Source organism: Hyla sarda, chromosome 9 (genome assembly GCF_029499605.1).
Source record: "Hyla sarda isolate aHylSar1 chromosome 9, aHylSar1.hap1, whole genome shotgun sequence".
Classification (NCBI taxonomy): Eukaryota; Metazoa; Chordata; class Amphibia; order Anura; family Hylidae; genus Hyla; species Hyla sarda.
The window spans coordinates 137,033,827-137,178,005 of NC_079197.1; the positions used below are offsets into that span (position 1 = coordinate 137,033,827).

General features: G+C 45.0%; 1 protein-coding gene across 2 annotated transcripts; it reads right to left on the reverse strand.

Moving 5' to 3' along the window:
* Positions 1-17,448: 17,448 nt before the first annotated feature.
* Positions 17,449-91,636, reverse strand: TMEM91 (transmembrane protein 91). 2 transcript variants are annotated; one of them, XM_056539521.1, is made up of 5 exons: positions 91,523-91,602; positions 68,493-68,563; positions 41,390-42,067; positions 21,696-21,839; positions 17,449-19,122 (listed from the first exon to the last, which is right to left on the reverse strand). In XM_056539521.1, exons 3-5 carry the CDS (start codon positions 41,780-41,782, stop codon positions 18,964-18,966), a joined length of 696 nt encoding a protein of 231 aa, XP_056395496.1. In that variant the 5' UTR covers positions 41,783-42,067; positions 68,493-68,563; positions 91,523-91,602; the 3' UTR covers positions 17,449-18,963. The 2 variants fall into 2 exon arrangements, with proteins under 2 accessions (XP_056395496.1, XP_056395497.1); XM_056539522.1 differs by lacking the exon at positions 68,493-68,563 and having other exon boundaries at positions 91,523-91,636.
* Between the last annotated feature and the right edge of the window lie 52,543 nt (positions 91,637-144,179).

Sequence of the window (144,179 nt, forward strand, 5' to 3'; positions counted from 1 at the left end):
TGCCTTGGATCACCCAAAACTATGAACCCATCTTGACACTTTATTTTACTGCCAGTCAGCAAATGTCAAGAATAGAGTGAAACTTTACCTTTTTCTTATTTACCGTATTTATCGCCATATAAGACGCACCTAATTTTATAGGATAAAAATTTAGAAAATAAAGATTCTGAACCAAATACAATGTAAAGTATAGGACAGTGATCTTCAACCTGCGGACCTTCAGATGTTGCAAAACTACAACTCCCAGCATGCCCGGACAGCCGTTGGCTGTCCGGGCATGCTGGGAGTTGTAGTTTTGCAAAATCTGGAGGTCCGCAGGTTGAAGACCACTGGTATAGGAGGTAATACTCACCTGTTCCCGCCGCTCCGGACCCGTCGCCGCTCGTCACCGCTGCCCTGGATGTCGCCCTCCATCGCTGTCGCAGTGTCCCCGTCGCTCCGGAACATCTCTGCTGCCCGGTATCCTCGCTCTCCGTCGCTGCCATCACATCGCTACGCACTCCGCTCCTATTGGATGTCGGGACGGCGTGCGCGACGACGACGAAGGAGAGCGCCGGCCATGCAGGGGATCCCGGCACGGAGCAGACACGGAGGAGGCAGGTAAGGTCCCTCCCGGTGTCCTGTAAGCTGTTCGGGACGCCGCGATTTTACCGTGGCGGTCCCCAACAGCCCGACTGAGCAGCCGAGTTAGTGTTATTTTCGCTTCAGACGCGGCGGTCAGCTTTGATCGCCGCGTCTGAAGGATTAATACGCGATCGGTGATGTCCTGTATTAGCCGCGGGTCCCGGCCGTTGATGGCCGCAGGGACCGCTGCGATAGGACAGGTATTTGCCGTATAAGACGCACCAACTTTTCCCCACCAATTTTGGGGAAGAAAAAGTGCGTCTTATACGGTGAAAAATACGGTACTTTTTGCAAAATTCACTGCTAATAATTTTAAAAAATGTAAAAGGTAAAAAGAAAAAAAAAAGCGCAAATGTGCAAAGTTATATTAATAGCTCAACAAATGACGATGTTAGAGCTGTTAAACCAATATATATATATATATATATATATATATATATATATATATACGCAAAATCACAAAGAAGTGTCCGGTATTGCTAATTGAGGACTGAAACAGTCTGGTCTTTGGGGGTTAATATAAATCCTGTGATAATGGTAGGTGGATGATGGTAATAAAGACTGATAGCAGCCATGTCTTGTGAGTCTTCTATGGGAGGAGGGTAGGGGGGCACCCTGGCACCGCGCTCACTGCGCTAATCCTGGGTAAGCATTTTGTCATCCAGATAATCAGGGATAAACCACAGCTTGTTAATTATATCTACCCAAGGGCACAGGGAGAATGGAAAGTGTTAGGAAGATGTTTATGTACAAGTTCATTACCGTGGAAGTGTCACGCTAGGACACAGGCAGGAAGGACGCGTCGTGCTGGATGCTCCGATAGCAACGTAATCATGCGGATTTCCAAAAGGAATAAACAAGTCCATCGGTGTCATTAAATATTAATATCATTTTCACTAATAAGCAGAAAGCATTGGTTACATTAAATGAAATGGATCTATGAAAGATCAAAGAAAATCTACATATAAAAAATATAAAAGATTAAAAATATTAATAATATGACAATCCAGAGTGTTATCAGTATCAGTTTATAGGGTAATTCCCTGGTACAGTATAATTGTGTGGAGTGTAACCTATCCTCTATAACGGATAGCAGCAATCCTTCTGCTATCTCATCATTGCCTGTGTCCTGAACGCTGAGGCTGTTGCTAGGCAATGGTCTCTTAGCCTGATGTCAGAGTTAGGGTATGTTCACACAGGGTTAATTAATAAGTAAGATTTATTGAGGTTTTGAAGAAAATCCTCATCTAAATGCTTGTCAAGGAACTGCTGCATTTTTTTGCCGCCTATTTTGTGCAGCTGATTTTGCTACCCATTACCTTCAATTGGTAGCAAGTAGAGATGAGCGAATTTACAGTAAATTCGATTCGTCGCGAACTTCTCGGCTCGGCAGTTGATGACTTTTCCTGCGTAAATTAGTTCAGCTTTCAGGTGCTCCGGTGGGATGGAAAAGGTGGATACAGTCCTAGGAAAGAGTCTCCTAGGACTGTATCCACCTTTTGCAGCCAATGGGAGCACCAGAAAGCTGAACTAATTTATGCAGGAAAAGTCATCAACTGCCGAGCCGAGAAGTTCGCGACGAATCGAATTTACTGTAAGTTCGCTCATCTCTAGTAGCAAGTTCAGCAGCAAAAATATGCAGCAGATCCTGAACGTGTGAATGTACCCAAAGCAGAAGTTTAAAGTGCAATGGGATGACGCCTCGTGGAATGTTCCTCACAGGCCCAAGAATCTCTATTAGGGTATGTTCACACGCACGGATTTTCGCAGCGTATTTAGCTGCGGATCCACTGGTGAAGGCCCCGCTCTATGCTGGCTTTACATGTGCCTGCTGGTATCGGCAATACATGACGAGCAGACACACTGCACCGATGGGCGCGGCGTACTCGCATATCGCGGATGCTCTCCCTGCTCTGAGCTAGACTGAGAGCTCCCGCGATGTGCGAGTATACTGCGACTTGCACATCGCAGTGTGCCTGCTGTAGCGGAGTATTGCCACTACGAGCAGACACATATAAAGCCAGCATAGAGCGGGGCCTTCACCAGCGGATTTGCAGCGTAAAATACACTGTAAATCCGGGCGTGTGAACGTACCCTTAGGCTAGGTTCAGACTACGGAATCTCCGGGCAGAAAATTTCCGCCTGGAGATTCCAAGTGCGGCCAGCGCCGGCTGAATCAGTCGGCGCTAGGACCGCGCGGACACTGCAGTCTCCAATAGACTGCAATGTGTTCCGTGTGGATTTCCGCCTGAAGAAAGAGCAACCCCTTTTTTCAGGTGGAAATTTCCAAGCGGATTTTCCATTCACAAATTCCGCTTCACAAATTCCGAAGTGTGAATTTGTGAACGGAAACCCATTCACTACATTATACATTTTAGCAAGCGGAATTTCCGCCTGCAATTTCAAAGAGGAATTGCAGGCTTAAATTCCGTAGTCTGAACCTAGCCTTATAGTCACATTATCTGCCTTCATCTCAAAATCTCAAAACCTTTGATAAGAAGTAAGAGGCCAGGCTCACACTATGGAGGTTTAAATCTTACCACGTTTTAAATTTTCGCTCAGAAATTTCGGTGCGGCAGAGTCTCATTGCTGGCAATGTGATTCCGCTGCTCTTTGGAATTTTAGTGGCGGATATTCCGCCGCCAACAGAATGGTCCTGTCCATTCTTTAGGCAGAATCCGCTTCTGCAGACTTGGTTGTCTATGTGGGCCAGAAATGTCCGCGCAGTCCCAGTATTGACTGATTCGCCAAACTCGAAAGCTCCTGACAGAATTTTTCTGTCCAGAACTTCGTAAGTGTGAACCCGGCCTAACAATTGCCCCTAGGTGCTGTCACGATGCCGGCTGGCAGGTAGTGGACCCTCTGTGCCAGAGAGGGATTGGCGTGGACCGTGCTAGTGGACCGGTTCTAAGCCACTACTGGTTTTCACCAGAGCCCGCCGCAAAGCGGGATGGTCTTGCTGCGGCGGTAGTGACCAGGTCGTATCCACTAGCAACGGCTCACCTCTCTGGCTGCTGAAGATAGGCGCGGTACAAGGGAGTAGGCAGAAGCAAGGTCGGACGTAGCAGAAGGTCGGGGCAGGCAGCAAGGATCGTAGTCAGGGGCAACGGCAGAAGGTCTGGAAACACTGGCAAGGAACACACAAGGAACGCTTTCACTGGCACTAAGGCAACAAGATCCGGCAAGGGAGTGCAAGGGAAGTGAGGTAATATAGGGAAGTGCACAGGTGAAAACCCTAATTGGAACCACTGCGCCAATCAGCGGCGCAGTGGCCCTTTAAATCGCAGAGACCCGGCGCGCGCGCGCCCTAGGGAGCGGGGCCGCGCGCGCCGGGACAGAACAGACGGGGAGCGAGTCAGGTAGGGGAGCCGGGGTGCGCATCGCGAGCGGGCGCTACCCGCATCGCGAATCGCATCCCGGCTGGCAGCAGGATCGCAGCGCCCCGGGTCAGAGGACGTGACCGGAGCGCTGCAGCGGAGGGAGTGAAGCGAGCGCTCCGGGGAGGAGCGGGGACCCGGAGCGCTCGGCGTAACAGTACCCCCCCCCTTGGGTCTCCCCCTCTTCTTGGAGCCTGAGAACCTGAGGAGCAGACTTTTGTCAAGGATGTTGTCCTCAGGTTCCCAGGATCTCTCTTCAGGACCACAACCCTCCCAGTCTACTAAAAAAAAATTTTTCCCTCTGACCTTTTTGGCAGCCAAAATTTCCTTGACCGAGAAGACGTCCGAGGAGCCGGAAACAGGAGTGGGAGGAACAGATTTGGGAGAAAAACGGTTGAGGATGAGTGGTTTGAGAAGAGAGACGTGAAAGGCATTAGGGATACGAAGAGAAGGAGGAAGAAGAAGTTTATAAGAGACAGGATTAATTTGACACAGAATTTTGAAAGGACCAAGATAGCGTGGGCCCAACTTGTAGCTAGGGACACGGAAGCGGACATATTTAGCGGAGAGCCATACCTTGTCTCCAGGGGAAAAAACGGGGGGAGCTCTTCTTTTCTTATCCGCGAACCTCTTCATGCGTGAAGAAGCCTGTAAGAGAGAATTTTGGGTCTCTCTCCATATAATGGAAAGGTCACGAGAAATTTCATCCACAGCGGGCAGACCAGAGGGCAAGGGGGTAGGGAGGGGGGGAAGAGGGTGACGGCCGTACACCACGAAAAATGGGGATTTGGAGGAAGATTCAGAGACCCTGAAGTTATACGAGAATTCGGCCCATGGAAGGAGATCTGCCCAGTCATCCTGGCGGGAGGAAACAAAATGTCGCAAATAATCACCCAGGATCTGGTTAATTCTTTCTACTTGTCCATTGGACTGGGGATGATATGCAGAGGAAAAATTTAATTTAATCTTGAGTTGTTTACAGAGAGCTCTCCAGAATTTAGACACGAATTGGACCCCTCTATCCGAGACAATCTGCGTAGGCAACCCGTGAAGACGAAAAATGTGTACAAAAAATTGTTTAGCCAACTGAGGCGCAGAAGGAAGACCAGGAAGAGGGATGAAATGTGCCATTTTGGAGAATCGATCAACGACCACCCAAATAACGGTGTTGCCACGGGAAGGGGGTAAATCAGTAATAAAATCCATACCAATCAGAGACCAAGGCTGTTCGGGGACAGGCAGAGGATGAAGAAAACCAGCGGGCTTCTGGCGAGGAGTCTTATCCCGGGCACAGATAGTGCAGGCTCGCACAAAGTCCCCAACATCCGTCTCCAGAGTCGGCCACCAATAGAAGCGGGAGATGAGTTGCACAGATTTCTTGATGCCCGCATGACCTGCGAGATGGGAGGAGTGACCCCATTTGAGGATTCCGAGGCGTTGGCGTGGAGAAACAAAGGTCTTTCCTGGAGGAGTCTGCCTGATGGAGGCAGGAGAAGTGGAGATCAGGCAGTCAGGTGGAATGATGTGTTGCGGAGGGAGATCAACTTCTGAGGCATCCGAGGAACGAGAGAGAGCATCGGCCCTAATGTTCTTATCGGCAGGACGAAAGTGAATCTCAAAATTAAATCGGGCAAAGAACAGAGACCACCGGGCCTGGCGAGGATTCAGCCGTTGGGCCGACTGGAGGTAGGAGAGGTTCTTGTGGTCGGTGTAGATAATAACAGGAAATCTTGATCCCTCCAGCAGATGCCTCCATTCCTCAAGTGCTAATTTAATGGCTAGAAGCTCTCGATCCCCGATGGAGTAGTTCCTCTCCGCTGGAGAGAAGGTCCTAGAGAAAAAACCACAAGTGACAGCATGCCCGGAAGAATTTTTTTGTAGAAGAACAGCTCCAGCTCCTACTGAGGAGGCATCAACCTCCAATAGGAAGGGTTTGGAAGGGTCAGGTCTGGAGAGCACGGGAGCCGAAGAAAAGGCAGACTTGAGTCGTTTAAAGGAGTCTTCTGCTTGAGGAGGCCAAGACTTGGGATCAGCATTTTTTTTGGTTAAAGCCACGATAGGAGCCACAATGGTAGAAAAATGTGGAATAAATTGCCTGTAATAATTGGCGAACCCCAAAAAGCGTTGGATAGCACGGAGTCCGGAGGGGCGTGGCCAATTTAAGACGGCAGAGAGTTTGTCTGGATCCATCTGTAGTCCCTGGCCAGAGACCAAATATCCTAGAAAAGGAAGAGATTGGCATTCAAACAGACATTTCTCAATTTTGGCATAGAGTTGGTTGTCACGAAGTCTCTGAAGAACCATACGGACATGCTGGCGGTGTTCTTCTAGATTGGCAGAAAAAATTAGGATATCGTCCAGATATACCACAACACAGGAGTATAACAGATCACGAAAAATTTCATTGACAAAGTCTTGGAAGACGGCAGGGGCATTGCACAGTCCAAAGGGCATGACCAGATACTCAAAGTGTCCATCTCTGGTGTTAAATGCCGTTTTCCACTCGTCCCCCTCTCTGATGCGGATGAGGTTATAGGCGCCTCTTAAGTCCAATTTAGTGAAGATGTGGGCACCTTGGAGGCGATCAAAGAGTTCAGAGATGAGGGGTAAGGGGTAGCGGTTCTTAACCGTGATTTTATTAAGACCGCGGTAGTCAATGCAAGGACGTAGGGAGCCATCTTTTTTGGACACAAAGAAAAATCCGGCTCCGGCAGGAGAGGAGGATTTACGGATAAAGCCCTTTTTTAGATTCTCCTGGACGTATTCGGACATGGCAAGAGTCTCTGGGGCAGAGAGAGGATAAATTCTGCCCCGGGGTGGAGTAGTACCCGGGAGGAGGTCGATAGGGCAATCATAAGGCCTGTGAGGAGGTAGAGTCTCAGCTTGTTTTTTGCAGAAAACATCCGCGAAGTCCATATAGGCCTTAGGGAGACCGGTTACTGGAGGAACCACAGAGTTACGGCAAGGGTTACTGGGAACCGGTTTTAAACATTTCTTGGAACAAGAGGACCCCCAACTCTTGATCTCCCCAGTGGACCAATCCAGGGTTGGGGAATGAAGTTGAAGCCAGGGAAGTCCAAGGAGAATCTCCGAGGTGCAATTGGGAAGGACCAAAAGTTCAATCCTCTCATGATGAGATCCGATGCTCATAAGAAGGGGCTCCGTGCGGAAACGTATGGTACAGTCCAATCTTTCATTATTTACACAATTGATGTAGAGGGGTCTGGCGAGACTGGTCACTGGGATGTTGAACCTGTTGACGAGAGAGGCCAAAATAAAATTTCCTGCAGATCCAGAGTCCAAGAAGGCCACTGTAGAGAAGGAGAAGGCAGAGGCAGACATCCGCACAGGCACAGTAAGACGTGGAGAAGCAGAGTAGACATCAAGGACTGTCTCACCCTTGTGCGGAGTCAGCGTACGTCTTTCCAGGCGGGGAGGACGGATAGGACAATCCCTCAGGAAGTGTTCGGTACTAGCACAGTACAGGCAGAGGTTCTCCATACGGCGTCGTGTCCTCTCTTGAGGTGTCAGGCGAGACCGGTCGACCTGCATAGCCTCCACGGCGGGAGGCACAGGAACAGATTGCAGGGGACCAGAGGAGAGAGGAGCCGAGGAGACGAAACGCCTCGTGCGAACAGAGTCCATATCTTGGCGGAGTTCCTGACGCCTTTCAGAAAAACGCATGTCAATGCGAGTGGCTAGGTGAATAAGTTCATGTAGATTAGCAGGAATTTCTCGTGCGGCCAGAACATCTTTAATGTTGCTGGATAGGCCTTTTTTGAAGGTCGCGCAGAGGGCCTCATTATTCCAGGACAATTCTGAAGCAAGTGTACGGAATTGTACGGCATACTCGCCAACGGAAGAATTACCCTGGACCAGGTTCAACAGGGCAGTCTCAGCAGAAGAGGCTCGGGCAGGTTCCTCAAAGACACTTCGGATTTCCGAGAAGAAGGAGTGTACAGAGGCAGTGACGGGGTCATTGCGGTCCCAAAGCGGTGTGGCCCATGACAGGGCTTTTCCGGACAGAAGACTGACTACGAAAGCCACCTTAGACCTTTCAGTGGGAAACAGGTCCGACATCATCTCCAGATGCAGGGAACATTGGGAAAGAAAGCCACGGCAAAACTTAGAGTCCCCATCAAATTTATCCGGCAAGGATAAGCGTATCCCAGGAGCGGCCACTCGCTGCGGAGGAGGTGCAGGAGCTGGCGGAGGAGATGACTGCTGAAGCTGTGGTAGCAACTGTTGTAGCATAACGGTCAGTTGAGACAGCTGTTGGCCTTGTTGCGCTATCTGTTGTGACTGCTGGGCAACCACCGTGGTGAGGTCAGCGACAACTGGCAGAGGAACTTCAGCGGGATCCATGGCCGGATCTACTGTCACGATGCCGGCTGGCAGGTAGTGGACCCTCTGTGCCAGAGAGGGATTGGCGTGGACCGTGCTAGTGGACCGGTTCTAAGCCACTACTGGTTTTCACCAGAGCCCGCCGCAAAGCGGGATGGTCTTGCTGCGGCGGTAGTGACCAGGTCGTATCCACTAGCAACGGCTCACCTCTCTGGCTGCTGAAGATAGGCGCGGTACAAGGGAGTAGGCAGAAGCAAGGTCGGACGTAGCAGAAGGTCGGGGCAGGCAGCAAGGATCGTAGTCAGGGGCAACGGCAGAAGGTCTGGAAACACTGGCAAGGAACACACAAGGAACGCTTTCACTGGCACTAAGGCAACAAGATCCGGCAAGGGAGTGCAAGGGAAGTGAGGTAATATAGGGAAGTGCACAGGTGAAAACCCTAATTGGAACCACTGCGCCAATCAGCGGCGCAGTGGCCCTTTAAATCGCAGAGACCCGGCGCGCGCGCGCCCTAGGGAGCGGGGCCGCGCGCGCCGGGACAGAACAGACGGGGAGCGAGTCAGGTAGGGGAGCCGGGGTGCGCATCGCGAGCGGGCGCTACCCGCATCGCGAATCGCATCCCGGCTGGCAGCAGGATCGCAGCGCCCCGGGTCAGAGGACGTGACCGGAGCGCTGCAGCGGAGGGAGTGAAGCGAGCGCTCCGGGGAGGAGCGGGGACCCGGAGCGCTCGGCGTAACAGGTGCTCACCAAATGTATGCAATATGATGCACATACTGTAATAGGGAATACACGGGTCCATTTGCTTCTATTGAGCCCAGATATTTATGGCCTCTATGCATAACGTATGGTGGGCTGAAAATCCATCACCCCAGATCTGGTCCAGATGAGGGGATGATCTTCCTAAAGAGGTTTTACTATTGTACATGGTTTTATACAGTACTGTACAATGCTACAAAGTAAGAATGCTTTCAAAATAGAAGTGCTTTTTATCAATTAACAAAATGAAAAGTGAATGAACAGAAGTGAAATCTAAATCAAATCAATATTTGGGGTGAGCACCCCTTTTCCTTCATAACAGAATCAGGTCTTCTAGATACACTTGAAGAAAGTCAGGGATTTTTAGGATTATGATTTATAAACAGGCGATCATTTCTTTTTCATTTACACCGGTTGAAACACAAACAGAAACGGCAGTGAGGGAGGCTTAAAACTGAGTGAGGAACAGCCAAACTCTGATACAAAGGTGAGGATGTGGACAGTGCTGTCACGGATCATACACCATGGCGAGACTGTGCACATCAACAAGACACAAGGTGGTGACAATAAAAGACAAAAACAGGTGTCCTGCACTCACCGCTTCAGCTCTGGTTATACGGCTCTCATCTTGGGCTGCTCCTCCGGATCAGGGGGTAAAGGTGGCGTGGGGCACTCTGAGTGCCCCACGCCACCTTTACCCCCTGATCCGGAGGAGCAGCCCGAGATGGGAGCCGTATAACCAGAGCTGAAGCGGTGAGTGCAGGACACCGGTCTTTGTCTTTTATTGTCACTCCATTGAATGCTGCATATTTGTCCTAGCACCACTGCACCTGGCATATTTGGTCCCTGCCTGAGTCGTACCATTGTCCATCTCGCTGAGCTGCATGGAGAAGGTATCGGTGACACTTGTCTTTTTCTTATTTGAAGACACAAGGTAGATTTGCTGCATCAGCGAGGTCTTTCCCAGGCAAAGATATCAAAGCAGACTGGGGTTTTAGGATGTGCCATTCAAGCTCTACATTGAGGACTGTAGATTTAGTGGTTGGTCAAGGAAACTTAGTGCAGAAGAGGAAGGACACATCACATCGGGGGAGATTTATCAAAACCTGTGCAGAGGAAGAGTGGTGCAGTTGCCCATAGCAACCAATCAGATCGCTTCTTTCATTTTCCACAGGCCTCTTTAGAGGCCTGTGGAAAATGAAAGAAGCAATCTGATTGGTTGCTATGGGCAACTGCACCACTCTTCCTCTGCACAGGTTTTGATAAATCTCCCCCATCATGCTCATTTATTTTTAGAATCAGAAGATGTCCAGCAGTGCCATTAGCTCCGTACTGGGGGACACCAGTGGGACCCAGGTACACCCACCTACTCACACACCCACCAGGTACACCCACCTTATGTTCGGCTCACTATGTACGAAAACATAGGGACTGGAGTGCAGAAAAATGGCAGCACGTGCTTTGGACCGATAAATGTAAATTTTAAATATTTGGCTTTGACAGAAGTCTGTTTGCTTACCAAAGGGCTGGAGAATGGTAGGATAAGGAGTGAGTGAAGCATGATGGGGGTTCCTTGCACGTTTAGGGCTGCATTTCACAAATAGAGTTGGAGATTTGGTCTAGATTAATAGTGTCCTTAATGCTACGTAACACAAGCAGATACTTATTCGTCTTATGTGGTACCATCGCGGAGGTGTCTGGCTCCAAAATTATTCCGCAACAGGTCAGTGACCCCCAAACTAATGTCATTAAGAATTATCTTCACTGTACAGAAGAACAAGAAGTCCTGGAAGTTTTTTATATGGCCCCCATAGAGTCATGATCTCAATACCATTGAGTCTGTCGGGGATTACATGAAGAGACAGAAGGAGCTGAGCAAGCTACATCCCCAAATGTGTGTGGTATGTTCTCCAATATACAGGCGAAACTCGAAAAATGAGAATATCGTGCAAAGTTCATTTCTTTCAGTAATACTATTTAAAAGGTGAAACTGATATAGGAGAGACTGATTACATGCAAAACAAGATGATTATGGTTACAGCTCATGAAAACCCCAAATCCCCAATACAGTGACCCCCCCCCGACCTACGATGTACCCGACATACAATAATTTCAACATGCGATGGCCTCTCACAGGCCATCGCATGTTGAAGGCAGCATCAACATACGATGCTTTTGTATGTCGGGGCCATCGCACAAACGGCTATCCGGCAGCGCAGACTGCTTCAGCTGCCACCGGATAGGCGTTTACGGTGCCCCGTTACCTGTCCTCGGGGCTCCGGCACATCCTCTTCGGGATCCCCTCCATCGTCGTCGCTCTCCTTCGACGTCATCACGTCACTGCGCACGCCGTCCCGTCATCCAATAGGAGCAGCGTGCGTAGCGACGTGATGGCGGCGATGGAGAGCGAGGATGCCGGGGAAGCAGAGGCCTTGCCGGAGCGTCGGGGACACCTGGGGACGCGGCGACAGCGATGGACGGCAACATCGTTGGCTGTCTGGGCATGCTGGGTGTTGTAGTTTTGCAACATCTGGAGGTCCGCAGGTTGTAGACCACTGTCCTATACTTTACATTGCACGGATCCCTCAACATACGATGGTTTCAACAAACGATGGTCCATTTGGAACGGATTACCATCGTATGTTGAAGGACCACTGTATATTATATGATTTGGGGAGCCATGTCATCTGCTGGTGTTGGTCCACTGTGCTTCATTAAATGGGTTATCCAGGAAAAAAACTTTTTCTTTATATATAAACTGGCTCCAGAAAGTTAAACAGATTTGTAAATTACCAAAACAAGAAAATGTAGCATTCACTCACCGCATAAACGGCTACTAAGTTCACGGCTGGAAGGGGTCACGTGTCAGCGTCTTCAGGACTTCAGGAGCGCTCAGAGGCTACAACCGGTAGTTCACGCGCTGCTGCGTGCTTCATCCGGCCGGATGAGGCCAGACGAAGCGCGCAGCAGCACGTGAAACTAGCGGTTGTAGCCTCTGAGCGCTCCTGAAGTCTTCCAGCCGTGAACTTAGTAGCCGTTTATGCGGTGAGTGAATGCTACATTCTCTTGTTTTGGTATATTGATACTTCATCTGGTCGCATGCACCCCGCAGGTACTACGGAGTAACTGGACCCTGACAACTGCTGCAGTCCCCCAATTTTGGTATCACTTGTATACAGAAGTTGCTCTCCCTCGTTTCTCTTTTCTCCTAAACCAGTAGATTTGTAAATTACTTCTATTAAAAAATCTTAATCCTTTCAGTACTTATGAGCTGCAGAGTTGAGTTGTTCTTTTCTGTCTAAGTGCTCTCTGATGACACCTGTCTCAGGAACCGCCCAGTTTAGAAGCAAATCCCCATAGCAAACCTCTTCTATTCTGTGCAGTTCCTGAGACCAGCAGAGATGTCAGCAGAGAGCACTGTTGCAAGACAGAAAACGACAACTCAACTTCAGCAACTGATAATTATTGAAAGGGTTAAGATTTTTTAATAGAAATAATTTACAAATCTGTTTAACTTTCTGGAGCCAGTTGATATATATAGGAAAAGTTTTTTCCTGGAATACCCCTTTAAGTCCAGGGTCAACACATCCGTCTACCAGGAGATTTTGGAGCACTTCATGCTTCCTTTCCTCTTAAGTTGCATTAATGAAACACAATGGACTTTTGCACAATATTAAAATTTTTCGAGTTTCACCTGTATTTGGAACCATTTCCCTTCTGAGTTACTTCCAAAAAAGGTGTGTTGGGTATCTACGAGAATTAATGCTGTTTGGAAGGCAAAGGGCCGTCACACTAAATATTGATTTGATTTACATTTCTCTTCTGTTCATTTACTCAGCGTTTTGTTAAAGGGGTATTTTCATCTCAATAAATACTGTAGATCCCTAAATATTCCCCAGGCTGTATTCACTATTTTTGTAATTGATTTGAATAACCTTTAACAAAGCGCTAGGGGGATATAATTCCCTTGGTTACAACCAGGGCTGCAATCCAGCAACCCAGACCGTGACCAGGAGGTTGTCGCAACGCTTACTATGTCTTGTTGTGGCAATGCCCTGGAATCAAACAGCTGACATTGGTGCAGGGAGCGTCTGCGGGTCCCATTGCTGCTATGAGTCTTATAGCAGCATAGGGATCACGCGCGTTCAGGCCAGCGGCGTGTACGTCACCACATCCCTGCTGTCCTGAACAGTCAATCATGTGGAAATGTCCCGCCCCACAGGAAGCAGGAAGTGAGAGCCGATGTAGCGATGGATGGTCATTAATACCTGGGATTGGAATCCCTTTTAAAGGGACATTCCAGGAAAAAAACTTTTTTTTATGTATCAACTGGCTCCAGAAAGTTAAACAGATTTGTAAATGACTTCTATAAAAAAAATCTTAATCCTTTCAGTACTTATCAGCTACTGAAGTTGAGTTGTTCTTTTCTGTCTAAGTGCTCTCTGATGACACCTGTGTCGGGAACCGCCCAGTTTAGAAGCAAATCCCCATAGCAAACCTCTTCTACTCTGTGCAGTTCCCGAGACAAGCAGAGATGTCAGCAGAGAGCACTGTTCCCAGACAGAAAAGAACAACTCAACTTCAGCAGCTGATAATTATTGAAAGGATGAAGATTTTTCAATAGAAGTAACTTACAAATCTGTTTAACTTTCTGGAGCCAGTTGATATATATATATATATATATATATATAAAAGTTTTTTCCTGGAATACCCCTTACTGGGTGGACTGGAGCAGCGGCTTCTCTCTGTCCCCCACTGGTCTCCACTTCTCCAATGTTCTGTGTTGTTCTTACTTCACAGGATCTGCTCACTCAGCCAATCAGTGGCCACAGTGCTGTTACACTTCAGTCACTCATTGGCTCAATGGGCAGGTCCTGTTGAGTCTGGGTTGGGACAGCACAGAACCCAGAAGAAGCAGTGACCAGTGGGAGACTGGGAGCATTGGGGCAGCAATTGCAGGGGACCGAAGGAGGTGAGCGTAGCATGTTTATTCATTTTACGCCATGCACTGGAGCAAGTTTTTGTTCCGCCTCGACAGCCCCTTTAATTTTGAGCTCTCATCTACAGCCTTGCCAAACTCCACAAGGCTTTTTATAAGATTTTGCCTGTAGAAATGTGTGCCCATTCAACCAAAAGGTTATCTGTGAAGTCAGACATTGATGTTGGGTGAGAAGGTCTGGCTCTCGGTTGACATGCCAGTTAATCTCAAGGGTGTTCGATGGTGATAAGAACAGCTCATGTGCCTCCAAATTCATTACACCATGGATGTCAATTCATACTGGAACAAGAAATGGCTCAAACTCTTACCCCAAAGTTGGATCCATTGATTAACATGTCTTTGCATGCTGTAACCTTCACTGAAATAATAGTCCCAGCTAGAGATGAGCGAACTTACAGTAAATTCGATTCGTCACGAACTTCTCGGCTCGGCAGTTGATGACTTTTCCTGCATAAATTAGTTCAGCTTTCAGGTGCTCCGGTGGCTGGAGACTCTTTCCTAGGACTGTATCCACCTTTTCCAGCCCACCGGAGCACCTGAAAGCTGAACTAATTTATGCAGGAAAAGTCATCAACTGCCGAGCCGAGAAGTTCGTGACGAATCGAATTTACTGTAAGTTCACTCATCTCTAGTCCCAGCGTTAGAGCTGGGCGGTATGACCAAATATGTGTAGCACGGAATTTTTGTAACTTTTGGCGGTTCCACGGTATATAACGGTATTTCTTTCACCCCCCCAAATCATGTGACCCGCGAGCGCTGTTCCTTGGGACTGGAACGTCGGACAGCTGTCAGCCTATCACCGGCCGGCTTCTTACATGACAGTGGGCTCAGCCTATCACTGGCCGGGGCGGGACATCGCTCCGGCCGGTGATAGGCTGACGGCTCTCCGACGTTCCTGTCCCCAGCGTAAGGCCGATGTGCGTTAAAGTTTATTTTCTTTATCTTTTGCAGCCCGGGCATAGGGATACAGCGTACAGCAGTGGTCTCAAACCTGCAGACCTCCAGCTGGGAGTTGTAGTTTTGCAACAGCTGGAGGTCCGCAGGTTGGAGACCACTGGCGTACAGTATAGAGTTCCAGCGCCGGTGTCGACCCCCAACAAAGAGGAGGAGGGCAGTGCTTGCGGATGACATATGTGAGTAGTACCCCGCTGGGCTGATAATTGTGGGGGGAGCAGAACAGCGCTGGCGGGTAACATGATTTGGGGGGGGGAAGCAGAACAGCGCTGGCGGGTAACATGATTTGGGGGGGGGGGAAGCAGAACAGCGCTTACGGGTCACATATCATTAGTTCCCCGATGTGGGGACAGCGCTGCACTGGGCTGATAATTCATTCATTCCCGAGGGGGAGGGGCCAAACCGGTATTGCGGTATGGGGAAAAATTCATATCGTGCAGCCCTAAAATTTTGGTATTCAGTATGAACCTGTATACCACCCAGCCCTACCCAGCGTATACCTTAAAATATAGCCCGAACCATTGACCTTCTTTTACCACATTTTACAGTGGGTACTATGTACTCTTGTAGCATTATGTGAGCTATCCATCAGACTACCAGTATACACTGGTGGGGCATTTTATACCACTCCAGCAAAAGCTTGGCTGTGCATGGTGATATCAAGCTTGTCTGTAGCTGCTCAACCATTGGAAAGCCATTTCACGAAGCCCCCAATGCATAGTTCTTCTGCTGATGTCACTTCCAGAGACAGTTTGGAACGCCATAGTGATTGATGCATCAGAGGATAAGTGATGTTTACGCACCCCACCGTCTGCCCTGCACTTTTAGATCACCTGGTCTACTGCTTAATGGTTGAGCTGCTTCTCCTCTAATTCCCAATAATAGCACTTACAGATGATGGGGCCAGTTCTAACAGATAAGAAATGTTACAACCTGATTTGAGATAAAGGTGTCATTTGATGACAGACAGTACCATGTTTATAGATCCTCACAGCAACCAATACTGCTGCCAAGGTTTGTGGCGTTTGCGTAGATTTTTTAAGCATAGCTTTTAGGATTTGAGTATTGATGACACTCTTGAATTCAATAGTTAGAAGGATCATCTACCGAATATACTCGAGTATAAGCCGAGTTTTTCAGCTTGGCTTATACTCGAGTGAACTCTCCGCCTGCCAATCCCTTCTCAGTGGTCTTCAAACTGCGGACCTCCAACTGTTGCAAAACTACAACTCCCAGCATGCCCGGACAGCCATCGGCTGTCCGGGCATGCTGAGACTTGTAGTTTTGAAATATCTGGAGGTCCGCAGGTTGAAGACCACTGCGGCCTTCGTCATCATCCAGACCCCCCTTTAGTTTTCTACTTACCTCCCCTCGGTGGGAAGGAAGGGTGAGCTGGTCCGGGCCATCTATGCTGCAGGGACCGTCTGGTTGGGAGGGTTAGTCGTTCCGGGGTGTCCATCTTCACCGGGAGGCCCTTTACTCCGCTCCGGGCCGGCCCCGGACTAGTGACGTTGCCTTGACGATGACGCACAGGGACTTATATTCGGGTTGGCTTATACTTGAGTATAAACGGTACATGATTTTGTACGTGCAAGTAAAAAAAAAACAGGTCTTTCATAGGCGCTGCTGCTGTAGGCTTGTGTAACCAGAGGATGGGTAGACATAAAATCACACAGGGGTTCACACAGAAGTGCTCACATTCCACCCGGGAAGCATTATTTATGTACCTGAGGAAGGTGCAAGAGGTGTTGAAATGCGTTGTCAAAATTTTCCTTATAAAAATTTTGGGGAAAAGTTGCCCAGTTGTCCATAGCAACCAATCAGATCGCTTCTTTCATTTTGCAGAGGCCTTGTTAAAATAAAAGAAGCGATCTGATTGGTTGCACAGGTGTTGATAAATCTTCCCCTTTATGACTACCCATCCTCTGTGCTTATTACAATAGCCTTCAGCAGCAGCACCTATGAGAGACCATTTTTCTCTATATTTGTTGATCCACCATTCTGTGGTTGAATAGCAGGAAGCTGATACTACTACAGTGACCCCCCGACCTACGATGGCCCCGACATGCGATCATTTCAACATACGATGGCCTCTCAGAGGCCATCGCATGTTGAAGGCAGCATCAACATGCGATGCTTTTGTATGTCGGGGCCATCGCATAAACGGCTATCCGGCAGCGCAGACTGCTTCAGCTGCCACCGGATAGCCGTTTACGGTGCCCCGTGTGGTCCGGTGATGGTCACTCACCTGTTCTCGCGAGGTGCCAAATCTGATATAGATAACCTATCTGAGGGATAAGCCATCAATATATTGTGACCAGAAATCCCTTTACAGCTGACCCAGGTTTACTGTTATTACCCTGTAGTAATAACAAAAGGAAGGAATAAGCCATCTCGAAAAGATTAGCCAATATATTGTAAAATATTGTGTTGCATTTCAATGTCTCAGTCAATACAAGGAGATGATTGGGGAGATTTATCAAAACCTGTGCAAAGGAAAAGTTGACCAATTGCCCAAAGCAACCAATCAGATTGCTTCTTAAATTTTATAGAGGCCTTGTTAAAAATGAAAGAAGCGATCTGATTGGTTGTTATGGGCAACTGTGAAACTTTTCCTCTGGACAGGTTTTGATAAATCTCCCCCGATATCTCCATTCACTGGCCCAGATCTTGTTAGGACAAAGCATATACCCATTTCTAGACAAATTTACTGAATGTTGCTGCAACCGAGTTATACAGATGTGGACAAAATTGTTGGTACCTGGAGACAAGTGCAGAAGTCTCATTGCGAGTTACAGAAATTGCTGGATCGTAGAGACTGCCTCAGTCACGCCCCCTCCCATAGACATGCATTGAGGGGGGCGTGGTGTGACATCACAAGGGGCGTGGCTGTGACATCACAAGGGGCGTGGCTGTGACATCACAACCCCTGTGGCCTGCACCCAGTGTTCATAACTAAATGTTCTAGACGCTGGGGCAGTGGATTACCCCTTTCAGGTTAGGAACCATTATTTCTGTCCAGGACAGTTTATTATTTTGGTTTTAAAAATTTCCCTTGAACCACAAATCAAAAGCAATGTCTGATCTTCATCAGGTAATTTTCAGTCATTTTTATTCATCGTTACTTTTGTTAGTTTCACATTATTTCAGGGAGCATTGTGGGTATTTTGTCTTTAACTAAAGAGGACCAACAATTTTCTCCACGTCTGTATTTCTTTCTGAAGATAGAGGCTGTCCGGGATTAGAAGAAAAGAGTCTTTTTTTTCCCCATAAGAAAGAAAAAAAAAAAAAAAAAAAACAGTGTGACTCTTATCTTCTTGTCTGAGGGCTATGTCTCGTATTGCTGCACATACCTGTTCAAGTGAAAGGAACTGATCTGCAATACTAGATACTATATACTACGAGCAATGGCAGCCCTGGTTTTTTTTTATTTTTTTTTTATGAAATAAATTCCTTTTTTTGGTTGGTCGGGGTCCTAGTGCTGAGAACCCTATGATCAACGAGCCGGGGGAAGTGTACCGTAGCACTTGTTTTTCTCTAACTCACGGTGATCTCCATCCTGCTACACAAGACAACCCCAAAGACATAATCATTGCAAAAAAAAAGCCAACTAATTATTATGTAGAGTCCCATATATTGGTGGCCACTTTCCAGCTCATCAGCTCTTATGAATGAAACAAAACATTTGCACTTGATTCCATACAGGACAGAATAAGAAGAAAGTACAAGAGATAAATAATGCAAGGATGATCTGGCTGGGTCATGAATGATTAAAGTGCATCCAATGGAAGAATCTGTGTACAAGTCCCAGTGGGTATCCAGTTCTACCAGTATAGGATCTCTGGTTCGTTCCTAGAGAAGGTTAGGTACACTTTAGTCTTATGTAGGTCTGCGATGTTCTTCCACCTCTTAGGTTGGTGCTCTGTTAGACAAGTATGCAATAAGGGCCACCACCGCACCCACATAAGTGCAAATGCCAAGGAAGATGGACAGAACAGCCAGTAGAAAAGTTTGTCTGGAAGCCACACTTGCCCCGTGGTAGTCACCTTGAGCCGAGGCCTTGTTGGTCTGTAAAGAAAGGCAAGTCTTTATTACTAAAGTGAAAATATCTTAAAAGGGTTGTCCATGATTAGAAATCTCATACATCTTTATGAAAGACTCAAGAGAGATGGCTGACGGGTGAATGGTTGGTCAGCCAACAACTATCATATCTATGACCAACGTATGATGTAGCCTAAATTCAGCACAGGACAGATCAAGCAGATTACTGCAAACTTACTCAACAATGAATGTAGTGAATGTCTAGCTGAGTACTGAAGAATAAAGCTCAACAGGAACTTATGCTTTAAGGACCATTTCCACTCATTATATTTTTATATGTGGATGTAAATAGCCTCCCAGAATCCCCCAGGCTATAGAGCTGGCAACATTCATAATACATGTAGTGAACCGGGTACAGAAAGTGCAGGATGAATTGAGTTACTAGGTGGAAGGAACATTTTAAATGCAGCCTTCAGTCTTGACAGAAAAGCATCACAAACAGCCGGCTCTACTCATGCTTAAAGTTATAAGCAGGAAAACTTCATTTAAATCTTCTTGCATATAAAAATGCCCCAGTGAGCCTGTGAGATACGCCCATCTGGCTCAACATGGGTCAGGTATAGTACTTAATCTGGACCTGGGGCAATGAAGAAAGAAGCCGTATAAGTCCATTGAGAATGGGACCTCCATTCTGTTTACCTTTTATGCTGCCTGTGGAGAGGAGGGCACTAGATCATGTTGGAGCTTAAGGATATAAGAGCATGTGAGGGATCCTTCTCCCTGTAGACTACAAATTATTGGGGCTCCAACTCAAAGAAAATGAGGAATGGGGGGGTGGTATCTCAGGTTCATCCAGTATCGGTTATGAATGGTGGCACAGTGTGGTGACTTCCTTCCTCCAATGAAGGAGATTTATCAAAAGCTGTGTAGAGGAATAGTGGTGCAGTTGTCCATAGCAACTAAGCCATCATACTGAGGGCAACTGCTCCACTCTTCTCCAATGTTCCATACTAGTGATGTGTTAAATATGTGGGAGATTCCCCTTTCCCTGCATGTTAGCAAACACTGGAGATATAAAGATACTGGAGAACACTTGTAGGTTGGAAAAATATCAATGTGGTGACCCACGGGTGTATGGCGGGACCACGGTGTAGTGGTGTGAGTTGTGGGATCAGATGGTATTAACCCCGGGGGGGGGGGAGATGGTATTTACCCCTACAGTTCGTGACGCCAGTGTGGTTTTAGGGTTCTGGAACTCCACACGCGCGGCTTCTCCGCTATCCCAGTTGCTAGTAGTGAAATGAGAGTCCACAACCAGTTATGGTCAAACAGAACAGAGGCTTTACTGAGTAGAAGACAGATGGAATTGTCTTCACAGCTAAGGACAGATTTCCCAGAGAGGTGGGAAGGACCTCACAGCTTGCTGGACCAATATACTTGTAATTAACTTGACTTGAGATTGGACTTGACTATATGCAGGACTTGACTAGTTTCAGTGATAGCAGACATAGACTTTTGACTTACTGGAATGACTGTAGATTTTGGGGTCTTCCAGATGGTGATCACTTGCACTGAGATCTCTGGTATTTGCTGGGCTCAGTAGAAGATGGAATCTGTGAGAGATTGTAATGGCTGCCCCTTTATATAGTGGGGGGCTGGACTAAAGCCCATTGGTCAAGCAGCGGGTCATAGGTTAAGCTGGTGCTCTCTGGGAGAACATGTGACAGCAAATCATGTGACTGCATAACATAACATGTGACAGAATTACACAGATTCTTGAGACCTCCCACAGGTCCTTTGTACTACCTATACATTAGGAGACTGTCTAGGCATTAAAGTGATATACACAACATTCTGGAAATAACAGGGGGAGACCATGCAGGGGAGCCCCCAGGTCACTGAGGGTTTTAACCTGACAGGGCCTAAGAGTAGTACAGCACCATGTCCTGTACTGGGACATCACATCGATAATGTGTTGAACATGGGGGTCCCCTTTTCTATATAGAATGCAATGTTAGCAAACATTAGTAATGGTTAAAGGGAGAGAGTGGCACAGGATAAACCAATATACTTTATTATTGGTGATGTCAACATGTGAAAGCTTCATCCATCCATAGGTTCGGCAATGTTAACAAACATTTAGGGTTCAGCTAAATTGACAGGAAATAATAGCTCATGATGGGCCACTATCCCTTTACCAAAGGAATACAGCCCAAGGGTCATGAAATGAGGGGAGTACTAGCACCGCATCGGGCAATATTTCTAACCATATGGGGCTCCCCCCAGATAATGTAATGTTAGCAAAGATTGGTATCTATTCCAGGAGTCTTGTTTGTCTACCCTACAAAACATGAGAAGTAGAGATGAGAGAATCTGCAGCGGGCTTGTCTTGGGATTTGCAGGGGTGATGTCACTATATGAACCATTACTATGACCCCCTTTCCTGCGCATACATTCTTTGGGGTATACCACCATTCCAGTTCTGCACAAAGAAACCAGCAAACAATTGTTTTCTTCACCCTCAACCTTATTTCTGTCTACGTCTTATTCCATGTCCTCTGGAGCAGACAGCACTGGAAAGCAATGTCATTAGTTCTCACCTTCTGTGACAGGAAGAAAGCAGCGATGCCCAGGGGCCAGAAACAGCACAGCATGGAGAATACAGCCAGTCCTAGATAATCTTGGGGCAGGAGCAGAGAGAAGTGACTTTCACTGTCTGTGTCACTGTCACTGGAGGAATCATTCTGTGAAGAAAGACCGAGGTGACATTAAGCAATATTCACTAATGCAGATAGGTAATGAACACAATGGGGAAATAGAACTATTCAATGTGATAGAAAACAATGAGGTTGCCGCCAGGACACAGGTACCCATTCACACCACGCCCCAAAATTTATATTGTGGACCTGAGGAAGGCATGAGAGCACGCCGAAATGCGTTGTCCAGTTGTACTTTTTATGTACGAATGAAATAAAAAGCATCCTGCGTGCCTATTGGCCTACCGACTCTACTTAACAGTAGCGCTTGGGTACAGAACCCCCAAATTTTCTGTACTTCCTTTATATATAGCTTTTTCCTTTGCCCTGCCCTGGGCGTAATGGACAAGCTGTAATAACCCACCCCACACTACTCCAGAGCCGCGCCATATATGCCGCACTGCTCTTAGAGGTCAGTACCAGTGCACAGGTGTGGTGGTGGGGTCCTTTCTATCTCTCTTCTTCTATTCAAGAGGTACAAAACTTACTACGCCAGAGAGCGCCCCGCATCTTTTTTTCTTTTCCTCCCTTTCGAGGTTTGTATAAGGCAAACACAGGTGGGTACATAAAAAAGCCCAACGTTCTATAGGTGCTCAGTCAATCCAAAATGACAAGCAGAGAGATAATTGATAGACGGCACTCACCAGAAACGGGGCTTCATATCTTCTTTATTTAGCAGACATAAGGTGCGGTGTCAGACAAACATAGCGGACAGGAACGCCGAGGATCTCAACGAGATCCTCAGCGTTCCTGTTCGCTATGTTTGTCTGACACCGCACCTTATGTCTGCTAAATAAAGAAGATATGAAGCCCCGTTTCTGGTGAGTGCCGTCTATCAATTATCTCTCTGCTTGTCATTTTGAAATATAACTATTGTTGTTTTGCTGTGTGAAAAAGGTGAAAACTTACATTCAGAGTTAACCATATTTTGCTCTACAAAATATGATAGCACTAGTGTATAAATTACCTCCCCTAAGAAAAGCAGTGCCCAAAAAATTATACTTCTTAATATTATATTACTCATGGCATTCAAGTGTGAATCCTCTAATAGGCTAAGCTTCCTCCAGTCTACCAAAAGCACAGTACCGATCCATTTAGACAAGAACAATGCCCTACAAAATCCACATAATGCTTCCATTCATTACCCAAATAATACCGCTGCATAATACTGAGAAGATTTACGGTGAATTTTAGTTTAGGATATTAGAAAAAGTTCAATAGAGTTAGGCTAGGGAGGGTCAATAAGTTTAAAGAAAAATCCTTATTGGTCTAGGGTAGTAAAGGGGTTATTGGAGACGTCCCTGGTGGTATAAAGAAGTAAATGGATTAATGGTCTCTCTTTTGGAGAGAATGGAGAGGCCATTAGGCCCCTATCTCTGGTGGTCTAGGGTGTTAGAAGCAGTTTATTAGAGCAAGCACTGTTGGGGGGGGGGGGGGGTCAATAAGTTTTTAGAAAAGTGCTTAGTGGTCTAGGGTAGTAAAGGGGTAAATAGGATATATATCTCTGATGGTATAAAATAGTGAACAGATTAATGGTCTCCCTTTTGGGGATAATGACTACATCTCTGGCGGTCTAGGCTGGTTAAAAGTGTAATGTAAATAACCCTGAAAGTCTAGGCTTGTTAGGAGCTTAATGTAAATAACCCTGGTGGTGTAGGCTGGTTAGAAGCTTATTTGTAAATATCCCTGGTAGTCTAGGCTGGTTAGGAGCTTAATGTAAATATTCCTGGTGGTCTAGGCTGGTTAAAAGTGAAATGTAAATAACCCTATAAGTCTAGGCTGGTAAGGAGCATAATGTAAATAACCCTGGTGGTATAGGCTGGTTAGGAGATTATTTGTACATATCTCTGGTAGTCTAGGCTGGTTAGGAGCTTAATGTAAATAACCCTGGTAGTCTAGGCTGGTTAAAAGTGTAAAATAAATAACCCTGGAAGTATAGGCTGGTAAGGAGCTTAATGTAAATAACCCTGGTGGTATAGGCTTTTTGGGAGCTTATTTGTAAATATCCCTGGCAGTCTAGGCTGGTTAGGAGCTTAATGTAAATAACCCTGGCAGTCTAGGCTGGTTAAAAGTGTAATAAAAATAACCCTGGAAGTCTAGGCTGGTAAGGAGCTTAATGTAAATAACCCTGGTAGTCTAGACTGGTTAAAAGTGTAATAAAAATAACCCTGGAAGTCTAGGCTGGTTAGGAGCTCAATGTAAATATCCCTGATAGTCTAGACTGGTTAGGAGCTCAATGTAAATATCCCTGGTAGTCTAGGCTGGTTATAAGCTTAATGTAAATAACCAGGGGGGGTTAGGTTGGTTAAGGATTAGTGCTATCTTTGGTTCTCTGTGCCAAAACATGAAAGGTGGTCAGCACTCCAGGGCCAGTGTAAACACGTGATGCATGCCTCCTAACATTTGATATATTACACCCAAGTATGCCGAAGATGTACAGAAAGATGTAGAGAAGATACAGCATTGCTAAATCCTGGTGGTTTACAGCAGTGGAAGGGTTAATAGTTAAATCCAAGACAAGATTGTGCTCGTTCAAATCATCACAGCACTATATGGAGGTATGAGAACCTGCCAGATGTTACTTTCTCCCCCTTTCCCTAATATAAAGGAATGGAGATGTGATTCTTGAGCCTTGCCAAGTACTTCACATCATGTAAGGAACACAAGGCCTACCTGTATGTTATCTTTGGCTTTAACCGGCACTTTATAGGTCTCTGAGTCTAAAACAGCCAAGACGTCATCCTCCTATGGCGGCATCTATACGCTACAATACATGGCAGCTGTGCCAGATAACTGCAGGCCTCTCACCATAAATTGAATGATTGATTCATTTCATTAGTTTCATTCCTGAGTAAAGTGGTTGAATTAAAATACCATGTTATGGGTGTTATATCTGGCATCTGATGCCCGAGAAGGTATGAAATGTGCAGTTAGCCTGGCAGTGGTTCTACATCAGCTACTATAATTAATATATTATAACATTAATATAGTTCGATGATCAACAAGCTGCTTATCCTGTATAAGGTCTTGGATTTGTTTTTTTACTTATAATATGGCTTTTTCACCATTTATTTATTTATTTATATAGCGCCTACAGATTCCGCAGCGCTTACAATTATGGGGTACCCATAAGGGTAGGGTCACACGTGCCATATTTTGCTGGGTATTTGCTGCTTCATATTTTGCTTCCCATGGACTTCAATGTGTAGGAAACTATGCAGCAACACATATGCAGCAAAATATGGCATGTGTGACCCTATCCTAACACAGCCTAAAGCTTAGCATGCTGGGAGTTGTAGATTTGCAACAGCTGGAGGCACACAGTTTAGAAAACACTATGTAATCAACAGTCGCCATCTAGTGATTAATGACTGTCGACCAATAGGTCTTGGATTAGGACACTTTATGACGTGTCAAGGAACACTTTTAGGCCACGTTCACACCTGTTTTTTTTATTGCCAGTTCTTTGGATCATAAAACAACTTTAAAACTGCTCTTATTGAACTCAATAGTAAAACTCTTTTTTGTTTATCATCTGAATATAAAAATGGTCTACGAAACATCAAACTAATCAGCCGAGGGTGTGGAAAAAATTGTATTAAAAAAAATTATTTAAAAAAAAAATTAGTTAAAAATACTGTGTGTAAACATATTTTTGGGGGGATATTTGTGGCCGATGCCTGTTGTGCTGTGAGCAATTGGCTGTTATCTGTATTATAAGAATGGTAACCCCCCGACCTACGATGGCCCCGACATATGATCATTTCAGCATACGATGTCCTCTCAGAGGCCATAACATGTTGAAGGCAGCATCAACATACAAAAGCATCGTATGTCGGGGCCATCGCATAAACGGCTATCCGACAGCTCTGACTGCTTCAGCTGCCACCGGATAGCCGTTTACGGTGCCCCGTGTGGTCCGCTGATGATCACTTACCTGTCCTCGGGGCTCCGGCGCGTCCTCTTCGGGATCCCCTGCATCGTCGACGCTCTCCATCGTTGTCATCACATCGCTGCGCACGCCGTCCCGTCATCCAATAGGAGCGGTGTGCGTAGCGACGTGATGGCGGCGACGGAGAGCTCAGGTGCTTCCCCACCGGCATGAATACAAAACATGACTTGATGTATATCTATTAGATATATGTCTTAAGAGAGGGTGCCTTTTTCCTCATATTATAGCCATGATATGGGTACACCATCTTCTGATGTAGGTTATATGATGGACACAGTTCATATGTTGCTATTATAATTGGGTATAGATGTAACTTTTTCATACTATAATACTGTGTATGCTACATGGGACTAGATACGTATACCATTATCACTATTTCTACCAGACTGGGATTGGTACTGTGCCTTTGTGGGCGTATGACAGGTTTTTCATGTTCTGTCCAAGTAGAAAGAATTACTCCTTTTTTTTAGGATCTGTTCACTGTTGCGGTTTCTTTATAAATATATGTGTTTTCATGTTCTTTATGACTCAAAGGCACAGTATGGCCCGTAAACATATACGTGCGCACATTGCTATATGTACTATTATATTGGATACTTGTGGTATTTGCGCTTGACGCACATGATCCGCGTGCATATAAATATACGTCAACCATTATTATCCCTATAGATCTATGAGGACAGAGCATGGTTCCAAAAATATATTAATTCTGGACCAAACGGTGTGTACACACATTACGGAGTATTCACACTACGCGCCCTAGGGATGCGGTTTATCCTGAAGTCCCGCATAAGACCTTTTTACATTTTTACATATGTACAACCGGTCGGCAACCCAAACTAGGTTTGAGTAATCATGCCCGTATCCGGGCCACGCCATGCTGCCGGGGTTGGTACTCATGAATTTGATATGGCCTCCGCACACATAGTGTTTAATATTATACACTTACCCAGCACATGATTACCCATCCAGTCCAGGTCTTATACTTGTCCTTACCATTGACCTACGTCATCACCCTTCCGGAACCCGGGCTCCCGGGGTTTCCGTTTGGGATCATTTGGAGTTACACTATATAAGGGGGCACTTGCCCGATATACTATGTGCCACGACTAAGAGCCAGTACAGGCTCGAAACGCGTCGGTTTCCCTTCCTTCTTTTTATTTTCTATCATGGATATCCTTTGTTTTTAACATGCTACATTAAAGGTGAAGTTTTAATTTTCTAATTGGACTTTTTGGAGCAGCTGGGACACGGCCCGCATCCTGCCTGCCTTGCTCTCCTGCTACTACGGAGCTCCTGCATCCAATACCGCACAGTGGTGAGCTGAATCCCCCTTTTTTTCTTCTTTTTTGCACATCGCTTGTGTACATGAAAAATCTGACTAATGATAATATTTTGTATAATAGTGAATGAGCAGGGCGGCTGAAACCAGATATACACTAGTTTAGTACACCCTCTTGCACTCAAAGTACTAAGTAGAGACATGGAATAACAATAACATATCAGAGAACATTATTGACAGTTTCCATATAGCAATAAAACTTTTTTTTTTTTTTAGTAGAATGAAAAATATGTGAAAGGAGCAAAAGAAGAACTAGCAAAATATAAGCCTGCCCGAACAACAGCTTCTTGGTTATGCTAGGTCCTGACAGACCTCACTGATTTATAATGCGGTCCTTTGGGTTTCGGTGCCATTCAGGATCCTCATAAAGCACCTGCTCTCTATGTAGAAATTTGAAAATGATTTTTCTTTTTTTTTTATTCAGAGGGGTATAGGTATTATGGGGGCTTCCGACATGCGCAGTTATCCATAGAATTATGTTCTCGAGATACGGTATTTATAACTTAAATAGTAGCTCTGTTACCAATTAATCACTGTATGTTGTTCACAATCTCAGCTACATATATAAGGACAACACACTGGGGTAAAGACAACTGGGTAGATTTATATATCTATGTGGAGATGTACCCCCAGGATAAGTATATGGGCCATTATATTGTGAACTCCAAAACTAAATGCAAAACAAGGAAAAAACAATGGAGTCACTTATGCAAACAAGTACAGTGTCCAATGGACACAAATGTTATTGAAATGACAGCGACAATACAAGGGAAGTAAAAACCATTTTTAAAAAGAGGAATACAGCAAATAAAGGTGACATCACTGGTTCTGCCCACTAAAATGGGTACAAGCTCCTTAATTATGTAGATAACATATGGGTTGTATCTAGAGGCAACGGAAGACAATAGTCAGGTTGCAATATGTAAACATACACAATGTATAGTATATGTATTGCACCTATATATTCATAGCAGCAATGGCAACACACCTCACAATGAGGTAAAAAGGCGCCACAGAAGACAAAGGCCCAGATTTATCAAACTGTGTGAGAGAAAAAATTTAGTGATTTTCCCACAACAACCAATCACAGTTCAGCTTTCACTTTACCTCAGCTCTTTAGCTGAGCTGTGATTGGTCGCTGTGGGAAAATCACTCCATTTTTTCTCTCACACAGTTTGATAAATCTGGGCCTTTGTCTTCTGTGGCGCCTTTTTACCTCATTGTGAGGTGTGTTGCCATTGCTGCTATGAATATATAGGTGCAATACATATACTATACATTGGCCCTCATTTACTATTCTAAACCCGACCTCTTTTGTCTGGTTGTTTTGTCGCATCTTTGTCTGCGCCATGTCGCAGACATCCTGCGCCAGTCTGCGACACGATGCGACATTTTTTCCCGACGGACCCGATGTGGATTCTCCCAAACCCGAAAAAGGGGCGTAACCTGACATTTCTGAGCTTTCCCACGTATTTATTAAGGTTTCCAACCCGAATTTGTTGAATTGTTGTGGATTTTTTCCCGACAGCTCAGAGGAGTTGGAAACCAAAACCAACAAAACCCACGTGCGACAAACAGGATGCGACATAATAATAAATACCAGGGGAAAAAAGCAGTCGGGTAAGAAAGCAACATAGACTTACAACCCGATTTTCTTAGTAAATGAGGGCCATTGTGTATGTTTACATATTGCAACCTGACTATTGTCTTCCTTTGCCTCTAGATACAACCCATATGTTATCTACATAATTAAGGAGCTTGTACCCATTTTAGTGGGCAGAACCGGTGATATCACCTTTATTTGCTGTATTCCTCTTTTTAAAAATGGTTTTTACTTCACTTGTATTGTCGCTGTCATTTCAATAACATTTATGTCCATTGGACACTGTACTTGTTTGCATAAGTGACTCCATTGGTTTTTCCTTGTTTTACAATCGCAGCTACCTAAAAAAGAATGATCGATCCTTAGGCAAGCTGTGTACGGAACTCCTCAACACGTTTTTACGATATCCAATTTTCTCAAAGTTAAAAGCAGCCTTATTTGGAAGAGACATTTCAAATGGGTAAGACCCTACTGTAGTTGATAATACGATAGGCCGGCACAACATGTCAATAACACAGGGGCCTGTTTGATTTTTAGATTATAGTTCTCTTTTAGATTTGTTAAGAAAACCACATGTTCATTTCCCTGCAGCAATATACACTTGCACTCTATTTTGTTAGAGCTGCAGTCTGTACTCCAGAGCTGCTCTTCCTACTGTAAATGGAGACACAATGGCAATCATTGTTACACAATATGGAACTTATGGGCATTTGTCTGTAATTAACCAGTCACTAATGTCAGCTATACACATACCTCCCCCCACCCCCCCAGACCTTGCTCAGAATGGCCTAGCATTCATGTTTATTTAGTATAGGAAAGGAATCCCAAGCACAACGTTTTACCCTAAGATCAAAAGACAACCACAAGACGGGATGACTAGCTGAACCCTACAGCTGAGGTCAACTGCGTTCCTGACTGAATGGAGTAGCAGCATGCATGTGTGACCACTGCTCCAATCATTCTTAAAGGGGTTTCCGATAGGGATCGACCGATTATCGGTATGGCCGATATTATCGGCCGATAATCACGATTTTGGGCATTATCGGTATCGGCAATTACCTTGTCAATAAGCCGATAATGCCCCGCCCCCCCCCCAACCTGCCGCACTGCACCGTGACCGCCCCCAGACCCACCGCACCGCGCCGCACCCCCACCGTAGTGCTGGGCGGTATACCGGTATGAACTGGATACCGTTTTTTTTTTCTCCCACAGTATGGATTTTTGCCCATACCGCTATACCGGTCGGGCCCCTCCCCCACCCTCCGAGTCAATAAAAAAAATTAAACTTACCCGTAATGGGGGTGGTCCAGGCCATCCATCCTTCCTGTAGTGTCCAGCGGCATTCCGGGTGGAGGGTGAACCGGTCCGGGCTGTCCTTCTTCTCCGGGGGCGCTCTTCTCCGGGCAGGCTCTGGCCTAGTACGCTGCATAGACGCTGTGACATCAGGTGCGTCGCTGCACACGGTCTTTGCAGCGTTACTAGGTTGAAGCCTGCCCGGAGTGGAGAAGATGACCGCCGGAGAAGGACAGCCCGGACCGATACACCCTCCACCCAGAATGTCGCCGGACACTACAGGAAGGATGGATGGCAGCAACTGGAAGGTGAGTCAGGGTTCTGGGATGGACAGGGGTCTGTATAATATACTATACCTACATTAGGCCCTCCAGCTGTTGAGGCCCTCCAGCTGTTGCAAAACTACAACTCCCAGCATGCCCGGACAGCCAACGGCTGTCTGGGCATGCTGGGAGTAGTAGTTTTGCAACAGCTGGAGGCACCCCTAGGCGCGGTGCGGCGCGCCGGGGGAGCGGTGGCGGTGATGCGTCTCAGGACCCCCAGACAGGCAGGGGGAGAGAAGCGGGTGGCGGCGGTGGTCTATGGCACCGCAAAAGCCACTGCAGTGCATTGATTTAAAGCGCCCGCTTTAAATCAATGATCTGCAGCGGTGTCGCGGGGGGATAAATAGCCGATAATAAAGTTATCGGCCATCGGCCCTAACCTCCACCGATTATCGATATCGGTATCGGCCCTAAAAAAACGATATCGGTCGATCCCTAGTTTCCGATTATTGCCGAGCACTGAGCTGGGCAATGTTTGGAAGCCCCAATTTTTTTTCCACAGTTTCAGAAAATCCCTTGGAAATCGTGATAAAACAATAACAGCAGCGCAATACACCAAAGCCAAACATGCCTCCAGTTCAAATTAAACCCCACCAGATGGCATGTTTGGACCCCATTTAAAAATAAATAAGAATAGTTTAAAAATACTTACGACAGTGTTTTGCAATGTCAAGTTAAAAAAAATGCTAAATATAACATTGAAAAAAATCTCAAATAAAAAAATTAAGAAACCCACAATTTATTACATTTTCACACACAAAGGTAGTGTAAACTTTGCGCCAGAATTTTTATGTAAACACAAGCATAAACTTTTGAAAATGGCCTGTAATCTAAACTAAGGGGTTGTTCCCACGAGCGGATTTACTTGAGTGTTTCCTGCTGCGAGTTTTAAGGGGACAGGCTCTCCGCAATTTCAGCAGCAGATTTGCCGCTGCGGAATTTCTGCTGCGAAAAAATCCGTCGCAGACACCTTTTGACTTCAATGTGGTCTATGGCGGATTTTGCGCATCGGAAATTCCGCAGCAGAAAATCAGCTGTTCTTTTTGGCGTAAAATCCTTCAAAATTGTAATGTGAATGTTCTGCACCAACAATTTACTACAGAACTTGGTAAGAAGTGGAGCAAAAAGCTTTGAATATGTCCTCAAATGTGTGCACTAACAACCACTTTCCCGTAAACTGGGAACGGATTATTAGGTTAAAAATACTGCTGCTTTTAATACATATTGTCAGGATCCGGGTACTGAGAGGATACTGGTGGTGGATCCTCTGTGTCAGTGGGGTGATGACGTGGGCCGTACCAGGGGAACGGAGTCTAAGGGGTTACTGGTATTCACCAGAGCCCGCCGCAAAGCGGGATGGACTTGCTGCGGCAGGTAACCCCCAGGTCGTTCCACCCGATAGCGACTCAACCCCGACTGACTGCTGAGATAGGCGCGGTACAAGGGATTAGGCAAGAGCAAGGTCGGATGTAGCAGAAGGTCAGGGCAGGCAGCAAGGATCGTAGTCAGGGGCAACGGCAGGAGGTCTGGAACACTGGCTTGGGACATACAAGGAACACTTTCACTGGCACAATGGCAACAAGATCCGGCGATACTAGGAAGGGGAAGTGAGGTAATATAGACCAGTGCACAGGTGAAAACACTAATTTGGACCAGGCGCCAATCAGCGGCGCACTTGCCCTTTAAATCGCAGAGAGCCGGCGCGCGCGCGCGCCGGGACTGGACGGACGGAGGACAGGACTGGTAAGCAGGCTGGGATGCGAACCGCGAGCGGGCGCGTCCCGCATCATGGATCGCATCCCTGCTAGAGAGACTATCGCAGCGCTCCCGGTCAGCAGGTCTGACCGGGGCGCTGCGAGCGATCCGGGGAGGAGCGGGGACCCGGAGCGCTCGGCGTAACACATATTTTACTTCTTTTTTTTGTTTTCATATAACTCTGATGCACAATAACTGTTAGATTTTGTGATCTACTTGTAACGGACAGGAATGGTGGGTTATTTGTTGTTTAACCAAACAAGATAATACCCGCATTCATCCCAGGAGAATGGAAATACACTTCATCATAAGGTTTTCACTTATTTCAGTATAGGGTTAAAACTTATATGGATATAAACTAGTAGGTGAGGCAATTTTACATAAAAGAATATATAATACTGTAACACTGCATTGTAAGATCACTATCTTGATACATAGTGTAATAGGATTACGTATCATTTGCCCCAGTCATATACCATGGTGTCCCTTTAGAATTAATCTACACTACATATAATACCAGAGAGCTGTTCCTAGTCCTTTATTCCAGTTATGAAACATACAGTATACTTACACTTCCATATTATTCCAAAGATATGGATCAGTGGGCAGCAATTTATTATATGTGACTCTCACTTTTACTATCTACACTAGATACAACGCCACAAACCTGTTTCTAAATCTGCTGCAATAATCACTTTTTACTAGAACTTTTATTGTTTTTTCTAAGATCCCGATCCCCAGTTAATTTGTTTGGATTCAAATTGATAAAAAAAAATGCATTATTTTGCACCAAATATAGGACATAGAAAGAGAGCTAGCCCCTAAATATATATTTATTCCTCATTCCCTTTTTCCCCTCTCACTCTGGCAATGCTAATGTGTATTTGGCCCTGGCAAATAATAGATAAATAATAAAAAGAGAGACAAAGTAAATCAATATCCCCATCTTTCCAATACAGTGTACTGCAAATTTACCCTCAACACATTGCTAGCTTGTGCAGTCCGGTGCACTTTCCTCTAGAACTACGTGTACAACCTCTCCTCTTGTGAGTAGCTGCTGTCATGTCATTGGCCAGAAAAGTATGGGAAAGGAAGTCCATGTGCGAGCACTGCTGGCAAATGATCCATTTCTGATCCTGTCACAGGGCTCAATAACAGCAATAAGAGCATTAAATCTGAAGGGTTAATCTAACAAAACCGTGCATGTTTTTAAAATCTTATAGTACAGGTAAGCTTTGAAAGTTTAGTGTAGCAAAACCAGTCAGGTTCTTAAAAATGTTATTGACAGTACATGCATGCTTTAAAAGAGTTAGTCAATGTGAAAACTGTATGGAACCATATTGAAAACCGTATGCATTGACTCTCCACTGAAAGCCATATGCCAAACGATGCATCCGGTTGTCTACATTTTTGCATCTTGTACGGTTTTGTCGTACCCAAAGCAGTAGCCTAACACGGTTTTTGATTCGGGTGAAAAACCGCATTTTTTTTTTACATGGGATTTTGGAAAGCAAATTTAGCTGAAATGGTTTCTGGGGTGTGTGTAGCATTTAGGAAGCCCCACATGGCATACTATTTTGGAAACTACACCCCTCAAGGAACGTAACAAGGGGTACACTGAGTATTAACACCCCACAGGGGTTTGACGACTTTTCATTAAATTTGGATGTGTAAATAAATTTAAAAAAATCACAAAAGTGCAGTTTCCCCCCCCCCCCCCAAATTTTACAAGGGGTAAAAGGAGAAAATGCCCCCCAAAATGAGTAAACCCATTTCTTCTGAGTATGGAAAGACGTGTGGACGTCAAGTGCTCTGCAGGCGCACTACAATGCTCAGAAGAGAAGGAGCGCCGTTGAGCTTTTTGAAAGCAAATTTTGTTGAAATGGTTTTTGGGGGGCATGTCGCATTTAGGAAGCCCTATGGTGCCTAACAGCAAAAAAAACAAAAAAAAAACACCTCACAGTTGTTTGACAAATTTCCGCTAAAATTGGAAGTGAAAATGAAAAATGTGATTATTTTTCGCTAAAATGCTAGTGTTACCCCAAATTTTTCATTTTCACAAGGGGTAATAGGAGAAAATGCCTCCCAAAATTTGTAACACCATCTCTTCTGAGTAAGGAAATACCCCATATGTGGATGTAAAGTTCTCTGCGGGTGCACTACAATGCTCAGAAGAGAAGTAGCGCCATTGTGCTTTTGGAGAGAAAATAAAAGTCGGGGGCCATGTGCGTTTACAAAGCCCCTGTGGTGCCAGAACAGTGGACCCCGACATAATTGACCCCCTTTTGGAAACTACACCCCTACCAGAATTTAATAAGGGGCACAATGAGCATTTACACTCCACTGGCATTTGACAGATCTTGGGAACAGTGGGCTGTGCAAATGAAAAATAAAATTTTCCATTTTCACGGATCATTTTTCCAAAAATCTGTCAGACACCTGTGGGGTGTAAATGCTCACTGTACCCCTTATTACATAACGTGAGGGGTGTAGTTTCCAAAATGGGGTCACATGTGGGGGGGGGGGGGTCCTCTGTTCTGGCACCATTGGGACTTTGTAAACACACATGGCCTTGAATTTCGGACACATTCTCTCTCTCCAAAAGCCCAATGGAGCTCCTTCTCTTCTGAGCATTGTAGTGCACCCGCAGAGCACTTTACATCCACATATGGGGTATTTCCATACTCAGAAGAAATTGGCTTCAAATTTTGGGGGCTTTATTTTTTCCTATTTTACCTTGTAAAAATGAAAAATGTAGGGTAACACTAGCATTTTAGTGAAACATTTTTTTTTTCATTTTCACATCCAACTTTAACAAAAATTTGTCAAACACCTGTGGGGTGTTCAGGCTCACTATACCCCTTGTTACGTTCTGTGAGGGCTTGTAGTTTCCAAAATGGGGTCACATGTGGGTATTTATTTTTTTGCGTTTATGTCAGAACCGCTGTAAAATCAGCTACCCCTGTGCAAATCACCAATTTAGACCTCAAATGTACATATTACGCTCTCACTCCTGAGCCTTGTTGTGCGTCCGCAGAACATTTTATGTACACATATGGGGTATATCGGTACTCAGGAGAAATTGCGTTACAAATTTTGGTGTCTTATTTTCCTTTTACCGCTTATGAAAATTAAATTTATGGGGTAATACAAGCATGTTAGTGTAAAAAATAAAAATTTTTACACCAACATGCTGGTGTAGACCCCAACTTTACCTTTTTATAAGGGGTAAATGGAGAAAAAGCCCCCCAAAATTTGTAACACAATTTCTCATGAGTTCGGAAATACCCCATATCTGGCACTAAACTGCTGCCTTGAAATACGATAGGGCTCGTGAGAGCGCCATTTTTCATTTGAGGACTAAATTAGGGATTTGCATCCTCCACCAAAATACCTTGCGGCAGTGTTTCCCGAACAGGGTGTCACCAGCTGTCGCAATACTGGGAGTTTTGGAAACAGTGCCATACAAGAAGTTTTTTATTTTTATTGGGGGGGGGGGGAACTGTGTAAGGGTGTGTATATGTAGTGTTTTACTATTTATTTTGTGTAGTGTAGTGTTTTTAAGGTACATTCACATGGGCGTGGGTTTACAGTGAGTTTCTTGCTGGGAGTTTGAGTGGCAGTGGAAAATTTGCCACATCTCAAACTTGCAGCAGAAAATTCACTGTAAACCCCTGCCCATGTGAATGTACCCTGTACAGCTGTTGCAAAACTACAACTCCCAGCATGTACGGTCTCTCAGTGCATGCCGGGAGTTGTATTTTTGCAACGTCTGGAGGCACACTGATTGCGAAACACTGATTTAGGTCACAAACTCTCAGTGATACAAAACCAGTGTGCCTACAGCTGTTGCACAACTAAAACTCTCAGCATGCATTGACAGCCAAAGGGCATGCTGAGAGTTGTAGTTTTGCAACAGCTGGAGGCACACTGCTACAATTCCCAGCATACACTTTAGTAGTCCGTGCATGCTGGGAGTTGTAGTTATGCAACAGCTGGATGCACACTTTCTCATAGAAAAAATGTGCCTCCAGCTGTTGCATAACTACAACCCCCAGCATGCACAGATTACAAAAGGGCATGCTGGGAGTTGTAGTTTGAACTCCAGCTGTTGCAAAACTACAACTCCCAGCATGCCCTTTGGCTGTGCATACAGAGAGTTGTTGCTAAGCAACAGCAGGAGGCTTCCGTCGCTGTTCCTGCCATTGCCACAGCTCCTGTATGCCGCAGCCACTCCGGAGGGGACTCCCGCCGGGTCGGGCAGAGGTAGGAGACCCCTGCCAGCCCTGATCGCCACCCTGATCACCGCCCAGCAGGGTAGTGATTGGTCGATCTTTCCGACTGATCAATCACATGATCGTGAGGTTGCACCTGTGCCACCTCACTCCTGCTGGGTAAGGGTGAATGGGGCTGTCTCGGACATCCCCATTCTCCCTTTTTTACCGGGTCAACGGAGACCCAATTGACCCAGAATCGCCACAAGTCGCCGGTCTGAATTGACTGACTGATTTTCTGATTTGATACTCCTTGACAAAGCCGGTCACGGTGAAACGCGTTGGAGGTGATTGCAGGGACGTGGAACCTATCTTCTTTTTACATGTGGGGTCAAGTATTTACATTCTGACACCTTCACTTTTAGCACCTTATTTTTTGTTTTCTTGCACTGCTTTTTTGCTTTTTTACATCTATTGTATACACTTATATTTCTGTGTTGCACATTGCACTTTATGCATATTTATTTTTAAGGTTAAACACACTTTTTATGCTTTAAAGAGAGTGTCACATTGCACGTATTTTATAGCAACAGGTGCTTTTATGATCCATTGGTGATCAGTTGACCCCAACACTTACGCTTTTCTTTTTTACATCCTTTTTTACATCCTTTTCCCGTCCCTGCTATCCTTTGCATTTTTTAAGTTCATTTATTTACATATATATATATATATATATATATATACAAAATATTTTTTTAAATAATTATACACATTATCAAATTGCGCTAATGATTACTATTTTTATGTATGTTATATAGCTATATATTATTACCAATCTTTTTTGCTTGTGTATGATATATGTATTTTTTGTAAAATAAAATCATATTTATTAAACTTGATGGCTATTGATTTATCAGATTAATATATTTCTTATTCATTTTATTATATACATCTTTTATTTTTGGTGGGTTTACCCTATACGCTGTAGGGGCGTATTTATAGTTTTTTTTTGACTGACTGATTTGCGGCAATCGCGGACATGGGGGGAGTCTCAGGACCCCCAGGGGTTTGCACAGGGTGCCTGCTGAATGATTTCAGCAGGCATCCCGGTTTCGGAATTCCCACGGGCGTGCAGGTATGCCCCTGGTCGCCCTTGGTCCTTAAGTAGTTAAAAATGGATGCAACCGGACATCATTTTTTCAAACTGTATATGAGATAAAATTTGTAAACACGTTTTGATACAGTTTAGTCCGGTATTTAAGGAATCCGTTTTTCATCAAAAACCAGATACGGGAACTGTATTGCAAAAACGTGGTGTGAACCCAGCCTAAGTTGTGCCCTGAATAATGGTAGCCCAAATGCAAAGTCACAGTACCTTTAAATGTTCGTTACTTCAATTAACTTTGCATAAAGCAATAATACCAGCAAATATAGGCAACTTTGTAATACTGTATATTTTCTCAGAAAAATAAGCTTCTTTCTCCACTTATCGGCTCCTTTCCACACCTTTTCCCCTAAAATCATCAATGTTTTATGCTACCCATAAGTCAAAGGGAGAGTAGAAGAGATAGTGGCTGAAAGCTCTACTAAGTGTTACTGTCTCAACTTGGTGATTAAGTTACAGTTTACACTGCTCAACACTGCTCTATAATGTCCTCCATGCTGCTTTCTGACCTCTTTGTGTCTGCAGTGTATGAAAGTCATCATTGAGGCAAGGCATCACCCACTAGCTCAGGGACAGAAATGCCATTGTTAATGAGGAGCACTCTACTGAAACTCTGTTATTTATATGAGCACTCTACTGGTATTGTTTAGATTTTATTTTTTATGGGGCATTTTGTTGGCCTTGTGAACTGGGGCAATCTGCTATCATTGTTTATGAGATTAATTAGATTGTGTTGTTATTGAGCTTCCTGTGATGATACTCTTATTGGCAAATATAGGCAACTTTGTAATACTGTATATTTTCTCAGAAAAACAAGCTTCTTTCTCCACTTATCGGCTCCTTTCCACCCCTTTTTCCCTAAAATCATCAATGTTTTATGCTACCCATAAGTCAAAGAGAGAGTAGAAGAGATAGTGTCTGAAAGCTCTACTAAGTGTTACTGTCTCACCTTGGTGATTAACTTACAGTTTACACTGCTCAACATTGCTATATAATGTCCTCCATGCTGCTTTCTGACCTCTTTGTGTCTGAAGTGTATGAAAGTCATCATTGAGGCAAGGCGCCGCCCACTAGCTCAGGGACAACAATGCCATTGTTAATGAGGAGCACTCTATTGAAACTCTGTTATTTATTGGAGCACTTTACTGGTATTGTTTAGATTTTATTGTTTATGGGGCATTTTGTTGGCCTTGTGAACTGGGGCAATGAGATTAATTAGATTGTGTTGTTATTGAGCTTCCTGTGATGATACTCTTATTGGGGTCATTTTTGATGTTATTGGGGTGCTGTCTGTTTTGTATGCTGTGCTTGGTTCATGAATGTGTTATGTCTCCATTATGAAGTAGAAATGTTGCCTATTGGAAAAGGAGTGGGGGGTTCACATAGCACAAACTCCCCTTTGCAAAGAGAAGAACCCGGTTTATACCCCATACTGACTGGCTTAAAGGAAAACTGTCAGCTTTCTCCCCCCACACTAACCACTGGTACTGGCTGGTAGTGCAGGGGATGCTGATCAGTTTGATCCTTACTGTGCCCGGATCAGCTGCGCCGTTCGGCTGTAATCTTCTATTTTCGGTATCTGCAAATGAGTTGTTATCTTGCACCGGCCGGGCTAACTGGCACTCTGACGTCAGTGCCGTCTGCTGCAGCGCCGCTCAGCTCATCAATATTCCTCCCCTCTCTCTTCATCACAGAGCGGGGAGAAGAGGGAGAGGTGGAGGGAGGGGAGGAAAATTGATGAGCTGGGCGGCGCTGCGGCCAGCGGCACTTACGTCAGAGTGCCATTTAGCCCGGCCGGTGCAAGTTAGCACCTCATTTGCATATACCGAAAATAAAAGATTACGGCTGAACGGCACAGCGGATCCGGGCACAGTAAGGATCAAACTGTGTCCCCCGCACTGCCAGTACCGCTGGTTAGTGCGGGGGGAGAAAGCTGACAGTATTCCTTTAATTATTTTACAGCAGGCGTTATCGGAGAATGTGTACATTTGCATATAATTACATTTGTGCAACTCCAAGACATAAATCATACGGTAAATAATTAAACGTTACACTGCAGCCGCTATATATCATCAGTATCTCAGAGAAATCCTAAGCTGCTCTGACCTCCAGGTATTTTAGGTGAAAATGTCAACAATGATGGTCGAGATGAGGAAAATGCATCCCTGCCACCTCCCCCCTCCCCTTCGGTGCCTTCTCTGTCCCCCGCACGGACGCTTCGCTTCGAATCAGTCTGTAAATGACCTGACAATTCTAGGGCAGCCAAGCGTGCAAGTACTGTCTGTCAGATACAATGCCATAACACAATGCAAACAACAACGCCACGATGAGTGCAACATTATCACACAAACTGAGATAGCAACAAACAGAGGCAGTAATGAAAACCCCTGGACCCCAAAATAAAATCTGTAACTGGGGCCTCATCTATCTATTAATCCTATTAGCATCATGTTTTGTGTTAACAGTGACTTGAAAAAGTAGACAATGGTGTGGTGTCCCTGTACCGTATTGCATACCGTACCTAGTGTGGTGGTCCCCTAAGTCAGAGTTACTACGTTCAGGTAGGGTCCCCCAGGTGGGACAGCCCCTAGTCGCCTCTCTTCTATTCTAATGCTATAATGTTTATATATGTACATATTTAATAATAATGCGTATATGTAATATAATGTATAGAATGCTTACCTGGTTAACGTTACAGGACCTTCGGTCATGTGACCATGTTAAATCCTCTATGGTATGTTAGAGGACCTTTGGAGGTCCCTGGGTCACATGCTACCCATAATGCTATGTAAAGGTGATTGACACAAGTATCGGACCAATTAGCACTAGTCCAGCCCCTGCCCATATAAGGGAGCTGAAGCCAATTATCGCTCTCTTGGGTTGCTGCTCTTGTGGATAATGGACTAGCAGGATGGATCTGCGCAACTTTCGAAGACACGCTAGGCCAGAAAACCTACCAGCCTCAGTCTAAACTAAACCGTGAGTTCTAATCTAATTCCTGCTAAAGCTACCGTGACTACTGGACCAAAACTAAATCCCCTAAATCCAGTGGAACAGCGCATATCAGTCTAAGGATTCTATATTGCTTAAGGTCCCAACCTTTGTCAATCTCCAAGAGAATTTGCATTTGTAGAGACTGTTCCTGTTGTGAAGTTTGCATAAAATCTTCAGTAAAAGTTCCAACTGTTTTCAGCAAACTCTCCGGTCGTGGACATTCAATTATTCCATATCTCCCTATCGCTCTTGGGAAGGGTGGCGGTAGGACAAGCATTACAGAGGAGCCCGCACCCTGGCATCATGAATAGAAAGGGTTAACCAGACACCCTTTAGTCACCGCACAGCTACACCCCAAATACCCTACTCCCCAAGGCTATCACAATGGTCCAGCACATCAAAGAATGTAGCTTTAATTTGGAACTTGACACAACACAGGTAAAATTGGCTACAACATCAAATGCGTTTCGAGCGCATGCGCTCGAAACGCGTTTGATGTTGTAGCCAATTTTACCTGTGTTGTGTCAAGTTCCGATTTAAAGCTGCATTCTTTGATGTGCTGGACCATCTTCTACTTTTTCAAGTCATTGTGGTGCACTCAGCTGGGTGCTGGTCCGTGCACTACAACAGGGAAGGTGAGCTTGACTTTGTGTTTATTTGTGTTAACACTGCATCAAAAGCTATGGCGGATCTGCTCTCCAGTACATGGACCCATTGACGCTAAAGGGTCCAGTAAGGTTTCTGTTATCTATGATGGCAAGAACATTACTGTAAACTGTGCTGTTCTTCCCATTAAAAAGAAGGTGGTGGAAAACCTATTGGAGGCTTCAGATGCCATGGTGTTGTCACAGTGTTTGCCATCAGTATTGGCAGATTTTGGCAGAATTGTGTACATACCTCCATATCCAGCACATCATCATCCTGCACATCACAGGACACAGTATGAATGTCTTTTTCTGGGGTGAACAATAACTTCTTGCAGATATCTGGGCTCCCCTGAGTGTCTACAAATGTAGTCTCTGAATAGTCTTTCCCCCTCCAGATCCGGGGATCTGTTGACCTCCAAAAAGAGACATCTGACACCCGCCCACCCCCAGAATCCACAGTCCTTCGAAGGCTCCCAGGATCCAGAAACTGTTGGGGTAGTTCTCCGCCTGGTTGTGTGCGGTGTGGTAGACATTTCCAGATGAATCCTTCACCTCCACCATCTTTCGAGAGGAGAGGGGTGAGCATACCTGTCCCCATTGACCGATCCAGTAGGGGGTGCTGTAACTCGTGCAGACACTCCATTACTCTTCAGTATTACTGTAGTCTCCAGAGGATTCTGGGAGAAGCCATTGTCCAATGAGCAAAGTTTTTTTTACTTAGCCTTGTTTTGGCTCAGCTCTTATTTTCTATCTTCTCTTTAATTCTCTGATACCTGTTAGAAATTCTTCATGATTTCTGTAGTGGTCAATAGTCAGCTCTAAGAACCTGATTCTTTATATGCAGCAGAGGGGGGTCGATATGAAGATAACGTAGGCGTCATTCATTGTTGCATCTTTTCTGTTCCTGATAGAAGAAAGGCCAAATACCCTGTAGACAAAAAGGAGAAAATAATTAATAATTCGCCCCAAGGGGAAACACCAAAGTCCAATTGTGAAGTTGCAGATTTCACTGTCCTGTTCCTGTCTCTCTCTTCTCCCTGCAGTCCTACTGCCTGCCCTCACCTCCCTGTCTGTCTACAGCCTTCCCTCACCTTTCTGTCTGTCTACTGCCTGCCCTCACCTCCCTGTCTGTCTACTGCCTGCCCTCACCTCCCTGTCTGTCTACTGCTTGCCCTCACCTCCCTGTCTGTCTACTGCTTGCCCTCACCTCCCTGTCTGTCTACTGCCTGCCCTCACCTCCCTGTCTGTCTACTGCCTGCCCTCACCTCCCTGTCTGTCTACTGCCTGCCCTCACCTCCCTGTCTGTCTACTGCCTGCCCTCACCTCCCTGTCTGTCTACTGCCTGCCCTCACCTCCCTGTCTGTCTACTGCCTGCCCTCACCTCCCTGTCTGTCTACTGCCTGCCCTCACCTCCCTGTCTTTCTACAGCCTTCCCTCACCTTTCTGTCTGTCTACTGCCTGCCCTCATCTCCCTGTCTGTCTAGTGCCTGCCCTCACCTCCCTATCTGTCTACTGCCTGCCCTCACCTCCCTGTCTGTCTACTGCCTGCCCTCACCTCCCTGTCTGTCTATTGCCTGCCCTCACCTCCCTGTCTACTGCCTGCCCTCACCTCCCTGTCTGTCTATTGCCTTTCCTCACCTCCCTGTCTGTCTATCACCTGCCCTCACCTCCCTGTCTGTCTATTACCTGCCCTCCCCTCCCTGTCTGTCTATTGCCTGCCCTCACATCCCTGTATGTCTACTGCCTGCCCTCACCTCCCTGTCTGTCTACTGCCTGCCCTCACCTCCCTGTCTGTCTGTCTATTGCCTGCCCTCACCTCCCTGTCTGTCTACTGCCTGATCTCATCTTTCTGTCTGTCTACTGCTTGCCCTCATTTTCCTTCCTTTCTATTGGGTACCCTCATCTCTCTACCTCCTTACTGCCTTCCTCACCTCACTGCCTGTGTACTGTCTGATCTCCCCTCACTGTCTGTCTACTGCCTGTCCTCACCTCACTGTCTGTCTACTGCCTGCCCTCACCTCCCTGTCTGTCTATTACCTGCCCTCCCCTCCCTGTCTGTCTATTGCCTGCCCTCACATCCCTGTATGTCTACTGCCTGACCTCACCTCCCTGTCTGTCTAATGCCTGCCCTCACCTCCCTGTCTGTCTATTGCCTCCCCTCACCTTCCTGTCTGTCTACTGCTTGCCCTCATTTTCCTTCCTTTCTATTGGGTACCCTCATCTCTCTACCTCCTTACTGCCTTCCTCACCTCACTGCCTGTGTACTGTCTGATCTCCCCTCACTGTCTGTCTACTGCCTGCCCTCACCTCACTGTCTGTCTACAGCCTGCCCTCACCTCACTGTCTGTCTACTGCCTGCCCTCACCTCACTGTCTGTCTACTGCCTGCCCTCACCTCACTGTCTGTCTACTGCCTGCCCTCACCTCCCTGTCTGTCTACTCCCTGCCCTCATTTCCCTGCCTATCTACTGCCTGCCCTCACTTCCCCTCCTCCTTAATGTCTGTTCTCCTCTCCCTGCTGTCTTCCCTCCCCTCCCTGCCTGTGTACTGCCTGCCCTCACCTCCCTACCTGTCTACTGCCTGATCTCACCTCACTGTCTGTCTACTTATTGCTATCATCTCCTTGCCTGTCTCCTGTGTGACTTCATCTCTCTGTCTCCCTACTGCCTGCTATAACCTTCCTACTGCCTGCCCTTACCTCATATAGCCTACTCTCAGCCCCCTCCCACTCCATTGCCTACTCACACCTCCCTGAGGACTTTACCACCCTTGTGTTAAATCTCACTGCCTGTCATTGTGTACCTGCCTTTTCAATGTCTGTCCTTGTCCACCCCTGCTTGTCCTCCTCTGGGGACCTCTCTCATGCCTAATCCCACCACATACCCTCATTTACTTCTGTCCCCAATGCCAGACCTCACCTACCTGATCCCATCTGCCTCTGGCCCCTCTGCCTACCATCTTGTGCCTACCTACCAGCCCCTTTAAACATGGAGATATTTCCCAGCCCACAAATATACCATAATACAGTATACATATGTGTCTGTTCTGTATGTACTGCAGCTTGTCCTCAAGCAGAACAGTTATATTTAGTATACAGTAAGATGGAGATCGCCTTCGGCCATATGTTACAATATGTAGCGTCTGTCCTTGCTCCCTGCAGCGTTATAGGAACCAAGTAGAGATATGTGTGAGGATTATTACTTGCATTAATCCTACAGAGCTCTTTTACTCCTTTTAATATCCCTGTATTGCCCTGTGCTTCGATTAAGAATTTACTGTCAGTATTTGTTGTGCAAATGAAGTACCACACTGTGATATCTGACCATATGAGGATTTAATGGGATTTGTCTGTGATTTGGGAAATGTTTTTGAACCCTACACAATTCTGAGAATAAGGTCATAATGGAGAGGACAGATGTTTACTGCAAATATAAGGGGGGCTTCTGTGGAGTAATTTTTAATGTTGCCATATGCTGCTGTGGTAATGGTGGGGTGTGTGGTGCAGGAAAAAATAGAAGAGAGATGGGTCCAGCTCCTAGTAGAAGAAATTTTCGGATAAAACTTAACGTTTAATAATGCATGGTAAAAAAGACTTGCAGCCACCGTGAGTGGCAAGTTACATGTCACCCTAAAAATTTGACTGAAACTCCGACGCGTTTCGAGCGTGAGCTCTTAGTCATGGCGCATTCTACATGATTTGGAAAAATTCACGGCTCATTGAAGCACTGCAGTCCCCATCATTGAAGCCCACTATCACCGCTATCCATATGAGACGGCCGAGTCTCTAAGCGGCGATCTATCCTTCAGCTCTTCAGTACTGCAAGTATACTTAAAGGAGTACTCTGGTGAAAAACTTTTTTTTTTTTAATCAACTGGTGCCAGAAAGTTAAACAGATTTGTAAATTAGGAACTAAAAATTAGGTGCAGCTCACAACAGAAGGACCGAGGTAATTAAGGCTATAGCCGTACCCCACCGGCAACAAAATAACAATAAAGTACAAAAAAATAGCTTATACCTCTAGGACCTCACCAGTTTGGTGCATAATGATAAGGGTGGAGATAAATTAGAATATAACAGCGTTAGTCATAAAATATTTTTAATTAAATATAAATATTAAAATAATGATAGATTAACACATTAGACTGGCACTATCTAGTGATAATCCCACTGGGCCCTAGTGGGATATCAAAAATGCTAAGAATATAAAAAATAAAAATTATAATATCCTGTGTACTAGTGTTCCGATGTATATAGAAAAAGGTCCATTAATCCGCAAACAGAAATAAAATCAATGAAAGTTCAGTTTTGTGGCAGAGTGTGCTTGTAACATAAAGTCAATGTCCAGATATATGATACAAATGTTGTTATAGTATCTCTCACCACTGCTTCTGGTGGCCATTTCCACCATTGCCTCTTGAGAAAGCCGCGAAGGCGGCGAAACATGTAGATGCGGCAGTTGTGTGTATTTTTAAGCGACACCAGAGTGATCCTCTGAATAGGCAGCCACTGCAGGGCTACCTAGTACTTGAGAGGACATTGATCCTATTTAATGCACCTACTGATATATTTGGATCACATGGTTGTCAGTTTTAATTTTTCTGTTGTGGGAATTATTTTTTAACTATAAATAATAAAAGCTAATTTTTAAGGGGTAAGCAATAGGGGTTTACACCCCGGGCTTCGGCCTTGGGGTTTAGTTATTGAGTTTGAATTTGGCCCCTTACTACCCTAGGGTAGTTTGTTCAATATAGATCTGACATCTCATCCCCTATCCTTTGGATAGGGGATAAGATGTCTAGGGGCGGAATACCCCTTTAAAGGTCATGTGTTGTATAACACATTCAAATGTTAATTGTCCTTGTTTAATGCATTTGTAATTTTCCCCATCCTGTAAAGAGTTAACTGTGTCTTTGAAGGAGAATGCATGGGGAATCACATGTGACCTTTGGGCAATCAGGGCCTCCTGCCCTGCTCCATTCAGGTCTGTCTAGACAGGTGGGAGTTAGAGAGTTAGATAGTTGAGTCCAGTCAGAGTTATGTGAAGGATCTGTGTAGTATACCTGCCCCATACCTCTAATGGGAACAGGTTCCCGGTTTGTCTTCTAAGTTTACCTTTTCCAGAGTGGTTGTCTGCCCGCACACAGATCCCGCTGACTAGGTTGTCCTTCATTCAAGTCTGTCCATGTCAAGTTTAGACAAGTCAGCTTTGGGGAGAAGTGACAAGAGAGCCGACAGGCCCCATAGAAACCAATGCATAATGTGAGTGAAAGCCTCTAGCAGCTCCAGTCCAAATAAGTCCACCCTAGTGGTAAGCCCTAACCCTGGAACCCTGTGTGTGAAATTCTAGGCCGGCGGCAGCTACCTTCTTTCTCTGAAGTCTTTGTTTCCTACTTTGTCAAATCAAGTCCCAGTCAGTCAGTCTAGTCAAGTCAAGGCTAGCTCAGTCTAAGCCATGTCTAAGTTGTGGAGGACTACAAGTTCCAAAGTGCCAATACAGCAACTGTGGTTCCCTACTGCTATCTTCAGCATAAATCGCACTAAAATCTGAACTGTACATGTCATATCACCTATCTGCGATTCCTGAAGTAAAGTTACTAGTGGTTTCCCTAACCTTGCATTGGAGGAATTTTTTTATCTAGCGCTTTGCACAGGCAATTATTTTTTCCTTGGAGTGTGGTGGTTAACATGTCTGGTGTCACAAACTCTAGTCACAACACCCCACAATACACAGACACACCACCCTTTAGTCACCAAAAATTCCTTGCTAAATTTCCTCAGCCTGCATGGGCTGTATAGCAACATGCGATGGGTCATGTTGGGAAATGTAGTCCACACCACAAGGTCTTAAATGAAAACTGTCACCAAGTTCACCCACACTAAACCCTATACACTGGGTTACAGTGTGAGTGAACAGGAGTCCATACATGGGTCACTTACTTTTTTATGTTTTCTTGCCACCAAGTGGTCGTCTGCTAAAGTTCCGTAATTTTGCCCTTCACTTGCGCTCTGAAGGCGGATTCCCAACCGGCAACCTTGCTATGGGTCCCGGAGGAAGGGGCCTTAGCCCGCCCCCCCTTGTATGCATATTCATTTTACCCCTGAGTGCAGCGCTTCGGGAGAGAGTTCTGTGCAGTGTAACTGTTCATGCGCCGATCCCTCGCTACACCCAGAAGTACCTCTTTCTGAAGTGTCGCCACTCACGACTTCCGGGTGTAGCGAGGGACTGGCGCATGCACAGTTACACTGCACAGAACGCTCTCCCGATGCGCTGCACTCAGGGGTAAAATGAATATGCGAACAAGGGGGGCGGGCTAAGGCCCCTTCCTCCGGGACTCAAAGCAGGGCTGCCGGCGGGGCATCCGCCTTCAGGGCGCAAGTGAAGGGCAAAATTTCGGAACTTTAGCGAACGACAACTCGGCGGCAGGAAAACATAAAAAAGTGACCCATGTATGGCCTCCTGTTTATCCAGTGTATTGGGTTTAGTGTGGGTGAACTTGGTGACAGTTTTACTTTACAGCAGCTGCAATGGGGACAATTTAAGGTGGTTGGTTAGAAACATTTCTCACAGATTCATCTGGAGAAAGAATGAAAATATGTGAGCTAAGTTCTCTATGGAATTACCTTATGAATGGCCTACAAGAGCTCTTCATAGGGTCATGGGTGTTTGTCAGTTTCAAGAGGTTGTACAGAAATAAACACGTGGTTCCTTACTCCTAGAAACTGTGCCACACTAGTACAGGGTTTGTGTGGTATTTCATCTCAGCCCTATTCCCTTTAGTCAAGTTGGCTGCAATACCAGTCACAACCCATGGACAGTTGTGGCGCTGTTGAAGAAGTAAACAGCCATGTTTTCTAATCCTAATAGACCTCTTCATTGTGAAGTTACTTGGCATATACTACTTCTATAAGAACCAAATCTATTCCAGGTTCTAGAGCAGGAAACAAATCAGTCCTAGAATTTGTAGGTTTCCCTGGGGCAGCCCCTGTTACGGGAGTGAGCGTACATGATAATGTGTCAGTCACAGGCAGAGCAGGGGAGCATAAAGAGCAAGCAAACCAAGTAATAAAATATTAATAGGCTTTTAAGGCAGCTGTCTGAGTGATGGAAGCCCTGGCTGCCTCGCTCCCTCAGTGCGTGGAACTGCAAGTGGGCATATAACATCTATCTCACCGCTGGAACATGACAGCGCCATGCAGGAGGGGGGAGCAGGCCGCCAGTGCCCCCATCTCTAATACTGTGACACGCACTATAATTCAGCATTCACAGGCTCACTTTATATTCTCTTTGTTGTGTCAGGAGCATTTATTGCTTCTCACATCGGGTGCATTAGATATTTAAAACCACCCAAGTCTTATCTGCGTGGGCCGGAAATTTCACAGGGTCCTCTCTGTGTGACTAACGTAGGTCCAGAGATTTTCTACCTTGGCAACTTGCCCGTCCGAAAGGTATAATCATGATTATTATGAGAAGAGGTATTTAGTATGAAGAGAACTGGTGGTCACTCACTCATCTTTATCATTAAATATCCTGGGCAGGGCCGCCATCAGGGGGTACAGGCAGTACCCATGTAAGGGGCCCATGGCCTGCGACCATTATCAATCGCTGGCAGGATGTGTGAATGACCTGAACATCCCTGTGTCCCAAAAGATCCTTTCGGGACACAATGATGCCCCGGTTACTCAGGGATGTCCCGGTTACTCAGGGATGTCCGGGCTACTCACAGGCCGCGTCCACTTTTAATTCGCAAAGGCGGCCGGGAGGCAGTGTGCGCAGTTATGTCACTAAAGTGATGTGCGCCCAGTCTGGAGGAGCGGCGCAGAACAGAAGAAGGAGGACGTGCGGGCGGCAAGTTTCCAGTACCTGGGCAGCTTCAGAGCCCTGATCACTGCTTCTACGGCCCGGGGACCTGCAGAAGTAGATATTGACCTGGACCAGAGTAGCAGTGATCAGAGCCCTGGAGCAATGCAGTACACAGACATAGTGCATACACTGTATATGGCTGGAGGCAGTATGTCTGTGAAGGGCCTACCGCTATATATGGGGGTCTACAAATATATATGGGGGCACGGGGAGGGGGATTCTAGAAATGTTTATGGGGGCATGGGGGGATTCTAGAAATGTTTCTGGGGGCATAGAGGGGGAAGTCTAGAAATGTATATGGGGGCACAGAGGGGGAATTCTAGAAATGGTATATGGGGGCACAGTGGAGGGTCTACAAATATATATGGGGGCACAGGGGGGATTCTAAAAATGTTTTCTTTGGGGCACAGATGGGGATCTACAAATATATATTGGGGCACAAGGGGGGAGTCCAGAAATGGTATATGGGGGCACAGAGAGGGGTTTATAATTCTGTATGGGGGCACAAAGGGGGGGGTCTAGAAATCTATATGGGGCACAGAAGGGTCTGTCAAGAAAGTCAAGAAATATATATGGGCACAGGGGGTCTACAAATATGGGGCCACAGATGGGGGGGTCCACAAATCTATAAGGGGGCACAGAGGGGTCTATATATATATATATATATATAATATGGGGGCACAGAGGGGCCTATAAGTATATGAGGACACTAAGCAGGCGCTATTGCTGTGTGGGGAGTTTGTAAAGTTTGTAAAGTCATGGGCATTTGTCTGGCTGCTCTGACAGGTTCCGTGGAGTCGCAGCAAAGAGAAGTCTTCACAATGGCGCAGGTCAGAGAGGGAAAAAAAAGAAATAATGAAGAACTTTGATCAGAGAAGACGTCGCCTTTAAGTCCCTTATGTAACTATCATCACTTATACTTTCTGCAGAGCACTTACTGGTATCAGACTGTGTGATGGAAAAAATTGGGATTTTCCTATAACAACCAATCACAGCTCAGCTCTGGTAAAGTGAAACCTGATTGGCTGTTGTGGGAAAATCTCTCTATTTTTTTTCTCTCACACATTTAAATAAATCTGGACCAGTATGTGGGAATATTGGCCAATTTTAGGGTGGTTTCACAGTAACCAGAATAGGGTTTATTAGATTATATCATTAGGAAAAAATATATAATTGGGGTGGGCTCTGGGGGCAGACTTAGCCGCGGGCCACAGGGGGCCCAGGCCCTAAGCTGTGTAAGGGGCCCCGAAATTTCTGATGGCCCCTGCCCCATCATTTCCATTACCCCCGTCTCTCTGCATAGTTCTTCTCCTCCTGCAACCCCCCTTACCCAGCTCCTCTTTATTCTGGGTACGTCCGCATAGTACAGATTTGCACAGGTAATATCCACAGCAGAATACAGTACTGAACCAGTAGATAGGATGTCACAAATCTCATCCACATGCTATGGAATGTTTTCCACATGTAAATCAACCAACAATACAGATTTTAACATTTGCAGCATGTCGATGTCTGTCACATATTTCTGTCACATATTGGTCACAGTTTAGTCATGGATTTTTTTTTTTTATTGTAGTAAATAGAAAAGTATAAAAATCCCTATAATATGAACATTCCCGCCAGTAAACTTTTGCGCTTTGTATTACATGCCTTTCGTGATGCCTGGAGCAGCATGACAACCTTCGTTAGCTTCTCTGCCTAATTTCCATTTTCTGTTCTGTTTGAGCATCAAATGGAAATTAAGGCTGAGTTCACACTACAGAATTTCCAATCTGAATTCTGCTCAGAAATTTCGGTCGGAAATTCCGTAACATGAAGCTTAAAGGGGTATTCCAGGAATTTTTTTTTTATTTGACTATGCTACAGGGGCTGTAAAGTTAGTGTAGTTCATAATATAGTGTCTGTACCTGTGTGTGACGGTTTTCTCACAATTCTTCTGTGATTTTCACCCCAATATTTATTTTTACCAGCATACAAAATGACTGCTGTCTCAGATTTTTCCCAGGTTGCAATGCGGCCGAGACCTGACATCACTAGTCAGCTGATGACAGGGAGCCTGTCTGCTTCAATGGGTGGAGGGATCAATCTGCAACTAATGCAAGAGCTGTAGGCACCCTGATTGAAAACCACAGGTCCTTTGAATGGATGCAGCTCATTTATGTTTCAATGGCTGGGGTGGCTGATGTGTGGGAGGGAGGAAAATGGAATTATGGGATCTGTAGTCAGAAAAAGAAAACTCAAACAGGAAATCCCAGTTCACAAAAAGCTATCCACAGTGTTATGGACTCATGGACACAACATTTAGCCCCAAGACAAGCGCAGATCCTTCCTAAGCATGTCCATTACTGTCTGCCACGTACGTACTAAAATCACCTTATGGTGGAGAACCCCTTTAACATGCAGGTGAATAGGTTTTACATGAACCCATTCACACTGTGGAATTTTCTGGTTGGAATTTCTGACAGAAAATTAAGAGCAAAAAGTTCTTCCAGAACATTGGGGGAAATTTATCAAAACCTGTCCAGAGGAAAAACTGCTGAATTGTCCACAGCAACCAATCAGATCACTTCTTTCATTTTCCAGAGGCCTTTTCAAAAATGAAAGCAGCGATCTGATTGGTTGCTATGGGCAACTCGGCAACATTTCCTCTGGACAGGTTTTGAGAAATCTCCCCCATTAAACCCGCTCAATGTTCTTGCAGAATCCGCTCTGCAGACATTGCTGTCTATGGGGACGGCAATGTCTGTGCGGTCCTAGAGCTTCCTGATTCAGTCAGCACTGGCCGCACTCAAAAGCTCCAGATGGAAGTGGGAACCCGACCTAACTGATATGTTTAAATCCCCATCGACTTCAATGGATCTCTTTATTTGTATTAGTTTGCACCCATTCAGTCTATTTTTGAATGAACAATAAAACAAAGCATGCTTTTTATTTTTTATTCTATGGTGACAGATGTAAATGTTTTCTTTGTGCACATTGTATGATTATTTGTAGATGAACAGATCATCTGAAAGGGATGAAACTATATAGAAACTACATAGAGTTCCATGACAATAAAACAACAGTAATCTATAGATAAAAACAGGAGAAATTATGCATTACACAATGCCTATTCACCTCAATGGGTTAAGTGTGCAATTAAAGTGCAATATAAGCGAGCGTTGCCTTTGGGTTCCTGGTCACCTTTCCTACCAAGGCCCTTCTCTTCTAAATACTTTGTGTTGGGACAGGCAACTCTAGGAAGAATTCTGGTTGTTCCAAAATTATGGAGGCCATTGTGCTCTTGGTAACCCTCTGTCTTGCAGACCTTTTTGTACCCTTTTCCAGATCTGTGCCTCCACACAATCCCGTATCTGAGTTCTACAGGCAGTTTTTTCACCGCATGGCTTGTTTTTGTGTGGTGTCCCAGTACCAGAGTGGGTCCTGTCAGGTAAAGATTGCTTTAGGTGCCTGCACTGGGCCCGACTGCTCAGGCGATGCCTTAATATTCATTATAGTCTTTGCCTGTTGATTTGCAATGTTTTGCACTGTATTTTTAATAAATGTTAAGAATATCTGTTAGGAGGTATGTTGCAGAGTACCCATGGGACCCTGATTGCCCAATGGGCGGCCCCCTAGCTAGGTTATATATAGTGTGGGGGGGGAGGAGATATACAGTTTAGTCTCAGTGTTTGGAGTTTGGAGAGCCTGAGTGCAAAGCTGAGTGTGAGCTGCCGTGTGGAGAGGAGTCAGCAGGAGTGTGAGGTGATTCAAGGGAAGCCTAAAATCTTCAAGTGAGCGACCGCGCCATTCTGAAAGTGTTCCCCACCTGGGAGGAGTCAAAAATTCCTAGCTGTAGGCACAGGAGTCGGTGAGTTGACAGGCCACACAGTACTAGTCCAGGATAGATACAGTAGAAAGCCTCTGGCAGCTGGATCCCAAGGGCTAGTTCTTACCCTGGCAGTGTAGTTTTAAATTGGACATTAGCAGAACCCTATTCAGCATGGGAGGCCTCAAAACTAAATCTAAAGTTCCAAGTAAAGACATGTGGGTGTAATACACTATAAGTCCCAGCAAGTGTACAGGGCTCCCAAGGGTTACTATGCATCTCCTCTGCTCTAATCTGTGCTGTGAGGACTTTAACAACTACTCCTGCCTCAGTAAAAGACACTTATCTGTAACCTGACATCGGTGTATTTATTATCCCGCGCCTGGCCCAGGAGAAGATGTCATATCTTCGGACCGTGTAGGTTAATGGTGCCCTGGCATCACAAAGTGATACATCTAACCACCCCGAGTCACATACGACAATCTGTCTAACTCCCAGTGGCTGCCACATTTTGCTCTGATATACATTGTCAGCTGTGAGACCTTATAAACAGGGCTCTGTCTTTTCAAATCCTGTCCTGTCCAATCAAAAGAATTTACCACAGGTGACTCCAATCATGGTGTAGAAACATCTCAGAGATGATCAAGAGCAATGGGAGGCCCCAGAGCTAAACTTCAAGTGTCATAGCAAAGGGTCTGAATACTTATGTCCAATTCTTATGTCCAATTCTAGTATTTCCTTTTTCCCTTTTTTTTTAAAGAAAATTGCAAACATTTCTAAAGGTCTGTTTATAATGGAGTACTGAGTGCACAATGATGGGAAACATCTTGATTTTCTTTCTTTCTTTTCTTTTTTTTTTTTTTTGCACAAGGCCGCAACATTGCACATTATAGAAAAGTCAAAGGGTCTTAAAGGGGTACTCCGGTGCTTAGACATCTTATCCTCTATCCAAAGGATAGGGGATAAGATGCCTGATCGCGGGAGTCCCGCCGCTGGGGACCCCCATGATCTTGCACACGGCACCCCAGTTGTAATCAGTCCCCGGAGCGTGTTTGCTCCGGGTCTGATTACGGGCACGCCCCCTCCTATCGGCTTGTATTGAGGGGCGGAGCGTGATGTCACACGGGGGTGGAGGTGTGACGTCACACGCCGCCGGCCCTGTGGTCGCCCGTAATCAGACCTAGAGCAAACACGCTCCGGGGAGTGATTAAAAACGGGGTGCGGCGTGCAAGATCACGGTGGTCCCCAGAGGCGGGACTTCCACGATCAGGTATCTTATCCCCTATCCTTTGGATAGGGAATAAGAGGTCTAAGCACCGGAGTACCCCTTTAAGACTTTCTGAATGCCCTGTAAGTGGAATGAATCAGGAATATGGCACCTATAGAAATATGGGCCCATGCTTTACCACTGTGAGCCTACAGTTCATGTGGACACTTTACAGAAGTATACTGAATATGTTAGTGAAAAAAAAAACTGTGGCAAAGCCCATCAGATATGTATGTATGTTTACATTTAGCATATACACTACGCATTTCAGGAAATCCACAGGATGTTATCAGTGAGTTTTCATATTCCATTTTTTCTTCTTTTAATCATTGAATATAGGATAAAATTCACAGAATAAAATCTGCAATAAAATCCTCAGCATCAAATCTGAGAAAAACGTGCATGAAGTTCACAGCGTATATGCCGCAACATGCGACCATACGCTAATACCAAACCATAAGGACAACATTAGCCACCATACGGTTAAGAAACTGGCTCCAGAAAGTTAAACAGATTTGTGAATTACTTCTATTAAAAAATCTTAATCCTTCCATTAATTATCAGCTGCTAAAGTTGAGTTGTTGTTTTCTGTCTGACAACAGTGCTCTCTGCTGACATCTCTGCTTGTCTCGGGAACTGAACAGAGTAGAAGAGGTTTGCTTTGGGGATTTGTTCCAAACTGGGCGGTTCCAGAGACAGGTGTCATCAGAGAGCACTTAGACAGAAAAGAACAACTCAACTTCAGCAGCTCATAAGTACTGAAAGGATTAATATTTTTTTTAATAGAAGTAATTTACAAATGTGTTTAACTTTCTGGACCCAGTTGATATATTAAAAAAGTTTTTTCCCTGGATAACCCCTAGTGGACCCTTTAAAAACAAATTTTTCCTTCAGATAACTTGTTCTAGATGAACGGCGCACATACAGAATGAAACATGAGTTCCAGTGAAGTGAATAACTCTATGTAGACAGCCAGGAAGAAGAAGCCCTGGGGGGATCCCATTAATATAGATAACCTGTCGATACAGCACTGTGTGCCCCTGATGTGGGAGGTATATAGGTCACTCTGTCTGCTCTTTGTCACTAACCTTACAGGAAGCTATAAAATATTCACACGCTGGAATTCATTCTTTCCTTACACGAGATGCACTGAGGATGGATTTCCGAATGCACAGCCTGCCAGAGTCCTAGCGTGAAGCTTTTGGACTCAAATACGTGACTAGAGTCCAAAAATGGGGGTCACTTTGAGTTCTGCCATATTGTAGGATCTGCAGCATGTACAACCTTAGTCTCCAAAGTGTGGATTTCCAGCTGTTACAAAACTACAACTCCCAGCATGCCCAGACTGCCGCAAGCTTTAAATGGGCACTGCCAGATACAAAAACTTTTGATATGTTGTAAAGCATGTATAACCAATAGGTTTTGCAATTGCTTTCATTAGAAAATCTTCAGTATTTCATACTGATAAAGCCAGTCAAACAACTGCCCCCCCCCCCCTGCCTGCTAGGAAATATACTAGTCCCGCTGTGTCCATGAGTCATCACCTATGTCATGGACACACTCCCTTGATTGACAGCTGTGAGCGCAGGGTTAACACCTGGAGGAAAAATCCTCCCACTGTCAGCTTGTGTCCCGCTACTGTCAGTGAGGACAAGCTGGGAGTTGTAGTTCTGCTAATGCTAGGGGAGATGTGAGCAGACAGCATACTGAGGGAGGGGGCGGAGACCTGCACAGTGATGCCACGCCCCCTCCCTTTGAGAGGAATTCAGACTAGTGAGCTAAATTAAAAGTGTAATAAAAAAATAAATAAAGGTGCTAGACAAATAAAAATTAGATGTACATGGTCAGGATTAGGTACTGAGTGATATATAAAAAAAAATTGGTTGGATCTGACGAGTACGCTTTAAGTCTACTGAAGGCTTCAGTTCAATGCAAATCACCTAACACTGTGGTCTGGAAACGGTGGGCGTCCAGCAGTTGAAAAACTACAACTCCCAGCATGCCCGGACAGCCAACGGCTGTCCGGGCATGCTGGAAGTTGTAGTTTTGCAAACGCTTGAAATCCACGGTTTGAAGAACTAGGTTATACGTGCAACATCTAGAGTTTGGAGACTACCGTACTTTGGGTTCTGCGTTATGTGGTGACGTAGCATCTACTGTATGTACAACTGCATATACTGTATTAAGAACGACATCACCACATATGGCAGAACCCAAAGTAGTCTTCAAACTGCGGACCTCCAGATGTTGCACGTATAGCTAGGTCTTCAAACTGCGGACCTCCAGATGTTGCACGTATAGCTAGGTCTTCAAACTGCAGACCTCCAGATGTTGCACGTATAGCTAGGTCTTCAAACTGCGGACCTCCAGATGTTGCACGTATAGCTAGGTCTTCAAACTGCGGACCTCCAGATGTTGCACGTATAGCTAGGTCTTCAAACTGCAGACCTCCAGATGTTGCACGTATAGCTAGGTCTTCAAACTGCGGACCTCCAGATGTTGCACGTATAGCTAGGTCCTCAAACTGTGGACCTCCAGATGTTGCACGTATAGCTAGGTCCTCAAACTGCGGACCTCCAGATGTTGCACGTATAGCTAGGTCCTCAAACTGCGGACCTCCAGATGTTGCACTTATAGCTAGGTCTTCAAACTGTGGACCTCCAGATGTTGCACGTATAGTTAGGTCCTCAAACTGTGGACCTCCAGATGTTGCACGTATAGCTAGATCTTCAAACTGCGGACCTCCAGATGTTGCACGTATAGCTAGGTCCTCAAACTGTGGACCTCCAGATGTTGCACGTATAGCTAGGTCCTCAAACTGCGGACCTCCAGATGTTGCACGTATAGCTAGGTCCTCAAACTGCGGACCTCCAGATGTTGCACGTATAGCTAGGGCCTCAAACTGGGACCCCTAGATATACACCTATAAGTGCACTGGGCGAACCCACAAATGACCCCAAAGAAATAAATACAAAAATAATTTAAAATATATTTTTTTATTTTATTAAATTAATATAGAAATATAAATTGAATTTAATAAAATAAAATATATTTTAAATGATTTTTGTATTTATTTCTCTGGTGTTAATTGTGTGCGCCCAGTGCGCTTAGAGGTGTATATATTGTATTTTTCCTAACCCCTTAGATACAAGTTTGTTTGTTTGAGCCAATTTAGGCAAGGGTACTATTGGTTCAAATGTGGACCCCTAGATGTTGCATGTATAGCTCGATCTTCAAATGGCGTCCTGAGCTGTCACTGTGGGCACTGACGGGGACGTCGCATTGAGGACGTCACTCGTCATTGTGCAGCGCACAGCAATAGCGCAGGACGCCGCAGGAGCCAGAAGTAGCGCGGACCCCGGGAACAGGTAATTATAAAACCGGGGATGGGGGAGGCAATGGGGCAGCGGCGGCGGCTGCGATCTCTGGCCGGGGGGCCGGGGCATTATCGGCAAGGTAATTGCTGATACCGATAATGTCCAAAATCATGAATATCGGCCGATAATATCGGCCAAACCGATAATCGGTCGATCCCTAGTCTCCATACTGTAGACCACCACAACTCTCAGCATCCCCAGACACCCATCCTAGGGTTGTAGATTTTCAACATCTGGAGGTCCTCAGTTTGCAGGCCACTTTGGGTACAACAATATGAGAAGACATTGGGGGAGATTTATCAAAAGCTGTCCAGAGGAAGTGTTGCTGAGTTGCCCATAGCAACCAATCAGATCGCTTCTTTCATTTTTTAAAAGGCCTCTGAGAAATGAAAGAAGTGATCTGATTGGTTGCTATGGGCAACTCAGCAACTTTTCCTCTGGGCAGGTTTTGATAAATCTCCTCCACCACTCTTTGTGGGATCTACTGCATGTATAACCTAGGTCTCCAAACTGTGGGCCTCCAGCAGTTACAAAACTACAACTCCCAGCATGCCCAGACAGCCAACGGCTGTCTGGGCATGCTGGGAGCTGTAGTTTTGCAACTACGGTTTGGAGACCTAGGTTATACATGCAACATCTGGATTTTGGGGACTACTCTGGGTTCTGCGCTATGTGGTGATGTCCCTCTTATACTGTACTATATAAAGAGTGACGTCACCACATATGAAAGGACCCAAAGTAGTCCTCAAACTGTGGGCCTCCAGATGTTGCACGTATAGCTAGATCTTCAAACTGTGGGCCTCCAGATGTTGCACGTATAGCTAGATCTTCAAACTGTGGGCCTCCAGATGTTGCACGTATAGCTAGATCTTCAAACTACTATTACATGTAGTTTTGCAACAGCTGGAGGTCCCCAGCCTGGAGATGTAGCTATACATGCAACATCTGGAGGCCCACAGTTTGGAGACCACTTTGGGTTTTGCTATATGTTGTGGCATTCATCTTTGTATAACCTAGGTCTCCAAACTATGGACCTCCAGCTGCTGCAAAACTACAACTCCCAACATGCCTGAAAAGCCATCCTATGGTTGTAGATTTTCAACATGTGAAAGCCCATAGTTTGAAGACCACTTTGGGTTCCACAATATGCGGTGACATCACTCTTTGTAGGACTTGTATGTATATCTTAGGTCTCCAAATTGTGGACCTCCAGCCTTTGCAAAACTACAACTCCCAGCTGCTGGGAGTTGTAGTTCTGCAACAGCTGGAGGACCGGCGTTTGGAGACCATTGATGAGGTATTGCTTTTATTGTGAAATGGAGCCTTATAGGATTCCTCTAAGACATAATACAGCCACCATAGCAGTCTATGGACCCTTACGTACCTCAGATTTTAGACCTTTCCAAAATCTTTTTTTCCATAGATTAATGGGAAACGGCAAACTCAGCTGTAGCATACACGCCGCAGCTGGGGTTGACACCTTTCTTGCCAAAAAATACCGGCCATGCTAATTTGCATAATTAATTAAATATGCGTAACATCACAGGATACACATTTGTGGTGGAAATTCCGACCCCTATAACTTTTTCATTTCTCCTTATTCGGGCCTGTATGAGGCTCATTGCGCCCCAATCTGTAGTTTTTAACAGAACCATTTTTGTTTTGATGGGACTTTTTGATACTAACTACAACTCCCAGCATGCCCTGATACAGTAGCTGCAAACGATACAAACGAAAACTACAACTCCCAGCATGTTGGATTATATAGTAGTATACAGTATAGGTCAGTGTTTTCCAACCAGGGGTGCCTCCAGATAATGCACAACTACAACTCCCAGCATGTTTGACTATATAGTAGTATATAGTATAGGTCAATGTTTCCCAACCAGGCGTGCCTCCAGATAATGCACAACTACAACTCCCAGCATGTTGGACTATATAGTAGTATATAGTATAGGTCAGTGTTTCCCAACCAGGGGTGCCTCCAGCTATTGCAAAACTACAACTCCCAGCATGTTGGACTATATAGTAGTATATAGTATAGGTCAATGTTTCCCAACCAGGGGGGCCTTCAGCTGTTGCAAAACTACAACTCCCAGCATGTTGGATTATATAGTAGTATATAGTATAGGTATGTGTTTCCCAACCAGGGGTGCCTCCAGCTGTTGCAAAACTACAACTCCCAGCATGTTGGATTATATAGTAGTGTATAGCCTAGGTCAGTGTTTCTCAACCAGGGGTGCCTCCAGATAATGCACAACTACAACTCCCAGCATGTTGGACTATATAGTAGTATACAGTATAGGTCAGTGTTTCTCAACCAGGGGTGCCTCCAGATAATGCACAACTACAACTCCCAGCATGTTGGACAATACAGTAGTATACAGTATAGGTCAATGTTTTCCAACCAGGGGAGCCTCCAGCTGTTGCAAAACTACAACTCCCAGCATGTTTGACTATATAGTAGTATACAGTATAGGTCAGTGTTTTCCAACCAGGGGTGCCTCCAGCTGTTGCAAAACTACAACTCCCAGCATGTTGGATTATATAGTAGTATATAGTATAGGTATGTGTTTCCCAACCAGGGGTGCCTCCAGCTGTTGCAAAACTACAACTCCCAGCATGTTGGACTATATAGTAGTATATAGTATAGGTCAGTGTTTCTCAACCAGGGGTGCCTTTAGCTAATGCACAACTACAACTCCCAGCATGTTGGACTATATAGTAGTATACAGTATAGGTCAGTGTTTTCCAACCAGGGGTGCCTCCAGAAAATGCCCAACTACAACTCCCAGCATGTTGGACTATATAGTAGTATACAGTATAGGTCAGTGTTTTCCAACCAGGGGTGCCTCCAGCTATTGCAAAACTACAACTCCCAGCATGTTGGACTATATAGTAGTATATAGTATAGGTCAGTGTTTTCCAACCAGGGGTGCCTCCAGCTGTTGCAAAACTACAACTCCCAGCATGTTGGACTATATAGTAGTATACAGTATAGGTCAGTGTTTTCCAACCAGGGGTGCCTCCAGCTGTTGTAAAACTACAACTCCCAGCCTGTTGGACTATATAGTAGTATATAGTATAGGTCAATGTTTCCCAACCAGGGGTGCCTCCAGCTGTTGCAAAACTACAACTCCCAGCATGTTGTATTATATAGTAGTATATAGTATAGGTCAGTGTTTTCCAACCAGGGGTGCCTCCAGATAATGCACAACTACAACTCCCAGCATGTTGGACTATATAGCAGTATACAGTATAGGTCAGTGTTTTCCAACCAGGGGTGCCTCCAGCTATTGCAAAACTACAACTCCCAGCATGTTTGACTATATAGTAGTATATAGTATAGGTCAATGTTTCCCAACCAGGGGTGCCTCCAGCTGTTGCAAAACTACAACTCCCAGCATGTTGGATTATATAGTAGTATATAGTATCGGTATGTGTTTCCCAACCAGGGGTGCCTCCAGCTGTTGCAAAACTACAACTCCCAGCATGTTGTATTATATAGTAGTATATAGTATAGGTCAGTGTTTTCCAACCAGGGGTGCCTCCAGCTGTTGCAAAACTACAACTCCCAGCATGTTGTATTATATAGAAGTATACAGTATAGGTCAGTGTTTTCCAACCAGGGGTGCCTTTAGCTAATGCACAACTACAACTCCCAGCATGTTGGACTATATAGTAGTATACAGTATAGGTCAGTGTTTCTCAACCAGGGGTGCCTCCAGATAATGCACAACTACAACTCCCAGCATGTTGGGTTATATAGAAGTATACAGTATAGGTCAGTGTTTCTCAACCAGGGGTGCCTCCAGATAATGCACAACTACAACTCCCAGCATGTTGGACTATATAGTAGTATATAGTATAGGTCAGTGTTTCTCAACCAGGGGTGCCTTTAGCTAATGCACAACTACAACTCCCAGCATGTTGGACTATATAGTAGTATATAGTATAGGTCAATGTTTCCCAACCAGGGGTGCCTCCAGCTGTTGCAAAACTACAACTCCCAACATGCCCGGACAGCCAACGGCTGTCCGGGCATGCTGGGAGTTGTAGTTTTGCAACAGCTGGAGGCACCCCTGGTTGGGAAACACTGGTCTAGTATATGGTGCAACATTCTAGGAGTTGGAGGATTGGTTGGATAAATACCGGCCATTGCATTGCCAGTATTTTTAATATAAAATTACCTGCCGGGTAGCCAAAATACCAGCTGTACCGGTAAAACACCATCCAGGTGGCGACCCCAGTAGCCCGTACATATCATCATGCTAGGCGTTATTCTACCATAATAGACTGCTGTCCTACAGGATTGTCATCTTACATAACCTATAGCGGCCCCTAATAGGATAAGCCCCCGTATGTTCTATAACATATAAAAATCAATATAGATTGATCTCAGCGAGGAAGACAAAGCCTCGAGTTCCCGCTCCGGTCCGGAGGAGAAAGGCTGCGTAGGCAGCGGGATAGATACAGATAAGTCCGTTTAATGCCTCATTTTGTGGTAATCTGAGCAAATGGCTCTTTTGTCCGAGTTTTCGGATAACGTGAACTTAGTTCTATGGCTAAGAACTCGTCTGTCCTCGGAGCGTAAGCCTCATTTTATTCTATATTTCTTCGCTTGCTGCAGCTGCTTCATGTAGGAAAGAAAAAAAATCCAATTTATTGTTACTATTCTTAACCGCGCATCTGCGGGGGATTTGTGAACGATGAAGGCAGGGAGGCGCGGAGGATGTATAGAGAGCTGACCTCTCGGCTTTCTGCTTCATTACAGATAATCCATTAGTTGTGTTTCTCTGCCTAGGAATACAGATGTGAGCGGGACCGCAGTGCCTCACATCTACATTTCTGCAATGTCTCATCATTACGCTCCCAGCGCTGGACAATCAATAACAATCCCATTACACGGCGCAAACCTATTATTGCCCGTGATAACTAGAGATGAGCGAACTTACAGTAAATTCGATTCGTCACGAACTTCTCGGCTCGGCAGTTGATGACTTATCCTGCATAAATTAGTTCAGCTTTCCGGTGCTCCGGTGGGCTGGAAAAGGTGGATACAGTCCTAGGAAAGACTCTCTCCTAGGACTGTATCCACCTTTTCCAGCCCACCGGAGCACCGGAAAGCTGAACTCAAATCCGCTTGGAAATTTCCGCCTGAAGAAAGGGGTTGCTCTTTCTTCAGGCGGAAATCCGCACGGGACACATTGTAGTCTATTGGAGACTGCAGTGTCCGTGCGGTCCTAGCGCCGACTGAATCAGTCAGCGCTGGCCGCACTCGGAATCTCCGGGCGGAAATTTTCTGCCCGGAAGTTTCCATAGTCTGAACCTAGTCTAAGAGCTCATGCACACTGAGGAATTTCCTGGAATTGGCTCAGGAAATTTCTGGAAATTGTGGAATTTGCTCAGTGTGTTGCAAAACTACAATTCCCAGCATACCCGGACAGCCGTTGGCTGTCCGGGTATGCTGGGATTTGTAGTTTTGCAGTGTATGATAGTCCACAGTATGGAGACCATTGATCTAGATGGATTACAAATACCAGTATTGGCCATTTTTTAATATAGGGAATCTTTGTTGGCAAATCGTATAATGAAAAATGGTTTTAAAGGGGTAAAAACTCTACTTTTCCATGAGGAAACCAGTGCACACCAGGTCATTTGTGGCAGATTCCAGCAGAATTTCCATGGGGGTTCTGCCTCAAATTCTGCTTGCAGTATTTGTGGAATCTAATAGATGTCAATGGAAGGTCCTGATTAGAGATGAGCGAACTTACAGTAAATTTGATTCGTCACGAACTTCTCGGCTCGGCAGTTGATGACTTATCCTGCATAAATGAGTTCAGCTTTCAGGTGCTCCGGTGGGCTGGAAAAGGTGGATACAGTCCTAGGAAAGAGTCTCCTAGGACTGTATCCACCTTTTCCAGCCCACGGGAGCACCGGAAAGCTGAACTAATTTATGCAGGATAAGTTATCAACTGCCGAGCCGAGAAGTTCGTGACGAATCGAATTTACTGTAAGTTCGCTCATCTCTAGTGATAACCCATCTCCCAAGTGCCTTATTGCTCTGCCGCATATGAGGGACAAAAAAAATCAGCTCGCGAGTGCCTTATTGCATTTACACCAATTGGCAGAGGTGTTTTACCTTGCATTTAAAGAGGTACTCCGGTGGAAACGTTTTATTTTTTCATTTTTATTTTTTTTAAATAACTGGTGCCAGAAAGTTAACCATATTTGTAAATGACTTCTATTAAAAAAAATCTTAATCCTTCTAGTACTTATTAGCTGCTGAATACTACAGAGGAAATTCTTTTCTTTTTGGAACACAGTTCTCTCTGCTGACATCATGACCACAGTGCTCTCTGCTGACATCTCTGTCCATTTTAGGAACTGTCCAGAGCAGCATATGTTTGCTATGGGAATTTTCTCCTACACTGGACACTTCTTAAAAGGGACAGAGGTGTCAGCAGAGAGCACTGTGCTCATGATGTCAGCAGAGAGCTCTGTGTTCCAAAAAGAAAATAATTTCCTCTGTAGTATTCAACAGCTAATAAGTATGGGAAGGATTAAGATTTTTTAATAGAATTAATTTACAAATCTGTTTAACTTTCCCGCACCAGCTGATTAAAAAAAAAAAAGTTTTCCACCGGAGTACCCCTTTAAGACTAGCTGAGTACCTGGTGTTGCCCGGTCTTCCTACCTAAACCTTGTGGGAAAGGATAAGCAGCGCAGTCCTTTACACTTCCTTGGAGGCATTTTTGAACCTTAAAATAATCAATCAATAATTAACTAATCAATAATAAAATCAATGCCATTTCAGGAAACTCAGCAGCTTAGTAACATCTTTTACTTATCTTCTTGTCCACAATATGGCTGCTTCACCAGACAGATAATCTATTCAGGAGACTGGGAAAACTGTTAGAGTACTAAAAGTCCTACACTGTGTACTGTCTGCCACCCAGCTTTCCCAGTCTCCTAAAGAATATCTGTCTGGTAAAGCAGCCATATTGGAGCTCTTCAGGAGAAATCATACTTAAAGGGGTACTCCGGCGCTTAGACATCTTATCCCCTATCCAAAGGATAGGGGATAAGATGCCTGATTGCGGGGGTCCCGCCGGTGGGGACCCCCGAGATCTTGCACGCAGCACCCAGTTAAAATCAGTCCCCGAAGCATGTTCGCTCCGGGTCTGATTACCGGTGACCACAGGGCCGGCAGCGTGTGATGTCATGCCTCCGCCCCCGTGTGACATCACGCTCCGCCCCTCAATGCAAGCCTATGGGAGGGGGTGTGACAGCTGTGACAGGGACCCCCGCGATCAGGCATCTTCTCCCCTACCCTTTGGATAGGGGATAAGATGTCTAAGCACCGGAGTACCCCTTTAATGGAAACCTGTCAGTAATCTCCCCCCGCCCTAACCAGAGGTATTGGCTGGTAGTGCGGGGGACGCTGATCAATTTGCTACCAGAAAATAACAACTCAACTTCAGCAGCTGATAAGTATTGATAGGATTAAGATTTTTAATAGAAGTAATTTATAAATCTGAATTCAGGTAGAAGACAGACATAGTGCACATCTACAATCTTGTATAATGATCTGATTGCTTCTCAGCATAATATCAAAAACTAACAGGTTGTTAGTATACATTTTTGATCAAAAAGTACAAAGCCCACTCGCCACGTCAACAAAAAAAAGGAGGGGATGGAAAACACAGTGTGAATTCGGGTAGAAAAACAGACATGGTGCACATCTACAATCTTGTACAATGATCTAATTGCTTCTCAGCACAATATCAAAAACTAACAGGTTGTTAGTATATACGTTTTTTATAAATCTGTTTAACTTTCTGGAGCCAGTTGATATGAAGAAAATAGTTTTTCACCGGAATACTCCTTTAAAGGAAAACTGTTAGTTAACTCCTCCCGCTGATCAATATGCTGCCTACCATGCCCGGACCCGCCGTTTTCCTGTTATTTTTATTCTTCTGGATATGCAAATGAGCTGCTAACTGGCACGGGCGGGGTTACAAGGCTCCTTCCGGCACTCTGACATCAGCGCCGCTCATCCACAGCACCGCCCAGCTTATGAATATTCATCCCCTCCCTCCTCAGTGGAGTCCAGTACAGAGCTGGGAGGAGGGGGACAGTTGGAGGGAGGGGATGAATATTCATAAGCTGGGCGGTGCTGCGGATGAGCGGTGCTGATGTCAGAGTGCCAGAAGGAGCCTTGTAACCCCGCCCGTGCCAGTTAGCAGCTCATTTGCATATCCAGAAGAATAAAGATAACGGGCAAACGGCGGGGCGGATCCGGGCATGGTAGGCAGCATATTGATCAGCTGGGGGAGTTTACTAACAGTTTTCCTTTAAAGGAGTATTCCGGTGAAAAACAATTTTCTTCACATCAACTGGCTCCAGAAAGTTAAACAGATTTATAAATTACTTCTATTAAAAAATCTTAATCCTATCAGTACTTATCAGCTGCTGAACTTGAGTTGTTATTTTCTGTCTGACAACAGTGCTCTCTGCTGACACCTCTATCTGTCTCAGGAACTGTCCAGAGTAGAAACAAATCCCCATAGCAAACCTCTCTGGCTCTGGACAGTTCCTGACACGGACAGAGGCTCAAAGCTGTAAAGTATTTTTTTGTTTAGTTTTTATATATTTTTATGTGACACGAAGGGCTTTATTTTCTTACGTAACATCTTTTAAAATATTTTTGTGATATCAGAAAGAAATGTCTTTTTAATTTTTTTTTTTGCTTTAACATTTTTTGTCCCTTTTCCATTATAATTATTTTCATATAGGGAATGTATATATTTACATATTGTGAGAGATTATCTCCATAGACCCAGTCAAATAGCGACATGACATGGGACATGGAAGTTACATTTATACATGGCGTCTCCTGTCTTTATTTTTCAAGAACAAAATAACACTCAGGCATAAAGACAAAATAAATCCCAAAAAAAAAACTCCCTGTCGATACAGGTGGTTTACTACCGACACCCTAACAGAACAGTCAAGAAATGTGTTAGTGACACAGGCCTCAAAATGTCCCTTTTTGAGGCTGCAAACCTCCGGATTACAACTCATTGATGTGCTGTCTTCAGCACCTGTGCTGGTCTGGGCTAGTCTAAAAACCTGGCCCAGAGAAAGACTACGGCTAAACCTACCTTTTGTCTGTCCCATAAAAATCAACCCCCCCCCCCCTCTCTAAAATGGCGCTAAGGCATTTGAGTTAGTAACCGCTTTAAATCATATTTTAATTAAAAGCAGTAACCTGCTTGAAAGCATTAGTGCCATTCTGTGTACCAAATCTATGGATTTTATGCCTCAATTTTGTTGGGATTACAAATAAAAACCCATTAAAAAAAAATTGGGTAATGTGGCAAGAACATTTTGTGTTGGCTATGTAATCATGATTTAGGATAGGGGTTATCCAGGAAAAAACTTTATATATATCAACTGGCTCCAGAAAGTTAATCAGATTTGTAATTTACTTCTACTAAAAAATCTTAATCCTTTCAGTACTTATGAGCTGATGAGGTTAAGGTTGTTTTTTTCTGTCTAAGTGCTCTCTGATGACGCGTGTCTCGGGAACCGCCCGGTTAGAAGAGGTTTGCTATGGGGATTTGCTTCTAAACTGGGCGGTTCCCGAGACACGTGTCATCAAAGAGGACTTAGACAGAAAAGAACAACTCGACTTCAGAAGCTTATAAGTACTGAAAGGATTAAGATTTTTTAATAGAAGTAATTTACAAATCTGTTTAACTTTCTGGAGCCAGTTGATTTATTAAAAATAAGTTTTTTCCTGGATAACCCCTTTAAAGACCCTTAGGGTTAAATAAATTGCAAAGAAAAGCCCAATGCAGCCTTTATAGGTATTATAACCTCAATCTATTATAAATTCAGCATTGGGTTAAACTAAAACTAAATAAAGCACACACATACACATATAGTATAAAAATATCCAAGACAACATCACTATAAGACCATTTTCTACATATGATAATACTGCATTCCTGTAAATAATAGTCAGACAATTACAAAGAACACTAATATACCAAGATGACATATTATCACCATACATACCACTGTCATACAGTTATTAAGCAAATCCAGTATACCACGACCAGCATCACCACTACACAAGGGACTTATATTACCGCTACTCCATGACCACAAATTACCACCACATAGTGACTGAATAATGGATTACCACCATACTGTTAATATAAATCACTATACGCACAAGGACATTACCGATTGTACTACGATGGAAGAGACCAATACCGGCACACCAGGAGTACACATTCCCATCATATCACCCTCCATACAGTGATCCTATAGTGACATATAGCCTCTATACATAGGTTCTGTAGACCATGTGATTCCAATTACATCCAGTAACTCACAGGTGACGTCTTATAATAGGAATTACTCACTTTACTTTTCTTTTCCAAGCTGTTTTTTTGTGGATCGGCTGATCATAAACCTGGTTATGACCTGGTTAAGTGGATGGCCATACATATCCCATGCAGCAACTGTTAAAGGGGTATTCCAGGTTTATACATCTTATCCCCCTCCATTCATGTCTATGGGAGGGGGCGTGACGGCCGTCACGCCCCCTCCCATAGACATGAATGGAGGGGGCATGTCGTGATGTCACTAGGGGGCATGGCCAGGATGTTAGGTCCCTGTCTTGGAGGCAGCACCCGACACAGAATGCCAGGGGCTGCACTGAGATCGTGGGGGTCCCCAGTGGCGGGACCCCTGCGATCATGCATCTTATCCCCTATCCTTTGGATAGGGGATAAGATGTATACATCCGGAATACCCCTTTAAGGTTGAAATGTAGTATTGTCCGCCAACAAATCGAATTAATGGCCAACCCTTTATGGACAAACCAATTTTGGAGAATGGAAGCTGGGAGGAGGGGGCGGGGGGTTACCAAATAGGAGATCCCCCCCCCCTCCCTTAACAGGGCATATTGGAATAGAGATTATCAGCATGAGTAACATTTATGTGCAAACAAATAAACCTTACCTATGTTGAAAACTCTTCTGCTTCTATCACTATATGCAGTGGTTTTCTCTTTTATGTCAATCATCCATCTGCTGCAATAGAGAAAAGCTAAATTAGAGCGGCCATTCTCAGCAGCTATATAGATATAAGAAGTCCCTCTCATCTCTTTCCTCCTCCAATCCCCTCTCAATTTACATTTAATTTAAAAGGGCTTATCCCATGAACAAATGTTTTATCAGACTCATTAAAACAATGCTGGTATCCTGGAATATGCAACTTATTCCAGAGCCAATTTAGGTTTCAGGGCTACCAATATACTGCGTCCATCTTTATAAATGTGCTAAGATAGAGACACATGCATTATCCCTTCACTTCTTGATCAGTTTGGTCTCATTCCTCACCAAAATTAAGGCATCTCTGCTCTGTTCAGTGTCTCCGAGTCTGCAGTATCACTCTGCTTGTCAGAGAAGATGCTGAACAATGCTCAGACAAGCAGAGATGAAACCACATTAGCACTGTCTGCTTATCAATACTGGGGCATTTTCATCTGGATCTACAGGACTACTGTGTGTAACAATAATAACAATAGACCTCAGAATCTAACAATAATATAAGGTACTATGAAAGGGGAAATGCACATTAAGAGGGTTTATGGGTTTACCCCTTTTAAGACTCACGTACATTAATTTATTACAGCTCTATTGCAATAGCAAACACATTTTGACCTGCTTTGTTAGGCACAAGACACAGAGGAAGTGACGTACATAAAAGAAAGGGGGTTCCATAGCAAATATTGTAATAGGCCTCCTATTATGGGGTGTGATTTTGCCCTCCAGGACAGAAAGGTCTGGTGTTTATTTCCCCATGTTTTCCATGACCCATTGGTCCATATCCCCATCTATTAATTTTGTGACAATGCAGTTCCCTTGAGAGAGGAGTTCTGCTCAGTTTATTACCAATAGAAAAAGCAATGAGACCAACCAAGAAGAGAGAAAGGCCACGGACTGGACAGTATGGGAAGGGAGGGGGCTCATGACAGGGGTGGGATGAGAAGCACAAGGGTTTAGTGAAAGGTTAGGATAAACAGCGGGAAGGATTGTGGGAGGAGCATAGAAGGGGTTAAAAGGGGGTGAACAGGAAGTGCAGGACCAGTACCTCAGAAGAGGAAAGATTGTCCCACCCGCCCTTATTATGGGTAGTGGGTGTGGAATGGGGTGCATTGTCGCAGCGGCAGGAAAGAAAAGGGGGGACTTGGAGGCATTTATGGAAAAGTGGTTGCAGCGGCCCGGTTATACCGGCCCTTGGTGGAGCTGGGATGGGACCCAGCTGGTTCTGGATGTATACTCTTCGAAGGTGGGGCCCTTGGGTCAGGGGGAGCGGCGACTAAGGGCACAGTAGGAGAAGGATGGGATTCGGTTGCCTTCAGGTCCCCCCTTCATTCTGGAGGAGTTTTAAGAGCTCAGGTTTAAGCAGATTTGCACTGTTATTATTGTTTTTGCACTTTTATATCTGTTTTGGATTGAGTTATTGTGAATATTTATATATTTATGCTAACGTTTATAAAATGTGGTCCGCTGTGGCCGTTTCTACCACAATTCAGGTGTCCGTGTCTTGTGTAAGAGGGAGAGATGGTAGTAGGTCAGCGGACCTAGACGATCCCCTTGTCATGCCTCTGTGATAGCCTGGGGGGAGTAGGGTATGGGGAGTGTAGCTGTGTGGTGACTAAAGGGTGCTTGTTAACCCTTGCTATTCGTGATGCCAGGGTGAGGGCTCCTCAGTAATGCTTGTCCTACCGCCACCCTTCCCAAGAGCGACAGGGAGGCAGACAACAATGGAATGTCCACAACCGGAGAGTTTCTGAAACAAGTTTAACTTTTACTGAAAATTTTCTGCAGGTTTCATAACCGGAACAGTCTCTATACATACAACTGCTTTCGTTGGAGATTGACAAAGGTTGGGACTTTAGCAATTTAGAGTCTTTAAGGTATTGTGCGCTGTTCCACTGGATTTAGGGGATTTAGTTGCAGTCCAGTAGTCACGAGTTTAGAACTCACGATTTTAGTTCAGCTGAGGCCGATAGGTTTTCAGGCCTAGCGTGTCTTTGCAAGTTGCGCAGATCCGTCCTAGTAGTCGGGCATCCACGAGAGCAGCAACCCAAGAGCTGTGCTGCTTGCTTTGCAGCTCAGGCACAAGAGACAGATCAATGGCTGCAACTCCCTTATATGGGCAGGGGCTGGACTAGTGCAAATTGGTCCAATACTTGTGTCAATCCCCATTACAAGGGATTATGGGTAACATGTGACCCAAGGACCTCCAAAGGTCCTCCAACATACCATAGAGGATATGAACATGGTCACATGACCGAAGGTCCTGCCACACTAAACAAGGCAAGTATACTATACATTATATTAAATATATACTATTACTAGATATATACATTTATGAACATTATAGAATTAGAGTAGAGGAGAGGTGACTAGGGGCTGTCCCACCTGGGGGACCCTACCTGAGCATAGTTACTCTGACTTTGGGGACCACCACACTAGGTACAGTATGCAATACGCTACCGGGACACCACACCTCTAGTGGAGAATACCTCTCTGCAAAGGCAGGTGTACCATAGTAGCAGGCAATGCAGCTGCTATGGGGCCCCAAGAGATAGGGGGGCCTCTTCTGGGTTGGGGACACCATTGGCTACTGCGCAGGCCTTATACTAAATTCACTGAATTCTAAAAAATTCTTTTTACTAAATCCATTGTTGTAAAAGTCCATCTCTACATGAACTTTTATAGTAATCAATGGAGATCCACAATAAACATCACTATCTTATGGTTTATAATTAGAGATGAGCGAATGTACAGTAAATTCGATTCGTCACGAACTTCTCCGCTCGGCAGTTGATGACTTTTCCTGCATAAATTACTTCAGCTTTCAGGTGCTCCGGTGGCTGGAAAAGGTGGAAACAGTCCTAGGAAAGAGTCTCCTAGGACTGTATCCACCTTTTCCAGCCCACCGGAGCACCTGAAAGCTGAACTCATTTATGCAGGATAAGTCATCAACTGCCGAGCCGAGAAGTTTGTGACGAATCGAATTTACTGTAAGTTCGCTCATCTCTATTTAGAATCTGCAGCATTATTTGTATTTCTTGTATTTCTAACTCTAAAGAACCTTTAGACCTCAAGCTTATGGCCACTCTTAAAAGCTAATAGAGCAGAACATAGAAGAATTCGATACTTTTAATCCTGGAGTATTCTACCATATCCCATCATTCATAGAGGAATATAAAATTTCATCCAGTTCCACATTTCAATGGTGATAACTGATGCTGCATAATAATCATTTTTTGTACAATTATCCTACAAAAACAAGGTCATTTCTATTCCCTGTACTTTAAAGCCTTCAAGGTTGGGTTGACGCGGCAGTTTTGTCCATGTTTTATTGCATTGATATACCTCATTCCTTTTTTACATCAAATTGCTACAGTTTTGCCATGTGGTTATTTGTAGAGTGGTTTTTATGAAATGACCATAGCAATTTGTGGTACAGAAAAGCATTTGAAAGAGACAAGAATAATAGATAACCATTGTTGTTATATAGGAGGATATCTGGATACCAGGGACAGCAGCAGAGTACAGAAAAAAAGGGCCCCATAGCAAATAATCAAAATGGGCCTCCTATTATGGTGTCTGGTTTTGCACCCCCTAGAGCAGTGTTTCCCAACCAGGGTGCCTCCACATGTTGCAAAACTACAACTCCCAGCATGCCTGGACAGCCTTTGGCTGTCCAGGCATGCTGGGATTTGTAGTTTTGCCACACCTGGAGGCACCCTGGTTGGGAACCACTGCCCTAGAGAATAAAGTCTGGTGTTTTTTCACTCTACACCCCCATCCATTTATAAGCTGATATTGAGTCCCTTAGCGAGAGTAGTCTAGCACAATGGGACCAAACAGGGCTGGACGACCTTTCTCCACGGGCCCCATAGCAGCCGCATGCACTGTCTCTATGGTATGTACTAGAGTCCTGCATTGGGATTTAGATCCTGTGGGACACAATGAAAATCATGTGGGCGAGAATGAGACTGCTGTGGGTGGGAGTGGGCGGTCACACGCAATGTCTGCGGGTCCCACAAATCCCACACCACATACCCAGCTTCTGCTAAATTTTACGCCGCCGCTGATTTAAAGGGGTATTCCAGGAAAAAACTTTTTTATATATATATCAACTGGCTCCAGAAAGTTAAACAGATTTATAAATTACTTCTATTAAAAAATCTTAATCGTTTCAGTACTTATGAGCTTCTCAAGTTAAGGTTGTTCTTTTCTATCTAAGTGCTCTCTGATGACACCTGTCTCGGGAAACGCCCAGTTTAGAAGAGGTTTGCTATGGAGATTTGCTTCTAATCTGGGCGTTTCCCGAGACAGGTGTCATCAGAGAGGATTTAGACAGAAAAGAACAACCTGAACTTCAGAAGCTCATAAGTACTAAAAGGATTAAGATTTTTTAATAGAAGTAATTACAAATCTGTTTAACTTTCTGGAGCCAGTTGATATATATATATATATAAAAAAAGTTTTTTTCCTGGAATACCCCTTTAACCCCTTCCCGACCTATGACATACCTGTGCGTCATGGGTGGCAAGGTGTTCCCGACCCATGACATACAGGTACGTCATGAACATTTTTGCCGCTACTCGCTGCATCCCGCAGCGCCCGGAAAGATGGTGGCTATCACTGATAGCCAGCCATCTTACCATGTGACCACAGGGGGTTTCATCCCCCACCCCCCCCCCAGCGATCGCTGCTATCAGCTAGTCAAATCAGCGCGGTGTGTGAGTCCCGATCACGGGGATCGGGACACACACCGCTCTGCTAAGTGTCCCTGACCCGTCCCCCGGCATCACTTACCCGGCCATGCGATGTCCCGAGCGGTCCCGGCGTGAGCTGCGTCCTCCAGGCGGTCCCGGCGTCCTCCTGGCGGTCCCGGCGGCGCTGCGTCCCGGAGGTGAGTTTCTGGCAGCAGTGCGGCATCTTTATTGGCAGCAGTGAGATCGCCGTCAAGCAATCTCACTGCTGCCTCTGGGAGTTTCAAATCTGCAACTCCCAGCATGCCCAGACAGCCTTTGGCTTTCTGGGCATGCTGGGAGTTGTAGTTTTGCAACATCTGGAGGTCCACAGTTTGGAGACAACTGTATAATGGTCTCCAATCTGTGCTCTTCCAGATGGTGCAAAACTACAAATCTTAGCATGCTCAGTCTGTCCAGGCATGCTGGGAGTTGTAGTTCTCTAACATCTGAAAGAGCACAGATTGGAGACCATTATACAGTGGTCTCCAAACTGTGGACCTCCAGATGTTGCAAAACTACAACTCCCAGCATGCCCAGACTGCCCAGGCATGCTGGAAGTTGTAGTTCGGCAACATCTGATCCTTCAGATATTGCCGAACTACAACTTCCAGCATGCCTGGGCAGTCTGGGCATGCTGGGAGTTGTAGTTTTGCAACAACTGGAGGCACACTAGTTGGGAAACATTGTCCGTTTCCTACCTCAGTGCCTCCAGCTGTTGCAATTGTTGCAAAACTATAACTCCCAGCATGCACTGACAGACCATGCATGCTGGGAGTTGTAGTTTTGCAACAGCTGGAGGCACACTGATTTGGAAACACTAAGTTTGGTTGCAAAACACTTGAAAGTTTATTACTTAACTTAGTGTTTCCAAACCAGTGTTCCTCCAGCTGTTGCAAAACTACAACTCCCAGCATGCACGGAAAGCCAAAGGGCATGCTCGGAGTTTGCAACAGCTGGATGTTTGCCCCCTCCCCCCAATGTGAATGTACAGGGTACACTCACATGGGCGGAGGTTTACAGTGAGTGCTGCAATTCTGAGATGGCGCAAATTTTGCGCTGCAGCTCAAACTTCCAGCGGCAAACTTGCTGTGAACCTCTGCCCATGTGACTGTACCCTAAAAACACTACACTACACTAACACTAACCTAAAATAAAGTAAAAAACACTACATATACACATACCCCTACACAGCCCCCCTCCCCCCAAAAAATGAAAAACGTCTGGTACGCTACTGTTTCCAAAACGGAGCCTCCAGCTGTTGCAAAATAATAACTCCCAGTATTGCCGGACAGCCATTGACTGTCCAGGCATGCTGGGAGTTTTGCAACAGCTGGAGGCACCCTGTTTGGGAATCATTGGCATAGAATACCCCTATGTCCACCGCTATGCAAATCCCTAATTCAGGCCTCAAATGCGCATGGCGCTCTCTCACTTTGGAGCCCTGTCGTATTTCAGGGCAACAGTTTTGGGACACATATGGGGTATCGCAGTACTCGGGAGAAATTGCCTTACAAATTTTGGGGGGCTTTTTCTTCTTTAACCCCTTATGAAAAGGTGAACTTGGGGTCTACACCAGCGTGTTAGTGTAAAAAAATAAATTTTTTACACTGACATGCTGGTGTTGCCCTATACTTTTCATTTTCACAAGAGGTAAAAGGGAAAAAAGACCCTCAAAATTTGTAATGCAATTTCTCCCGAGTACGGAGATACCCCATATGTGGGCGCAAAGTGCTCTGGGGGCGCACAACAAGGCCCAGAAGGGAGAGTGCGCCATGTACATTTGAGGCGATTTGCACAAGGGTGGCTGATTGTTACAGCAGTTCTGACAAACGCAAAACAATAAATATCCATATGTGACCCCATTTTGGAAACTACACCCCTCACGGAATTTAATAAGGGGTGCAGTGAGAATTTACCCACCACTGGTGTATGACAGATTTTTGGAACAGTGGTCTGTGAAAATGAAAAATAAAATTTTTGATTTGCACAGTCCACTGTTTCAAATATCTGTCAAACACCAGTGGCGTGTAAATGCTCACTGCACCCCTTATTAAATTCCATGAGGGGTATAGTTTCCAAAATGGGGTCACATGTGGGGGGGGTCCACTGTTCTGGCACCCTAGGGGCTTCCTAAATGGGACATGCCCCCCAAAAACCCTTTCAGAAAAACTCACTCTCCAAAATCCCCTTGTCGCTCCTTCCCTTCTGAGCCCTCTACTGCGCCCGCCGAACACTTTACATACGCATATGAGGTATTTCCTTACTCGAGAGAAATTGGGTTACAAATTTTAGGGTGATTTCTCTCCTTTTACCCCTTGTAAAAATTCAAAAATTGGGTCTTCAAGAACATGCGAGTGTAAAAAATGAAGATTTAGAATTTTCTCCTTCCCTTTGCTGCTATTCCTGTGAAACACCTAAAGGGTTAAAACACTTACTGAATGTCATTTTGAATACTTTGGGGGGTGCAGTTTTTATAATGGGGTCATTTATGGGGTATTTCTAATATAAAGACCCTTAAAATCCACTTCCAACCTGAACTGGGCCCTGAAAAATTACGATTTTGAAAATCTTGAGAAAAATTTTGAAGCCCTCTTGTGTCTTCCAAAAGTAAAAACTTGTCAATTTGTTGATGCAAACACAAAGTAGACATATTGTATATGTGAATCAATATGTAATTTATTTGGAATATCCATTTTCCTTTCAAGCAGAGACTTTCAAAGTTAGAAAAATGCAAAATTTTCAAAATTTTCAGGAAATTTTTAGATTTTTTACCAAGAAATGATGCAAATATCAGTGAAATTTTACCAATAACATAAAGTAGAATATGTCACGAAAAAACAATCTCGGAATCAGAATGATAAGTAAAAGCATTCCAGAGTTATTAATGTTTAAAGTGACAGTGGTCAGATTTTCAAAAAATGCCCAGGTCATGAAGGTGAAAATGGGCTGGGTCATGAAGGGGTTAAAGTACAGGTGGCTAGGCGGAATTAAAATGTTACAGGGGGGGGGATTTAATTTATAGGGAGCAGTGGGATTGGACTCACATGTTAGCGGGAGCAGCTGGGATTGGACATACATGTTGTGGGAGCGGGCAGGAGAGGACACATGTTGCAGGAGCGGGCGGGAGTGGAACACACACCTTGCGGGAGCGGGCGATAATAAACAAAAATGCAGCAGGAGTGGAATTGAAAGAACAGTCCAGTGCAGGGCTCTAGTATGTATGCCCAAGTAGGGCAGACATATAGCCTGTGCTGCTGCAGAGGCCAGAGGGGAGGGCTTCCCTAATGGGCACTCTTTCCTTCTGGAGAGATCTCTGGCTTGACATACATTCCCAGTCAGTTTCCAAGGCCCCTAGTCAGAGTGAAACACTGTCTTTAAAGGGGTACTCCGGTGAAAAGCTGGTGCTAGAAACACAGAGCTCTCTGCTGACATCACAAGCACAGTGCTCTCTGCTGACATCTCTGTCCATTTTAGGAACTGTCCAGAACAGCATATGTTTGCTATGGGGATTTCCTTTTACTCTGGACAGTTCCTAAAAATGGACAGAGATGTCAGCAGAGAGCACTGTGCTCATGATGTCAGCAGAGAGCTCTGTGTTTCAAACGGAAAAGAATTTCCACTGTAGTGTTCAGCAGCTAATAAGTACAGGAAGGATTAAGATTTTTTAATAGAAGTAATTTACAAATCTGTTTAACTTTAAGGCACCAGTTGATAAAAAAAAAAAAAAAAAAAAGTTTTTCACCGGAGTACCTCTTTAAATGAAAGCAACTTGTAAAAAGTGGTGTAAGAGCAGCTTTGCATATCCTTTCTTTCCAGAATTCCCAGAGGAGTGTTAATGGCCTATAAGTCTTTCTGACATTCTCCAAATGGAGAAACATTACATAACCCATACTGTATTTAAAAAAAGAAACCTTGTCTGATGTGTGTAATGTCTGTGCTGCACTTCTCTGACATGTCTTCCATGTATATGCTACGCTTGTATAATGTGGGTACAGTAAGTATTTGGGATGGTCACATGCCATCCGAGCAAAACTGCAGCACTTAGGATGAGAAGAAAAAAACAAAGCTTCTCAATTGGATTTTAGGTTCCCCACATCTGTTACATGGGGAGCTCCGATAGCTGTCACTGGTTATTGTTTCGCTCCCTTGAGATGAACTAGTTAAGAAAGAACAAAAGCTCGGAGGGCTCTAAACACTGCATTTTGTCACCAGCTGGGAACATTCTATACTGACGCTTTTGCTGAGTTGAAAAAAACTCATTTTTATTGAAAGATCATTAAAATGTATGTTTTATCTATTCTAGAGCCTAAAGCGACCAAAAGGTACCTGTCATTTAAAAATAACTTTCCACAAAAATTTGGATCAGTCGGGGTCTCAGTGCCAGGTAAACCAGCTGCCCACATGCAGTGGAAACATGGCAGCCACTGGCCTTCAAAATTTACCAGCGAACTCACACGGCCATTGGCTGCCACTTTTTTTTTTTATTACGGAGAAGCCAACACCTAATGCAACCTTCAAAAGTTCTTTCCTTTTTGGAGGAGAGCTACTTTGTACACTTTTTCCCCACGGAGCATTGAATGGCCTATAAGATTACATAGATATACACATACACATACATTACACGCCAGTTTGGTCTCCTCACAAAGAAACATTACCCCCTCGGCCCCACCTGAAAGGCCAGTCAACTAGCTAGCCAGCACCCTGCTCTGTACTGTGGAGGAGCAAGGACCGAGAAAAATGGTTAACTCATCCTTTTGGGTGTCATTCTGGCTTTTGGGCAATAATCCCTGGTCATGTTTAAAGATTCTTTGAGGATCAAACATTGACCTGAAGGGAACCTACCTCTAATAGTGGCCGTGAAGAGCAAGCTCTTTCTGTTCTGGAGGCAAACTATTTTGCACTATTTTGTGCAATTTGCAAAAATTTTTCTGATGAAAAATAGTTGATAATTAAAAATATATATATATGTTCACCAGATAGTGGACAACCCCCACTAAAGGCCAACTCACACGTCATAGTTACCATTTGTATTGGGGTCTTTCAGCCTCTGGTCCATCTGATCTCAAACTAAATTATATTAAAGGAGTAGTGCAGTGAAAAATAACTTATCCCCTGTCCAAAAGATAGGGGATGAGTTATAGATCGCGGGGGGGGATCCGACCGCTGGGACCCCCTGTGATCTCCTAAACAGGACCCCCGCAGGAAGCCGCAGCCGACACGCCCCTCCATGTATCTCTATGGGATTCATGGAGGGTGAGTGTCAGCACACACCCTTCCAGCAGACTGCCGGGGCCCCGTTCAGGAGATAGGATAGGGGATAAGCTATAATTCCCTACAGAATTCCTTTAAAGGAAATCTGTCATCAGTTTCACCTGCACTAACCTGTCGGTACAGACAGGTGGTGCAGGTGACACTGATGATAATGATACTTACCTGGTCCTGTTCCGTGCTCCAGTTCTCTCACTATCTTCCTCTGTATCTTCTGTTCTGAAGCCGACTTGGAGCATGGGTGAAGCTTTGTGATGTCGCCACTACAGTTCTCTGCTAGGTCCTGCTGCTAGAAAACAGCAGCATGGACGTCACAAACCTCTGCCCATTCTCCAAGTCGTCCCCGTAACAGAGGATACAGAGGAAGTTTGCGGAAGAACCAGAGCATGGAATGGGACCAGGTAAGTATTATTGTCTGTACTGACAGGTTAGTGCAGGTGAAACTGATGACAGATTTCCTTTAAGTGTCCTGTTTTGCTATATATGTGTTATCTATCTGTGAAGGCTAATGTTACTGTAGTCTAAATGCTTGCTGAAGCAATGAGAATAGGTAAGTTCTGTAAGTAACTATTTCTATTTCACTTTCTAAGGTGTGAAGAAACATATAAATATTGGCAGTCCACACACATTGAAAAGCGACTGGTTTTTCCATTATTTTTCTGCTTTTATTACATTCTATAGAGCTAGTGGCACCCAGTTTTTATTCCTGTCATCTGCCTGTTGTGCCCCTGGCATTAAGGAGGCTGCCGAAGAAGAAGAAGAATGAATGCATTAAAAAAATATCCTAAAAGAGGCTTGCATTAATAAAATATAAATTTGATATATTATACTTGTTCTAATACCGCAAGGTGCTTGATAAAAAAAAGGGGGGTATCTTACAAAATCATGAATGTCCCCTCCTGGTGTGATTCATACCATGCTGCCACCCCATCCCATAGGAGGGTTTGCTTTTTAATTTCTTTGCAGAAGGAAAAAGAAGGGAGCCCCTTCTACATTGACCAGTTACTGTGAGAGGTGGAGTGATATGCAGGACCCTTGGGGAAAGGGCATTAGGGCAATCTGATTTGGGCCCTTCCCTTTACAAACATCAGTATGACCTGCCTATATGACACTGCTGATCTTAAAGGGGTACTCCGGGGAACTAAACCCATAGCCCATTCTTTCCCTCTCACCAACCTATTTATTTGTCTAAATATCATTCATTAGCTATATACAACAGTTTCCCTCTTTCAGCTGTCACTTATATGCAGGGAGTGAGAGAAAGCCATCATTAACTGATCCTGCTTGTCTCTTTGCAAACCCCTCAATGAGACTAGCTCCCACCCTCCTGGAAGACAATCATGTGATTTCTGTCTTCACAGCCACACCTCCCCTCCCCCTCCCTCTTCCTGTGTGAAGATCTTGCCGGCAGATAAGTTTTCTCAGCACATAACGCTGCTCTTTTCCTGCTGTAGATCTAATCACTGACTGCTGCCATTCAGAACATAGCAGGATTTATTGCTGGGGGATAGTTTGAAAGAAAAGACCTGTACAGTGTGTTTACAACAACACAGCATGCACACAGATAATAAGAGCAATTGGCTGGCAGCCATTACACAGAGCTGCACAGACTGCTGGGAGTTGGAGTCTGGGCTGCAAGCAAGGAAAGTAATATTTAGGGGACAACAGGGGCCACAGGAGCTGGCAAAATCACATGGATAACCACAGGGGACACATAACAGGTATTGTTGTGGCTTTGGGGGATTTTTATTTTTCTTAACTTCCCCGGAGCACCCCTTTAAGCAGGAGCCATCTTGCTTATGCTTTAGAACAGTGTTTTCAAAGCAGGGTGCCTCCAGCTGTTGCCAAACTACAACTCACAGCAGGCCCGGACAGCCTTTGGCTGTCCGGGCCTGCTGGGAGTTGTAGTTTGGCAACAGCTGGAGGCACCCTGTTTGGGAAACTCTGCTCTAAAAGTATCAAATACAAGTGTAGAGAGCTATGTCAACCGCTAACTTTGGTATAAGGGGTACTGTGAGTTTGCATGCAAAACTGTTCTTGTGCAATGCACTATATTAAGAGCATACACTGAGGTGAAAGGATAGTGTAATGGTTAAAATCTGCATACTGTTGTATTAGATGAATGATGCCTTGGGCACGTGATGTTCCTTAGCACAAATTATCCTTGAAGGGCTGTGGGAAGAGTCCCTAGTCCAGCCTTCTCTCCCAGGAGAAGGATGGACTCAAAACTTAAAACCAATGTAGATCTGGCTTTTGTCTGAGTAACACTTCTCCTACCTCTGCTCCTACTAGGCATGTATATATATATATATATATATATATATATACACACACTTAGATCTAAAAAATATTTTTAAGATTCTGTTTTAGAATCTGCTATAAGCAAGTCACTGTTCTGTTGCAGTCCACGCTGTGAGGATAAAGTGCTTTAAGCCTTCAACTCCAAGGAGCAGTTTCATAGTAAGAGGAAATTAAAGTGGTACTCCGGTGGAAAACTTTTTTTTTTTTTTTAAATCAACTGGTGCCAGAAAATTAAACAGATTTGTAAATGACTTCCATTAAAAAATCTTAATCCTTTCAGTACTTATCAGCTGCTGTGTACTACAGAGGAAATTCTTTTCTTTTTGGATTCCTTTTCTGTCTGTCCACAGTGCTCTCTGCTGACACCTCTGTCCATTTTAGCAACTGCCCAGAGAAAATCCCCATAGCAAACATATGCTACTCTGAACAGTTCCTAAAATGGACAGAGGTGTCAGCAAAGAGCACTATGGAAAGACAGAAAAGAAATCCAAAAAGAAAATAATTTCCTCTGTAGTATTCAGCAGCTGATAAGTACTGAAAGGATTAAGATTTTTTAATAGAAGTAATTTACAAATTTGTTTAATTTTCTGGCACCAGTTGATTTAAAAAAAAAATGTTTTCCTCTGGAGTACCCCTTTAAAGGACATCTTCAACAAAAGACAACTTATCCCCTATCCACAGGATAAGGGATAAGTGTCTGATCTCCCAAACGGGGCCACTCTATGTGAGTGGTTAATGCGTGTAGTGTCAACTTCTCTGAGGTCGACGGTACACCCCCTCCCCATAAAGTTCTATGGGAGAGGTGGGGAGGCACGAACGCTGCCTCTCCGCCTCTCCCATAGAGATTCATGGAGGAGGTGTGTTGGCCACGATGTCACACTGCAGCCGGCACGCCTCCTGCACGGGAGAGCAGCGGTAGAGCCGTGGCCCCGTGCAGGGGATCGCGGGGGGTCCCAGCGGTCGGACCCCCCCCACGATCAAACAATGATTGTATTTTGCTGCAGATGTCCTTTAACAGTAAACAAGGATCCCTCTTCATACTTTAATCTCCTCAGTGACCTATGGTCGGAGTTAGTGCTGGGTGGCTTTCGTGTTGTCAAAAGTCCCCTGCATACGTTCCTCTGGGTACCATGCCACAACAAGAGTTTGTGAGAAAAAGTAAAATATTGCACCTCAGTAAGCCAACCTGTATAGATCCTCAACAGTAATAAACAAGCAAATTGGACTGTGTATTATCTGTATCTGCAACTACATTAGTAAATTCACTTAAATCTGCTGCAAAAGCAACCTTTAAAGGGACAGTGACCAAATTCATCTGCGTCAAACTCATTATTCTGCACCTGCAAGACTGTAACATTGCAATTGCATTGTATTAGATTCACACACAAGTTTCAGTAAAGTGTTCAAGTTGTTTTCACGTAATCCTTATGTCCAGAAGTCCAGTTTTTTTTTGATACACAGGGGAACACCAAATTAGCCACACCTAGTTAGCCTGCACGGTAACACTCCTCAACCATTCTGTCCCTCTTTGCTCCCTAAATGTCCTTCATTTTCATCTGGGAAATAGATTTGCATTAATAAACTTTCTCTATTGCTCCAGAAACTATTCATTTGGATCCTAACTGTATACAAGACCCAAATTCCATCATCTGCAATTTGGTTCTTAAAAATTGTCATACTCAGATGAATCGTGATATTTAAATAATAAAATATTCAGGCATATAGAAATGCATGTAAAAAACTGTCAGAGGGGCCTTTTGGTGTTATGGCTATTTGTAAAAAAAATTTATGCTACTGGGGCAGGGGGGACAATAGAAAAAAAAGACATACTTACCCCCCTGCGCCCCACAACTCCCATTTGTCTTATTCCAGCCTCCAATCTTCTGTGTCCTTCTTGTTTTCACGACGAGTGCTTGGTGCAGGACCTTCATGCTCTGCCAATCACTGGCCAAGACGGGACATTACTGTGGGTAGTGATTGGCTAAACCAGCGAGTTGTTAGACTCACCGCAGATGGCAGGTACCCAGGAGGTAGTAGATCCGTAATTCCACGGTGGTTGGGAGCAGGAGATGTAGTAGATCCACTGATCCTGTGGGGCAGATGACACGGGCCGTACCAGGGAGCGGAGTCTAAGGTGCCGCTGGTTTTCACCAGGTCCTGCCGTAAAGCGGGATGGACTTGCTGCGGCAGGCGGCACCCAGGTCGCTACCCCTGGCACGACTCGACCCCACAGGCGGCTGAGGTGAAGCGTTGTACAAAAGGAACAGGCAGGACATAGTCAGACAGGCAAGAGGTCAGGGCAGGCTGCACATTAGCGTAGTCAGTAGGGAAGCAGAAGGTCAGTAGGCAGACGGCTAGGAACACGGTCAAGTCACGGAATGCAAGGTCTGGTACACGGCAAGGAACACGGCAAGGAACCGTAAAACTGTTTTCTCTAAGGCGCTAGGGCAAACAAAGATCCGGCAAGGGCAATAGGAAGGGGCTGAAACTTAAAAGAGAGGTACAGGTGTGTGACTAATTACGGGCACACTGGCCCTTTAAATTTCAAAGCTGGGGAGCGCGCGCTAGGAGGCAGGGTCACGCGCGCCGGAGCTGAGGTACAGAGACCGGGGATGGAGGTGAGTGAGGTGAGGCGCGTCCCGCAATTCGAATCCCAGACCCGCCGGTGGCGGAGGTGCGCTCACAGCCAATATGTCCCGCCAGAGCGCCGTGCATAACACAAGTCCTGCTGCTATCGCTCATCTCAGAAGCAGGAAGAAGATCAGGGGATCCGACAGGAGATAAATAGGAGCTGGGGAGGATCAGCAGGAGACTGGCGGGTAGGTAAGTAAGGCTTTTTTTTCTATTTTCCTCCTTCCCAACAGACTATTTTATTTTCCAAAGGCTGGAACACCCCTTTAGGTAACCAGGGCCAAGGAACAACTGTTATTTTTGCTTTTGACTCTACACCTCTGTGCATCTACAAGAAAGACATATTGGGCCAATTGCGGGCTCTGGTATATGGATATAATGGAGATCCCCGTCCTTTATTCTTATTCCCATTCTCTAATGATAAAGCCTAAAACCATGAGATTCCCTGCAGTTTCACAGATGTAGTATTTTTCACAGAGAGATGTTTTAAAACCCAACTATCCTCCTGTAATCTCTGGATGTACGTCGTCTGGATCATCCTTCGGGCAAGGTAAGACTGAAATAGCATTCAGAATGGAGGCAGGGTAAATGGCTCTCATCACTTTAGCTGTGCAAAGATAGGAATCAAAGTAAAGCCACTAGAGGATAACAGAAATAGCGGATACATATGTGGAATCCATATATAATTCTAACCTGACATCCAGTAATCCACAGAATCGGATAATCTAGACCTGTTTCCAGCACAGAATTAAAAGACTGAGAACTAATAGAGAAGGGATTCTGGTTGATCTACTCTATCAGACGCAGTCTCCGTCCCTATACATCTTATCCCCTATCCAAAAGATAGGGGATAAGATGTCTGATTGCGGGGGTCCTGCCGCTGGGGACACCCCGGGATCTCTGCTGCGACAGCCCAGACATGCGGTGCACGGAGCGAACTTTGCTCCGTGCCGGATGACTGGTGATGAAGGGCGGAGATTCGTGACGTCACAGCCACGCCACCTCAATGCAAGTCTATGGGAGGGGGCGTCACGCCCCCTCCCATAGACTTGCATTGAGGTGGCGTGGCCGTCACGACCAGTGGGGTCGTGACGTCACGAGCCTCCAGCGCTGCACCCGACGCTCTAAACAAACTCCGGGTGCAGCAGGGGGATCGCGGGGGTCCCCGTAATCAGGCATCTTATAAAATGTCTAGGGGCAGAGTATCCCTTTAAGGTTCGTTGCCATTACAATGCGTCTTTTAGCCATTTCTATAACCTCTAATTATACAGAATAGCCAATAGCTAGATCTCTATGTGTTCAAATAATTTTACTTTGTTATATTCTTCCTTTAGCTACAGGTATGTTTTACTTATGCCTTGTTGGGTTACCATTTATGGCAATTTGTAATGTGTCGAGAAATAGCAACAAGCTCCAATTTGGATCGAGCAGCCATTAAACAGCACCCCCCCCCCCCTAAATTCCAAGCCTATAAATTTCGGAGCTGTCAAAGTTGTTAAAAATTCAATCCATCCCATCCGGACATTATATATATATCTGCTTTGCGAAAGGTGGCAAACAATAATTTTTTTTTTTACGGTTCCCACAGGGGTTGTCACTCAGCTTTTCTGGGTGCCTTTATAGCAATTGTCTCCAATTACGCAATGATTTATCTGTACCATATTACTATAGAAAAGTAGGTAGCTGCATCTCAACCTCAATGGAACCTGTAATAAAATATTGTGGCCATGTACTGTAAGTTGTCACGAGGCTTTCTCAAAAACAGGTTTGCAAAAATGAGACAGAACTATAAGAATTAAAGGGGTACTCCCGTGGAGAACTTTTTTTTTTTTTATCATCTGGTGCCAGAAAGTTAAACAGATTTGTAAATCACTTCTATTAAAAAATCTTAATCCTTCCAGTACTTTTTAGGGTCTTTATACTACAGAGGAAATGGTTTTCTTTTTGGAACACAGAGCTCTCTGCAGACATCATGACCACAGTGCTCTCTGCTAAAATCTCTGTCCATTTTAGGAACTGTCCAGAGCAGCATATGTTTGCTATGGGGATTTTCTCCTACTCTGGACAGTTCTTAAAATGGACAGAGATGTCAGCAGAGAGCACTGTGGTCATAATGTCAGCAGAGAGCTCTGTGTTCCAAAAAGAAAACCATTTCCTCTGTAGTATTCAGCAGCTAATAAGTACTGGAAGGATTAAGATTTTTTTAATAGAAGTAATTTACAAATCTGTTTAACTTTCTGGCACCAGTTGATTTAAAAAAAAAAAAAAAAAAAAAAGTTTTCCACGGGAGTTCCCCTTTAAGGATTCGAATTTGATACATTTACTACTACATTTGATACTACGTGCACACAATGGGGGAGATTTATCAAATCCTGTCCAGAGGAAAAGTTACTGAGTTGCCCATAGCAACCAATCAGATCGCTACTTTCATTTTTCAGAGGCCTTTTCAAAACTGTAATAAGCGATCTGATTGGTTGCTATGGGCAACTCAGCAACTTTTCCTCAAACATCTGAATTTGTGATTCCTTTATTTTTAATGCCTTGTCCTTCTCTTTTAAATCTCTCTCTCTCCTTTAGGGTGTGTTCACACATTTAGGTTTGTAATTGCGATAAAAAGCCGGAAATGGATTTTAAATGGGGAAAACCCTCAGTCATTCCCTTATATATGTCCACCATTTATCATCTGGTCCTGGCTTTGAATTTGGGGACCAACAAAAATGTCTGGTTTAGAAAACTTATTGTGGAATACCCTATTACTACATCCTAATTGAAAGGAGATCTGTAGTGCTCTGAACTTTATCCCCTATTTGAAGTCTTAGATTGCGGGGGGTCCGAGCGCTGGGACCCCCAGTGATCTCCTGTACGGGGCCGCGGCAATGGGATTTATGGAGGGGCGTGCCGGCTGTCGCGTCATGCGGGGATGGAATGCCCCCTTTCCTGTACAATGCCGCAGCCCCGTACAGGAGATCGCGGGGGGCCTCAGCACTCGGACCCCCCGCAATCTAAGACTTATCCCCTATCCTTCGAATAGGGGATAAAGTTCAGAGCACTACAGATCTCCTTTAATACAGGGGGGTCCTAAGCCTGACTGCAGAGACGCTATGAAGAGCGTTATCTCTCTGGAGGACCAATCTTGTCTGTGCATTACATGGAAAAGGCTTCAAAAGGTACCATGTAATTCTTTATTTCCCCTGCGGGGGCACTACAGGAGAATTATACACTTTTTTCCAGGTTCCCTTGCAGATTACAGATGATCACAGAAGAAGGATTTGTGATTAGCCTTCTGTTGATGGACCCGAGTGACAAAAAAATGCATTGTAAAAAATGTAAAATCCCTTTAAATTAGTAAATGAAATGAATTTGGATGAGAATGATGATTTCAGTAGGACTTTATGATTACTGAGACCATCACTCCTAAAGGGGCATGATACCGATACTGCGCGCAGGTAAATGGAGGAGTAGAGAGGAACGGCGGAGCATAAAAGTGATCCAAATAAGAGAGAGGAAATAAAGCATGTATAATCGGATATTTGTAGGAGACGGAACAAGGAGCATCAAGGCAAAGTGACAATTGATACCCTGTTATAAGACAATCCGAGCATTCGTTCCTCGCTGCGATGTCACACCTGAGTGAAGGGTGACAGGTGTTATGGAAAGGGGACAGCTGTATCAGCAGATGGTACTTCTATGTCACCAGGAGATTACTAATAGCGGGAACATGATGTTTTTCTCATGCCTGACTACAGTACAGATTGCTAGCTCTGCAGTCCACCAAAACAAAGAAGCTATGTCCCATATGACTATAGAAGGCGTAATCCTAATCTTGTCTAGTAATCTTAATCCTTTCAATAATTATCAGCTGCTAAATTTGAGTTGTTGTTTTCTGTCTGGCAACAGTGCTCTCTGCTGACATCTCTGCTTGTCTCGGGAACTGCACAGAGCAGAATAGGTTTGCTATGGGGATTTGCTTCTACTCTGGACAGTTCCCGAGACACATGTCATAAGAGAGCAGTTAGACAGAAAAGAACAACTTAAAGGGGTACTCTGGCACTTAGACATCTTATCCCCTATCCAAAGGATAGGGGATAAGATGCCTGATCATGGGGTCCAGCCGCTGGGGACCCCCATGATCTTGCACGCCGTACTCGTTAAAATCATTCCCCGGAGCGTGTTCGCTCCGGGTCTGATTACTACCGATCACGGGAGCATTGTGACGTCAAGGCTCCGCCCCCATGTGACGTCACACTCTGCCCCCTCAATGCAAGCCTATGGGAGGGGGCGTGACAGCTTTCTGGACCCCCGCGATCAGGCATCTTATCCCCTATCCTTTGGATAGGGGATAAGATGTCTAAGCACCGGAGAACCCCTTTAAAGGGGTTATCCAGGAAAAAACTTTTTATGTATATATATATATATATATATATATATATATATATATATATATCAACTGGCTCCAGAAAGTTAAACAGATTTGTAAATTACTTCTATTAAAAAAAATCTTAATCCTTTCAGTACTTATGAGCTGCTGAAGTTGAGTTGTTCTTTTCTGTCTAAGTGCTCTCTGATGACACCTGTCTAGGGAACCGCCCAGTTTAGAAGCAAATCCCCATAGCAAACCTCTTCTACTCTGTGCAGTTCCCAAGACAAGCAGAGATGTCAGCAGAGAGCACTGTTGCCAGACAGAAAACAACAACTCAACTTCAGCAGCTGATAATTATTGAAAGGATTAAGATTTTTTTAATAGTAATTTAAAAGTAATTTACAAATCTGTTTAACTTGCTAGAGCCAGTTAATATATATATATATATATATATATATATATATATATATATATATATATATATAAGTTTTTTACTGGAATACCCCTTTAACTTCAGCAGCTCATAAGTATTTAAAGGATTAAGATTTTTTTTAATCAAAGTAATTTACAAATCTGTTTAACTTTCTGGAGCCGGTTGATATATATATAAAAAAAAAATTTCCCCCTAGATAACCCCTGTAAAAGTGAAGTGCGGCGAATGAAGGGGGAGCGGGTCTAAATTGAGGAGAGATCCTTGGTTGGAAGAAGACAATAGGAGACAATCAAATACTAAGGAGGGGATGTTCTGTTAGATTCAGAATGAGGTGATGGTTAGGGACAACATAGGTGTGAGAAGATTGCAAAGTAGAATGCGTTGTTTTCCAACCAAGGTGCCTCCAGCTGTTGCAAAACTACAATTCCCAGCATGCCCGGACAGCCAAAGGCTGTCCGGGCATGCTGGGAATTGTAGTTTTGCAACAGCTGGAGGCACCCTGGTTGGGAAGCAATGGCGTAATGTATGGAGGATTGAAAAGACACCATTAGTTAAGAACAAGTGTGAAGACATGCATAGGGGGCGCTCGGAGGCGAAGACACTTAAATAAATGATATCTGAGAGGACAACCTCAATGAGGAGACACTCTGTAGGAATGGATTGATTTACTGACGCAGCGATGGGAATACAAAGAAAAGCTCCTACGGCAGGGAAGGGGGTTAAGAGACACTTAGAGAAGGTGGATTAAGATAGTCCTCTCCGACAGAGAAGTTGGAAGTAGACATACTGAGATATGGGGATGGGGGAGAAGGTGGGTGAGGAGACAGTCTGGAACAGGGAAGGGGGTTAAGGAGGAAAACAGAGGAGTAGAGTAACCACATGCAATGGTAAAGAAGGATACGAAGATATCTTCAAATTAGATAATGAATTTTACTTAGTAAGAAGAGAATAGGGTTCACGTCATATGATACAATACCAAAGAATATACATCACTTCATCACTTATAGTAGTTCTCTTATGCAGGATATATATATAGATGCAAATCATAAAATGTTGCAGTATCTTGTAATAACCTTTTTTATTGGACTAACAGAATTTTGTAGAGACAAGCATTCGGGAGTCCAAAGCAAATCTTGATAAAGGGAGGAATCCCAAAAGCTTCTCTACAAAATGCTGTTAGTCCAATAAAAAAGGTTATTACAAGATACTGCAACATTTTATGATTTGCATCTGCATCACTGGACTAATACGGCTACTCAATTTTACTATATATATATATATATATATATATATATATATATATATATATTATTATTATTTTTTTGTATGAATTATACTTGGCTAAATGGACTATATTTAAGTGCCCTTTTATTATTCGGAGTCAGCAACTATTCATCCAACCTTCTTATGAGTCATTATCCAATACCGTACTCATTATTAAAAGCAACACCAAGATCTTAGCACGCAAAGCAGCAAAAATTCTAAAATAGAATAAACACATCATATATATATATATATATAGAAATATATATGTGTATATATATATATATATGTGTATATATATATATATATATATATATATAGATGTAGAAAAAGCGCAGCACTCCTTAGGTACGTGAAAAAAATAGTGGTTTATTGGCTCACATAGCAGCTATGTGAGCCAATAAACCACTATTTTTTTCACGTACCTAAGGAGTGCTGCGCTTTTTCTACATCTATATTACATGGACTTTGATCGGGTCTGAGGCGCAGGCACCCGCTGCTATATTGGATAAGTAGTGCTGCAGATTTTCTTTATTTATATATAAATATATGTATATGTGTGTATAGATATATAGATAGATATACACATAAACATAAAGGAGAAGGGGATGTAAAACAGTGATCTTGATGTGGACCCCCATTCACGTTTTACCATTAGCCCTTTGTGACCTTGGACATGAAAAGGCGAATATGAACTACGCTGTTGGCACCATGACGGATGGTCTTCATTCAGAAGAGGTATAACATGAAATGAGAAGCCAGTGGTGCAGTTATCAGTTTCGGAAGTATGGAAAGTAAGATATAATAATAGGACAGCAGAGGAAAGAAATATATGGTCATTTCCCATCCATCTGGAGAAGTGGTCTCCAAGCTGTGGACCCCCATAGGTTGCAAAACTACAACTCTAAGCATGCCCGGACAGCCGATGGCTGTCCGGGCATGCTTGGAGTTGTAGTTTTACAACAGCTGGAGGTGCACCGTTTGAAGACCATTGCATTGCAATTTGGAGACCATTTTATTAGGGAGTTGTAGTTTTTGGAACAGCTTGAGGTCCACAGTGTGGAGACCATTGCATTACCAGACCACTGCATTGCAATTTGGAGACCATTGTAACAGGGAGTTGTAGTATTTGCAACAGCTGGAGATCCACAGTTTGGAGACCATTGCATTACCAGATCATTGCATTGCAATTTGGAGACCATTGTAACAGGGAGTTGTAGTATTTGCAACAGCTGGAGATCCACAGTTTGGAGACCATTGCATTACCAGACCATTGCATTGCAATTTGGAGACCATTGTAACAGGGAGTTGTAGTATTTGCAACAGCTGGAGATCCACAGTTTGGAGACCATTGCATTGCAATTTGGAGACCATTGTAACAGGGAGTTGTAGTTTTGCAACAGCGTGAGAGACCACTGTATTTGGGGATTTGTAAAAAAAATTAATTACTGTGATGGGAATAAGGGGTTTGATGTAGATGTTAAGATTTCGTTCCATGACATAAGAGTCCAGAATTGGACATTCCCTGAACCCCCTTTTTTTGAGGTTCTACAAAGCGGCCTACATGGATGGGGGGGGGGGGGGGGTATACAAGATCCATAGGTCAGTATACATATACTTGGATCAAAAGTACAGAACATCCATGGTCAGGTTTAGGGTCTAGGGATCAAGTTTGGAGATGTACCATATGAGTTTGGGCGCAGGATCTAGTCTTGGAGTCGAGTCTATGCATCTTAGGTGGGTGAAGAAGAAATGTATGCACAGGTACAGGTGTAAGATGTCAGAGTTAGACACGAATTGGAAGAGTCAGGGTCAAGAAGTGAAGAGGTAAAGAATTCTACAGGATACAGTTGAGGACCGCAGTGCTCGCTTCCTATAGGGTGATACAGTCCTGTTCATACCCATAGACCCCAGGTACCCTCACCTATGTGTGGGCGCCATAGATCACATACCTGGATGCACAGAGTGGCAGTGTGCTCTGTTCCCCGTTCCGGCTGCTTCTGATTCTCTGCTAGGAAAGAAGGGAGGGAGCAGAGGATGCTGTGCCTGTGCTGCTGTAACCCATTCAATGCCATGGTGCTCTACCAATGGTGACAAACAAGCAGCATGCAAAAAAGAGATCCAGGCTATTATACTGCAAACTGCATATTATACGCCTGAGAAAAAGCAATTTCAATGAATGTTAATTCTACCTGCTGAACACTAGACAGAAAGACACCTTATTGATCATGAAGAATTGAGAAACACAAGACAAATGATCAATATGGTCTCCAGAAATCTGAATTTAATTGAAGGTTCATTATAATAATAATAATATAAATGCAAGGTGACAGATAAAAGGCTGATGTGATAGATGGGGATTCTTCTCCCATATGTGAAAGGGTTAATCTTGCACATACAAATCCCTTCTATTTAATCTCTTGTAATCCACATCAGTCACCGTACTTCCCCTGTAGACAGATGTGCAACATTTACTAAGTGTCCTTGCTTAACATCATTTAGTGGTAATGCTCCCACAGTCCCTCCTGCAAACCCAGCGCCACATAACTGCAGGACGTATACTCCAGTAATCTCAGCTGCTCTTTTATTAGATATATTCATTGACGCTCGTTACGTACAATCATATTCCGTATATCGAAATGTTACGTATATCTGAAATGGCTTAATGTGATATTTGCCATCTTGGTTGGCGGCGATGCTTGTAAATCCTAATTCAATGTGGAAAACACTGGGATGGAAGAGCTGCTGGCCTGGGGGAGATCCAAAAAATGAAGAATTTGGCTATGTTTCTAAGTAAAGGCGTTCTTCTGAATCTTGCTCTGGGTATCACAGACACAGCTTTATACAGAGGAGTAACTTGAAGCTCCTTGGCCACAATGCAGAATCTAAAACAGGGCCCCCACCTACCCACCTACAAGGTGCCATTTATAGTACTAGCATATTACCCAGCAGAAGGGACCATGGCCTTGGTGGAACCTGTATCTAACCCTATTGGCACCCAGCACTACACCCCTGGGTTTACATATCTGTGAAATATATAATGTAGTATTATTTTATTCAAGAAGACCTATTTCTATAACCGATACCAGAGGACTGAGATCAGAAAGGGGACACAATGATTTGCAGTTCATGTTGCATTATGTAGTGTTCTCTGTAAAGATTTAAAGTGTACCTGTCATCAACAAAAACTTTTTATATACCATAGATAATACCATTATATGTATATTTGTAATATACATTGGTTAAAAAATATGTATATTTTTGTCCCTGCAGCTATTGCCTGTGTGTTTCTATGAGGAGTCCAAAAACAGGAAGGGAGGGTGGACAAGCAGGGCTCTGTACACTGAGGACAAGCAGGGCTCTGTACACTGAGGACAAGCAGGGCTCTGTACACTGAGGACGAGCAGGGCTCTGTACACTGAGGACAAGCAGGGCTCTGTACACTAAGGACAAGCAGGGCTCTGTACACTGAGGAAAAGCAGGACTCTGTACACTGAGGACAAGCAGGGATCTGTACACTAAGGACGAGCAGGGCTCTGTACACTGAGGACGAGCAGGGGTCTGTGCAGTGATGACAAGCAGGGCTCTGTACACTGAGGACAAGCAGAGCTCTGTGCACTGAGGACAAGCAGGGCTCTGTACACTGAGGACAAGCAGGGCTATGTGCACTGAGGACAAGCAGGGCTCTGTACACTGAGAACAAGCAGTGCTCTGTGCACTGAGGACAAGCAGGGCTCTGTACACTGAGGACAAGCAGTGCTCTGTACACTGAGGACAAGCAGGGCTCTGTACACTGAGGACAAGCAGGGCTCTGTGCAGTGAGGACAAGCAGGGCTCGGTACACTGGGGACAAGCAGGGCTCGGTACACTGGGGACAAGCAGGGCTCTGCACACTGAGGACAAGCAGGGCTCTGTACACTGAGGACAAGCAGGGCTCTGTACACTGAGGACAAGCAGGGCTCTGTACACTGAGGAAAAGCAGATCTCTATGTATTGAGGACAAGTAGGACTCTGTGCACTGAGGACAAGCGGGGCTCTGTACACTGAGGACAAGCAGGGCTCTGTACACTGAGGACAAGCAGGGCTCTGTGCACTGAGGACAAGCGGGGCTCTGTACACTGAGGACAAGCAGGGCTCTGTACACTGAGGACAAGCAGGGCTCTTTGCACTGAGGACAAGCAGGGATCTGTACACTGAGGATAAGCAGGGCTCTGTACACTGAGGACAAACAGGGCTCTGTACACTGAGGACAAGCACGGCTCTGTGCACTGAGGAGAAGCAGGGCTCTGTACACTGAGGACAAGCAGGGCTTTGTACACTGAGGACAAGCAGGGCTCTGTACACTGAGGACAAGCAGGGCTCTGTACACTGAGTACAAGCAGGGCTCTGTACACCAAGGGCAAGCAGGGCTCTGTACACTAAGGACAAGAAGGACTCTGTGCACTGAGGACAAGCAGGGCTCTGTAAACTGAGGACAAGCAGGGCTCTGTAAACTGAGGACAAGCAGGGCTCTGTGCAGTGAGGACCAGCAGGGTTCTGTGCAGTGAGGCTCTGTGACTTGCTAATGGCTCACATATGAGAATGATTGACAAGCCAGGAGCCTACACAGAGCCCTGCTTGTCCACCCTCACTTCCTGTATTTGGTCTCCTCATAGAGACACACAGGCAATAGCTGCAGGGATAGCACTTTTTCACCCATAAATATACACATTTTTTAACCAATGTATATTACAAATATACATATAATTGTATTATCTACATTATATAAAAAGTTTTTGTTGACGACAGGTACACTTTAAAGGGGTTCTCCGCCCCTAGACATCTTATTCCCTATCTAAATGATAGGGGATAAGATGTCTGATCATGGGGGGGGGGTGTGGTGTGACATAACGAGGGGCGTGGCCTTGATGTCATGACCCCCCCCCCCCGCTGCATGCTCCAAGCGTTCGGAACAAAATGTGGCAGCGAAATACCCCTTTAATAGAATTGTGACATGTCCAGTTGTCAAGTCTCATTGGGAGATATAGGGGGAGCTCCGCTCATTTACAGTCAGCTGGATTTACTACTGACGTCTCTTAGTAAATCCAACGGCCACCTTTGAAATGAGCTGTGTAAATGTTACAAATACGCAAAATCGACATTTCTGCACAAAATATTTGCCACCTTATAGGATTTTTGATTAGCGTCCCCCATAGTGTCTATGATAGCTGCGGTGTAATAGAATTTTATGATGATGAGGCCCATATATTACTTTGATTTTTGAGAAATAACAAGGCAGGTAAGAAATACCATCAGTGATCCATACTGTTAGTAAAAACTGGTCATAACAATGTTATAGGATTAACAAAAGCAGAGGCAAGGTCTATGGGTGAAAGTGGTTTTCGTCAAGTATTACTAAGACTTGGAAACCTGTGGTCTTCAACATTAGTGTTGAGCGGCATAGGCCATATTCGAATTCGCGAATATTCGCGAATATATGGACGAATATTCGTCATATATTCGCGAATATTCGCATATTCGTTATGTCCTCGTTTTATTTTCGCATATGCGAAAATTCGCGAATGCGAAAATTAACATAAGTGAATATTGCCATATACAAAATAAACACGTGCGAAAATTCGCATATGCGAAAATTAGATATGCTAATTTTCGTATATGCGAATTTCCGCACGCCAGTCTCACATAGTAGTATAACAGTCTTCTTTACACCACACAAGCTGGAAGCAGAGTATTCGCGAATAATATTCGAATTGCGAATATTCGCGAGCAACACTATTCAACATGTGCTATATAAGCTTATACTGTGGCTGAAGGGAAAGGGGGCTAATGGGGTATGAACAAAAGTTGTCATGGGGAAGCCGCAGCAACCCACTTTACGTTGGTATTTAGCCTAGTACAGAGTCTTTGGCCCACGTCATCTTCTTTTACACAGGCATGGGAATAAGTGACCCTATCGGAGCCAAATTGGTGTTACCAGCGTTCATTACAGCCATATCTAATATCTACACATAGATTTAGTTTAAGTTCCCTGATGAGCCTGGCACCCTTCAGGGAAACACATTGGGACACTGGTTATGTACATGGTTTACTTCACTTGTTTTCTACTATATTACTGGGTACTGTTAGTACAGACCACACAAGGACTCATTAGGATTTGCTGTATATTGCCTTGATATTGCCTCTGATGTTTGTCCATGTTGACCTTGTTTTTCTAATATAGGTATGTATTGGACTTTTTAAGGAATATCTAAAAAAAAAGCTACATTTTAGGTGCTAGGTACCGTGATATTCTGGTTCATGACTCGGTGTTAGGCTTAAGATTCAGACAGTGCCTGGATAGAATATGGAAGAAAATTCAGGAACAGCAGGAGAGAAAACTTCAACATGCATTAGATAATAAAAGGCAAAAAGGGCAATCATCTTAAGAGCGGAGGACCCTTCATATAGGGAGGAGATGTAAAGTGACATGGTGGAAGGGAATATATCTTATAATTTGTACTATTTCAAGATGTATATAATGAAGTATATTTTAATCTGTTAAATGGGCCATGTTGTTTCAACAAACTTTGCAAAAATCATTAGGTTTATATATTAATGTATTTTTATCAGAGAGTATAGTTCTGTTCTGTGTTTACAAGATAGACTAGCAGTTCACTGGCAGATCAAATTACATGCTGCCCATACAAGTCTATAGGAAGAGGAGGGATGAGGAGGGAGAAACTGCAAAGGTACAACAATGTTCATCTCAAGGATTGTCACCTGTTTATAGTTTTGATAGCGAATCCTATATTTTTTCGGTTTACATATAAAGTCCATTGCTTTATACTTGACAGTGTCAATAGTAGAACTCCCCCCATGGCTTGGTTCATAGCTTAGACCGCTCACCGCTGTTCTATAATATTCTCCATGCTGCAGATGATTCTTAGGATGTGTGTGGAGACATAGGAGGGCAAGTCCTCTCTCCTGTGTGTGTGCAGTGTTAGGGAGCCAGCGTAGAGGGTACATTTCACACACTAGCTCAGGCACAATCATGAAATCTTGTGAAAATGCCATCTACAAGTTATATATTGGTCCTGCTCCACATACAGTATAACAGCTGATCCTGAAAAGTTACCTGAAACGACAGCTACGCTGTAAGACTTTTTTTAATTGTATATATTATTATTTTGTACTATTGAAGTTGTTATACAGATTTGCTTCACAGCATTCACCTGGATTATCAATGGTGTGATCCTGTATTATCAGCCACCAGCTTTAAAATAGACAAAAAAAAATAAAAAATAGATGGGTACTGCTCTGGGATTTGGAGTCCAATATGAGAACTTGTAGTCAAAGTGAAGGGTGCTCAACTCCTAGGGCCAGACCCCAGGTCCAAAACAGGAAAATCCAAAATAGCGAAAAGTGTTCAAGTGATTAAACAAGAAAATGTATTCCCCCACCAAGTAATAAATGGTGGCGTTTCGATTGAACAGTAGAGTCTTTCTGTGTATATATTTATTAATGTGTATATTTAATATAGTGTATATTAGTTATGTACACTAACTGTTCTCTTCTTTCTCTTATGTGTGTGAGATGCCCTGCCCGGCCAGTAGGTGCTCTTGCGAGCTAAAAATAATACACGTAATCCAAAAGGTTACCTAGGTAAGGTTTACCTGTTGTGTTCTAGGGATAAGAGCGTATAGCCAATGGACCCTAGTAGCTAGTTTGTTGGTAGATAGCCTCAGGTAAGCCAGTAAAACTCTCAGAGTACTAAACAGGTAACTAGTAAGGCAAAAAAAATGTCTAGTGAGATTCAAAAATGGGTACTCCGGTGGAAAACTATTTTTTTTATTAACTGGCTCCAGAAAGTTAAACTGATTGTAAATGACTTCTATTAAAATATATGTATAGTTATTTTCAGTCTGACCACAGTGCTCTCTGCTGACACCTCTGTCCGTGTCAGGAACTGTCCAAAGCAGGAGAGGTTTTCTATAGGGATATTCTCCTACTCTGGACAGTTCCTGACTCGGACAGAGGTGTCAGCAGAGAGCACTGTGGTCAGACAGAAAGGAAATTCAAAAAGAAAAGACTTTCCTCTGTCACATACAGCAGCTGATAAGTACTCGAAGGCTTAAGATTTTTAAATAGAAATAATTTACAAATTTGTTTCACTTCCTGGCACCAGTTGATTTAAAAATAAATAAATAAATGTTTTCCACTGGAGTACCCCTTTAAGCCATAGTTTGAGAGAGACTCTATTGTTGAGTTGAAATGTTGCCATTTATCACTTGATGGGAGTGTTGCTTCTTCTCTTTTCACCATTTTAGCTTTATAATAGAGGTGTTAGGTTTTTATTATAATCCTGCCCTTTGATGACAATAATATGACTGCCGACCCCATCCCAAATGTACACAGCACATGCTGAAAAGTATTAGTCTATTGTGAGGACTATGTGGTCAGGGGGCAAAGGCTGCCATGTTTTACCTATTTCTTTTCATAATGGTGACCTCCTGGAAAATATGCGTGCACCTAGTAGTTGGAGCTATTCCTCCTGGACAGTCAGCCCCCTCCATTTTCCACTTTCTGATCAGGATACATTATCTGCTGAGCACATACAACAGGCAATGGCTTGTGAACATTCCTGATAACTCACATTATCCTCAGCTGGCTACCCTAGAGACGTTACTATGCTGTACACTCCGTTACGTGTGGCGGATGCAGCATCTACAGAGGTGTAAAATCAGCATGGGGCTTCTGTTGATGATGTCTTCCCTTAAAGGGGTACTGCGGTGCAAAAATGGTTTTCCTAAATCAACTGGTGCCAGAAAGGTAAACAGATTTGTAAATTAATCACAAGTAGAGACAACAACACCGAGCACCAGTGGCTAGTATATTCAATCAGTGCCGGTTCCTAGTGTGAATGGACCTCAATCACGGTATACATTAAGCTCGTGGGGGGTGCTATCTGAAAGTGCATATAGTGCAATACAACAGTGTTATCCAGGTAGAAGGAAAGATGCACTCACCCTGTACTTGTAGAGAAAACTTCTTTTTATTTGCAGTGGAGATACAAACAAGACCCATGCAGCTCGTGTAGGGAGTAGATGCAGGATGTTGCAGACGTCTAAGGTGTGACAGCCGTTTCACCCACGCATGCAGGCTTCGTTAGACCACTTTGGTCTAAGGTGTGAAAGCCGTTTCACCCGCTCATGCGGGCTTCGTCAGACCACCAAAGGTGGTCTGACGAAGCCCACATGCGCGGGTGAAACAGCTGTCACACCTTAGACCAAAGTGGTCTGATGAAGCCCGCATGCGTGGGTGAAACGGCTGTCACACCTTAGACCAAAGGTGGTCTGACGAAGCCCGCATGTGTGGGTGAAACGGCTGTCACACCTTAGACCAAAGGGGGTCTGACAAAGCCCGCATGTGTGGGTGAAACGGCTGTCACACCTTAGACCAAAGGTGGTCTGACGAAGCCTGCATGCGTGGGTGAAACGACTGTCACACCTTAGACCAAAGGTGGTATGACAAAGCCCGCATGTGTGGGTGAAACGGCTGTCACACCTTAAACCAAAGGTGGTCTGACGAAGCCCCCATGCGTGGTTGAGATGGCTGTCACACCTTAGACCAAAGGTGGTCTGACGAAGCCCGCATGGGTGGGTGAAACAGCTGTCACACCTTAGACCAAAGGTGGTCTGACAAAGCCCGCATGCGTGGATGAAACGGCTATCACACCTTAGACCAAAGGTGGTCTGACGAAGCCCGCATGAGTGGGTGAAACGGCTGTCACACCTTAGACCAAAGGTGGTCTGACGAAGCCCACATGCGCGGGTGAAACGGCTGTCACACCTTAGACCAAAGGTGGTCTGACAAAGCCTGCATGCGTGGATGAAACGGCTGTCACACCTTAGACCAAAGGTGGTCTGACAAAGCCCGCATGCGTGGGTGAAACGGCTGTCACACCTTAGACCAAAGGTGGTCTGATGAAGCCCGCATGCGTGGGTGAAACGGCTGTCACACCTTAGACCAAAGGTGGTCTAACAAAGCCCGCATGCATGGATGAAACGGCTGTCTCACCTTAGACCAAAGGTGGTCTGACAAAGCCTGCATGCGTGGGTGAAACGGCTATCACACCTTACACCAAAGGTGGTCTGACGAAGCCCGCATGCATGGGTGAAACGGCTGTCACACCTTAGACCAAAGGTGGTCTGACGAAGCCCGCATGCGTGAGTGAAACGGCTGTCACACCTTAGACCAAAGGTGGTCTGACGAAGCCCGCATGTGTGGTGAAACGGCTGTCACACCTTAGACCAAAGGTGGTCTGACGAAGCCCGCATGAGTGGGTGAAACAGCTGTCACACCTTAGACCAAATGTGGTCTGACAAAGCCCGCATGCGTGGGTGAAACGGCTGTCACACCTTAGACCAAAGGTGGTCTGACGAAGCCCGCATGAGTGGGTGAAACGGCTGTCACACCTTAGACCAAAGGTGGTCTGACGAAGCCCACATGCACGGGTGAAATGGCTGTCACACCTTAGACCAAAGGTGGTCTGACAAAGCCCGCATGCGTGGATGAAACGGCTGTCACACCTTAGACCAAAGGTGGTCTGACAAAGCCCGCATGCGTGGGTGAAACGGCTGTCACACCTTAGACCAAAGGTGGTCTGATGAAGCCCGCATGCGTGGGTGAAACGGCTGTCACACCTTAGACCAAAGGTGGTCTGACGAAGCCCGCATGCGTGGGTGAAATGGCTGTTACACCTTAGACCAAAGGTGGTCTGACGAAGCCCACATGCGCGGGTGAAACGGCTGTCACACCTTAGACCAAAGGTGGTCTGACAAAGCCCGCATGCGTGGATGAAACGGCTGTCACACCTTAGACCAAAGGTGGTCTGACGAAGCCCACATGCGCGGGTGAAACGGCTGTCACACCTTAGACCAAAGGTGGTCTGACAAAGCCCGCATGCGTGGATGAAACGGCTGTCACACCTTAGACCAAAGATGGTCTGACAAAGCCCGCATGCGTGGATGAAACGGCTGTCACACCTTAGACCAAAGGTGGTCTGACAAAGCCCACATGCGTGGGTGAAACGGCTGTCACACCTTAGACCAAAGGTGGTCTGATGAAGCCCGCATGCGTGGGTGAAACGGCTGTCACACCTTAGACCAAAGGTGGTCTGACGAAGCCCGCATGCGTGGGTGAAACGGCTGTCACACCTTAGACCAAAGGTGGTCTGACGAAGCCCGCATGCGTGGGTGAAATGGCTGTTACACCTTAGACCAAAGGTGGTCTGACGAAGCCCGCATGTGTGGTGAAACGGCGGTCTCACCTTAGACCAAAGGTGGTCTGACGAAGCCCACATGCGTGGGTGAAATGGCTGTCACACCTTAGACCAAAGGTGGTCTGACGAAGCCCGCATGTGTGGTGAAACGGCGGTCTCACCTTAGACCAAAGGTGGTCTGACGAAGCCCACATGCGTGGGTGAAATGGCTGTCACACCTTAGACCAAAGGTGGTCTGACGAAGCCCGCATGCGTGGGTGAAACGGCTCTCACACCTTAGACTTCTGCTGCGTCCTGCATCTACTCCCTACACGAGCTGCATGGGTCTTGTTTGTATCTCCACTGCAAATAAAAAGAAGTTTTCTCTGCAAGTACGGGGTGAGTGCATCTTTCCTTCTACCTGGATAAAACAGATGTGTAAATTACTTCTATTTAAAAATCTTAACCCTTCCAGCACTTATCAGCTGCTGTATGCTCCAGAAGAAGTTCATTTCTTTTTTAATATCTTTCTGTCTGACCACAGTGCTCTCTGCTGACACCTCTGTCCATGTCAGGAACTGTCTGGAGCTGGAGAGGTTTGCTATGGGGATTTGTTCCTGCTCTGGACAGTTCCTGACATGGACAGGGGTGTCAGCACAGAGCACTGTGGTCAGGCTGGAAAGAAATTCAAAAAGGAAAGAACTTTCTCTGTATTATACAGCAGCTGATAAGTACCGGAAGGATTTTTTTTTGTAGAAGTAATTTACAAATCTGTTGAACTTTCTGGCACCAATTGATTAAAATGTTTTCCACCGGAGTACCCCTTTAACCATCTGCCCTCTGCAGTTGGGTTCCTGCAGAGACTCTTCATCTAGGGCACATTGGCACCTAGGATTTATGTCATGGAGATTAGATGTGTGCAAAATGTAATTAATGCCGAATAGGCGTCACTCTGTTAATTCTTTGCCCTTTTATATAATGCACATTGTTCTTTGGGTTGAGTGTTATGTTGGACTTGCAGTGGTCTCAAACTGTGGCCCTCCAGATGTTGCAAAATTTCAACTCCCAGCATGCTCGGACAGCCACTGTGCTGGAGTCAAGGGAAGAGAATCTAGAATCTAGATAATCCAAATTTTTTGTCCTTCGAGCACCCCCTATTGAAGTCACCGATCCTTGCACCACAGATGTGTGTACATAGATGTAGCAGAGCTAAATAAGCGATGGATATTTTATCCCATATATACTGATTTCACAATGAATCCTGCCAAATGACAAACTCAACTTTGCTCTATGGTGGCCCAGTATGGGAGATATTACCCCGTGCTCCTGCTGTCCTGTCAGGCACTTGTTTCCCCATTGTAAATATGTTTTACTATGTAAAGTGTTATAAAATGTAATGTTGCTTTAAGAATTATACCATGTGATATGTCATGTGATTGTTACCCAGGAGGAACCAGTGACCAGGTGATCCCAACAGTGACCTATGGGCTTCCTGCTAGTCTCCCCATATAAGCCCTGGGTGGAGCTTCTCTCTCTTTGATCACTGCTCTTCTGCTGAGGTCCAGTGCAGTCTTGTCTAGTGTGTGTGTCCTGAGTGTTGGAGACCTCAAAGTCAAGTCCTGCAGTCACCATCAACTCAAGTAAGATAAAGACACAGCTTTATGAGTCAAGTCAGTCCCTGTCATCTGTCAAGTCAGCATGGTCTGCATTCAATTGTCCAGTCCTACTACAAGTCCCAGCAAGCCCTTAAGGTCTCTGCGTCACTGGTCACCTCCTTGGGTCCTGGCTGAACTGTATAGACTTTACCAACTGTCTACCCCTCAGTAAAGCTACCGCTGTCTGTAACTTGGCGTCGGAGTCTTTATGGCCTAGCCCAGGATCCAGTGGTATATACCCTCAGGTGGTTTTAGGCTAAACCATGCACTGCTGTCATGAATACAAGGGGTTAATGCCATCTGCCCCTAGGGTAACAACATCTGCCCTTATCACACCCCGTTACCACAGCTCCATCTCTGTTCATGTATGTGATCACTTATTGTATTTCAGGATGGTCACATTTGGATGTTCTGTTCTATATATAAATATGAGCCCAGCAAGATGGGGAGGTGGGGGGGATAAGGAACTAGGGTTGGTGGCTTCTGATGGAAGTGTACTGTTGTCATGGCAGCCAAAGTTCAAGGACATTTATAAAGGGCATTACCGAACCTTCAATTTATGTTTATTTGCAAGAAAAGACGAGGCGGCAGCGGCAAGATAATAATAAGACGGAGGAAACAGAAACAAGGGAGAATGTGATACTGCGGAGAAAGGAGTGAAGGAGGGAGATAAGAAGGACACGCAGGACATGCTTATTACAGAGAGGCTATAATGGAGATATTACAGAGATAAGAAGGACACGCAGGACATGCTTATTACAGAGAGGCTATAATGGAGATATTACAGAGATAAGAAGGACACGTAGGACACGCTTATTATAGAGAGGCTATAATGGAGATAATACAGAGATAAGAAGGACACGCAGGACATGCTTATTACAGAGAGGCTATAATGGAGATATTACAGAGATAAGAAGGACACGCAGGACATGCTTATTACAGAGAGGCTATAATGGAGATATTACAGAGATAAGAAGGACACGCAGGACATGCTTATTACAGAGAGGCTATAATGGAGATATTACAGAGATAAGAAGGACACGTAGGACACGCTTATTATAGAGAGGCTATAATGGAGATAATACAGAGATAAGAAGGACACGCAGGACATGCTTATTACAGAGAGGCTATAATGGCGATATTACAGAGATAAGAAGGACATGCAGGACATGCTTATTACAGAGAGGCTATAATGGAGATATTACAGAGATAAGAAGGACACGCAGGACATGCTTATTACAGAGAGGCTATAATGGAGATATTACAGAGATAAGAAGGACACGCAGGACACGCTTATTACAGAGAGGCTATAATGGAGATATTACAGAGATAAGAAGGACACGCAGGACACGCTTATTACAGAGAGGCTATAATGGTGATGTTACAGAGATAAGAAGGACACACAGGACATGCTTATTACAGAGAGGCTATAATGGAGATATTACAGAGATAAGAAGGACACGCAGGACATGCTTATCACAGAGAGGCTATAATGGAGATATTACAGAGATAAGAAGGACACGCAGGACATGCTTATTACAGAGAGGCTATAATGGAGATATTACATAGATAAGAAGGACACGCAGGACATGCTTATCACAGAGAGGCTATAATGGAGATATTACAGAGATAAGAAGGACACGCAGGACATGCTTATTACAGAGAGGCTATAATGGAGATATTACAGAGATAAGAAGGACACGTAGGACACGCTTATTACAGAGAGGCTATAATGGAGATATTACAGAGATAAGAAGGACACGCAGGACATGCTTATTACAGAGAGGCTATAATGGAGATATTACAGAGATAAGAAGGACACGTAGGACATGCTTATTACAGAGAGGCTATAATGGAGATATTACAGAGATAAGAAGGACACGCAGGACATGCTTATTACAGAGAGGCTATAATGGAGATATTACAGAGATAAGAAGGACACGCAGGACATGCTTATTACAGAGAGGCTATAATGGAGATATTACAGAGATAAGAAGGACACGTAGGACATGCTTATTACAGAGAGGCTATAATGGAGATATTACAGAGATAAGAAGGACACGCAGGACATGCTTATTACAGAGAGGCTATAATGGAGATATTACAGAGATAAGAAGGACACGCAGGACATGCTTATTACAGAGAGGCTATAATGGAGATATTACAGAGATAAGAAGGACACGCAGGACATGCTTATTACAGAGAGGCTATAATGGAGATATTACAGGGATAAGAAGGATACGCAGGACATGCTTATTACAGAGAGGCTATAATGGAGATATTACAGAGATAAGAAGGACACGCAGGACACGCTTATTACAGAGAGGCTATAATGGAGATATTACAGAGATAAGAAGGACACGTAGGACATGCTTATTACAAAGAGGCTATAATGGAGATATTACAGAGATAAGAAGGACACGCAGGACATGCTTATTACAGAGAGGCTATAATGGAGATATTACAGAGATAAGAAGGACACGCAGGACACGCTTATTACAGAGAGGCTATAATGGAGATATTACAGAGATAAGAAGGACACGCAGGACACGCTTATTACAGAGAGGCTATAATGGTGATGTTACAGAGATAAGAAGGACACACAGGACATGCTTATTACAGAGAGGCTATAATGGAGATATTACAGAGATAAGAAGGACACGCAGGACATGCTTATCACAGAGAGGCTATAATGGAGATATTACAGAGATAAGAAGGACACGCAGGACATGCTTATTACAGAGAGGCTATAATGGAGATATTACATAGATAAGAAGGACACGCAGGACATGCTTATCACAGAGAGGCTATAATGGAGATATTACAGAGATAAGAAGGACACGCAGGACATGCTTATTACAGAGAGGCTATAATGGAGATATAACAGAGATAAGAAGGACACGTAGGACACGCTTATTACAGAGAGGCTATAATGGAGATATTACAGAGATAAGAAGGACACGCAGGACACGCTTATTACAGAGAGGCTATAATGGAGATATTACAGAGATAAGAAGGACACGCAGGACATGCTTATTACAGAGAGGCTATAATGGAGATATTACAGAGATAAGAAGGACACGTAGGACATGCTTATTACAGAGAGGCTATAATGGAGATATTACAGAGATAAGAAGGACACGCAGGACATGCTTATTACAGAGAGGCTATAATGGAGATATTACAGAGATAAGAAGGACACGCAGGACATGCTTATTACAGAGAGGCTATAATGGAGATATTACAGAGATAAGAAGGACACGTAGGACATGCTTATTACAGAGAGGCTATAATGGAGATATTACAGAGATAAGAAGGACACGCAGGACATGCTTATTACAGAGAGGCTATAATGGAGATATTACAGAGATAAGAAGGACACGCAGGACATGCTTATTACAGAGAGGCTATAATGGAGATATTACAGAGATAAGAAGGACACGCAGGACATGCTTATTACAGAGAGGCTATAATGGAGATATTACAGGGATAAGAAGGATACGCAGGACATGCTTATTACAGAGAGGCTATAATGGAGATATTACAGAGATAAGAAGGACACGCAGGACACGCTTATTACAGAAAGGCTATAATGGAGATATTACAGAGATAAGAAGGACACGCAGGACACGCTTATTACAGAGAGGCTATAATGGAGATATTACAGAGATAAGAAGGACACGTAGGACACGCTTATTACAGAGAGGCTATAATGGAGATATTACAGAGATAAGAAGGACACGCAGGACACGCTTATTACAGAGAGGCTATAATGGAGATATTACAGAGATAAGAAGGACACGCAGGACATGCTTATTACAGAGAGGCTATAATGGAGATATTACAGAGATAAGAAGGACACGTAGGACATGCTTATTACAGAGAGGCTATAATGGAGATATTACAGAGATAAGAAGGACACGCAGGAAATGCTTATTACAGAGAGGCTATAATGGAGATATTACAGAGATAAGAAGGACACCCAGGACATGCTTATTACAGAGAGGCTATAATGGAGATATTACAGAGATAAGAAGGACACGCAGGACATGCTTATTACAGAGAGGCTATAATGGAGATATTACAGAGATAAGAAGGACACGCAGGACATGCTTATTACAGAGAGGCTATAATGGAGATATTACAGGGATAAGAAGGACACGCAGGACATGCTTATTACAGAGAGGCTATAATGGAGATATTACAGAGATAAGAAGGACACGCAGGACACGCTTATTACAGAAAGGCTATAATGGAGATATTACAGAGATAAGAAGGACACGCAGGACACGCTTATTACAGAGAGGCTATAATGGAGATATTACAGAGATAAGAAGGACACGTAGGACACGCTTATTACAGAGAGGCTATAATGGAGATATTACAGAGATAAGAAGGACACGCAGGACATGCTTATTACAGAGAGGCTATAATGGAGATATTACAGAGATAAGAAGGACATGCAGGACATGCTTATTACAGAGAGGCTATAATGGAGATATTACAGATATAAGAAGGACACGCAGGACATGCTTATTACAGAGAGGCTATAATGGAGATATTACAGAAATAAGAAGGACACGCAGGACATGCTTATCACAGAGAGGCTATAATGGAGATATTACAGAGATAAGAAGGACACGCAGGACACGCTTTTTACAGAGAGGCTATAATGGAGATATTACAGAGATAAGAAGGACACGTAGGACACGCTTATTACAGAGAGGCTATAATGGAGATATTACAGAGATAAGAAGGACACGCAGGACATGCTTATTACAGAGAGGTTATAATGGAGATAGTACAGAGATAAGAAGGACACGCAGGACATGCTTATTACAGAGAGGCTATAATGGAGATATTACAGAGATAAGAAGGACACGTAGGACATGCTTATTACAGAGAGGCTATAATGGAGATATTACAGAGATAAGAAGGACACGCAGGACATGCTTATTACAGAGAGGCTATAATGGAGATATTACAGAGATAAGAAGGACACGCAGGACATGCTTATTACAGAGAGGCTATAATGGAGATATTACAGAGATAAGAAGGACACGCAGGACATGCTTATTACAGAGAGGCTATAATGGAGATATTACAGAGATAAGAAGGACACGCAGGACATGCTTATTACAGAGAGGCTATAGTGGAGATATTACAGAGATAAGAAGGACACAAAGGACACGCTTATTACAGAGAGGCTATAGTGGAGATATTACAGAGATAAGAAGGACACGCAGGACACGCTTATTACAGAGAGGCTATAATGGAGATATTACAGAGATAAGAAGGACACGCAGGACACGCTTATTACAGAGAGGCTATAATGGAGATATTACAGAGATAAGAAGGACACGCAGGACACGCTTATTACAGAGAGGCTATAATGGAGATATTACAGAGATAAGAAGGACACGCAGGACATGCTTATTACAGAGAGGCTATAATGGAGATATTACAGGGATAAGAAGGACACGCAGGACATGCTTATTACAGAGAGGCTATAATGGAGATATTACAGGGATAAGAAGGACACGCAGGACATGCTTATTACAGAGAGGCTATAATGGAGATCTTACAGAGATAAGAAGGACACGCAGGACATGCTTATTACAGAGAGGCTATAATGGAGATATTACAGAGATAAGAAGGACACGTAGGACACGCTTATTACAGAGAGGCTATAGTGGAGATATTACAGAGATAAGAAGGACACGCAGGACACGCTTATTACAGAGAGGCTATAATGGAGATATTACAGAGATAAGAAGGACACGTAGGACACGCTTATTACAGAGAGGCTATAATGGAGATATTACAGAGATAAGAAGGACACGCAGGACACGCTTATTACAGAGAGGCTATAATGGAGATATTACAGAGATAAGAAGGACACGCAGGACATGCTTATTACAGAGAGGCTATAATGGAGATATTACAGAGATAAGAAGAACACGCAGGGCACGCTTATTACAGAGAGGCTATAATGGAGATATTACAGAGATAAGAAGGACACGCAGGACATGCTTATTACAGAGAGGCTATAATGGAGATATTATAGAGATAAGAAGGACACGCAGGACATGCTTATTACAGAGAGGCTATAATGGAGATATTACAGATATAAGAAGGACACGCAGGACATGCTTAATACAGAGAGGCTATAATGGAGATATTACAGAGATAAGAAGGACACGCAGGACATGCTTATCACAGAGAGGCTATAATGGAGATATTACAGAGATAAGAAGGACACGCAGGACACGCTTTTTACAGAGAGGCTATAATGTAGATATTACAGAGATAAGAAGGACACGTAGGACATGCTTATTACAGAGAGGCTATAATGGAGATATTACAGAGATAAGAAGGACACGCAGGACATGCTTATTACAGAGAGGCTATAATGGAGATCTTACAGAGATAAGAAGGACACGCAGGACATGCTTATTACAGAGAGGCTATAATGGAGATATTACAGAGATAAGAAGGACACGCAGGACATGCTTATTACAGAGAGGCTATAATGGAGATATTACAGAGATAAGAAGGACACGCAGGACATGCTTATTACAGAGAGGCTATAATGGAGATCTTACAGAGATAAGAAGGACACGCAGGACATGCTTATTACAGAGAGGCTATAATGGAGATATTACAGAGATAAGAAGGACACGCAGGGCATGCTTATTACCGAGAGGCTATAGTGGAGATATTACAGAGATAAGAAGGACACAAAGGACACGCTTATTACAGAGAGGCTATAGTGGAGATATTACAGAGATAAGAAGGACACGCAGGACACGCTTATTACAGAGAGGCTATAATGGAGATATTACAGAGATAAGAAGGACACGCAGGACACGCTTATTACAGAGAGGCTATAATGGAGATATTACAGAGATAAGAAGGACACGCAGGACACGCTTATTACAGAGAGGCTATAATGGAGATATTACAGAGATAAGAAGGACACGCAGGACATGCTTATTACAGAGAGGCTATAATGGAGATCTTACAGAGATAAGAAGGACACGCAGGACATGCTTATTACAGAGAGGCTATAATGGAGATATTACAGAGATAAGAAGGACACGCAGGACATGCTTATTACAGAGCGGCTATAATGGAGATATTACAGGGATAAGAAGGACACGCAGGACATGCTTATTACAGAGAGGCTATAATGGAGATCTTACAGAGATAAGAAGGACACGCAGGACATGCTTATTACAGAGAGGCTATAATGGAGATATTACAGAGATAAGAAGGACACGCAGGACATGCTTATTACCGAGAGGCTATAGTGGAGATATTACAGAGATAAGAAGGACACAAAGGACACGCTTATTACAGAGAGGCTATAGTGGAGATATTACAGAGATAAGAAGGACACGCAGGACACGCTTATTACAGAGAGGCTATAATGGAGATATTACAGAGATAAGAAGGACACGCAGGACACGCTTATTACAGAGAGGCTATAATGGAGATATTACAGAGATAAGAAGGACACGCAGGACACGCTTATTACAGAGAGGCTATAATGGAGATATTACAGAGATAAGAAGGACACGCAGGACATGCTTATTACAGAGAGGCTATAATGGAGATATTACAGAGATAAGAAGAACACGCAGGGCACGCTTATTACAGAGAGGCTATAATGGAGATATTACAGAGATAAGAAGGACACGCAGGACACGCTTATTACAGAGAGGCTATAATGGAGATATTACAGAAATAAGAATGACACGCAGGACACGCTTATTACAGAGAGGCTATAATGGAGATATTACAGAGATAAGAAGGACACGCAGGACATGCTTATTACAGAGAGGCTATAATGGAGATATTACAGAGATAAGAAGGAATCGGAGGAGGTCATAAAACGTGTTGCTTCTGAATTAAATCTGGTCGCAGTCCAGGTCAAGGGCACTTGGTGCCCAAAAAAGAAAGTATATTTAAATAATGAGGCATTTGCATTGTTTCAGGGTTAGACTTAGGGTATGTTCACACAGCGTAATCCCCGTGGAATTCTGCGGGTGGAATTACGTTCAGTGAACTTTAACATCAGTGTGAATGGGTTTTCTGCGAGACCCGTTCACACTGAGCAATTTCAGCGGCGGACAATCCGCCATGGAAATGGTTCCGCACAAAGAAGGAACATGTTCCTTATTTGCGCGGAAGTCCGCAAGCTCTGCATAGCCGTCAATGGCTCAGGGCTGCATGGTCCTACCGCGAGCGGAGATTCAGCTTTGATTGCCCAGTGTGAACGCACCCTAAGAATAATATTAGCACTAGTCAATAAAGGGTTAGGCCATATACTCCTTAGCAACCAAGTGGCCAATATCTAATTTGTACAACTCAGGGCTGTTGGCTTCTTCTGACCGTGGGCCCTAGGGCACTATATGGTGTCCCTGAATGGTCAGTGCTGCAGTACCTTGGACTGCCACGGCTAAAAGTACGGTGATGCAAAGATGAGTGCTGGTAAACATTGAAGAAGTTACAGTGCTACTGGTGTGCTGGGAGTCAGATCCCCGCCAATCTCCGGATAGGCCATCGCCTTCATAAGGCCGGATAAACCCTAAATGTTCTATTCAGACGTGTAGTATTCTGCGCAGATTTGATGCACAGAATTTTCTGCTGCAGATTTCAATGTAAACAGAATGACTAATCACAGCTTGAAATCCTGCGGATCAAATCTGCACAGAACACTGTACGTGTGAATAGACCATAAAGGGAATCTGTCATCAGTATTACCCGCACTAACCTGTTGGTATAGGGTTATAGTGTTTGATGAAACCCATACTAATCTTTTGTTCGTGTCTCTGTTCTGTAATCCCTGGTCTTCTAGATAAGGTAATGAGGAGCTTGCAGCCCAGTGGGTGTTCACAAGGCCCCTTGGGGACGGTGACATCCTGTGTTCTGAAGATTTGTACTTTCTCCCCCTATGTTGAGCCTGCTATGCTGCAGAACGGAGCTTCACTCTACAGCATGGTGGCTCTCCTCTGCGTGTGCTGAGCCTGCTATGCTGCAGAACGGAGCTTCACTCTACAGCATGGTGGCTCTCCTCTGCATGTGCTGAGCCTGCTATGCTGCAGAACGGAGCTTCACTCTACAGCATGGTGGCTCTCCTCTGCATGTGCTGAGCCTGCTATGCTGCAGAACGGAGCTTCACTCTACAGCATGGTGGCTCTCCTCTGCATGTACTGAGCCTGCTATGCTGCAGAACGGAGTTTAACTCTACAGCATGGTGGCTCTCCTCTGCATGTGCTGAGCCTGCTATGCTGCAGAACGGAGCTTCACTCTACAGCATGGTGCCTCTTCTCTGCATGTACTGAGCCTGCTATGCTGCAGAACGGAGCTTCACTCTACAGCATGGTGGCTCTCCTCTGCATGTGCTGAACCTGCTATGCTGCAGAACGGAGCTTCACTCTACAGCCACGCCCCCTTCCATAGACTTGCATTGAGGGGGCATGGTGTGACGTCACGATGGGCGCTGCCACGCCCCATCCAATAGGCTTGCATTGAGGGGGCGTGGTGTGACGTCATGATGAGCGTTGTAGTGACGTCACAACCTCGCCGCTCCGAACATTCGCAACATAATGTTCCGAACGCTGGGGCAGTGGAGTACCCTATTAAAAGGGTACTCCGCCCCTAGACATCTTATCCCCTATCCAAAGGATAGGGGATAAGATGTCTAATCGCGGGGGTCCTCCGAGCTCCCCAGCTTTTCCTGGAGTGTTTCTTTAAAGGGGTACTCTGTTGCCCCAGCGTTCAGAACATTTTATTCAGAATGCTGGGTGCTGGCGGCTGGGGGTCCTGACGTCACGGCCAAACCCCTCGTGATGTCACACCATGCCCCCTCAATAGAAGTTGTGATAGCCTAAGGGGTGTAGGGTATGGGGAGTGTAGCTGTGCAGTAATCAAAGGGTGCTTGTTAACCCTTGCTATTCGTGAAGCCAGGGTGGGGGCTCCTCTATGAAGCTTTTCCTACCGCCGCCCTTCCCAGGAACGATAGGGAGGTAGATGATAATAGGTTTGAGGTAGATAATTATAAAGGATTTTCCACAACCGGTGAGCTTCTGTAAACAGCGTTAACTTTTACTGAAGATTTTCTGTACACTTCATTAACATAACAGTCTCTTAGCATAACAACCGCTTCTTTTGGAGATTGACAATGGTTGGGATTTTAGCGTTAAGACTCTTTTAAGATATTGCGCTGTTCCACTGGATTTAGGGGAATTAGTTGCGGTCCAGTAGTCACGCTAGTATTAGCAGGAATTAGAGTAAGACTCCCAATTTTTGGTTTTGCTGAGGCCGTTGAAAGTTGCGTAGCACTGTCCTGTTAGTCCGGCATCCACGAGAGCAGCAACCCAAGAGGGCGATAATTGGACGCAGCTCCCTTATATGGGCAGGGGCTGGACTAACGCTAATTGGTCCATACTGATGTCAATCACCATTACAGACATTTGTGGGTAACATACCATAGAGGTTACTAGCATGGTCACATGACTGAAGGTCCTGCGACGCTGAACAAGGTAAGTACTATACATTTCTATAAAATATAGATATAATTATTAATATATACATTTATTAACATTACAGTTAGACTTAAGAAGAGGCGATTAGGGGCTGTCCCACCTGAGGAACCCTACCTGAATGTAGTTACTCTGATTTTGGGGACCTCTACACTAGGTACTGGATGCAATACGGTACCGGGACACCACAAAGTCTATGGGAGGGGCGTGGTGGCCACAACGGCCCCTCCCATAGACTTCCATTGAGGGGGCGTGGCTGTGACATCATGACCCCCGCCGCCTGCTGCAAGCGTTCGGAACTAAATGTTTGGGGCAGCGGAGTACCCCTTTAAAGGAACACTCCAGGAAAAGCCTGGGGGGTTGGGGCATGACAAGTAATTCTCTCCTTAGTATTCTTAGATGCTCTGTCATGCAACTGCCTATCAGGTCCTATCAGTTTTTCTGATTGTTCTTTTAGGGAGAATCAGACACATATGGATGAGACATTTTTCATATCTGAATGACATATTGAGGAATCCTAAAAGTGGGAACAAGATAAGAATGTGAAGGAGAAAATGGACATATGGGAAAAGCAGAACTTGGGAAGTCAACAGAAAGCTAAAAGAGATGAAATCTGTTTTTTGAATGTTCCTTGGTAAAGTTGTGTACACTGTGTTCTGGGCTCTGCACGGCGCGGATAAATAACTGGCATGCCATGTGTAGAGATAAAACAGTAACAAATGCTACAAACACAGAGACTCATCAAGCAACGCCAGATCCCATCACTGTGTGGAGCCTCCAGTATAAATAACGTGCTGCTGCCTCCCCGACTGGCGCATGTGAGACAAAGGTGAAGACCACTGTGACCTATGGGATATGAGTCTTCATGTATCTGCAGTACACAAGAAGATGAAAGCAGACATCTTATTGGGAACTATTGGCTACTCCTCCTTTTAAAGTATCCGTAGTTTCAGGTGCTGCACATCTCGTATCTTCACAGCATAGACAATTGCCTTCAGATGACCCCAAAGATAAAAGTCTAAGGGGGTCAGATCGGGAGACCTCAAGGCCATTAAACTGGCCCACGATGACCAATCCACTTTCCAGGAAACTGTTCATCTAGGAATGCTCGGACCTGACACCCATAATGTGGTGGTCACCATCTTGCTGGAAAAACTCAGGGAATGTGCAGCTTCAGTGCATACAGAGGGAAACACATCATCGTGTAGGCCACTGGATATGCGAAATTGCTACATGATAATGTAAGGTGATAGTAAGGTGTACACTTTTACACACAAAATATATTACTATATGAATATTTACATTAAACAGACACACAAGGATCAACAGTCCACCTGTGTTATGATTCCATATTTTAACATGGCTGCTACCAAGGCCGGGCACACATTTACACGAATCTCCCTGAACTAGGAGTCTCTCAGGCAAAGGGCCGGGCAAAAGCTTAAGTGGTTGCGTTGCTGAACCAGAAACTTTCATGGCACAGTCCTGCCAGGCACTTTTCTTTAACTGGTTACATCAGGAACAGAACAGTCTGTTGAATAAGAGAAAAAACAACAAAGGTACTGGGTACCAGAGAATTAATGACAGCAAAACAGCAGCTCAAAAAGAGTCTACAATGGATTTCTTCTGTATCCTTACCCTCGCCTGTCAGGATTCTTTCTCCTCTCAGACATATAACGAGGAGAGCAAGGTGGGGACTCTCTCAGAGGATTAATTGCAGTGTCCTAGGAAACATTTGTGAGCATTGATTGGGGCACAGACGGATTCACACTCACTACAAAATTACTGTCCGCTGCTGAGGCCACTGGAACCACAGTTGGTGTCAGTTGATCCTGCCTCACCTCCTTGAGCGGAGTAGGCCGCGGCACTTCTGTTGGTGCCTGTTGATTAGGTCAAACCTCCGGGCATGGAGTAGGCCTAGGCACTTCTGAGGTTGGTGCCCGCTGGTTAGGCCAAACTTCCTCAGGGGGAGTAGGCCTGGGCACATTTTCAGACGCTGAGACATCAGCGCAGGATCTCGGCAGATACATGGGGTGCATAATGGGGGTTTCGAATCCCTCCTCCTCGGCGTTGCTAGGCATCCTCATCGGCCGGATACCATGTGGGTCTGCCTCCCAGTCGTCCGCCGGAAAATAGGTGAAAGGAAGTTGGGTAGGGTTCCTGGGCCTTGTGACTGCTGTAGCGCATTCACCCCGCAGACTCTGGACAGGGGTATACTCGACAATCTCCCCTCACTCCAGGGAGTGATATCTCTTGGGTAGATAGTCCCTTTGCACAGCCCTCCTGTTCACCAGGATGGTTCCCCCATGCTTACAATCCAGGAGGGTACAAAAACCCTTGGTCTTATTGAACTTAATCACAGTGGCGCTTCGGCGCTCTAGATATGCTTCACCCTCTTGGGGGTAGTCCAACTTCATTATATATAGGGCCTCCAACACCCATTTCGGGAGAGGAGGTGAGCGCGGGCGTACACTCGGCAGGGTGACTTGGGACAAGGGGATCTCTGGCTCTGGACTGGATGAAGAGGAAAACGCGGCTTCTGCCGGTGTACTCACGTCTGATTCCTCTGTTGGGATCTTGGCCCAGGACCCCCATGTCCGATGGTGAGGGGACAGTCTCACCGGTGATGCCGCTGGCGATGTCCCAGGTGATTCCTGTTTCTGGGTAGCCGGCCACTCGTCGTCCCCAGGCAGCGGTGGTAGGTCACAGGTCCCTTCGGTGCTGATGGACAACTGCTGCAAGCGATCGGCCAAGTCTTGGAAAAGTTGCGCTGCGGCCACGGCAACCTTTCGCTGTTCGGGCGCCATCTTGATACTCTTCTCACATGTAGCACTGTGCTCCGCCATGTCTGGACTCCTTGCTTCCATCTTCAGACTGAAGAGGTCGCGCTGCAGTGCTTCTTTTATATGAGGCTCCAACAAAATGGCCGCCGTCCGGAAAGATGTCATTGGTGCAGCTCTGACTTCCTGTCCCCCGGCGAACACCAGCAAAGAATCAGAGTTCCACTTTGGCTGCGACACGTGTACTTGATGTCCACGCCCAGGGGCGTTTTTCAGGCAAGTAGTTAACCCTTTCAGACGTGAATGGCACTGAGGATCGCAACATGGCTTCGCTGCGGACTTTACACATTTTCGCAGCAAATAAATCTTCACCTCCCCCCTTACTTTTCTTGCGCACCGGACAAACACAATGTTAATAGCAAAGTCCCGTTCACTTTCGTGCGCACATATATTCGCAGCATTCAAAAATTTTAAACAGTTCATATATCACAGTCCTTAACAGGGGGGACTATTGCTTTAGTCAGGGTAGCAAAGTTCTTTAAGGCACACACCCGAATCCTGTTCGTAAGAAGCCAAAAGACTTGTGGTGCCGGGGTGGAAGGATGCAATGGGAGTGTTGCGGAGTAATAGTGTAGGGTATTGGTATTAACCCTTGGTTGTCGTGATGCCAGGGTGCGGTTTCCTTAGGGCAATGGTCCTACCGCCAACCGTCCCATAAACGGTAGGGAAAAATAAAGAAATGTCCACAGCAGATGTTGATGAAAATCGGAATAAACTTTACTGCATCTTTTATGCAACTGCAGGTAACAAAACAGTCTTTGTATAGAGGACCGTAGTTCAGGTTCCTTACAGGTGTGCTGGGACTTCTAAGTACAATGAGCTTTGATTTGCTAGCCACTGTGCTACTGAATTTATAATAATTGAGTTGCAGTAGTCACACAGGATTTTAGTAGTTTTCAGCTGGATAACTCACAGTTTAGTGGCTGCGGAAGATAAGGCTTCAGGCCTAGCTTGAATTGATGATGAGAAATAAAATGTGCTTTCTTTAAGTGCCAGGAACAAGAGAGAGCATTTAGTATAAGCCATAGCATAACATAAAATAAAGGCACATGACCTCTAAGGTCCTATACAGAGGTATGCTAGATTAATCAAATATATAAATATATACATTAAATATTACCATATTAAGAGGCGACTAGGGGTTAGCACTTCAGGAGAGCCCATTAGCATGGAGGGACTCTGGCTGAGGGGACATCAGACAAAGGAACAGGACCAAGTCCTGTGCCGGGACACCACAGGTGGATAACCCCTTTAACATCATATGGCGTGGGCATGGGGCAGCGATCCACTGTTGAGGTAACCACAGGGCTTACCTCTCCTCTTGTGGCTACTGCGGCTCTGTCATTGATAGAGCCTGGCTGGACCAAGTTTTATCAGTGGCGTTCTATGGAACTACATTGATCTGTGTGAGCAATCTAATGATTTCTCCTTAAAGTCCCCTAAGAGGACTAATAAAGTGTAAAAAGAAAAGTTGAATAAAAATTTAAAAAACACCCGTTAACCCCTTCCATATAAAAAGTTTAAATCCCCCACTTTTTCCAAATTTCATATAAAAAAAATATGTAAACATAATAAAAATAATCATATCTGGTATCGCTGCGTGTGTAAATGTCCAAACTATAAAAATATGATGTTAATTATATAACACAGTCGATGGCGTATACATAAAAAAAAATACCAATGTCAAAAATTGCATATTTTCAGTCACTTTGTACACACTAAAAAATTTATAAAAACCGATAAAAATGTCCCTTGAAAACAAAAAATGGTACCGATAAAATCTACAGATCACAGCACAAAATATGGACCCTCATACATCCCCGTATACAGAAACATAAAAAAGTTATAGGGGTCAGAAGAGGACATTTTTAACCAGTTAAGGACCAAGGATGTTCTGCAACGTCCCCACAGCCTGGGCTTTAAGGACCAAGGACGTTCCCGAACGCCGGGCAGAGATCGGAAGCGGATCCCTGCTGAAATCCTTCAGCAGGGATCCAGGGCAAACGCCGAGGGGGGGCCATGTCGGCCCCCCATGTAGGCGATCGCCGCAAATGGCCGGCAAAATCGCGCCAGCGATTTGCGGCGATACCGGGCTGATCGGGTCTCTGGGACCCGACTGCCCAGTAATTTTGCATGATCCTGGTTGTCACAGACAGCCAGGACCATGCTGGAGTATAGGAGCGAGGTGGCAAGCCTGCCACCTCCTCCGATCCCCTGCGATTACTTCCTCCCGCCCTGCCCGGCCCCTGGAAGTCCGGAGAGGACGGGAGGAAGACCGGAGGACTCGGCGGGGGACGGGAGAGTGCTGGGGCCTGGCCCCGGTACTTACCTCCTCCCTGAAGACCCGGATCCCGGCGATGAAGACGGCGGTGGCGACAGGCGAGTTCCTCTTCAGCCGCGGTCAGGCCCTTTTACAGCAATGCACGTCGCCGTAAAGCGACATGCATTGCTGTAATGGGACCCTGGCGTAATGGCGTCTGGGCATGCTGGGAGTTGCAGTTTTGCAACATCTGGAGGTCCACAGTTTGGAGACCACTGTGCCCTTCCAGATGTTGCAAAACTACACATCCTCAGCATGCCCTTACTGTCCAGGCATGCTGGGAGTTGTAGTTCTGTAACATGTGGCCCTTCAGATGTTGCAGAACTACAACTTCCAGCATGCCTGGACAGTTTTGGCATACTGGGAGTTGTAGTTTTGCAACATCTGGAAGGGCACAGATTGGGAACCACTGTATTAGTAGTCTGCAAACTGTAGTCCTCCAGATGTTGCAAAACTACAACTCCAAGCATACTGGGAGTTGTAGTTCGGCAACATCTGGCTCTAAAGATGTTGCCGAACTACTACTTCCAGCATGCCTGAGAATGTTTGGGACTTGTGGTTTTGCAACAACTGGAGGCACACTGGTTGGGAAACATTGTCTGTTTCCTAACTCAGTGTTTCCCAACCCGTGTGCCTCCAGCTGTTGCAAAACTATAACTACCAGCATGCACTGATACACTGTGCATGCTGGGAGTTGTAGTTTTGCAACAGCTGGAGGTCCCCCCCCCCCTGTGAATGTACAGGGTACATTCACATGGGCAGGGGGCTTACAGTGAGTATCAGGCTGCAAGTTTGCGATGCAGCAAATTTTGCGCGGCAGCTCAAACTCGCAGCGGGAAACTCACTGTAATCCCCCGCCCGTGTGACTGTACCCTAAAAACACTACACTACACTAACACAAAATAAAATAAAAAGTAAAAAACACTACATATACACATACCCCTACACAGCCCCCTCCCCAATAAAAATGAAAAACGTCTGGGACGCCACTGTTTCCAAAATGGAGCTCCAGCTGTTGCAAAACAACAACTCCCAGTATTGCCGGACAGCCGTTGACTGTCCAAGCATGCTGGGAGTTTTGCAACAGCTGGAGGCACCCTGTTTGGGAATCACTGGCGTAGAATACCCCTATGTCCACCCCTATGCAAATCCCTCAAATGCACATGGCGCTCTCACTTTGGAGCCCTGTCGTATTTCAAGGCAACAGTTTAGGGTCTCATATGGGGTATCACCGTACTCGGGAGAAATTGTCTAACAAATTTGGGGGGCTTTTTCTCCTTTCACCCCTTATGAAAAGGTGAAGTTGGGGTCTACACCAGCATGTTAGTGGAAAAAAATAATTTTTTTACACTAACACGCTGGTGTTGCCCTATACTTTTTGACAAGAGGTAAAAGGGAAAAAAAGCCCCCCAAAATTTGTAATGCAATTTCTCCCGAGTACGGAGATACCCCATATGTGGGCGCAAAGTGCTCTGGGGGTGCACAACAAGGCCCAGAAGGGAGAGTGCACCATGTACATTTGAGGTGATTTGCACAGAGGTGGCTGATTGTTACAGCGGTTTTGACAAACGCAAAAAAAACAAAACCCCACATGTGACCCCATTTCGGTCACCTCTCACGGAATGTAATGAGGGGTGCAGTGAGAATTTACACCCCACTGGTGTCTGACAGATCTTTGGAACAGTGGGCTGTGCAAATTAAAAATGTTGTACAGCCCACTGTTCCAAAGATCTGACAGACACCAGTGGGGGGTAAATGCTCAATTTACGCCTTGTTACATTCCTCAAGGGGTCTAGTTTCCAAAATGGTATGCCATGTGGGGGTTATTTTGCTGTCCTGGCACCATAGGGGCTTCCTAGATGCGACATGTCCCCCCCATTTCAGCAAAGTTTGCAAATGTGACTCCTTCTCTTCTGAGCATTGTGGTGCCCCTGCAGTGCACTTGACGTCCACTTATGGGGTACTTCCATAGTCAGAAGAGATGGGGTTACAAATTTTGGGGGGTCTTTTCTGCTTTTAACCCTTGCAAAAATGAAATTTGGGGGGAAACACACATTTTAGGGAAATTTTTTTTATTTTTATTTTACATATGCCAAAGTGGTGAAACTCCTGTGGGGTATTAAGGTTCACATTACCCCTTGTTATGTTCCCCAAGGGGTCTAGTTTCCAAAATGGTATGCCATGTGTTTTTTTTTTTTTTGCTGTCCTGGCACCATAGGGGCTTCCTAAAAGTGGCATGCCCCCAGAGCAAAATTTGCATCCAAAAAGCCAAAATGTGACTCCTTCTCTTCTGAGACCTGTAGTGCGCCAGCAGAGCACTTTTCACCCCCATATGGGGTGTTTTCTGAATCTGGAGAAATTAAAGGAGTAGTCCAGTGGTGAACCCAGTGGTGAACAACTTATCCCCTATCCTAAGGATAGGGGATAAGTTTGAGATCGCGGGGGGTCCGACTGCTGGGGCCCCCCCGCGATCTCTTGTACGGAGTCTTGTACGGAGACAGCCTGCGGGAAGGGGACGTGTCGACCTCCGCACGAAGCGGCGGCCGACAAGCCCCTTCAATACATCTCTATGGCAGAGCCGAAGCGCTGCCTTCGGCAATCTCCGGCTCTGCCATAGCGATGTATTGAGGGGGCGTGTCGGTCGCCGCTTCGTGCGGAGGTCGACACCCGCTATCTGGCCGGAGAGCCTGGCCCCCCTACAGAGAGATCGCAGGGGGCCCCAGCGGTTGGACCCCCCGCGATCTCAAACTTATTCCCTATCCTTAGGATAGGGGATAAGTTTTTCACCACTGGACTACCCCATTTAAGCTTCAAATTTTGGGGGGTAATTTCTGCTTTAACCCTTTGTAAAAATGTTAAATTTTTGGGAAACCAAGCATTTTCGGTAAAATGTTATATTTTTTTTTTACATATGCCAAAGTCGTGAAACCCCTGTGGGATATTAAGGTTCACTTTACCCCTTGTTATGTTCCCCAAGGGGTCTAGTTTCCAAAATGTGATGCCATGTGTTTTTTTTTTGCTGTCCTGCCACCATAGGGGCAAAATTTGCTCTCAAAAAGCCAAATATGACTCCTTCTCTTCTGAGCATTGTAGTTCGCCCGCAGTGCGCTTCAGGTCAACTTATGGGGTACCTCCATACTCAGAAGAGATGGGGTTACAAATTTTGGGGGGTCTTTTCTCTTTTTTTTACATATGCAAAAGTTGTGAAACACCTGTGGGATATTAAGGCTCACTTAATTCCTTGTTACATTCCTCAAGGGATCTAGTTTCCAAAATGGTATGCCATGTTTTTTTTTTGCTGTTCTGGCACCAAAGGGGCTTCCTAAATGCAACATGCCCCCCAAAAACCATTTCAGAAAAACATACTCTCCAAAATCCCCTTGTCGCTTCTTCCCTTCTGAGCCCTGCACTGCGCCAGCCAAACACTTTACATAGACATATGAGGTATGTGCTTACTCGAGAGAAATTGGGCTACAAATATAAGTATAAATTTTCTCCTTTTACCCCTTGTAAAAATTAAAAAATTGGGTCTAAAAGAACATGCGAGTGTAAAAAATGAAGATTGTGAATTTTCTCCTTCACTTTGCTTCTATACCTGTGAAACACCTAAAGGGTTAAAACGCTGACTGAATGTCATTTTGAATACTTGGGGGGGGGGGTGCAGTTTTTATAATGGGGTCATTTATGGGGTATTTCTAATATGAAGACCCTTCAAATCCACTTAAAACCTGAACTGGTCCCTGAAAAATAGTGAGTTTTTAAATTTTGTGAAAAATTGGAAAATTGCTGCTGAACTTTGAAGCCCTCTGGTGTCTTCCAAAAGTAAAAACACGTCAATTTTATGATGCAAACATAAAGTAGACATATTGTATATGTGATCCCAAATTTTTTTTTATTTGGAATATCCATTTTCCTTACAAGCAGAGAGCTTCAAAGTTAGAAAAATGCTAAATTTTCATTTTTTTCATCAAATTTTGGGATTTTTCACCAAGAAAGGATGCAAGTTACCACTAAATTTTACCACTATGTTAAAGTAGAATATGTCACGAAAAAATGATCTCGGAATCAGAATGATAACTAAAAGCATTCAAGAGTTATTAATGTTTAAAGTGACAGTGGTCAGATGTGCAAAAAACGCTCTGGTCCTAAGGTGTAAAATGTCCTGGTCCTTAAGGGGTTAAACACACTAATTTTAGTGCAAAAAGTTATTATTTTTAACAGAAGTAAAATAAAATCAAACCTATATATGTTGGGTATCATTTTAACCATATGGACCTACAGCATAAAGATAATGTGTTATTTTTATCGAAGAGTGCACTGGGTGAAATCGGAAGCCCCAAAAGTTACAAAATGGCATGTTTTTGAATTTTCTTTATCTTGCCCCCCCAAATAATTTTTTTTCTTGTAGATTTTGTGTAAAATTGGTGCCAGAAAAATCAGGCCTTAAATGGGTCTGTAGGTGCAAAATTGAAAGCGTTCTGATTTTTAGAAGGTATGGTGGAAAATATGAACGTGCAAAAATGAAAAACCTGTGGTCCTTAATAAGGGGTTAAAGGAAATCTGTCCTGAGTATCACCTGCACTAACCTGTTATACAGTCTAGTAGTGTGGGTGACACTGATCCAAATGATACCTACCTCGTCCCGATCTGTTTCTGCATTCAGCCATTATTCCGCTTTTTTGTAGTATGCTAATGAGCTGCTTGGGGCATGGGCAGAGCTACATTCGCTTCCCTGGGCATGTTGATGTCACCACTGGCAAGTTGGCGCTCTGCCCGGCTTATCAATATTCATATTCCCCACTCTCTGCTTGATCTCTCTGTAGCCGTGTGCCGGGCACGGTGATGTTACTGCTGCCGGGTTGGCGGTCCGCCTGACTCATCAATATTTATATCCCATTCCCCCCATCCTGATCACTCTCTCACTGAAACAGCGGCGCATGCACCACTGTGTCAGAGAGAGAGAGCGAGCAGGGGGGGTGAAATATGTATATTGATGAGCCGGGCGAACCGCCAACCTGGCAGCAGTGTTACGCCGAGCGCTCCGGGTCCCCGCTCCTCCCCGGAGCGCTCGCTACACTCTCCTCACTGCAGCGCTCCGGTCAGATCCACTGACCCGGGGCGCTGCGATACCGCCTCCAGCCGGGATGCGATTCGCGATGCGGGTGGCGCCCGCTCGCGATGCGCACCCCGGCTCCCGTACCTGACTCGCTCTCCGTCGGTCCTGTCCCGGCGCGCGCGGCCCCGCTCCCTAGGGCGCGCGCGCGCCGGGTCTTTGCGATTTAAAGGGCCACTGCGCCGCTGATTGGCGCAGTGGTTCCAATTAGTATGTTCACCTGTGCACTCCTTATTTATACCTCACTCCCCCTGCACTCCCTCGCCGGATCTTGTTGCCATTGTGCCAGTGAAAGCGTTTCCTTGTGTGTTCCTAGCCTGTGTTCCAGACCTCCAGCCGTTGCCCCTGACTACGATCCTTGCTGCCTGCCCCGACCTTCTGCTACGTCCGACCTTGCTTCTGTCTACTCCCTTGTACCGCGCCTATCTTCAGCAGTCAGAGAGGTTGAGCCGTTGCTAGTGGATACGACCTGGTCACTACCGCCGCAGCAAGACCATCCCGCTTTGCGGCGGGCTCTGGTGAAAACCAGTAGTGACTTAGAACCGATCCACTAGCACGGTCCACGCCAATCCCTCTCTGGCACAGAGGATCCACTACCTGCCAGCCGGCATCGTGACAGTAGATCCGGCCATGGATCCCGCTGAAGTTCCTCTGCCAGTTGTCGCTGACCTCACCACGGTGGTCGCCCAGCAGTCACAACAGATAGCGCAACAAGGCCAACAGCTGTCTCAACTGACCGTGATGCTACAGCAGCTACTACCACAGCTTCAGCAATCATCTCCTCCGCCAGCTCCTGCACCTCCTCCGCAGCGAGTGGCCGCTTCTGGTCTACGACTATCCTTGCCAGATAAATTTGATGGGGACTCTAAGTTTTGCCGTGGCTTTCTTTCCCAATGTTCCCTGCACTTGGAGATGATGTCGGACCAGTTTCCTACTGAAAGGTCTAAGGTGGCTTTCGTAGTCAGCCTTCTGTCTGGAAAAGCTCTGTCATGGGCCACACCGCTCTGGGACCGCAATGACCCCGTCACTGCCTCTATACACTCCTTCTTCTCGGAAATTCGAAGTGTCTTTGAGGAACCTGCCCGAGCCTCTTCTGCTGAGACTGCCCTGTTGAACCTGGTCCAGGGTAATTCTTCCGTTGGCGAGTACGCCGTACAATTCCGTACTCTTGCTTCAGAATTATCCTGGAATAATGAGGCCCTCTGCGCGACCTTTAAAAAAGGCCTATCCAGCAACATTAAAGATGTTCTGGCCGCACGAGAAATTCCTGCTAACCTACATGAACTCATTCATCTAGCCACTCGCATTGACATGTGTTTTTCCGAAAGGCGTCAGGAGCTCCGCCAGGATATGGACTTTGTTCGCACGAGGCGTTTTTTCTCCCCGGCTCCTCTCTCCTCTGGTCCCCTGCAATCCGTTCCTGTGCCTCCCGCCGTGGAGGCTATGCAGGTCGACCGGTGTCGCCTGACACCTCAAGAGAGGACACGACGCCGCATGGAGAATCTCTGCCTGTACTGTGCCAGTACCGAACACTTCCTGAAGGATTGTCCTATCCGTCCTCCCCGCCTGGAAAGACGTACACTGACTCCGCACAAAGGTGAGACAGTCCTTGATGTCTACTCTGCTTCTCCACGTCTTACTGTGCCTGTGCGGATATCTGCCTCTGCCTTCTCCTTCTCTACTATGGCCTTCTTGGATTCCGGATCTGCAGGAAATTTTATTTTGGCCTCTCTCGTCAACAGGTTCATCATCCCGGTGACCAGTCTCGCCAGACCCCTCTACATCAATTGTGTAAACAATGAAAGATTGGACTGTACCATACGTTTCCGCACGGAGCCCCTTCTAATGTGCATCGGACCTCATCACGAGAAGATTGAATTTTTGGTCCTCCCCAATTGCACTTCCGAAATTCTCCTTGGACTACCCTGGCTTCAACTTCATTCCCCAACCCTGGATTGGTCCACTGGGGAGATCAAGAGTTGGGGGCCCTCTTGTTTCAAGGACTGCCTAAAACCGGTTCCCAGTACCCCTTGCCGTGACTCTGTGGTTCCTCCTGTAACCGGTCTCCCTAAGGCCTATATGGACTTTGCAGATGTTTTTTGCAAAAAACAAGCTGAGACTCTACCTCCTCACAGGCCTTATGATTGTCCTATTGACCTCCTCCCGGGCACTACTCCACCCCGAGGCAGAATTTATCCTCTGTCCGCCCCAGAGACTCTTGCCATGTCTGAATACATCCAGGAAAATTTAAAAAAGGGCTTTATCCGTAAATCCTCCTCTCCTGCCGGAGCCGGATTTTTCTTTGTGTCCAAAAAAGATGGCTCTCTACGTCCTTGCATTGACTACCGCGGTCTTAATAAAATCACGGTAAAGAACCGCTACCCCCTACCCCTCATCTCTGAACTCTTTGATCGCCTCCAAGGTGCCCACATCTTTACCAAACTGGACTTAAGAGGTGCTTATAATCTCATCCGCATCAGAGAGGGGGATGAATGGAAAACGGCATTTAACACTAGAGATGGACACTTTGAGTATCTGGTCATGCCCTTTGGCCTGTGCAACGCCCCTGCCGTCTTCCAAGACTTTGTTAATGAAATTTTTCGTGATCTCTTATACTCCTGTGTTGTTGTATATCTGGACGATATCCTGATTTTTTCTGCCAATCTAGAAGAACACCGCCAGCATGTCCGTATGGTTCTTCAGAGACTTCGTGACAATCAACTTTATGCCAAGATAGAGAAATGTCTGTTTGAATGCCAATCTCTTCCTTTCCTAGGATACTTGGTCTCTGGCCAGGGACTACAAATGGATCCAGACAAACTCTCTGCCGTCTTAGATTGGCCACGCCCCTCCGGACTCCGTGCTATCCAACGTTTTTTGGGGTTCGCCAATTATTACAGGCAATTTATTCCACATTTTTCTACCGTTGTGGCTCCTATCGTGGCTTTAACCAAAAAAAATGCCGATCCCAAGTCTTGGCCTCCTCAAGCGGAAGACGCCTTTAAACGGCTCAAGTCTGCCTTTTCTTCGGCTCCCGTGCTCTCCAGACCTGACCCATCTAAACCCTTCCTATTGGAGCTTGATGCCTCCTCTGTAGGAGCTGGAGCGGTCCTTCTACAAAAAAATTCTTCCGGGCATGCTGTTACTTGTGGTTTTTTTTCTAGGACCTTCTCTCCGGCGGAGAGGAACTACTCCATCGGGGATCGAGAGCTTCTAGCCATTAAATTAGCACTTGAGGAATGGAGGCATCTGCTGGAGGGATCAAGATTTCCAGTTATTATTTACACCGATCACAAGAACCTCTCCTACCTCCAGTCTGCCCAACGGCTGAATCCTCGCCAGGCCAGGTGGTCTCTGTTCTTTGCCCGATTTAATTTTGAAATTCACTTTCGGCCTGCCGATAAGAACATTAGGGCCGATGCTCTCTCTCGTTCCTCGGATGCTTCGGAAGTTGAACTCTCTCCGCAACACATCATTCCTCCTGACTGCCTGATTTCCACTTCTCCAGCCTCCATCAGGCAAACTCCTCCAGGAAAGACCTTCGTCTCTCCACGCCAACGCCTCGGAATCCTCAAATGGGGTCACTCCTCCCATCTCGCAGGTCATGCAGGCATCAAGAAATCTGTGCAACTCATCTCTCGCTTCTATTGGTGGCCGACTCTGGAGACGGATGTCGTGGACTTTGTGCGAGCCTGCACTGTCTGTGCCCGGGATAAGACTCCTCGCCAGAAGCCCGCTGGTTTTCTTCATCCTCTGCCTGTCCCCGAACAGCCTTGGTCTCTGATTGGTATGGATTTTATTACTGACTTACCCCCATCCCGTGGCAACACTGTTATTTGGGTGGTCGTTGATCGATTCTCCAAAATGGCACATTTCATCCCTCTTCCTGGTCTTCCTTCTGCGCCTCAGTTGGCTAAACAATTTTTTGTACACATTTTTCGTCTTCACGGGTTGCCCACACAGATCGTCTCGGATAGAGGCGTCCAATTCGTGTCAAAATTCTGGAGGGCTCTCTGTAAACAACTCAAGATTAAATTAAACTTTTCTTCTGCATATCATCCTCAATCCAATGGACAAGTAGAAAGAATTAACCAGGTCTTGGGTGATTATTTACGACATTTTGTTTCCTCCCGCCAGGATGATTGGGCAGATCTTCTACCATGGGCCGAATTCTCGTATAACTTCAGAGTCTCTGAATCTTCCTCCAAATCCCCATTTTTCGTGGTGTACGGCCGTCACCCTCTTCCCCCCCTCCCTACCCCCTTGCCCTCTGGTCTGCCCGCTGTGGATGAAATTTCTCGTGATCTTTCCACCATATGGAGAGAGACCCAAAATTCTCTCTTACAGGCTTCATCACGCATGAAGAAGTTTGCGGATAAGAAAAGAAGAGCTCCTCCCATTTTTTCTCCTGGAGACAAGGTATGGCTCTCCGCTAAATATGTCCGCTTCCGTGTCCCTAGCTACAAGTTGGGACCACGCTATCTTGGTCCTTTCAAAATTTTGTGCCAGATTAATCCTGTCTCTTACAAACTTCTTCTTCCTCCTTCTCTTCGTATTCCTAATGCCTTTCACGTTTCTCTTCTTAAACCACTTATCATCAACCGTTTCTCTCCCAAACTTGTTTCCCCCACTCCTGTTTCCGGCTCCTCGGACATCTTCTCCGTCAAAGAGATTCTGGCATCCAAGAAGGTCAGAGGGAAAACTTTTTTTTTAGTTGATTGGGAGGGTTGTGGTCCAGAAGAGAGATCCTGGGAACCTGAGGACAATATTCTAGACAAAAGTCTGGTCCTCAGGTTCTCAGGCTCTAAGAAGAGGGGGAGACCCAAGGGGGGGGGTACTGTTACGACGAGCGCTCCGGGTCCCCGCTCCTCCCCGGAGCGCTCGCTACACTCTCCTCACTGCAGCGCTCCGGTCAGATCCACTGACCCGGGGCGCTGCGATACCGCCTCCAGCCGGGATGCGATTCGCGATGCGGGTGGCGCCCGCTCGCGATGCGCACCCCGGCTCCCGTACCTGACTCGCTCTCCGTCGGTCCTGTCCCGGCGCGCGCGGCCCCGCTCCCTAGGGCGCGCGCGCGCCGGGTCTTTGCGATTTAAAGGGCCACTGCGCCGCTGATTGGCGCAGTGGTTCCAATTAGTATGTTCACCTGTGCACTCCTTATTTATACCTCACTCCCCCTGCACTCCCTCGCCGGATCTTGTTGCCATTGTGCCAGTGAAAGCGTTTCCTTGTGTGTTCCTAGCCTGTATTCCAGACCTCCAGCCGTTGCCCCTGACTACGATCCTTGCTGCCTGCCCCGACCTTCTGCTACGTCCGACCTTGCTTCTGTCTACTCCCTTGTACCGCGCCTATCTTCAGCAGTCAGAGAGGTTGAGCCGTTGCTAGTGGATACGACCTGGTCACTACCGCCGCAGCAAGACCATCCCGCTTTGCGGCGGGCTCTGGTGAAAACCAGTAGTGACTTAGAACCGATCCACTAGCACGGTCCACGCCAATCCCTCTCTGGCACAGAGGATCCACTACCTGCCAGCCGGCATCGTGACAAGCAGTAACATCACCGTGCCTGATGAAGCCAGCATAACTCCGCCCATGCCCTAAGCAGCTCCTTAGCGTACCACCAAAAAAGCGGAATAACGGCGGAACACAACGACGGATCGGGGCACGGTAAGTATCGCTTTGATAAGTGTCAACCGCACTAAAAGCCTTTATAATGTGACACTCATGACAGATTTCCTTTAAAGAGTACATAATCTTGTTAAATTTTTTAATCCCCCCTTTCACTGCCCCCATCATGATAAACCACCCCCTGCCTTTATTTTTTTATAATTTTTTGTTTTCTACCTTGATATTTCTCTGTATTTTCTGCTCAGTGTCAGTCAGATTCAAGGGGCGTTACCCAACAGGCGTGACATCATCTGAAGCCATACAGGGGAGAACTTCCTCCCTCACTCTGCTACACACAGCCCCGAGTAGTTTAGTGTGAGATGAGAATTTTTTTTTTTTTAAACAAAGTACATTAGAAAGATTTTTTTATTTACCATAAGGAGTGCAATAGCTAAAATGTATTTTAATGACAGTGCCCATTTAAGATCAATGGGATTCTGCCGCAAGTAAAATATCCATAGTATGCATCACCACTTCCAGAAAACATACAGGGAAAAGAGAACTACTAAAAAGTGCTGTGCAGATGGTCTGATAATGTTAGGTTTCCTTAAACACTAGTGATGTCTAGCCCTTTGCTGTGTCAAATAAAACTAGCAGCCTTTTTACAATCTCTTTATATTGAATCAATTTGTGTCCAATAAGCTCTTTGTAGTTTTTTTTACCAGACTGGGAGATCAAAAGCAAAAAAAGAATAATTATACCGGTAGGAAAAATTGTCTAAAATGTGATGTAAAATTAGAGCAGCAGTGACTTACGACAAAAGGTGCGTGGCGAGAAATGTAAATCTCTCATACATGGATAATTCCATTCCGGTATAGTGCATCAGACTGTTAAATAAATAGTTACCACGAAATAGTTCAATCGAATGAAGTCCTGCTGAACGGATAATGTATTTAGCAAGAAGGGAAAAGGTACACAAGTAAAACGTGCTGTAAAACAGGTGCAGAGTGGCGAGCTGTGACAAATGTATAAGCGGTTCACTGACGCTGCTTTATACCGCCGTACGTTCTAATACTTATTTCTTTGCTCCATCCGTACATTGTAATTAGGCAGCCTGTAATTAAAGTGAGGAACAATCACAACAGCGCAGTAAACATCTATAGTATAACCAATGAGTGAAGCTTACCGCACTGCCACACTGCTCACATATTATCACTGGGAGACGAATATTTCTTATGATTCATTCAGTACAATAAATTCTCCTTTTAAAGGAAAACTGTCACTTGTTTTCTCCCGCACTATTCACAGGTACTGGTGTGGTGGATAGTGCGGGAGACTCTGATTAAAATGAGCCCTACCTTGCCCGGATCTGCACCGCCATTCTCCTGCAATTGTAGTTTTATTATCTGTTGAAATTTTCCTGTAACTGGCACGGGCGGGGCTTCGGCGCTTAACTGGCACTGACGTCAGCGCCGCTTATGAATATTTATCCCCCCTTCCTCCAGTTAGGAGCGACAAAGAGAGGGAGAACTGGAGGGAGGGGGGATGAATATTTATAAGCGGTGCTGCAGTCAGTGCCAGTTAAGCTCCGAAGCCTCGCCCGTGCCAGTTACAGGAAGATTTCAACAGATAATAAAACTACAATTGCGGGAGAACGGCGGCGCAGATCCAGGCAAGGTAGGGTTCATTTTAATCAGCGTCTCCCGCACTATCCACCACACCAGTACCTGTGGATAGTGCGGGAGAAAAAAAGTGACAGTTTTCCTTTAAATCTGGAGGACAGGAGTTCTGTGGGCCAGTGCACATTGCAGCTCTCGCCATTGAAGGGGAACTCCAGCACTTAAAAAAGTATTGAATCAAGTATGAAAGCAGAGGTAATATCACGACAACACCACAACGGACAGAAATACACTATGTCTTAGAACTCCGCTCAACAGACCTGGTCCTCTGTGTGTGGGGTGCAGTAGGCAATAGTATTCAAAAGGCATCAAAAGTAATAAAAAGCCTCACTCACCGGTCCCGGGGAACAACGTAGCTTTTATTCAGAACTTTGCAGCACACAATCATATGGCACATGGGAATCTGAACAGCAGCATGTCAGGCTAGCGGGAAAGATGAAGGCGCAGGGGCATGAACAGTGGCAACGAAGCGTTTTGCGTCAATCAGTGGTTCGGCCTCACTGTGGGAGGCTGTTCCCTGGATCTTAATATAGGTGAGTAAGTGAAGTAACTCATAGCAACCTAATGAAAACCCATAACAAACAGTTCAAGATAAAAATACAAAATATACACTGGTGATATAAGGAACATACTAAATGTGCAAAACCTATAAGACAATCAAAGGAATTGTGACAGATTGCTGCGCTCATTTAACCCCAACACTCCTGTTGGATGATCCATTTAGCTTCTTGTTGGAGAAGACGAGTATCGCGATCAATGCCAGCCTTTGAATACACTCTCTCTAACCCAGCAAACTTGAGTTCAGCAGGACTACTGCTATGACACTCTTTAACATGGGATATGAAGCATGTAGCCCCTTTTTCAGTCTTAAGGGAGTAGAAATGCTCTCAGATCCTGCAGAAGAGGGGTCTTATAGTTTTCCCCACATAAAATCTTCCGCAGGAACAGAAAATGCAGTAGACTATGTGAGTGCTTCTACAAGTAATCAATTGGTTGACATGGACCTCATATCCACCTTTGTTAAAGGGGTATTCCGCCCCTAGACATCTTATCCCCTATCCAAATAGGGGATAAGATGTCAGATCGCCGGGGTCCCGCCACTGGGGATCCCCGCAATATAGCAAGCAGCACCCACCTGTAACTGCATCCGGAAACCCTGGAGGCTCTCAGGCTAATTCCTCCCGACCACGGGGACGGAAGATTGTGATGTCACGACTCCGCCCCCGTGTGATGTCACGCCTCCTCCCATAGACTTGCATTGAGGGGGCAGGGCATGATGTCACTCGGGGGCGGAGTCATGAATATAAGGTCTATGTCAACCAATTGATTACTTGTAGAAACACTCACACAGTCTACTGCATTTTCTGTTCCTGCGGGAGGGGATATGTCTATAGACACTGAACGCACACTTGCTAATATGGACTCTGCTATCTCAGCCAGGTGAGTAGACGCAGGGGTATTCTTTCTTATGTGCAACACCAAAGACGAATTACAACTGATCAGTACTAAGACCTTAGAGCATCACATTTTCTCTCTAGCAGAAAAAGAGATTAAAAATCTTCTGGACTATTAATTCTCTTTCTGCCTATATGGAATGCAATTGGGTACCCCGAGGACTGAGAGTCTTCATGTCTCCCTCTCAGTTCCAGGAAGATTCACAATTCATGGAAGATTGGTACAATGCCCACCTGATGCACTCCATGAACGTACTGAAGATTGTCCTGGATAAAAATCGGAGACACTATGAGGCTATTGCCACTGAACTATGTAAAACTAAATTGGAACTGCGATCAAAAGTGACAAATGAAAAAACATTGTTCCAGTTCTTCAAGAATCTTAAAGAAATTATGAAAGAAATTTTTTTTTTGTGACAAAAACAAATATGTAAACCAACGAGAATTTACTTGGGCTAAATTCAAGAACCCAACTAAATTCAAGAACCCAACTACTAAGAGTAAAAAAAATAAAAAAAAATTTGCGTCAGATTTTTTCACTACAGAGTCAGAGGGGAGCACCTCTGACGATCCAAAAATATGTCGTCCTACTACTTCTACTGCTGCGAAAAATCTCCACCCTTTAGGAGAAGGACAAGGAGAGGTGGTTGGAGAAAAAGCTGAAAATCGGAATAAGGGGAGGAAAAGGAAATCGGTCACTTGGCGCAGGACTTAAAGGGGTACTCCACTGCCCTAATGTTCGTAACATTTTGTTCCGAGTGCTGGGTGAGGGCTGCGGGGATCGTGATGTCACACCACACCCCCTCAATGCAAGTCTATGGGAGGGGGCGTGGCGGATGCCACGCTCCCTCCCATAGACTTGCATTGAGGGGGTGAGGTGTGACATCACGACCCCCGCAGCCCTCACCCAGTGTTCGGAACAAAATGTTACGAAAGCTAGGGCAGTGGAGTACCCCTTTTACCACTGACATTGTTATTAATCTAACTCCTCTCACAATTCCAGATGACTGTCTACCGGCACTTTCTAAGGGGTTGAACTTTGGGCTGAACAAGGGTTTTTTGCTTGAGCACTTTGAAATCGATTTCTATAAAGCCATTAGAAAAATGAATGTACCCAAAATTCTATACTAACGCTATTACACCTACAGGTACCCCTGTGTTAAAACAATGAGAAGTTTCCTGTAAGATTAGCACATTAGGCTTTAGAATTGTCCAGAAATTTAGTAGGGAAGAGGAGTTTTGTTTGCAGACCCTAAATGAATTGCAAGAGGAGAGAGAGAGTTTTTACCTGTGTGAAGACCCCCCCTTCTTTCTTTTTAGGTGGCAGCGCTTCTAGCTTTCATCCTCCTATTCCAGTGGGCAGTTCCTTGGATCTCTTTCCTAGAGCAGTTCTCAATGATATTAAGGCCCTGGTTTAACCCCAAGCTAAACTTAACTTAATAGCCCCAGAAAAAGCAGCACTTGAATGGCTAGCTAGGCAGCCAGATATCATTACCTGTAAATCAGACAATGGGGGAGCCGTAGTGTTATGGCCCAAGGCAGACCAGATTGGGAGGTTAATAATCATCTGTCCAATACTGACGCATATGAAAAACGTAAAGGAGACCCCACTAAGAAAGTAATTGACAAATTATCTACCTTGCTCAGGACCAGTGTTGAGTCAGGAATCTTAACTGAGAAGACAGCAGAATGTTTGCTTCCCTCTAACCTTGTCCCGGCACGTTGGTATATACTGCCTAAGGTCCATAAGTCGCTGAGCCGACCCCCAGGTCGACCAATAGTTGCGGGGATCGGCTCAGCGACCGAGTACCTTTCCAGCTACTGAAGTGGCTGATCTCCCCCTCCTTCCAGGGATCCCTTCATTTCTGAGTGACTTCAATGACCTGATATCGGCGCTGGATGGATTCATCTAGCGTCAATAGATGTTGAAAGCCTGTACACCCACATCCCTCATGATGTGGGTGTACAGGCTATGTGGGAGTTCCTTTCCCATACTGACAAGACCTCTGCCTTTGTTCAGTTTGTGTCAAATTCCCTCCTCTTCATTCCGGAAAACAACTTTTTTGTTTTTTTTATAAGCCGTGGGGTCCCCCGTGTCTTGTACTGATGCTAATGTCTAATAGATTCAGCTTTAAAAACTCAATAGAAACACACTACTGATTAGCAAAAGTCGGAGGAGAAGAGATCAAGAAAGAAAGAAGAAATTTACCTTTGCTTTCAGGAACACCCCACTAAATCAGTTCATAAAGAATTCGATACATAAACATTGGTTTATGATCAAAAATGACCCTGATTTGAGTAAGGTGGCATGAAATAAACCAATAGTGACGTTCAAGAGAACTGGTACTATAGAGGATTACCTTAAAAAAAGAAAGAAGAATATGTCACAAAAGCTGCTAATAATTGGTTGACAGACACTATCCTCCTAGGAAATTTCCCCTGCAAAAGCTGTTCTTTTTGTCAGCATAATTTAGGCAGGAGATTTTTTAGCATAGGTGGATATGAGGTCCATGTCAACCAATTGATTACTTGTAGAAGCACTCACATAGTCTACTGCAATTTCTGTTCCTGCGGAAGATTTTATGTGGGGAAAACTATAAGACCCCTCTTCCGCAGGATCTGAGAGCATTTCTACTTCCTTAAGACTGAAAAAGGGGCCACATGCTTCATGTATTCAAAGGCTGGCACTGATCGCGATACCCGTCTCCTCCAACAAGAAGCTAAATGCATCATCAGTTTGGATGCAACAGGAGCGTTGGGGTTAAATGAGCGCAGCGATCTGTCACAATTCCTTTGATTGTGTTATAGGTTTTGCACATTTAGTACAGTGGTCCCTCAACATACGATGGTAATCCGTTCCAAATGGACCATTGTTTGTTGAAACCATTGTATGTTGAGGGATTCGTGCAATGTAAAGTATCGGACAGTGGTCTACAACCTGCGGACCTCCAGATGTTGCAAAACTACAACACCCAGCATGCCCGGACAGCCAACGGTCTGCAGGTTGAAGACCACTGGTATTGGAGGCTATACTCACGTGTCCCCGCCGATCCGGACCGTCACCACCCGTCACCGCTGCCCAGGATGTCGCCTTCCATCGCTGTCGCCGCGTCCCGGGGGTGTCCCCGACGCTCCGGCAAGGCCTCTGCTTCCCCGGCATCCTTGCTCTCCGTCGCCGCCATCACGTCGTTACGCACGCCACACGCCATGCACGCCTATTGGATGACGGGATGGCGTGCGCAGCGACGTGATGACTAGTGTTGAGCGGCATAGGCCATATTCGAATTCGCGAATATTCGCGAATATATGGACGAATATTCGTCATATATTCGCGAATATTCGCATATTCGTTATATTCCCGTTTTATTTTCGCATATGCGAAACTTCGCGTATGCGAAAATTAAGATATGTGAATATTAGAATATACAAAATTAGCATACGCGAAAAGTCGCATGTGCGAAAATTCGCATATGCTAATTTTCGCATACGCGAATTTTCGCACGCCAGTCTCACACAGTAGTATTAGAGCCTTCTTTACACCACACAAGCTGGAAGCAGAGAGGGGTGATCACTGTGATGTGTACTGTGAAGAAAAGAAAAAAAAACAACGAATATTCGGAATATATAGCGCTATATTCGCGAAATTCGCGAATTCGCGAATATGCGATATTCACGAATAATATTCGAATTGCGAATATTCGTGAGCAACACTAGTAATGACGACGATGGAGAGCGCCGACGATGCAGGGGATCCTGAAGCCCCCAGGACAGGTAAGTGATCGTCAGCGGACCACACGGGGCACCGTAAATGGCTATCCGGTGGCAGCTGAAGCAGTCTGCGCTGCCGGATAGCCATTTATGCGATGGCCCCGACATACAAAAGCATCGTATGTTGATGCTGCCTTCACCATGTGATGGCCTCTGAGAGTGATTGTATGCTGAAATGATCGTATGTCGGGGCCATCGTAGGTCGGGGGGTCACTGTATGTTCCTTATATCACCAGTGTATATTTTGTATTTTTATCTTACACTGTTTGTTATGGGTTTTAATTAAGTTGCACAAGTCAAAGAGAAACGAAAGCCGGCCACTCACCATCTCATGTCTTCAGACTTCTTTATTCAGAATACTTACAGAACATGCTGGGGAGAGGGACATAAACCAGTGGGGTACAGATAGGCAACAAGCTCTTCAAGTGCTTCTTCTGGCTTGTTGCCTATCTGTACCCCCCTGGTTTATGTCCCTCTCCCCAGTATGTTCTGTGAGTATTCTGAATTAAGAAGTCTGAAGACATGAGATGGTGAGTGGCCGGCTTTCATTTCTCTTTGACTTGTGTACACCTGCAAGCTACCTATAGCCAGAGAACCGCCATATGTCCATATCGCAGCAGAAGCACGATTTGTTGCCACTGTTCATGCCCCTGCACATTCCACTTTCCTGCTATCCTGACCTGCTGCTATTCGGATTCCCATGTGCCATATGATCGCATGCCGTGAAGTCCTGAATAAAAGCTACATTGTTCCACTGGACCGGTGAGTGCGGCTTCTTTATTACTTTTGATGCCTTAAAAAAGTATTACCGTATTTTTCGCCGTCTAAGACGCACTTTTTCTTCCCCAAAAGTGTGTGGGGGGGGGGGGGGGGGAGTTGGTGTGTCTTATATGGCGAATACACACCTATCGCGGCGGTCCCTGCGGCCATCAATGGCCGGGACCAGTGGCTAATACAGGACATCACCGATTGCGGTGATGCCCTGTATTAACCCTTCAGACGCGGCGATCAAAGCTGAACGCCGCATCTGATGCGAAAGTGAAACAAATCCAGCTCAGTTGGGCTGATCGGGACCACCGCAGTGAAATCGCAGCGTCCCGAACAGCTTACAGGACACTGGGAGGGACCTTACCTGCCTCCTCGGTGTCTACTCCGTGCCGGGATCCCCTGTATGGCCGGCGCTCTCCTTCGACGTCATCACGTCGTCGCGCATGCCATCCCGTCATCCAAAAGGAGCGGCGTGCGTAGAGACGTGATGACGGCGACTGGATGACGGCGGCGGAGAGCGAGGATCCCGGGGAAGAAGATATCCGGAGCGTCGGGGACACCACGGGGACGCGACGACAGCGATGGAGCAACATCCAGGGCAGCGTAGACGAGCGGTGACGGGTCCGAAGCGGCGGGGACACGTGAGTATTACCTCCTATACCAGTGGCCTACAACCTGCGGACCTCCAGATGTTGCAAAACTACAACTCCCAGCATGCCCGGACAGCCAACGGCTGTCCGGGCATGCTGAGAGTTGTAGTTTTGCAACATCTGAAGGTCCGCAGGTTGAAGATCACTGTCCTATACTTTACATTCTATTTGGTTCAGAATCTTTATTTTCTGGATTTTTATCCTATGTAATTAGGTGCGTCTTATATGCCGGAGCGTCTTATATGACGAAAAATACGGTAAATGAGGAAGAGGAGACGAAACAGAAACATATGAGCTTAGACACACATTGTGTGGAGACATTGTGCAAGACAATGTAGAGGGAGCGAAAGGTGGTGAAACCCTGGAGAATGGAGTATGGAGGCTGATAAAGGTTACTAGAGTGCGGGACAACTCACACGTCCGCAGGTTGACGATCACTGTTGGGTTCAGAATCTTTTTTTTCTAGATTTTGCACCTTTAAAATTGGGTGCGTCTTATATGCCGGTGCGTCCTATAGGGCGAAAAATACGGTACTTATCCACAGGACAGGTAAAAAGTGTCTGATTGTTTGCAGGAGACCCAAAGGTCGTCACACAGCCTCACCATTACAGTAAGTTGGGTATGTAGAACACCTTCTATGCAGATTTTCTACTTTTCCATGACTGTGCGGGTCTCAGCTCCACGGTAGTGAACATGTTTTTTCTTTTGCAAATGGCCACAAAAGTACAATTTTATTTTCTGCTGCAATTTGCATTAATGACAAGTATTATAAATGACCGGCATACTGCATACCTAGAACAGGCCCTTGAGGGTTCCCTGCTGCTTATGGAAATAGAGGGAAAAAATAATGGTGTCATTTCCGAGAGCTCCAGCTTTTGTCTAGTTATTAAGACCGGGACCCCATTGCTCGGAGAGGCAAGTTATTTTTCAAGGGAAAAGTTTAACTAATGAAGGTGTAGAATGCCAGAGACTAAAAGAAGACAGATGGGGAAACACAAGTACCAAAGGATGAGAGGTTTCTTGTAAAGGATCTCGGCAGCTTGTGGCTCATTGTGTAGATAAGTGACATATTTATCCTATAAGAGAAGGATCAGACTGCAGGAGGATTGATTAATAACCTGATAGGGTCTGAGGCTGTAATAATGGCCATCAACAGGCGTGAACAGCTGGGAGGGTTCTTATCCTATTCCATAAATCATAGTGAAAGTATGGAGGATACAGAACATATTATAGAGCGCAGGAAGCTTGCCTGTGGTATAATGAATAGTTTATAGGAATCAATGCTTGAAAAGCCATTGTATAAAAGGACCTATTTGGATATTCAGCATAGACTGTGGTGTAGGTGGGGAAGTCAATGATATATATAATCTAAAGTACAAAGAAAAACAGACGTCCTCCACTCACCGTTCAAATTCTGATCAAACAGCTCCCATCTTGGGCTGGTCCATCAGGCACATCAGGCAAAGATAGAGTGGGGCGCTCAGAGGTGGCTGCCGGCATGAAACCTCCTACAGTCGCCTCTGAGCGCCCCACTCTATCTTTGCCTGATGTGCCGGACGGACCAGCCCGAGATGGGAGCTGTTTGACCAGAATTTGAACGGTGAGTGCAGGACGTCTGTTTTTCTTTGTACTACACTGATTGGGATTCCTATGGTCCTAGCACTGCCTTCAGCTGACTTATTCTGGTACGCGTTCGGGTGTGATACTATCCATCTCGTGGAGCTGGAGTTATTCAGGTATCGGTGCCACTATATATGCTTTCCTTTTGTGGATATATATAATCTGTAAACTGGCCATAAACATTATGTTTTTGTCAGCCAAACCCACTGAATTTGGCAGGACTGGCTGACCATCTATGTGTAAAGTCGCCTCCCAACTCTCCCCTGACAAATGATGGGGGGATGGGCGGGGGAAGGATCAAGCAGATGGAATTCAACTACCCAATCTTTTTGTTGTTTTTTGGGAAATAAGCCATTGCCATCAGTGTCTTACTGCCTTCTCTCCATTGAAGACACATGCACACTGTATGTGCACGGGAAAGGGGATGTGTGGAAGTTGTTGCTGGCCGAACACAGCGATATAATATGCATGGCCAGTTTTAGAAATGGATATAGGTCAAGATAAGAAAGCCATGTCAAGTAAAGCATCACCTTTTTTTAAAAACAGTGTTCTCGAAATTGTTGCAAAATCAAAATATTAGTCTTCCCTTACAGCCTTACGTTGGCCACACACATGGATTGGGCAGTTAAAATCCAACATCTGTAGGGGGGGAGTCGGAAGGCCCCCACACACATTAGACAGTCAACTAAAATTGGGGGATTCGGCCATGATTTTTCCAATTTGTTTGGGGGTTTTAGAGAGTGAAGTAATCGACTTTAGATGGTTGAATGTGGATACTGTAGATACTTGTCAATTAGTCTGAATGAATGGTTATTATTCTACCTTCAGTTTAGATATTAAAGCCCCTACTCTTCAGAGTTAAAAAAAAATTCTAATCACCTGGTACCAGAAAGTTATAAAGATTTGTAATTTACTTCTATTAAATAATCTTAAAGAAACCAATCATCAGATTTTACCCTATATAACGCTTGGCAAAGTGTTATATAGGGTGAAATATTTATCCTCACCATCCCCGGGGGATGCTCCTGCCCCCAGGGATGGTGAGGATATGAACTTACTGCTGCACCCAGAAGTAGTCCCCTGGGCGGGGAGCTCCTCCTTCCGTTCTTCGTCCAGCAGCGACACCCCCTTTAATGGACCGCGTCATCACTCTGCTCACTGAACAGACGGAGCAGAGCGAGGACACGGTCGGTCAATAAAGGGGAGGGGGCGTTGCTGCCAGTCGAAGAACGGGAATAGGTGAGAGGAGCTCCCTGCCCAGGAGACTACTTAGGGGCGCGGCGGTGACTAGTTTATAAGTTCATATCCTCACCAACCCTGGGGCAGGAGCATCCCCCGGGGATGGTGAGAATAAAGATTTTACCCTATATATAATGCTTTGCCAAGCGTTATATAGGGTAAAATCTGATGATGTGTTCCCTTTAAGCCTTCCAGTACTTATCAACTGCTGTATGCTCCAGAGGAAGTTGTGTAGTTCTTTCCAATCTGACCACAGTGCTCTCTGCAGACACCTCTGGTCTATGTCAGGAAGCGTCTAGAGCATGAACAAATCCCTATAGCAAATCTTTCCTGCTCCAGACAGCTCCTGAAATAGGCAAAGGTGGCAGCAGAGAGCACTGTGGTCAGACTGGAAAGAACTACACAACTTCCTCCATAGCATTCATTGGCTGATGTACTAGATTTGAAAACTTTTTTTTCTTTTTACTCTGAAGTAGCCCTTTAATATTTCTTACATTGTATCAAGAGTCTCGAAGTTGGATCAGGTAAATAGGATACGTTTGATATGGATAACAGGTCACAAGTCTACATCTGGGTCATTCAGCCTTCAATTTGTCAATTTTATGTCAACTTTGCCTGTACTATATGAATATGGATAAAAGGAACCTGTCCTCATTTTTCAGGTTGCTGCAATGCAAATAAAAATGTGATGGAACAAGTGTGCCACTGCTGTCATTTTTCTCTGAAATAATCATTATTCAAAAAATACAACATCTCAAAATCCTTCATGCTTGTGGCGTAATGTGAAATTCCTGGGCCCCCATTCAAAGCCTGTCACAGGGACCCACTAACCATGTGCCATTTATCATACTGGGGTCTTTTTATGTGGCAAAAGAGCATTGGACCCCTTTAGACTTGGGGGTCCAGATGCAATGGCTACCTGTGTACACCCTATAATGTTCTACACTGGAAAAGGCCATTTACTAACATGAGGATGTGTAAGAAGCTTTATTTATGACAATGAAGCAGTAGCCGGGAGGAACACTACAATGAAATTAATTTAACTCAGTCTGTTTCTAATTGCCTATTAAACAAGGTCAGTCGGCATTGGCCCTCGGCATAGGTCAGAGGAGAAATAATTACCAGGAGGTTCGGGGAAAGTGTGAGATAGGATGGCTGAGATAGTCTGGAATGCTCACTGTCCTGATGGATGTAGGAAATATTGACTTACCAGGTAGGAATGTGTTTATCTAGCTGTATGAAAACACACGTTGCGTAGAGACAGGCATAACAGAATGAATGGTATTCCTAGGGGCTTGTCACTAATAGGCCGAAATGTCATTGTAACAAAAGTCAATAATGAGTACACCATAACAAATACCATAGCCACATTTCCTATTTTTGTCCCAATTTAAAGGAGCTCAAAGGCTTTATTTGATATTCAACGAAAATCTGAAGGATGACGGCCATCCGTGGAAATCAGTAGATGCCCATTGACTTCAACAGGCATCTTATAATGCAATTTTTTCCTGCAGCAAGAAAATAAGCATTTTCCAAGAAAATAGTATTTGTATTGAGGTTCCACAAGTGATAATAGCCGATTGTATGGGCCGGGCACCTTGAAATCATAATTTTTATTGCATCATAAAATAAAAATGGATTTGTGAATTTTTATAAGTCGTACGGAACAAAGAAATTTAGAATAAAAAAAGTTCATGAAAAGTGAATTAAGGTGATTGTGAATGTTTCCTTTCATGGCGCATACAGAAGAAGAATATGAACCAGAATATAAATTATCTACAAGAAGCTAGGAAGAAGAGTGAAAAGCTTTGGAAGAAAAAAAAAAAGTATTTCTTCCACTTCTATCTGCAGCTACAGGTCCCGTTGGGGCTCCCCCATTGCCCTTTCATTGGGAATTTTCTTCACATCTATGGCACTTCTGCCTCCAATGTGGCTTCAGCTGCACACTGCCTGACTTCCTGCTAACAACTCTTTATATAACATGATGCAGTCTCGTGGTAACAATTCATTTTGCTGTACAACAGACTCCATGCAAAAGACTGCAACACATGTAGTTTCAGTATATATATATATATATATATATATATATAATTTTTATAATTTAATAATGGTAGCCAACCAAAGCCTCAGCATTTACCCACCATGACACAAAAGGATCAGGTTTCTATTTTGAGTCTGGTTTGTAATTCAAGGAAAATCATAAGATCAAAGAATTAATTTTTATTTACATTTTTTTCTAAAATATGTCATAAAAGCTGAATGATCATTAAAATTGTGCCTGGATCCAGACCTCTGAGCATATGGTTACAACATCAGTCATGTAAATATTGCTTCTCTGCGATGTGTTATTAGTGGTATAATGTTTCAGATTCTAAAATAAAACCATGTTTTCCATAAGCCATGGAAGTATTAAGATCAGAGAATTAGGTCATGGCTGTGGTGACGGCCAAAATGATTGCACAGCAAATGGTGATTTGATAATAATTTATTGATATGCTCGCTCATAAATATAGAAGAGATGCTTGGAGAATTATTTTTTTCTGTGTTAGATGTTTTTGTCAGGTTTTTATCTATGTTATGCGAATACAGGTAAAACTCAAAAAATTAGAATATTGTGCAAAAGTCCATTGTATTTCATTAATGCAACTTAAAAGGAAAGGAAGCATGAAGTGCTTCACCCCCAAAACCTGGGGAAACGTATTGACTCGAGTATAAGCCTAGGGGGGAAAATACATCATCCCCCCTGTCATCATCCAGACCCCCCCCCCTGTCATCATCCAGACCCCCATCATCATCACCCCCTGTTAACATCACCCCCAGTCTATATCCCCCCCTGCCATCATCCAGACCGCCCCCTCCATCATCATATATAGGCCCCCCTCATTGTCTACTCACCTCCCCAGTTCTCTCGGTCCTGTTGCTTAGTAGCTGCAGGGACCATCCGGAGGGGAGGGTGAGCCGGTTTGGGCCGTCCATCTTCACTGGGAGGCCCTCTTCTCCGCTCCAGGCCGGCCCCAGACTAGTGACGCTGCATTTATGCCACCGCGCTGGGACGTCCGTGCGCAGGGACACCCCTGATATCACGGACGTCTGCTGCGCACGGACGTCCCTGTGCAGCGGTGTTAATGCAGCATCACTAGTCGGATGGTTCCTGCAGTGAAGATGGATGGCCCGGCCAACCCCCCTCACCCCCAACCCCCAAACGGTATTTTTTTTCCACTCAAGTATATACGATAATCATATTCTTTAGTGTTGCTTGTGCATGAACTCGTGGACCAAAGCCAAACTGTTTGCACATATTTTTTTTTATCATTTTCTTACAAAAAGTGGCCAATGTACTTTACACTAGATTTTTAGGCATCTTGCACCAAAAATAAAATGCAGATTTTTTCACTTATCTCGCCAAACCCATAAAAGTGAGCATAGCTTATGTTCTGGTGTAACTTATGCCACATGTTCAAGAAATTTGCAACTCTTTGATACATAAAGGTGGAGCAAATGATACTACTATGGAAGTGGTGTAAACGGTCATCTATTTTCTCCTAATATTATGTGCTCCCAACCTTACCTTTTCTTTGTTTTTGTTCAGCCCAGGCTGACAGGCATATTATTATGTTATATATTATGTATATGATGATAATATTTAGCCTTAACTCCATTCCAAAAAACCATGCTCCTTTACTCTCTGCTTTGGGGGGGAAGGGTGCGATCTAACACTCAAGGCCACTCGAGAAGCCATCAGTGGCCAAACTATGGACACTTCAACAGGACAGCATTATTTTGATGTATGGGTCTCTTCTTCTGGATCCTGTTTTTTCAGCATACCAGCCATGTGAGATGGGTAAGTTCATCACTATACTGCTCCATCTTTATTATTGTGAGAAAATTCTTTGAGTGCAGTGACACAGTTTTGGCACATATGAGGGGATACAGGTAACCACTTTCATTTTTACACATAAAATGGATGAATCACGAAAAAACATAAAAATGGCTTCAAGCAAATCACTTTTTGATTACCCCATGGACTGTAAGTGGACGGTCCTACTTACTGTATAAGTGTTCATACAGAAATAACTGTCAGTCATTGAGAAGAACCGCCCACTTGACTAC

Coding starts and splice junctions, on each gene's coding strand:
- TMEM91 (XM_056539522.1), bottom strand. CDS start 41,782: ATGGAGTGTCTGCACGAGTTACAGCACCCCCTACTGGATCGGTCAATG. Junction 21,840..41,389: donor ATGATGTGCTGGATATGGAG/GTATGTACACAA, acceptor CTTTCTTCACAG/AATGATTCCTCCAGTGACAG. Junction 19,123..21,695: donor CTTTCTTCCTGTCACAGAAG/GTGAGAACTAAT, acceptor CTTTCTTTACAG/ACCAACAAGGCCTCGGCTCA.